The 129032-nt window shown below is 39.4% G+C and overlaps 2 protein-coding genes, 2 long non-coding RNA genes and 1 other non-coding gene across 10 annotated transcripts; 2 read left to right on the top strand and 3 right to left on the bottom strand.

The window, feature by feature from the left end:
* Nucleotides 1–7407: 7407 nt before the first annotated feature.
* On the bottom strand, nt 7408–8109 carry LOC115301733. The gene is made up of 2 exons (XR_003913265.1): nt 7786–8109; nt 7408–7523 (listed from the first exon to the last, which is right to left on the bottom strand). It is a non-coding gene; the product is annotated as an uncharacterized LOC115301733 (long non-coding RNA).
* Nucleotides 7834–41763, top strand: MYEF2 (myelin expression factor 2). 5 transcript variants are annotated; one of them, XM_029951703.1, is made up of 17 exons: nt 7834–8115; nt 13070–13278; nt 14499–14551; nt 15786–15793; nt 15897–15990; nt 19484–19675; nt 20416–20569; nt 21114–21163; nt 21283–21346; nt 26016–26117; nt 27595–27645; nt 27939–28007; nt 28242–28340; nt 28630–28692; nt 30412–30620; nt 30700–30751; nt 37323–41763. In XM_029951703.1, the coding sequence occupies exons 1-17, from the start codon at nt 7955–7957 to the stop codon at nt 37484–37486; spliced, it is 1794 nt and encodes a 597-aa protein (XP_029807563.1). In that variant the 5' UTR covers nt 7834–7954; the 3' UTR covers nt 37487–41763. The 5 variants fall into 5 exon arrangements, with proteins under 5 accessions (XP_029807563.1, XP_029807564.1, XP_029807565.1 ...); XM_029951704.1 differs by lacking the exon at nt 27595–27645; XM_029951705.1 differs by lacking the exon at nt 28630–28692.
* SLC24A5 (solute carrier family 24 member 5) lies at nt 37993–72931 on the bottom strand. Its single transcript, XM_029952241.1, has 13 exons — nt 72844–72931; nt 72615–72742; nt 71437–71564; nt 70280–70347; nt 63684–63833; nt 62799–62978; nt 45663–45746; nt 45465–45568; nt 45048–45148; nt 43085–43365; nt 40827–41033; nt 38881–38982; nt 37993–38389 (listed from the first exon to the last, which is right to left on the bottom strand). The coding sequence occupies exons 1-13, from the start codon at nt 72929–72931 to the stop codon at nt 38067–38069; spliced, it is 1944 nt and encodes a 647-aa protein (XP_029808101.1). The 3' UTR covers nt 37993–38066.
* A 2008-nt stretch (nt 72932–74939) lies between these two features.
* Nucleotides 74940–78391, top strand: LOC115302843. 2 transcript variants are annotated; one of them, XR_003913666.1, is made up of 5 exons: nt 74940–75068; nt 75385–75476; nt 76119–76164; nt 77176–77307; nt 77973–78391. It is a non-coding gene; the product is annotated as an uncharacterized LOC115302843 (long non-coding RNA). The 2 variants fall into 2 exon arrangements; XR_003913665.1 differs by lacking the exon at nt 77973–78391 and having other exon boundaries at nt 77176–77347.
* A 26660-nt stretch (nt 78392–105051) lies between these two features.
* Nucleotides 105052–105158, bottom strand: LOC115303083. The gene has a single exon (XR_003913799.1). It is a non-coding gene; the product is annotated as a U6 spliceosomal RNA (small nuclear RNA).
* Between the last annotated feature and the right edge of the window lie 23874 nt (nt 105159–129032).

Below are 129032 nucleotides of genomic sequence, written 5' to 3'. Positions count from 1 at the left end.
TATGGAGTCATATACACTCTGTTTCCTTTTCAGACTAGCTTTTTGCCCTTAGCAGGATGACTTCTCATGGCTTGATAGCTCATTTCTTTTTATTGTTTAATAACATTTCATTGCATGGATATACCAAAGTTTAGCCATTAACTTTTAAAAAATATTTATTTATTTTTGAGAGAGAAAGAGGCAGAGGGTGAGTAGGGGAGGGGCAGAGAGAAGGAGACAGATTCTGAAGCAGGCTTCAAGTTCTGAACTGTCAGCACAGAGCCTAACATGGGCTAGAACTAATGGATTGTGAGATCATGACTTGAGCTGAAGTCAGATGCTTAACGGACTGAGCCACCCAGGTGCCTCTAGCCATTAACTTATTGAGAAAAATCTTGGTTTCTTCTAACTTTTGAGTATTATGAATAAAGGTGCTGTAAATATTCATGTGCAGGTTTTTGTGTGAATATAAATTTTCAAATTATTTTGGTACATAACTAAGAGTGCTATTGGTGGGATGAATGGTAAGATTATATTTAGCTTTGTTACTGTCCTTTAAAGTGACTATACCATGTTGCGTTCCCACCAGCAGAGAATGAGAGTTCTTGTTGCTTCACGTTCTTCATCAGCATTTGGAATTTGCCAATGTTTTGGATTTTAGCCATTTTAATAGCTATGTAATGGTATCTCAATGTTTTAATTTCAATTCTCTAATGATATAAGATACTGAACATCTTATGCTTATTTTCCATCTTTGTATCTTCTTTGGTGAGGTGTCTGTTCAGAATATTTTTCACTTTTCAATTGGATGGTTTGTTTTCTTATCATTGATTTTTGTACATTTTGGACATATGTCCTTTATCAGATATGTTTTGCATAGATTTTGTCCCAGTCTGTCTTTTCACTTTTTTAAAGTGTTTATTTATTGTGAGATAGAGAGAAACAGGATGCAAGTGATGGAGCGGCAGAGAAAGAAAGAGGGAGACATAGATTCCAAAGGAGGCTCCAAATGCTGAGCTGTCCTCACAGAGACTGAAATGGGCTCCCCAAAATGGGCTCGAGCTCACAAACTGTGAGATCATGACCTGAGCTGAAGCTGGAAATTTAACCGACTGAGTTTTCACTTTTTTAAAGGGACTAGTTCTTTTCAGGGGGTAATTTTGTAGAAGAAGAGTTGTTTTGTTTTGTTTTTCCCCAGAAATGTGTGCACTTTTGGAGCAGTAACACTTGAACACTTGATATCAGATTTCTAAAACTAAGCTAGCCAAATAAAACACACTGCTCATATTCTAAGCAAAACTAAACTGAACGAGAGTGTTTGGTAAGATACAAAGTCACCTTGGGCAACTACGGAAGATAATTAGAAAGGTTCACATAGGGGCTTTATATTTCAATGCTACCTAAAAGTCAGTAAAATTGAAGTTAGTGACTATTGCATAAAATAATACTTGAAAGTAGGAAGATTTTAAGGAAAAAAAGCATAAGTCTGATGTTTTGAGGACGAATTTTAGTAACTTTTACATAAAACCTCTCTATACATACTAGTTTTTATTTTACTGCTCTTGGATGAATTTTAAAGCAATAAACAGTTGGGGATGATAAGGTCTGATTTTTCAGAAGCATTTTTGACACTGGTTTCCAGAAATGTTAGGAGTTGAGATATAGAAATCTAAATTGAAGTAAATGGATACCTATATAAACCTCAATGACTTTAGGACTGTCAGAACATTGACCTCGACAGTTGTACTACCATGCAGTTTCCTTAATAATCTGAAGGATAGCTCAAGGAACTCACAATTGAGATTTGTTGGATAAGTCAAAAGGATAACATCTATGTAAGTATTTTTACATATTTAAACTTATTTAGAGATACAGACATTTCTAAATGTAACAGATACAGGGAGTGAATGGATGAATGAGCAAATGGTTATAGTAATTCTACTCTTTTTGCCAAATGACTTAGACATTGTGCCAAATATTAATTATTGATACTCAGCATCTTCTTTACCCTTCTATATTACTCCTGTATGAGATATTTCTCAAAATCTGTTGCCAGCAGTATTCTAACCAAATTCTACAATGAAAACCACTGGTGTAAAACTTAAAGAGGATTTTTTCAAGCCCTAACAATAGCTCCTAGACCGTTGTTCCCCTGGCCCTAATTATTGTGTAAACCTCTAAGTCTTTGTGCATTAAATCCTACATGAAATATCTACAGTGCTTGGATGGATATTGGCTAATGTTTTTAGCATGTTTAAACAGTTTGTGAGTGGAAATACAATGACATGAAACCACTCTAGGCTACCATTCTTCAATACACCATGAAAAAATGTATCACATTTGTATACTACTTAATAAACATTGTTTCCAATGAACAGGATGCAATAAGCAGCCATTAGGAATGAGGTGTCCTTTGTTAATAAAAAGGTTGCAGAAGGGTAGGATTTATGGATTCTCTTTGGTGTAATGAAACTGAGGTAACAGAAATCCAACAGCATCACCTAAGTCAAAGGAAGTTATTTCTCTCCCCAAATAAGAAATTTGGGTGTAGGCAGTCTGGGGGTTTTACAATAGCTTGATGAAGTCATCAGTGTGTCAGCTACTAGTTTTCTGATCTGACATCCTTAGCAGTGGCTTTTGTCCTTATTCCTGTTCCATCATGGTTTCTAAAGGGATACTCCACTCTCTAGTTTCACAGGAAAGAAAGAAGGCAAAGAACTTACCAAGAAAGACCCTCTAGAATCCCTAGTATATTTCTCTTTATAACTTCATAGATAGAGTTGTTTCCAGTGGTCACTCCCAGTATTTCAGCTGGGCACATTCCTACTCTACAAAACATTGTGGTTCTGTCAGTAAGGGGGAAAAAAGGAAGAATGAATATCAGAGAGGAAACCTGCAGTGTTCTAAAGCATAAGGCAAGGGATCAAACAAAAGCCAATGTAAATGATGTCTTCATAAAAAAAAAACACTTTGTAAAAGTGGTGTTACCACAGTATAGAAGAAACAAAGCAACTCAGTCATTTCAGTACAAATAATGATCATCAGGATTAAGTTCAGCTATATATAATAGAAAGACTCTGACTAGCAGCAATTTAATCAGGATAGAAATGTATTTCCTCCTTTTGAAAAAAATTCTGGAGTAGGAATATGAGGGTTGTTACTCTGGCAGTCTAATAACGAGCAGATTAGTCTATTAGTCTATTTTCTTGTTCTACCATCCTCAGCATTGAGTTTCCAATCACAAGGTCACAAGGTCACTTCATGGTCAAACATGGTTGCTGTTGCTACAGACCTCATTTCTTCAAGTCAGCAGAAAAAGAATGCAAGGGAGGACAAAAGGGTCATTCTTCCAATTAAGTCAGTTTTTTCTAAGGAAACTCCTGCTTGGCCCTCACATTTCTGCTTTTATTGTACTGGCCAGAAGAACACAGTCACGTGGCCAGGCAGAGCTGCAAGTAAGTCTAGGGAATAGCAACTTTTAGCAATTTTCATTGTCACCTTAAATAGATTTCTGTTATCAAACAAAAGAAGAATATAGATTGTGTTAATTATTATCTCATTTCTAGGATTATCTTCAAATATGCAGGACAGCATGTGGCTTGAATTTTGTTATTCATCACTTTAAGAAATCTATTTTCTCTTCCAACATTGAGAATAACAGTCCAACAAAAGGTAATTATTTATATGAAAAACAATACATGCTATAAAACAATCATTTTTATTAATACTCTTTAGATTAGGACTAAATCTAGAACTAGATTAAAAATATTACCAGGTAGGGGCGCCTGGGTGGCTCAGCTGGTCAAGCGTCCGGCTTCGGCTCAGTTCATGACCTCACGGTTTGTGGGTTTGAGCCCCGCATCAGGCTCTGTGCTCACTGCTAGCTCAGAGCCTGGAGCCTGCTTCAGATTCTGTCCTCCCTCTCTCTCTGACCCTCCCCTGCTCGAGCTGCCTCTCTCTGTCTCTCAAAAATAAATTTAAAAAACCATTAACAAAACATTACCAGGTAAAATCCATTGCTTTGGACAGAGGAATCCCAGTTCATGAAATTACTTAAGAGGATGGAGCAACTATGCCTATAGGAAAGGAAGCAGGGCAGAGACCTTAGACATTGGCTCTTCTGATTCACCTTTTAATGGAGTTACTGGGGTGAGGAAAAGGCAGGGGGATATTTGTTAAGAAATAAGTGAATAAAAATGGAAACAAGTAAAGGTCTAGGAATTACAAGAGTCAGTCTTCAAAGAAAAATAATCTCCAAATATTGTGTATAAGAATTAAAATTAAATGTTATTGGGTGATGACCCTGCTTTGTAAAGTTGAAAAATGAAACAGTTATCTAAGGAATTCAAGCAAAACCTTTTGTATTATCTGAGTTATTTGAATAATTGAGGTGAAAGTGAGATTTCTGCCTGGATTAGTCATATGTTTGTCTTAATTCTAAGATTCATTTGTTGGGTAGAGACCTTTCCTTAGGATGTATTTTTAGAATGCTAAATGTGAAAAATTAGACTCTTAAATAAAGCAAGCAAAGCAATAGAAGGGGGGAGTGATGGAGGGGAGAAAGAGAGAGAGATAGAGAGGAAATAGTAGTTCATTGTCAGAATAAATCTATACCTTCACCTCCTACTTTTTCTAATGACAATAACTGACATCCATTTCTTTTTTAATTATAGAAGGAAACTCCATGATGAAAAAGGGAGCTATATATGGGTCTCAGATATAACCCATAGTATTTTTTAAAGTCATAAATTCCTTTTTGAGTGTCAATTCATTAAAGTTTGGAAAATTAGTGACTCCAAATCCTGCCATTTAATTTCATAAAGCTAAGTAAATTGACTTAAAAATCATACTATACTTTCGAGTTGACTTCATATTGTTGGTCTTTGCCTTCAGTTCTTAAAGACAAATTAAAAGGATGATCATATCCAAGTTGCCACTCCATTCTCTTCTTTGGTAGCAGAACTTGGCAGTGAGCCAAGCTGAGAAATTATTTGCCAGCCTCCCCTATAGCTGAGTGTGTCATATTACTATGTTTTGACCTAGAAGTGGGAATGTTGTTTGAGATTCTGGATAGGATCCGTCTTTACTGTTTCTGGCTTCTACTTAGTACAGGTGCCTGGATCTCCAATAGCTATCTTGGGCCTTAGGGCAACTTTAAGAACAGAAGGCGCACACTAGGTTGGTGAAAGATTTAGAAGAAATCTGGGCCCATGATGACTACACCTGCTCTAGGGTGCCTACTTTTGCACTGTTTTTACTTAATGAAGTAGAAACTTTTATTTTAAGAAACTGTTATTTCTAATTCTGTTACTAGCAGGTGAACACAATTCCTATATGACATTAAAGTATTGGTTGAAAACATTTTGGAATTTTAGGGTTAAATTTCCAGATACGTATAATGGACTCTTTCAATCTCTTTCTCCCTCCTTCTCTCTCTCTTTCTCTTCACACACACAGATTCCAATTTGTAAGAAGGAAAACTAAGCAGTTATATGAAGTTGTATCAGTAATACATTCTGTGCAATTATAAGTGATAGCATTTGCAGTGGGAATTGTGAGAAGATAAAAACTAAAACATTACTAAAGAATTTCTCAGCATGTATACATAAACTTACAAAAAATCAGTGGTAGGAAGGAAAATATAGAAATAGAATGTAGCAATAGAATGTTTATAACCATTTTTTAAAATTTTTCACAGATTTAGCTAATTACCGTAAGTATAATATTTATATCAAGAGAGGAAGAAAACATCTATAGAGCAGTCCGATGGAGTAATAAGTATTAATTTTCTCTTTAGAAGCTGCCCCAATTCTCTCCATCTTTTAAGATCCAGCTCTTTTGTGAAATACTCAGCAATCCTCCTATAGGAATTAACCTTTACCCTTGTTACATTTATTGGGACCAGTACTAAGTTACAGTGAGGGAAGTGTATGTCTTAGGCACAGTATTTTAAGGGGTGCCAAAAAGCTCAGTAATCAAGACAAATAAGCTAATCGAATATTTTAACTAGCACATTATAGCATGCAGTCGGGTCTCTTGTTTTATAAATAATTTTTTAATTATGTTTCACATTTGTCTCTATTATAGCACTCAAATAGTGCTTTTTATGAATGTTCTCTCCCAACAGTACCATATTCATTTTCATATTTCTCATGTGCCTACTACTCTGTTTTAAGCATGAAGGTCTCTTAAAAATATGAAATTGAATCTACTGAAAGATTTTGCAAGAATATACTGTATTAGGGGCAGCAGGATTAAGTTTTCATCATTAAATTCAACTATAGCAAAAGAATAACAGAGGATAATGGATGTTTTGAAAGTACCTCTAATCCAATTCTATGGGAAAATCACCTGACTTCTCTTTGGCTAAAACCCTGCTCAGCCTGGAGAGATAGGGAATTATAATACTACTTTATATTCATATAGCACTTTGCCCTACATAAAGTGCTTTAATTCTCACCTTAATCCTGTAAAGTAGGTGTTATCATCCGTTATTTACTACAGAAAGATTGAAAACTCAGGTGACTTGCCCAAGGAGTTATAGGCAGAAAGTGGCAGAACTGGGGTCCTAATCCAGGTTTTGTGTCAAAATCTGATGCCTTTCTGCTATTCCAAATGCTAAATCTTGGGGTTGACCAAGGAGAAGTAATTCATGCAGCAACTACAACAGTGTGTGTTGTATTTATTAAACAATATCAGTAGCATCCTAAACAGCAGATTATACCAAGTGTATTCCTCATGATTAAAACTCGTCTGATTTTTATGTATGTTTGGTCAAATAGCTCAGCTCCAAGGTACTTTTTGGTTGAGGGCAGAAACTTACAAAATTAAAACATCAAAGAACGGGGGGTGGGGGATGAGGAAATTATGTATTACTTAAGTGATAGTTTCTAACTACCACTTTATCACTAATGTGTGTGTGATATTCTGCACAGCATGTATACAGTACACGTTTGCTTCTTTATGAAAAGAAACATTTGGGAAGGTCTTTCAGCTGAAAAAGTTTATTTCAATGTGAAATACTATTACAGTATTCAAGAGTTAGGAATTAAGTTTAACGGGTTGCTTTTTATATTTGGGGGAAATCTAGGACTATATTTTAAAACACCATACAGTAATTAAATTTGAGAGCCTGTAACTGCTTCAAATATAATTTTCATCAACATAAACACAACTCCAAACCAAAATGCCCATTTCATCCAATCTAGTAGAAGATTTCTTCTGAAAAACTACAGATTCTCCTCACGGGTTGATGCCCAGAGAATTAAAAACTTCAGTCTCCTTTTTGTATGCTGACAGCTGAATTCCAAAGGAAAGCCTCTTTCTTAAAAACAACCAGAATTCAAAGAAATTCAAAGCTATTCATTTTGGTGAATTGCAACCTGTCATCAATAACTATTTATTGACTGTCCACAGGGTGCCTAGGCATTTAAGTGACAAGTGATTTATTTGCATTATTCAAAGGATTTCTAAGGGGAGTCTGAAGATTTGCAGACGTCTTTAAAGATGCAAAGTGGTGTGTGCTTCGTTCATTTTAACTGCCCCTACAAGGAATGAATTGAACAGTCTGGGTTTCAGAGCTCTAGGGATTTCTAGCGCTCAGAGCCGACTTTTGTAAGCGAAGACCCCATTGGGTGCCAAGCGACAGGCGGGCTGGTGGTCAGAACATGGCCCCACCAGGGGCTTCTAGACATGTTAAGCCTGCCCTGGGCTGAAGCAGGGCTGACTGCAGCAATGGCGGCCCTGACCGGCCACCCCATCCCTCCCCCCTACCCCTCCACTCCCACCCCCACACGAGGCTCACACCCTCTCCCAGGCTCCCAGCCTCGATCGGTTCTCGCGAGATCCGGACAACTGAGCGCTCCGGGCCTTTTCAAATCGGGATCCGTTACCGCTTTCCCGGCCGCCGCCATTGTAGCGCTCGGAGCCTCTCAGCGCAGGCGGCCGAGGCGGAGGCGGAGGCATCGGCAGCGGGATGGCGGACGCCGACAAGCCCGAGGTGCTCGGGGCCGCTGGCGACGACAGTACGCTTCAGCAGCCCGTGGAGCAGCCGGGCGAGCCGCGGCGAGAACCGCACCCCCCAGAGCCAGAGAAGCAGCCGCCGCAGCACAGCAGCAGCTCCAATGGCGTTAAAATGTATTGTCTTTTCCTCCGGGGATCGGGGCGGGGGGGGGGGGAGTAGGCCTGGTGGGGGGCGAAGACGGCCTGGGCCTCCGGTGCAGATACCCGCCCACGGACCGTGGGCGGCGGGAGGAGCAGGTGCAGCAGGGCCGTTCCCAGGCCCTTCCCTCCCGCCCCGGGCCGGGGGAACCGGGGTGCGAGCCAGGGGGCCGATGCCCTTCCCATTTCCAGCCGGAGACTGCGGATCACCCCTTCTTCCCAGACTTCCAGCTGGAGAACCTTTGAGCAAAGCACGGCGGCCGCCACGGTCTGGAGGAAAATGGTCCCCCTTTTAAAGCCCAGTGCTGTCGTTAGTGTTCATCACTAGGGAGTAACTAGGGATGACATCATCGGACATTTCCTCTTAACTGCCTAGAACGTATTTAAAAGGAATAGCCCCCCATCTCCCGGCCTCATTCTGAGCTTTATAAGTTCAGTGTTTGTTGTTGCTTTCTAAAGTATGTGTTAATTTCTGAACTGATATATACCAAAGAGGAAGTTTAATAATGTGCTGTGAGCCTAAATCCATTGTGTTATCCTTGAATTGGTAAGAGGTTATTCAGAAAGGGAAATGAGCATGGTGTCTTGGTCTCCCACCTCCCGCTCAAATGTTTGTAAGCCTTGCAGGTTATTTTTTAAGAACTCTTTGTGTGATGGCTTGTTCTTAATTTTGGTAAAAAAGAAAATAAGAATTTTTTTTTTATTTGAAGAAAGTCTGACGCTTTTAAGATTGCCCCTGCCATTAGTGTCTATAAAGAATTTAGTTGACTCGAATCCATAATAATTTCTAGTTAACAAGGAAATATTATGCTCCCCATTGTTCTTGTTATATAGGGAGATAGGAATCAGGCATCTTTTGCATATGCCCAGCTCTTTAAACTTGAAGTTGAAAGTATGTTAATTATTTACTGAAAACATCCTTTTCCTTCTTTCATTTATGCCTCATAGAAAGCGGTCACACTAAAATAGAGAAGAGAAGTGTTCTTTTCCTTTGTATAAGAATGTTTGAAGCAGTATCGTAAGACCTGGACCAGTTTGTGTAGGAATTGATCACAGATAAAATAGCTCTCCCAGCTCAGTTATGACACTCTTGCTCTCACTTGGGTTGGAATAGGATAGGTCGCATCTTCTAGGCAGAATAGAGGTGCAGGTGTTAAGAGATTCGACCTCGGTGGAATTTGTCCCTAGGTGCAGAGTGGTGCCACCTCGGTAACTGAGCATCTGGAAAGTGAGCACTTTCTACCATGCCTGCCAAGATTTGGGCTCTCTGGGATTTGGCCTCAAATTCGAATAAAAAAAGCACTGGGATGATAAAATATGTGCTTTTTGTTAATATCTAAATGTGGGCTTGCCACCCTTTTCTCCTGAACAACAAGTACAGCCTTGAGTGACAGAGAGAAGCCCTACTATACTTGGATGTGATTAGTATAATAGTGTCGGTACAGATAAAGCTGGCATGTAAACCTCCCAGATCTAAAAGTCTCTAATCCCTCTTAAAGTCTCATTGTGGTTTGGCTAGATAAGAGAGGACAGAGGTAGGAGAAGAATCTCTTTTCACTTCAAGTTGAGGAAGAGGAAAATATGAAGTGAAGAATTAATAAATATTAATAGTAAATACAAATGAAGGTTCTTTTCATATTGCTTATAATTCATCTCTCTCATACCGCCCTCTTTTCCCAAGTTGAGTAAAGAAGCAAATTTACTTTTGAGGGTTTCTTGTACTGTCAATTCCATAAGAACCATATAATGGTCCACCATGGTCACTCATACTGAATAATTAGGGACGCTTACCTGCATCAACCTAACAACCTTTTTTTTTTTTTTTTGACCCTGTGAACCAACTGGAGTAGTTTAATAATCCAATATATAATCCTTGACTGCCATATGTTTTTAAGGGTAAGAATTCATACAGGTTATAAAAATTACCAAATATTGCCTTAACATATGTATTGCTTAGAAGAGAAGAGAGTGCCACTTAGCAAGATTGAAGTACTTTTGCTGAGGTTAATCCATAGTCATTGAGGGTAGAGACCACTGTCTTATTCATCTTTGTATCCTTGGCCAAGGCCTTCTATCTATAAAGGCCCAGTAAATATTTGTTTAAGAAATGCAGAAGTGAACTTTTATGATTATGAAACTTATACACAGAGGATTTCACGGGCATGTTCACATCTTTTAACAAGAAAGTAAAGATATTTCCTAGGTTTAGTCTTTTCCTTTATGCCAAAATGGTATTCTAGCTCTCCTTTTCTTAAGTAAACAGGAGGAAAAATAGCAGTATTGTTCTAACACTTCATTATTTTCTGTTTGATTAACATCTTGGAGTATATGGATATTGAGTGTTACATTAGGGTATAAAATATTGTGTAAAATATCAAGCATTGAAGCAAGGTGAAGTATTTGAAGTAGAGTAGTATTTTTTAGTCATATTAGGAGTAAGAATTGAACCAGGCTTAATTTTAGACTTCATACTCTAGCAAGTTTTTAAAACCACGTATTAAAACTGTTTTCTTATTTGCTGTTGAATATTGATTTCTCAGAAATTTATGGTATAACTTGGGTAGACATAATTCCATCTTAAGAGTAGACAACATTTTTGTGACTTTAGTCCAGTTTTTATTAAGTATGTCTTATTAAGTATATTAAGGGGGTGGTTAAGTGAATAGTTTGGGAATTATTACATTGAATTCTGGATATGGTGCCAATATTTGATATTATGTAGCATCATTTCCCTAAGAGTTTTCACCTGTATCTTAACTGCCTATTCCATAGTGTATTTATGACATAAAAAGAGTTCAGGAATTGAGTAATTACAGCTTTGTTTCTCTAATCAGACCATACCTCTAGCCATTAAACTGGTCTGCCTTCCATAGATAATTTATGTGCTACAGATGAGCAGTGTAGTAATATCTTTAGTATGCCACTACTTGGGGAAAACTCAAAGAAATTGCTCTCTCTGGTCATACTTGGAATAAATATTTTAGAGAGGTTATCCTACATAATGTCATTGCTTTTCAGTGGAGTTATCAGATTGTTGTAAGCAAATGCTTACAATATTCATATAAGAATAGAAGAACATAGTATTTCAGAACTCTGTGCATTTTTCACAGTTGGTTTCATCTAGGAAGCAGATAGGTAGGAGAAGACATACTTAGGTAGAGACTATATAGATATCTGCTTACGTAAACAGAGACAGTTACTTTACAAACATTCATTGAATTCAGTCTACTATGTACATACATTCTTTGATTAAAAAGAAGAGTTTGCTTTTATATCTGCTGTACTTAGAACCAGAGCAAAGGCCTCTGTACCTTTTGGCTGCTTGCTGCCATTTTCAAAAGTGGCACACTGTTCAGACAGGTAGGTACTTGCTGGATATGGGCAGTTGTAAAGACCTCTTTTAGGCTGTGCCATTTCTAATGAGGAAAATATTTGATCTTAAAGGTTTTCCTGTCAAGGTCGGAAAAGGTGGCAAAGCAAGTTTGGCCCTAATGTCTCTTCCTTGATATTAGCAGGTTTTCTGGCAGACAGTAGCACCATCTGTGCGCAGATGAGCCTGGGTTCTTAATGGACTGTTCATTCAAAAATTAATATTTATTGAGCAACTTGTTATATGCAGTCACCGTGCTAGGTGCTGCTCTTACCAATGCAGACGGTTTTTTCTTATAGAGTTTTACATTCTATATGTATGGTTGTGTTGTTACCTGCTCGGAGAGGTGGTGTCTAAAAAGCTCAATATCTCGTGGAACAGACGACTCCAGTAAGAAGTGTGTGTGGAGCGCTGCAGTGTATAGAGCCCTACAGTTGGTTGGCTTAGAAGATAAGTGAGTGCCCGCATTATGAAACCCGGTTGTTTGTTGGAAAAACCCAGGAAGCATTAAAGATTTTAGATTTCTGAATGTCATTCCCAGAGATTCTTATTAGTATACAATTGTGGAAAATTGCTTTAAATTCAAGTATTAGTTTTAGATTCACTAGAATAATTGGTGATTTAAGACCTATTGTTATTTCTTCTGTAAAAAAAGATTCTTTTTGAAAAGTAAATTGCATTTTTAAAATGTATACCCAGATTTTCATCTATAGGATTTACTTTAAGTATATACTTACGTGTTATGGATGGTTGGTAGGTAGCATCATATAGTTATATTGTGATTGCAGTCTTATAAATTAAATGTTTTTCCGGTTAGGGTCTCATTAAAAAGTTGATTTATAAAATTTTGATTCACATTGCCTTTAATTACTGCTTCTTACCTCCACTCCATCCCACCTTGTAGATAATAACTATTAGTAAAAATTGTATGATTCTACGAAATACCCTATTTTAATTTATAGGTTAATGCATAGAAAATGTTGAGTATGAAAATACTAGGATACCTTACCAATTAATTATGTTGATCAAAATTGGGAATAGAAAAAATTACGAGAGTCAAATGAATATTTAAAAACTTTGTATTTTAGTTATGTTTTTTTTTTAAACTTCCTTTACATTTATTTACTTTTGAGAGACAGGGAGACAAAGCATGAACAGGGGAGGGGCAGAGAGAAAGTGACACAGAATCCAAAGCAGGCTCCAGGCTCTGAGCTAGTGGTCAGCACAGAGCCTGACCTGGGGCTCGAACCCATGAACCACGAGATCATGACCTGAGCCGAAGTCGAACGCTCAACTGACTGAGCCACCCAGGCGCCCCTTTTAGTTATGTTTTTAAGCAAACTTTATGAGAAGTTTGGTAATATGGCCAAATCCTTGCTTTGAAATGGCATTGGGTAATTTCAAAGTAAGCACCCTGACTCTCCAGCTGGTTTGCTGAGGTCTAACGTGGTGGAGAGTTTTGGGAAGTGAAGTGATAAATATGCAACATTTATGTAATGTGGGGTTTCATTATTAGAAACGTGACTGAGATTTTCTTCTTGTTTTGTTTTTAATTTCTAGGGAAAATGATGAATCAGTTAAAGAAGATAAATCTGAATTAAAAGAAAAATCTTCAGGAAGTAAGAAGGCCAATAGATTTCATCCTTATTCAAAAGATAAGAATTCGGGCACTGGAGAAAAGAAGGGTCCAAATCGAAACAGAGTTTTCATTAGCAACATCCCATATGACATGAAATGGCAAGCTATTAAAGATTTAATGAGAGAAAAAGGTAATCTTCCTCAGTAAACCCACTGTTGGCTAATCTTCATAGAGAAGGGGAGGATCTAAGCAAACTCTTTTTATTCCTCTGAGCCACACAGACTCAAAAAATTGATTTTTATTTCCTGACACATGAATTAATCTTTCCTCTCTCACTTGACACAGTTTCATTACAAAGTCATACAGATAAATGAAGTTTTTCTCCCCATTTTAGTGGTATAGTGGTGAGCCAGCATGTGCATGCCACTAAGAATTTTGTTAAAGTGATTGCTTTGTCTAGTTGAAGTTTTTATAGATTTTTAAAGGACTATTGCATTAGTTAAGCAATACATTTAGCGTGTTAAAGTATGAATAATAAGGTCTGATTACTTTTTTTCCAAAAGCTGTTTTGTCATTATCTTGGTGGAGTCTGGAATCTGGCTGTGGAGTTCATTTTGTTTGCATTGTCATGAATGCCATGATGCTGTCTCTCTCTGCAGTTCTGTATTAAAATTGCGTTCCTGCTGTTGCAGTTTTGTTTTTAGAATAACCTGAAAACTGTCATTTTATATATATGGTTGGTTTTGGGGAAAAATAATTGTAATATTTGATCTTGTAAAAGTTAGCTTTGTTATCTCTTGAAAAATTGAGTTTCAACAGTCCTGCAAACTATGTATTTGGCTTTGAGGCTGATCTCTTCTAATAAATAAAAAAACCTTGCATTGGTGTATCTGTTGTAAGGTGACAACTATTTGATTGGTTTTATTCATTGACTTTATTTAGAAAGTGTGTGGCTTGCTGTGAAGCATGACTTGTAAATTTAGTTTACTGATGGCAAACATGACTGAAGACATTCAGGTAGAAAGTCACCTTAAAACAGCTGTTGTGTGTAGGCGACCAAAGTTACTTGAAAAGTGTTAATGTTGATGTTTTTAATATGATAGGCTAAGGGACCATTGGTATGTATATGTGCATTTGTTCACCAACTATCTCATGCTGGCCAAAATATGATCTGTAGTATGAATTAGGTTAATATGGTTGTTAGCTTTTTTAGAGAACGTGGATGATGTACATTTCAGAAAATTAGTTAAATTTACATAGCCATTGATAGGAGGTATGTTGATCTGGTTTTGATTGTTGGTGAATAATAGGTGCTTTTCTGTAGAGTTGTGCACAGGTGTGCAGTAAAGCAAGACATTGGTGTTTAAATGTATTGTTTCTTGGTATCTTCCTTTTGTATGTCTTATGTAGTTGGTGAGGTTACATACGTGGAGCTCTTTAAGGATGCGGAAGGAAAATCAAGGGTAAGTGCTGTGGGCCATAATCTGCTTGAGGTTTAAAAGTTCCTCAGCAGTTTACTTTCTGTATAATATTTGTACCAGTTTTTGGAAACTTAAGTTTCATTTTGTTTTAATTTATTATGCAAGATTTGAGGCTTTATACTAGCAAGTCTGACACTTATCCAGTCCAAACTGGTTGCCTGGAAGGGATGGGTTTGTAAATGTTCATAAAGGGCATTCACTTTTCTAATGCTTTAAGGTAATGCTGCTTCTTAGCCAACAGATTTTAATATAGGATTTTTTTGTTGTGTTTCGATGTCTTCAAGGATACTTTAAAAGTTACTGCATTGATAATATTCCCTAAGAGTTCTTTGAGAAGCCCATAGCTTAAAGGTGTTAATTCAGAATGTATGTTTGCAATTTATAATGAAGAACTTAATTTGGTACCCTGCAAGACTACATAAGAGGCAGCGCTCTGACCAATTGGTATGAATGACATTGATGATTAAATTGACACACGAGGAATTGGTTGATAGTAGGTTTTGATTTTTAGCAACAAGAAAGCAATATACTGGAGAATACAATGGAAAGCTTTTTAACAGTGTTCACTTATACTGCAAAAACCAGTTGGGTGCACGAGAAAAACTTTGTCATCACAATCAAATGGCACTTCAAACAGTAATAATGACAAATAATTATTTTAAAAGTGATTCTATAGGTTTGTTTCTTTAGCATAGGTGATTATTTTATATACTTAAACTGGATGCTGTTAATGTGTGCAGCCAGTTTTCTCTAACAGAGTAGTTAATTAAAAATGAGATGATTTCCTGTTTTGACCCTAATAAAATTGAAAGATATACATTAAAACAATTGTGCAAGTACATCTTTTGAAAATATATGTAACAATGTAGGAATTGTTATATTGAAACCTTCAATTATTTCCTTGAGTTACTTTTGATTAAATTTGCTCAAATACCTTACTTAGTCTTAACTTAAAGAAGAGTCCTCTAAAAGTAAATGTGCTCCAAGCTTGTTAAATGCTAGATTCTACTGCCTTAAATAGATAGATTTAAACATTGACAGAAGATTTGTGGTCACTTGCTATTATGTTCTGGAAATGTAAAAGATAAAAAGTGATTGTATTATCAATTGCTTTTCATAACTTAAATATTAGAGTTTAACTTCATTAAAGTTAACTTCGTCTACTGATCTAAAACTTTTTTTCTCTTGCATATGTTGACAAACTACCTGGATATAGGGTTGTGGGTAAGAACTTTTTTTAAAGTATCTTCAGTCAAATTTAAACTTCTGATTGAGAAAAAGAAAATTTAGTATATAAACATTTCCTATAATTTTTTTCCCCATTAAGTGTCGTTGAATTCAAAGATGAAGAATTTGTAAAGAAAGCACTAGAAACTATGAACAAATATGATCTTAGTGGAAGACCCCTGAATATTAAAGAGGTAAGATTTCTTAATTTTGGAATAGTTTAAACTTTTGAATGTAAAGACGTGTTTTGTTTTTGGGTTTTCATCTTTGGTGATGTATTTCTCTGACTACAACTTTTATTTTTGAAACCTAGATCCTTGTTAAAGCATTATGTAATTGATGCTAGTTTTGCTTGTACATGTTTCCTGTTTGTTTTTAAGCAGTTTTCCTATGTATTTGATTTGTTCCAAGTTGTTATAAGCAGAGGTGTATAGTTAAAAAAATATTCAGATATTTAAAGTTGGCAAAGTTTATCTGTTGACTTTATTTGGCATAGACATTTTCAGTTTTAGATTGTGTTGTTTAACTTGAGAAATAGACATTGTAGTTGATAGTAAAGGTTTCTGGCATTTGAATAAAATTGATATTCACTTTTAACTATAATTACTCTGAAACTATGCCAGATTAAAATTTAATAAAGTTTATGAATCTATAAGTGAAATTTGTACCTGGAACTTGGAAACCCCTGAAGTGGAGATGTTCCCTTTGTATGGAACAGTAGTAGTATAAATACATTGACAAAAGAATAATCAGAAGTTATTTAAAAAACTAGTGTAATTGACCTTGGTAACGATTAGCTTGAATAGCAGTCATTTTCACGTCTTCCTTTAGTTCATATTGTTCATGTAAACTGAGTGATGTGATCACAGACCAGTTATGTATATTCTTGCTAAAGTCTGTGTTACAAACCAGTGAGGATGTACTTTAGGACCCTGAAGGGTCTCTCCCAGCAAGGTTCCAAGTCTTTGGTAGTGGAGCATTACTGTCAGCCATATTTTAACTTGGGATAGTAATGATTTGACTGCCAGCTCACTTTCTAGCTTTGTGACTAGGCAGGTTACTTATTCTCTACATCTTAGTAATTGTAAGAGTACCACTGATAGTACTTAACTTACTCCGTATGGTTTTGATGAGGAGTAAATGAGATAACATGGTAGAGAGTTCAAGCTCTGGCATCAGATAATCTGGGTGATGCAGGGCAAATTTCTTGCCTTTAATTACTAAACAAATTACCTAACTTTAATTACTCTCTATTTTTTTGTGTCTTTATCACTAAAATGAGAATAATATTAGAAGCTGATAGTTTTATAAAGTCTTAGTTAATATATATAAAATACTTAGTAAATGTTAGCTACTAACTATAATTGTGATGTTATTATATAAAGCCCTTAGCTCAGTGCTCAAAATATTCTATAACTACATAATAAATGTTAGTTGTAATAATAATTGCTTGTTGTTATTCCAGTCCAAGGTGGGAGTGTTCCTGGTTGTTGGTCTCTTGATTCTGAGTATGAGGAGTATGAGGTGGTAATAGCTTAAAATTAAGGCCATGCTACCAACAAATACTAGTATTCCAAATCCCTTTATTGGAGTCAGCTTCTGAATTCCTCTAATTCTGTTTCAGCCTAGGGGGTTTTGTCCATCTTTCCTTCCTTCCTTCTTTCCTTCCTTCCTTCTTCTTCCCTTTTCCTTTTCCTTTTTTCTTCCTCACTCCTTCGCTTCTCCCTCCTTTCCTTCCTCCCTTTCTCCCTCCTTCCCTTCCTTCCTTCTTGCTTCCTTTCTTCCTTTTGATCTTGACTGGGAAGTAGAGAAAGCTTAGATTGTTATACTCTGTCCCAGCCATTTATGTGGTGCTTTTTACTCTACAAAGACCAAGTCCATGTTGCTTATGTTCTTTTAAGTTTTAGCACTTCGTGTATCCTCAGTAATATTTTAGAATTTAGAAACCCTAGAATAGAGTTATGTGATCCAGACTGACATAGGATACTTCCATTTTTAACTTTCTTAAGAGGGGAGAAATAACTGAGTGTGGCCTAGCTAAATGATGAAATATTCTTTATTCAGTTAACTTTATGGAGTAATATTACTAAAGGTCCCATTCCTTGGAATATCCGATTTACCAATGGATAGCTGGCCTCAGTGCTAAACTTACTAGTGAGAGTCTAAGAAAAAATATATTTCCAATACTCCTTACCAGATGTTAGAGTTGCATTTTTTCATTATATTAAGTGGGGTTAGGAGCGGTTATAAACTTTGAGGCCCACTAATAGCAATAGCAGGTAGCGAATGGCAGACTGTCATCCAAGGGGAAAAGAAGAATAAAACCATGTTATATAGTGGCTACTTTGTTTTAGATAAATTGTATTCTATATATGTTTTATATATTTTTATATATGTGTGTATTTTTGTGCATATATATATTTACATATGTCAAAAATATATAAGACAAATCAAAACATAGCAATATGATTAATACTAAGATGTTAAGGAAAAACAACCTATCAATAGTTTATGAAGTATCTCCCCATCCTTCCTTCTCCCCATAGGTAACTACAATCACCAGTTTTGCCAAGTTTTTGAAGCTTTAGTTAGACCTGAAACATTTATTATTTACTAGCTTAAAAATTTTGCAGCATTTTTATAAACATTTATTTCTTTATTTCAGTATTTTTCTTAATTTCTTCCTGGTGAAGAAATACTTTTAAAGCTGGTATACCTTTATTCTTGCATTTACTTTTTTACCTTCTATTCTCCTAGCCTTCCTAGAGAATTTATTAAGGTCATCCAACTTCCTTTTTATTAATATTTCCAGACTGAGACCAGGAGTATAGAGTTGATGGTTACCTTTATCATCGTCATTTGGTATCGCAGATCATAGTCTATCAGTGTGTTTATGTGGTTAGTTTGTTTGTTTGTTTTGTTTTTTTTGCATTCCACCTAGTGAGATGAGTGAGAAGTACAATTAAACTCGCTCTTTTGGTTTTGTTTAAAGGTAGAATATTTCTCTTATACAGTTAATGAACTTAATAAAGAGCAATTTTTATTATCATTGTTGATGTGGACACTTAGCCTTTCTTTATCCCCCCATTCATCTCAGATCATAATCCATTATCAGATCATCATCATTGTTGAGGAAGGAAAATGGTTGGAAAATGGGCAATTGTATTTTGTTTAGGAATGAAACTTACATATTATAATAGCTCCCCTTTGCCCCAATATTCCTGGGTTTTATAACAGTCTGTTCCGCTGTTGAAAAGCTTTGAATTAGTCTGATTTTGCATTGCCTTGGTCATCCAGTGGTGAGAATTCACTATTACTGCATTTTAGCAAGAAAAGAGTCACAGTAAGTACAGTATTTTGTTCCTCTTTGAGTTATATGTATTTATGAATATGTGTCATGTATTTGTACCCTAATTTAAGGGCAAAATTAAACTAATTTCAAGTTCTTAAGTGACTTTAGTGATTGGAAAACAGGTATTTAATTGACACCTCTGGAGACTGAATCTTTTGTCTGTCCACAGGTTTTTATGGGACTGAATTCTCTGGATAAGAAAAAAAGCTCACTCTTCAAGAGGGCCAATAATTTGAGCCAGTTGGGATAGCTACTGTAGAATATGAAGTTGTTATTTTAATGATACAGATTTACTGATGTATCTAGTGGAATTTAACATTCAATGTGTGTTATAGGACCCTGATGGAGAAAATGCTCGTAGGGCATTGCAACGAACAGGAGGATCATTTCCAGGAGGACATGTACCCGATATGGGATCGGGGTTGATGAATTTACCACCTTCCATTCTCAATAATCCAAACATTCCTCCTGAGGTTATCAGTAATTTGCAGGCTGGTAGACTTGGTTCCACAATTTTTGTTGCTAATGTAAGTTTAAGCTTTAGTCTAAAATTTTGTCTGTTAGTTCTAATCATGAGATTATTAAATTGGATGAATGGGTCATAGGTGTAGAGAACATTTTGCTTATTTTTAACGAAAGTAAGTGAAATAGTAATTATTGGAAACTCAAACTCAGTTTAAATATATATATGTATATATGTGTGTGTGTATGTATATATACATGTATATATACATACACATAGTATATAAGGTTAAAGTATAAATATGAGTACTTAGTATTCTTAAAAAGGGAACTGTGGAATTTACAAATACCTACCCAGTTCTTGTAAAGGTTTACTTTCATTATATGGGATTTGTGTCATATTGGTAAATGGATTTTTTTCTTTAGCTTTGATATTTGTGAATGTTCACATTGTAGTTGGTTTGTCATCTGTTGTAAGGTTTTGAAAGTCAGTGATATCAACAGTATTTTCCAAAATGCGAATTTCAGTAAAAATAGATGAGCAAGTTTCAAATGTACAGAAGCAGGATTGAGCAGATAAGAGGCTATTTTGGAAATTTAAAAAACATGAAGGAGAAGGAACAACATTGGCTGAAGGCTAATTAATTTTAAACAACTTAAGATGTTTTTATTTGAATACTATTGATGTACCATCTAACAAGAAGTACCTTATAGTTTTGAGAGTTGAGAAAAGATTCGCTGTTATTATTTATAAGTGGGGAGAAGGGTTTATTAGGTGTGTAACTTTATATAATTTTATGTTAAGCTCGACTTCAAAGTTGGTTGGAAGAAGCTAAAGGAGGTGTTCAGCATAGCTGGAACTGTAAAGCGGGCAGATATTAAAGAAGACAAAGATGGCAAGAGCAGAGGAATGGGCACAGTCACTTTTGAACAAGCAATTGAAGCAGTTCAAGCAATTTGTATCCTGATTTACACTTTAGTGATATTTAATACGGTTGAAGAAGCCGGATACCATTTTGTGGGGGTCATGGAATTTAATGTTGCCTGGCTTGGAAATGTGTGTTAGACTTTAGTCTCCAGCACATAAAACCTTTCTTATGTCCAAGTACTAAAGTCACTCTTAAAACTTGAATTAGCCATATTAGGTAAGCTGGTATGAACTCTTTTCTACTTTCTCTTCCTGCCACAACTAACTATGGGTATCTGTTGTTGACAGTTAATGTAATCTATTGTACATTAATGCAGTTGCTCTAAGTGAAGCCTTGTTATTTTTTCCCCCAGTGGTTGCCTTAAATGATTATATTTTATTTATAAAGTAGAACTATAAAGCAAAGAATTTGAGATTTTTCTTTGAGTATATGGAAGAGACTAAAACAAATAAGTAAAATAGTAAAGATGTTGATTAAGGTATTAGAGGTAGCCTGATTCTAGGATTATTAAAAATGTGTGTTCAAGTATAATTTTATAGTCCTCTTAACTGGTTTTCCTTGACCAAACCAACAGCTATGTTCAATGGGCAGTTTTTGTTTGATAGACCTATGCATGTGAAAATGGTGAGTTCCTACATATCACTTCAACTGTCCCGCCGCTTACATCTTATATCCGCTCTACTTTACATTACAGATTTGTTTGGTTATGAATTAACCATACAATAAACTTTTTTTGCAATTAGGATGACAAGTCTGTCCCTCATGAAGACTACCGTTCACATGACAGTAAAACACCACAGTTACCGCGTAAGTGAAAGCTATTATTAGAAACAGTGCAGACTATTTTTTTTCCTGTTTTATTGTATGCTAAGCAAAACTCTTTATTTTTGTGCCAATATCTCAGGTTGCCCACAGTTTAGGATTAGTTTGGTGTTAGGGAGATAGTTTCTCATGATTGCTGAGGAAGACTGAGAAGATAAATATGTACCACTTTTTTCTTTCTGGTAGATTTTCCTGATTATAAAAGCCATACATACTAAAAAAATATTGGTAAATTGCTATACATGAAGGGAGAAAGAAGTCCTTTTAATTTTACCACATATAAGCTCAATTGTAACATTTTTGTGTATTTTTTCTGGTCTTTATATGTATTTTTGTGTACATAGTTGAGTGGCACTATATAAGTAATTTTGTATTTTTTTGTTGTTGTTGTTTAACATTAATCAGCAGTATTCCATGTTGGAAAATTATTTCCAAATATTTTTATTGGGTGTATAACAGTCCATTGTATGGCTGCTTCGTAAGTATTTCACTGTCATGTTAGGTATACTTATTTGTTTTAACTTTTTTTCTTTAATTGCCAGCAGAATAATTCATGTCTTTCTGTGTACAAATATTTGGTATGTTTTTGGTTCTTTCTTTCAAGTATATTTACAAGTTCTCAGGTGTGCATATTGATCAGTATTATTGAATTGTTTTCCAAATGATTATAAACAATGTTATGTACTTAATGTCTTTGTCTCAAAGTTCCATCTGCAAAATGAGGATGCAGATATTGCCTATATCATGGAGTTGGCATGAGTGTTGCATGAGTTAATACATGTAAAGCACATAGAACAGTTCTGGAATAATGTAAGCACTCAAAAATACTAGCAGTTCTTACTATTTTACTGTACCTTCTCTGATCTTTACTAAGTTTTTTAAATCAAATTATTTTATATATAAAGACAAAAATAACTTTTGTAGCTATCACAGGCCATATTTGTTATAGATGATTTTTCTTTAAAATAAAATTTTACATAAAAGGTTGAGACTCCCTCTCTCTCCTGACGACCATATACCATACCAAGAATATAGTGTTTATGAATATAGTATTTATAGTTTAGGTTTAGTCATTTGGCTACACAGTTACACATACATAAACATTATATGAAATGGTTTTGCTGGGTTAAAAATTTGAGGTGAGAGACATCATATTGTATATATATTATTCTGTAACTTGCTGTTTTTGGTTTAAGACTGTTTTTGAGATGCAGTTATATTGATAGATGTAGCTCTAGTTCTTTCATTGAAAACATTTTTCGCGTGGGGGAGGGGCAGAGAAAGAGGGAAAGAATCTTAAGCAGTCTCTAGACTCAGTACTGAGCCCCACACAGGGGTCTCAGGCTCATGACCTTGAGATCATGTCCTGAGCTGAAATCAAGAGATGGATGCTTAACCGACTTGAGCCATTCAGGCGCCCCAGTAATTTCTGTTTTTCTAAGATTTTTACCATTTTTGTTCATTTTCAGATTTATTGGCATAAACTAGGCTCTTAAATTTCTGCTACATCTATAGTTCTTTCTTCTGATAAATTCTGAAGGTTTGTATTTTCTCTTTTTCTTGTTCAGTTTTGCTTAGAGATTTTTAGTTTTATTTGTGCTTTCAATTTCATTTTTTATATCTTAATTTCTGCTCTTTAATACTTTCTTCTCTCTATTTTTGGGGGGGTTCAGTCTCTTATTTTTGTCCAAATTCCTTAAGTTGAATGTTCACTAGTTTTACATTCATTCTCTCCTGATAAAAGTAGTTATAACTATAAATTTAGCTGTTGTATACAAGTTTTGCTATGGAGTATTTTCATTGTGATTTAGTTTTAATTAAATTACTACTATGACTTTTGTTTTGTTTTGTTTTAATTTTTGAGAGGCAGAGAGAGAGAGCGTGAGGAGGAGAGGGTCAGAGAGAGAGGGAGACACAGAATCCGAAGCAGGTTCCAAGCTCTGAGCTGTCAGCACGGAGCCTGATGCAGGGTTTGAACCCATGAACCGTGAGATCATGACCTGAGCTAAAGCCGGACACTCATCCGACTGAGCCACCCAGGCGCCCCTCTACTATGACTTCTTAAACCATGCACATTTGAATTTCTAAATGTATGGGGCTTTTTCTTATTTTTAACTTATTGTGGCCAGAGAAGGTATGATTGTGATTTTTTGAATGATTTGGACTTTGCATTATGGTCTAAGGCACTTTTTTTTACATATTCTAGGCGTGCTTGGTGAGTGCAGTGTTCTATATATGTCCATTAAATCAAGTTTGTTAATCCATTTACATTGTCTTACATCACTACTAATCATCATGTCCGCTTGGGCTGTCAATTACTGAGAGATGTATATGGTAAAATTTCCCACTAGAATGTTGGGGTTTTTTTTTTTTTTTTTTTTTTTGGTTTTGTTGTTTGTTTTTACTTTAAATATTTTGACACTAGATACATCTAAGTTTAGAACTGATGTGTTTTCCAAATGAATCAAAATTTTATCACTATGGAGTGATTTTATCTTTAGTTTCTAAGTCTTGTCTAATATTGATATAGTTATAACAGCTTTGTTTTGTTTGTTCACATTTATTGATTTATTTGGGTTAATTCTCATTATTCTATGTTCTATTTTTGTGCTTTTTACAGATTTTTTCTCCTATCTTGCCTTTTCATGTAGTGGTTAGCAAGGATTTTTAATATATCTGTAAAGTCTGAAGTTAATATAATTATTCTTTTACTCAGTAATAGAGTGACCTTTGAATAGCACTATTCTCTAATCACTTTTTCTAATGAATTATATGCTGTTACTGCTCATTGTCTTAGTTCTGTACTGCTTTTTTCATGCTCAGAAATTAAGTATTACTACTATTTATCATTTTTTGTCTTACCTTTCTCTACTCTCACAGACCCTGGTGCTAATTTTTTCTCAAAGCATATATTTTAATATCCCTTTCAAAGTTTTTTAAAATGCTTTATTTATTTTTGAGACAGAGACAGAGTACAAGCGAGGGAGGGGCAGAGAGTGAGAGGGAGGCACAGAATCTGAAACAGGCTCCAGCTCTGAGCTGTCAGCACAGAGCCCGATGCAGGGCTTGAACTCATGAACTGTGAGATCATGACCTGAACGGAAGTCGGACACTTAACCAACTGAGCCACCCAGGTGCTCCTCATTTTTTTTTTTTTCTTAAGCAAATTCTGGAAAATTCTCAGTTGATGTGTCTGAGTATTGCCCTTTCTCTCTTTATAGGGCAGCCTTTTCCTGCCTCAGCCAAGTTTACCTTATCACTTAGGGTGGTGTCATCTTTCAAGATTGTCCTGGCTTCCTGCAGGGACTTCCAGTTTACTTTTCCACTATTAATACTCTTCTATTTATTTAGGATAAAAAATATTCTCCTTTGTATTCCGACTCCTAGATCTGTTCTTTTCAAGATTTACATTTTTACGTCTTCTCAATTGAGATATTATATGAACTCATACACTTTGGCAGAATCAGTTTGTTATGCTACTTAATCGTTATTAATGTCCTCAGTTTTCACTTCCTCCCTTCTTTTGTTCTAATTATTGTAACTTGACAAATAGATCATACTTCCTATGATACTGATATTCTTATTTTTGATGAAAACGTGATTTCCCAGATCTGTGAAAATCCTGGTTCCTTTTCATGAAGAATGATACCAAGAGATGAAAATATGAGTCCTAGGTGTAGACATGAGCATTTTTTGTAGGGGTACTATTGCTTTCATTTAGACCATTTTTAGGTACTGAGCATAAAAACGATATTTCTTTTACCAGATAATACTGATCTTTTCAATTTAACACAACATGCTTCTGTACTTTATCTAAACACACACACACACACACACACACACACACACACACACTATATAGTATATGGTTTTCTCAGCTTGTACTACCACTTAATTGGTATGTTGACTAGCAAGAACTTTAGAACCATAACTCAGATTTAATAGAGTAAAATATTCCCACTCAACTGTTAAGTCCTGAAGGTTATCAAATTAACTTCTTAACATCTATTTTCAACATATTAGTTTATTTTAAGAGAGGTAGTAAAAGGAATACTGGATTTAGAGACCAAAAACTTAAATGTAGTCCTCACTTAATCACATAGCTAAATGGCATTACATAAGTAACTTTAGCTTTCAGAAATTTCCTCCTCTGTGGAAAATAGATGTGAAAACACTTAAGGTACCATATAAATGTAAATAAATATGTCAGGGACAAAACATTGTTTTATTCAATATTTTGTTTTCATTGTTTATTGTTGTTGACTTTTTAGTTTGAATTGAACCATCTTAAGTGTAATTCTATTTTAAGTAGTTTTACAAATTTGAGCAAGATTCTCATTTCCAGATATGTATACCATTTATAAGGTATATAATACTATTCAAAGTCCTCTTGGTATTTCATTAGTCCTGTTTAGTATGCCGTGAAACTAGGATTGAAGGTGGGCCTGCTTCACAAAATACTTCTCATTAATACAGGTGTTAGTGAGGCTACTTCACTGCGCTGCATTCCGATGAAAACAAGGACCAGTGCTCTTATTTGCAAATTTGCAAAATTTTGGCAATATTACTACAGGCATGTAGTTTAAAAAATTTATGTAGTGCCAGTTAGTTAATCATGTATGGATTGGTAATATCATTCTTATTTGTGTTTTAGGCGGTCTTGGAGGCATTGGAATGGGACTTGGTCCAGGTGGGCAACCTATAAGTGCCAGCCAGTTGAACATAGGCGGTGTAATGGGAAATTTAGGCCCAAGTGGTGAGTAGTTTCACTTTTGTATTTCTTTTTAAATGATACATTGCTACATTACAAAGCTTACATTTACTTGTAATAGTGTTTAAAGGATTCTATTTTCTAGTTGAATATTTAGGATGTCAGTCTAAAAAAAGAATGAAGCCTTGAGAGCAGAGAAAATGAAATAGAGTGAGCAAAAGTCAAGAGGGTTCCTCTGAGGCCAGCTGTGTTGTAGCTAGCCTTTTAGCACTTTGGATTTTAAAATGTCTCTGAGGCAGGAGGAGAATGTTTAACGTAATGTCTCGTGGATCATGGATATACCATATTTGTGGAATTGCTGAAATGCCGCCCTATCATAAACAGGTTAAATTTGTATTTATAGCTGGGAAGGTAGCTTTGCAGAGAGCTGTTTGATTCTATACATGGACTAATTTATAGTTTATCTTTGATGATTAGTTTTTAAACTTCGTGATTTCAGAATCCTTTCATTCTCTTCAAATTTGTTGACGATCCCAAAGTGTTTTTGTTGGCATGGTTATGTTTGTTAATATTTATTGCGTTAGGAAGTAAAACTTAGAAACTTAAAAATATTTACAGATTTATTTAAAATAACAGTGATCAACTGATATTAACATAAATATAATTTTTCAGAAAATAAGTTATATTTTCTGATACCAAGTATTAGTGAAAGAGTGGCATCATTTTACCTTTTTGGATATCTCTTTAATGTTTGGCTTAATGCAAGATAGCCATGCTGTTATATCTGCTTCTGCATTTTGTTTGTGTGTTATGGTAGTATACATCATGTAGCTTCTGGAAAGTTATACCTTATATTCATGAGAGAATAGTAAACAGTCAAATAATATCTTAGTGTCACTTGATGAACAAAATAGTTTTGACTTATTGGACCTCAGCGCATACTTTGAGAACTGTGTCTTATTGATGGAGTAGTAAATGCTTTCAGATTCATGTTTTTTTTGGTGAGATGCTATAGCTGAAATTTAAATTACCAGGGTAACTACGGTAGTCAGTCTGACCCAGATAGGAACTTTTACTCTTAGGCCCCCACCCTCCTAAACACAGACTTTCTTATTCTCTTTATTGCTCCCTTAGCTGCCATGTTGAAAGGAGACTTTACTTTTTGACTTGATCTCTAAATCTGCTATGGCGATACTTGTGTGTGTGTGTGTGTGTGTGTGTGTGTGTGTGTTGGAAGAAAAACAAAACAAAACAAAAAACACAGTTATCTAGTCCTAGATATTCTCTGCTTAATGTGAATTTTGTTTTCTTATTTACTGAATATTCATAGAGGCCTTTTTGAAGACTCATGATTAGACAGCTGCAGTGCATAGCACTTTAAAGCCTCCCACGTGCACCCTACTGCTTCTCTCGCATTCCATCGTGCCTAGACCAGTGGTATCTTTTGCTGTATTGCATTATGTCATTCTTTAGTCCTAAGAATAAGATTGACTGAACGTCCATACTGTGTATTTTATTTGAGGTATGGGAATGGATGGTCCAGGTTTTGGAGGAATGAATAGAATTGGAGGAGGTATGTATAAGCATTTGTTTTTTGTATGTACCCAGTACCATTTTTAGTAAATTAGAAGTTGTGTTGAGAATTCCAAGGAAAAAAAAGTCCAGTTTATTGTTGGCTCATCCTTAAGGCTGCTAGCAGAAATTGAGACTGGTACATACTTAAGAGACATGGGAAATGATGTGTTAAGAAGCCCCTGCACAAGGTAGGGTGGATGAAGAGTTACTGTTGAGACTTAACATTTACAAAATGTACCTTTCAGCTATACAGCTAATAGTCAAATCTCAAAATTAATCTTTATTCCATAGGAATTGGGTTTGGTGGTCTGGAAGCAATGAATAGCATGGGAGGATTTGGAGGAGTTGGCCGAATGGGAGGTAGGTAAATGTAGGAATGGACACTGTGGAGTCTCCAGAGGGCATATAGGGCACAGTGGGTAGGGACAGGCACGACAGGACTGGGGATATCATGTCAGGTGAGGTAAGTTGGTAAATCACAGATTTTTGGTATTTGTGACTTTTCTGTTTTTTCAGTTTACGTTATGTTCCTAAATGGATTACTATGTACTGACACACTTGAAAAAGGGTTAATTTGTTGCATAATCTTTTCAGAGCTGTACCGTGGTGCCATGACTAGTAGCATGGAGAGAGATTTTGGACGTGGTGATATTGGAATCAATCGAGGCTTTGGAGAGTCCTTTGGTAGACTTGGTAGGCCTGGCTGCATATTTCTCCTTTTCCTTTTTGCAGATTATGTTTTTCAAAGTGTTTCCTTTTTTTGTGAAAAATTGGAAATTGGTAATGTTTCATGTAATTTATTACTTGATGAAAACCACTTTAGAAATTTTAATGTACTAGCTCTCTTTTCAGTAAGTTACATATTTGAACCCTATTTCTAGAAGACATACTTTTTGGTTACTGTACAGCTGAGAGCATAGTACCTTGGGAATTTTAAAGTATGATTCTTCTAATTAATTAGTATCTTTCCATCCTTGTTTAGGCAGTGCAATGATTGCAGGAAGATTAGGAGCTTCTAACATGGGTCCAGTAGGATCTGGAATAAGTAGGTTTAAATTTTACTAGACTTTATTCAGTATATTTGAGTGCTTGCAAAAGACTTTGCAAGAGAGTTATTATAGTATAGTAATATTTTGTTCTTATATGTTAATATGTCTTGTCATAATTTAGAGAATGTTGAGAGTTATTGAGCTTTTTTGTTTGATCACTGTTTGAAATGTCTAAACTAACTTTGGATTTTACTTCTTTGACATTTTTGAACTAACAACAGAGTATGTGTTAACTGTCAACTAATCCAAGAAGCTCCATTCCAACTGAGGAATCTGGGGATTTCTCTGATCGTGTGTCAGGAGGAACTTTTGCTTTAGCACCAACTTTGTTTCCTTGCCTGTTGTCTACAGCTGCTGTTGGTGACTAGCTTATTTCATCTGTGAACATCTTGTGTCTTTTGGTAGATGCAGGTGAACTGCCCTCATTACAGCACCTCTAGAGACCTCCTGAAGTTGAAGGCTAAGGTTGCAAGAGATGCTTATTTCCTCTCCTCTGAAACCTTTCCTGTGATAGAATCAAGAATAGTTGCAGTACTGGGGAATGCCACATTCCTTCCATCTGTGTCCTCTACCACATTTTAGGCCATATATTAAATCTTAAAACATGGCTCCGTTTTTGATCTCTATTGCTTACTGAGCTATGTCTCTATGAGCTCTCCAGTACTTTATTGACTTCCTTTAATTGATTGAAATCTCAAAAATAGGAAATACAGCGTACTTGAACTTTTCTAAGGCTAAATTCAGAAATCCTGTCAGCTGAAGATATTTACTTCCATTGTATCTTCTCATTCCTTTCCATCATTTTTTTCAGCCTTGGTAATTTTCCCAGTAATCAAAACTTCCCTACTTTTCTTTTTCACCTCATTGTTTATACTTCTGTTTCCCCAACTTTGTATTTGTTATTCATAGAAAGCCAGTGATGTTAATTTTTGTAATTTCTCTGTATGGGGATATTAGGTACAAGGAAAAAAGATAAGTTTTGAGGATGTATAGGATTAGAATAATTAAAAGGGACTCAGTGCATAAGAATAAATTTTTGGTATGAGCTGTGAGTTAAATTCTCAAGCTCTGGCTAGAATGGCATGATTCCATGTTTTGTTATCTCTTTAAGTTATGTATAATATTGAGATTAAAAGTTGTTTTCTGTGGTTATTGAAAATTGAATTGATATGAAAAGAGAAATTGCATGTGAAACGATACTGAGGTGAAAAAAATACTACGTAGAAAGTATGTTGAGAGCAACAGTTAATGTGTGGGCGTTGTAATATATCTTTTGTTTTAGCAGTTATTACAAATGGTCTTAAAAGTAAACATGATAAAAACTGTAATGTTAATGAATAAAACAGGTAGATAATTTATATAATTTATATGATATATTTTATGACTAGAATATAATTTTATAGACGTACATGTGTGTGATGTATTTACATATGGCTAGAATTAACAGATTCAGTTAGCCATTAGCATTCAACTAACTGAATATAGATCAAATTAAAGTCTGTTCCTTGGAAGATTGCTACTTTGTGTGTATGAAAATAATTTTATGCTTATATGTTATCTAATATAGAAATGAATTAATTTTTTTCTCCCTTTCTTTCTCAAAATTGATTCTGTCCCTCCTCTTTCCTTTTTCCTTTTCTTTCTCCTTTTTCTTCTGTTTTTAAAATAAAAACACCAAAATTCCCCAATCCCCCCTTTTCGTTCTTGAAATCCAGGTGGTGGCATGGGTGGCATGAACAGTGTGACCGGAGGAATGGGGATGGGACTAGACCGGATGAGCTCCAGCTTTGATAGAATGGGACCAGGTATAGGAGCTATATTGGAAAGGAGCATCGATATGGATCGAGGATTTCTATCTGGTCCGATGGGAAGCGGAATGAGAGACAGAATAGGCTCCAAAGGCAACCAGATATTTGTCAGAAATGTAAGCAACTAAATGTAGAGGATACTTAAAATTATTTTTTTCTTTGTATATCTGTAACTAATACCTTTTTTCATTCTAGCTGCCTTTTGACTTGACTTGGCAGAAACTAAAAGAGAAATTCAGTCAGTGTGGTAAGTATGCTAATGACTGCAGATACAATAATATTGATTACAGAGGAAAAATTGATTTTAAACCTTTAAACACTGTGTTTAGACCTTACCTGTCCAGATATCTGTTCCTGGATAGTATGACAGGTCTAATTCCACTTGAGATAAATTATGCTGCCCTCCCTCTGACAAGGAGCAGTGTAAATTGCTTCTAAATAACAAGATTTAGAGTAGAGCCTGTCATTGTCTCCTGTGGATAAAGAGAGGGCTTGCTTTATTACCTGATTTTTAAAAGGTTAATACATTACTTGCAATCAAAGATTTCTTTTTGTGGAAAGTACTAATGAAGGGTTTACATATTTCCTTGTTTGTAGTGGAGGGCAGTGCATTGTCAACATGACCCCCAAAATGCTGACATCCAAATGATGTGGAGTTAATCGATGAGACCCATTCTGCACCTTCTGTTGCCTGTACAACTCAGGAAACTTAGCTGATAGCATAGAGCCCACTGCCTGGAGTTCCTTAGATGGGTACATTCTGGTGGCCTTTCAAGCCCTTTTACAAACTGTTCTTGGCTGTGATGGGTACTGTGTGCAATCTTAATATGTTTGTTAGGTCTGTAGAAGATTAGGTGGTTTTATTACTTGAAAAGGGGGCTTTTTGCATGATGATGAGAGAATTAGTGTGAATGGAACAGTGTAACAGACTTCCTGCCAGTATTTTTCTGCTGTTGCTCGGTATCCCAGTAGTAAGCTATATGGGTGGCATGTAGTGATGAAAAGGGACTAAAAGTGGTACATTCAGTTCTTGAGAGTTGATGGAAAGTTAAGAGTATTTGGAATATATGTTTACTTTTTTTAGATCACAAAGAGGGTAAGTTTAGTATTCTCCCATAAAAGTAGCCTCCGGCTACTATCATTAAGTGGTGGCGATCACTTGTGATTACAGTGATCAGTGGGTGTCATCTGCTGTGTTCTGAGTACTTTATACCGACTCTCTTGTAGCAATCTGTTCACAGCTTTTCTTCCCGCTTTGATGGAAGCTCTTGAGGCAGCAACTGCCATCGTTTTATTCTAACATTTTTCATTGCCTCGGTACATATAGGAAAAGTTGATTAAATGTTTATGAGTGAGTTAAGTACTCTGAGCCGATCTGTATTCATTTGTTTAGTTACTTACTCATTTGGTCAGTCTACAGATAGCATGTTTTTGGCTGTAGGCCTGTCATTAGAATTAGACATCCGAACATGAAAGGTAGTGAACATGTGGTGTGAACCCACCAAAGATGTCGTTTTGACTCCTTTTGTTGATTATCTTTTTTGTTTGTTTGTTTTCATGTATATTTTATTCAAATAAGAGAAACAGTGTTTTTTAATTGTAAAAATGTTGTTGAAAATGAGGTAACTATTAAACAGTTACCACAAAGAGAAAACAGAATTGTAGTGTTGTTTTGCAGTGTTGGCAGTGTTTGTAGGAGTGAGAGGATCTACCAGCACGAGTCAGCGGCATCTGGCCATGAATCCCGTAGACTGCAAAGGAACGGACATATTAGGGCCTTAGTGGAATACCTCAAATGAGGAGCAGTGGCGGTAGGTGTATATAGGTCATGTCTGTTGTAGTTTCAATGGAAAAGAAAAAATCTCCAAATGAGATAAAGGACATTTTTCAAAGTAGAACTGACACTAAAAGAACAAAGTGAAGCACACAGATGACATTCAGGAAAATGTGACCAGTATTGATTTGACTTTTCTTTATCATATGTGTAGTAGACACATTTCTTTTTGAGGTCACATATGAGCAAGACTTGCAGCAAAGTCTTGTGTCAGTCGGGATTCTTTTTGGAGCGGCATTGATCTGATAGATGGACATCAGCAATTCAAAGACATTTTCTGAAAGGAAAAAAGTAGTATCCAAATCTACATTATAAAAATGTGTACAGCATTTTAGCTAATAAAATAAAAAGGTAGGGGCACCTGGGTGGCTCAGTCAGTTAAGTGTTCAACTTCATCTCAGGTCATGATCTTGCAGTTTATGAGTTTGAGCCCTGCCTCAGGCTCTGTGCTGAAGCTCAGAGCTGGAATCTGCTTCGGATTTGGTCTCCCTCTCTCTCTGCCCCTTCTCTATGCTCACTTCCATACTCTCTCTCAAAAATAATCATTAAAAAAATTTTTTAATGTAAAATTATTATTTTTTACTTTGTTATTTAGCTCTCCTCATGTCCTTTTTTTGATCTGGAGCATCATGAGTATAATGATTTTTATTTTTCTTATCAATTCTATTGGAAAAGCTTCTGATTTTTAGATTTATATTGAAGTAATGCCATATTTAAATAAGTCCCCACCGTCTTCCTCATTTTAACCTTGAACTGCATTGATGGGAAAGAAAATAAAGTTATGGTAATACAGAATTAAGTGTTCAGCTATTGACAACTATGGAAATTATCTGGCTTGTATGAATTGAACCATTCCATTTTTCTGCCACATCACTTTATTTTCAAATCTTAAGAGAGATTTTCTTAGTATGAGAAGTTTCTTTCCTCTTTCACAGGAAAAGACAGTTTTGTTGTTGTTTTTTTTCACCTTGAGCCACAAGTGAGTGAGTATATGCTCTTGGTTGCTGCTTAGTAAGAGTCTAGTGGTACTCACTCCGTGCATCTGTCCCAGATAACCTCTGTTGGTTAATGGCTCACCGGCAAAGCTCTCTGTCTGCTAAATGTCTATACAGATCTCCCTCGACTTACAATGGGGTTACATTTCAGCAAATCCATCCTAAGTTGAAAATACCGTAAGTTAAAAAAAAAAAAAAAAGAAAAGACCCTAAGTTGAAAATGCATTTAATTACACTGAGCCCACTGACCGTCCTCGCCTCACCTAGCCCGCCTTAAACCACTCAGAACATGTATATTAGCTTACAGTTGGGCAAAACCAGCAGACACAAAGCTTACTTTATAACAAAGTGTTGATTATGCAGTTGATTAAATACTATACTGAATGAGAAATTGATGCAATTGATTAAATACTGTACTGAAAAAGAACACCAGTGGTTGTGTGGGTACAGAGTGGTGATGAATGTGTGGCCCAGCTTACTGGGAGTTGTGGTTCGTGGCTGCTGCCCAGTATCAGGAGTATCACACCACATATCACTGGCCTGGGAAAATACCAAATTCAAAGTACAGTTCCTCCTGTGTATCACTTTTGCACCAACATGACATTGAAAATTGTAGGTTGAACCATTATAAGCTGTGACCATCTATAGGGGTTAACTGTCCTTGATGGGGCAAATACAAAGGCTAAGAAAATGTATTTTAGGTTATACTACCTTCAATACAACATTTCCTCTGACTTTGCGATTTGGGGGAGATTGTGTTCAAATATCCCCAAACCTAAAAAGATGAGGAATGAGTGTAGTAAAATAGATCTCTTTTTATCCTACCCTATGTAATTCCTCGGTGATACGCATTTGTAAGAAGGCTGAGTATAAATAAATTAACTGACCCATTCAGAGTTGGACCCCACATTAGTTGAGATTTGTGCTAACCAGGTCAAATGGGCATAGTCTTTCAAACTTACCTCCATATTTATTATACACTTTAGCTATACTCTGCCCTGGCTTGGTAGGAGGCGGGATCATAAGATTTTAGAACTGCAGTGCGAAGAAACCATAAACCATGTAAACAAATATAGCTTTGATTCACAGATTTCCATTATGTAGTTTTCTGGATCAGTATGCTTGTTAACTGGCTAGAAAATAGAGACTTGGGGTAGATTTTATTTACTAAAGCACATGCTGCTTCAAGCATGACTAGCGGACTTTAACTCTGGAATAATTTAATAGTAAAAAATAATACAACAACAGTAAAAATTACATATAAAAAGCATTCATTGATAGAGTCCTTTTGTTTGTAAAGAAACACTAAAATTTTGTTTTTTGCCCCTTATGTCATAATTATAGTTTCTTATAGAATATCTGATTTTGCTTTTCTCTTTTGTGGTTATGTTACAGTTTTATTTTGGTAGTAGACTTTATTGACCCATTTATTCATTTTGCTTTAATTTTGTCTATTTTTAGATAATGCTTTTATGTCAGCATTTCCCAAAGCATACCCGCAGGATGTTAATAGGCTGGATTAAATACAGTGAAAAGGTTTCTTTTGCTGCAGGATAAGTCATTTTTTAACCAGTATATGTAACAGCAGTATGTTTGATTATCCTTTCGTATGATTTCTCATTGCATATTCTATTTTGTCCTATACTGTTATTAAAATAGGAGTTCTATTTTTGTTTTCCTTAGAATCATACAAGATCAGTAGATATTTATGTCATTTAAGAAATCCCTCAGAGCATGGAAATACAGCCAAGGGGGTCTGATTTTAATTATTTGAAACTAAATTTTTTTTCTCCTCAATTATTTATCTTTAGAAAAGTAAATTATCTCAATTGGTATTTTTATGAGATTAGAAGACATACCACTCTCTCTGGTTCTATGCCTAGTGGGAGTTTTGGGCAGTCTTACCATGAAACAAGTCTCTATAAGCCACTTTCTATAGCCTGAGTGTCCGACTGTAAGAATATTGAAGCATTTTGGTGGAGAGAGCTTGGCTGTTTGAAGAGCCGTGAGATCGTGGTGGGGTCAGGCGTATGGGGGCGCGACCGTTGATTCCTAAACTGAGAGAGACAGTTTAAGAGATAAGAGAGAGAGAGAGAGAGACTTGTCCTGAAAGTTTGAAACAGATTTTGCATGAGATATGCGTATTTTCCTTTGTAGTTTAGAAGATTTCTTACTTGAGTGAACCTCACTATTGCTAATAAACCTGATGTTAAGAAAAGCCCTAAGGTTTTATAAAAGGTAAAAGTAGAGTGAGGAAAAACCTCTACATTAAAAGCCTTGAAAATTCTTCACAAAAATCCATTGAAATCATTGTATGGTGTTGCCGTCGACCAAGGAATGCTTAAATTAAACTTGTTTTTTCAGGTCCCAGCATTCAAGAGAGTAGAGGACTCTGGGAACTGCTCTGCATCTTTCTTTAAAGTTTTTTAAGGTTTCATTTTATGTTGCTTCTTAGGAAATGTGATTTCCGTGTTTTTTGTTTTGTTTTAATGAATTGTAGCTTGGTTATGTTTGAATCTACTTTAACCAGGGTAATATAACTTTTTCTGGGGATTAGTCTGTTTTATAACTTTTAGAACACAGTTAAAGGCTCCCTGGCCTGGGTTACAAGATCATGGTTTTGGCTCATTATGACATTTATTAACTTGGACCGTTTAATTAGAGTGAGCATTGACTACCAGTTGGTTTAAAAAATGCAATAATGGTGAGATTGGGGAAATGGTTGAAAAAACAAAAGTAGAAAAGTAATCCAGGATGTTGTAGATAATAAATCATTCAAATCAAGATTTAAACAGAAAAAGAAAGATTTTCTACTCTTGCATTGAGATTAAAATAGATGCTATCACCTGGAAAAGGGCTTATGTGATTTTTTTTTTATTAGTCCCTTTTATTTTCTCCCACTCCTTTTTTGTCCCTTTATAGAACTAAATATGTTTGGCTCTCTAAGTATGTTGCCAGACTACAATTAGCCCATAGTGAATCGGTAACTATATAAGATTCAAAGAAAGGAAGTATGGCAAGTGCGCACACAACTCCCCTAAGTCCGCATGGACCTGCTGATAATACATCCCGGCTTGCCTGAGGGTAGTGTCCCTGTCGTCCGGTACTTGTGTGTGATTACTCGTAACTCTCCATTTTACTCTCGAAAGTGTTCTGATCTGAGTGGTGGATCTTTATGGGCATTCTGTAATTTGATAAATGATACTGATTTGCTTCAAATACCAGTCTTTAGGGTCAGCAGTGATATTAACAATTGTCTGTTTTTTTCCTCCTCTGGAAGCCTTTGTGAGGTTCTTCTTTGTGTCCTTACCATCACTGTTGTTACTTTTATTGATTTAAATCTATGATATCTCTTCCATGCCTAGTTCCATAACCTTTTTGGTACTACTCTTACACTGAAGTTCAGATTGTGGTATTGAATAAATAAATGGCACTGTGGTTAATAAATAGAATTAGTGGGGTCCTTCGTGGCCTGGTAAAAATTAAATTCTGAGTAGCTGCTTCTCTTTGCATTGATGAAGGAATGAAAAGGAGGATAAAAAAGGTAAAGAAGATAGATTAAGGAGATTGGGCAGAAAGCAAAAAAAACAAAACAAAACAAAACATTTTTTTCTAAAAGTAATTTTGTTTAAATTTGTAAGTTTGTTATTGTGCATAGTGACTTGCTGGTATTTTGTCCTGTTTGCCTTACTGCTATAAATTTACTTCAGAAACTAAGCATTTAACTTAAAAAAGATTTTTTTATGTTCTACGTTAATAAAATATTAAATCCTAAGCAAATTTATTTTGATTCCTATTTTGTATAGTTTAATATGTTTATATTCAGAATATAAAATGATGAGAATAATGTTTATACGGTGTTATTTTTAAATCACTAATGTTTTTAGCCAGCTACTTATCATTTCATTGGCTGTGAGGAATGTCAGACCTGTGTAGTGAAATGAAATCCATTTAAACTGACTAGTAATTCTATAATTCTTCTTTTACAGGTCATGTAATGTTCGCAGAAATAAAAATGGAGAATGGAAAGTCAAAAGGCTGTGGAACAGTCAGATTTGACTCCCCGGAATCAGCTGAAAAAGCGTGCAGAATAATGAACGGCATAAAAATCAGTGGCAGAGAAATCGATGTTCGCTTGGATCGTAATGCATAATTTTAAACCACGGTTGGGACATTCTTACATCTGTTTTGCCGAATCTCCTAGAAAAAGTCATTTTTTTTTTTTAGTAATACTGTATGCTTACTAAAGCTGTAAAAATGAACTTTTAAAACTCCCACCAGCTTTTAACAGTATAGTGTTAAATATACTGTGATTTTTGTTAATCTCAAGTTTGGGTTTTTAAAGACAGCAAGTCGGTCATTCAGTTTAAATGAATGGTTATACTGTTTTTAATGAAATAAGCCATTTTCTTGTTGTTACTTTCAGTACTACATAGTGCAGTTTATTCAGGTTTCCTCAACTTTGATCAACTTATTCTAAGGTAAAACAGATGATTTTTTCAAAACTTCCATTTTATATATGTAATTGTCCTTGAAATGAAAGGGCTCAGACAAATTAGGATATGATTTTTGGTTGGTTTTAAATTACTTTTTTTTTGGTGATAAAGAATTACTGTAAGTAAGTTTTAGATTCTAAAGTTTAGGATATCTTTTATTTGACTTAAATGAAGAAACGGAGTTTTTCTTCTCTTCCTTCTCCTATCATCCACATTTTCCACATAACACTATTAATATCAACCTCCACAGCCCTTTATTTTATTATTCCCAATGATTCCAAGTTCATGTAGAACTGATAATGTGGCAATCCCCAAGTATAATAATAGGCAGACTACTCCCAGCTTTCTGTCTAGTTTCCAGCTGTTGAAGTGAACTGCTGAGAAAAGGAACACAATAGAAATGCTGAGAGCGACGGTCACGTAAGTCAGCCCTGTGCTGTTCACCTCCACAGGGGCGGACGCGTTGGTAAACGCGGTTTTAACAAGCCACGGGGCCCCGAGGCAGAGCATATCAAACACGTTGGACCCCACGATGTTAGACACAGCCATGTCTCCTTTGCCTGCAGAGAAGAAGCATGTCGTTAAAATGGGCACACCAATCCTGTATTTTTCTTAATAAGCTTCATAAAACACACTGGAATTTTTGTTTGTTGGTTGGTTTTGGAAAATTGTGACATTAGAACAAAAGTCTTACTGAATTTGTATTTTTTCATTTTGGGGGGTTAGTATTTAAAGTCTTAACATTTATTTAATAATAATTATTTATTAAACCGTTTTTCAATAAGGTCTGTAGATTACTTGTTGCTTTTCATTCTTATTTAATATGGTTAATTAATGATTTAATGCACATTTCAGATGAGTATTATTTGGGGGGTTAGTTTCAGTGAAATTAATCTGCTGTTAAGTAGTAAATCCTTCCTCTTGAGACAATGTTTTTATTTTTTCTTCAAACTATGCTGAGGAAATAAATATTTTTAAAGGTACTTTTGCTCAGTGTATTTCAGCCCGGCTTGAGGAATGGGCATCGCAGCACGAGGGACCTAGCTCTTACCTTTTCTTGCAACCAACACACTGGCAATCGTATCTGGCAGGCTTGTTCCTGCTGCTAGTAAAGTAAGGCCCATTACTGTGTCTGGAATTTCTAGTGTCTCCCCTATAGTGAACATAGATGCTCCAAGTTACAAGTCTTATAGATTGAATAACCATTCTCTGCAATTATTTCAGATACTTACTTTCTGAGCAAAAAGAAAATAGGCACATTTAGATTTCACAACCAATATGCACTTAAACTTTAGCTAACAAAATATTTGAATAAGATTGGTAAATTGGGTGTTAATACAGGTAGCACAGATTTTTAGTGACATATCTAAAGAAATTTAATGGACAAAATTCTAAGGAATAATTTCTCTACCTGGTATGCTTGCAGAAGTTTTGGATATGCACTATTATCAAGGCTGTTGATTAATATATGCCAATAATATGATTCGTTATTTTCTCTTTTTCAAAGCATTTTCTTAAAGTGGTCAGAATTAAGCAAATTGTTTATAGCTATTTTTATCCTGTAAATGTGTTAACATGGTACACATTTCTTTAAGTCCTACTTCAGTGATAGACCTTAAACAAAGGAAAACAAAAATAGGGGTTTCCTAGTCTTCCTAACATTATGGTCCCAATTTATTAATCCTTCTGTTATATTTGGTGTCAGTTCAACATTTTTCAGAAATGTGTTCAGAAACAGAATCAGAGGGAAGTTAAATGAAAATACATGTAACTCCTCTTTTAATGTTGCAGTTGAATACTTTAGAATCTTTTTCTTAAAATGTCAATTAAAAGTACTTTAAGTAGCTGTTTATTGCATGCTTTACATATTGATATTGGAATTGTATTTGGTTGTTAATTTTTGTTACTGGTTTGCCAGAGTTTATATGTACATAAATAACACTCATATTTATCATCTTGGGGGTTGTTCTATGATCTATTGATTTTGTTCTTTTTTTGATTTCCTATTGTCAAATATATTCTGGCTGAGAAAATTTGGAGAGATTTAATATGCAACCTAATTGGACTTTTTTCAGCCTTCTCATTAAAAATGAAAGCAATACTCTGCTTTTTGCTAGCATGCTATTCTAAGTCATATATTAATTTGGGAAAAGTCAGAGACTTTTTGTAAAGGGCCATGTAGTAATTATTTTAGGCAGTGCAGGCTGTGTGGTTTCTGTTGCAGATACTCACCTCTGCCATTATAGTGTGAGAGCATCCACAGATAATATAGAAATGGTTGGGTGTGATTATGGTCAGTAAGACTTGGTGAGCAAAAACAGGAGTCCTGGCAGTTTGGGCACACAGACCATAGTTTGCTCACTCTGACATATCCGTTTGGGGTAACTTTTTTGGGAGAAATTCTTGATTTTTTTCTATCTTTATATTCAGTTTTTTCTTTTGGAGTTCTGTGGAACTAGAGCAGATTATGGCCAGGCAGTAATATTTAAATTTTAATCATGAAGGTAGTAGAAACCTAAATTGAAATTTTATGTACTTTTTACTCATTCTAGGATTGGTTTGTGTTGCCATATTAAAAAGCAAAATGAAATGTAATCCAGTTAAACAGTGAGCACGCCCTGTCAAAATACTGTCCGTTTGCTATATTTTTCACTGTGGAACGGAATTCAATGGATGGAGTATTTGTGGACCCCATACAATGTGGTTTAATTATTAGCATAATAGGAGGTTATCCTCTGTACTTGATTTCATTTATAAGAAGATCCCTTGACTTGTATAACCCTGGACTGTATAATATTTGAGAATATAGTTGATACACAATATACAACTTACAAATTCATGAATGATCTTGCTGGTACATTAATGTTTAATCTTTTTGTAAATAGCAGTTATCTTTAGTCTTTGCAAAAAGAGACATTCCTCCTTAGTTAGACTACATTTAGTGAATATATGCAGTTCTTCTATGAAACCGATTATTTTCTTTTTAATGATACATACCAGTTATTGTGACCATCCAAACCAGGATGTATGTAAATGCAGATATCCACAGTGCCGACATGAAAAAGGTTATGATAAAATAATTTTTCCAAAACTTTCTTCTACAATCTGGAGTGGTTAGAAAAAGTAAGGTAATGATAGGAAGGGATAGTACCCAAAAAATTCTTTTTAAGTCTGCTTCAGGCATGTTGAAAACACTTGGTGGATCTGTTGAGGAAAAAATAAATGATTTTGAGTTTTCTCAAATGGCCAATTAAGTTGGAAATGTCCATTTAGAAAGCTATATTGAAATAAATTAGCTGTATCAGCTTCTAAGAGGCTATTTAAAACATTTGAATACCTCATTACTGATATTGCTGGCAAAAAGAAACTAATTGAGACTTTAGGGCAGACAGTATAAAATGTGATACTCAGCGTTTCTTGATTTGGGACCTTAAATCCATCAAAATTTCTTGGGTCATTCAGTAAATGTATTTAGACATAATGTTTTATGAAGTGTCAGTTGGACTTCTCTTGGTTTTCTACAATGTGAATGGTTTTTAGTAACTTTTTTTTGTTGGCTTGTGGGATTAACTTGCCTTCTACTTATTATAACTATTATAGTTGTGTCTGTTCTCCAGTATTGATAATGTCTCTAGCCTGCCCTGTGTATCAGATAATGCATACTTAAGATGTATAAGATAATTATAGCATAATATTTTTATTAGGTTGAATATTCCATTCTAATTCTCATTGTGATTTGGGGGGGGCTTCAGTTTTTCTTTCTTAATATGTATTTGTTAAATATGGAATTCACTGTAATTCTTAGGAGAACCTTTAAGAAAATAAGAACAAGTATGGAATCTACAATGTAACTTATAAAACTTGAGTATGTTCCTTTATTTAATTTGTTTTGTTAAGTTAGTGGAAGACAATAATATACTGGATAAAAATAAGAGTCCACTTTAAAATTATTTATAGTTTGCATGGCATTTACAAAATAATGTACTATATTGTGATGTACCAAAGTAATGTAGCCGTATATTGGATCAAATCACATTACAACTAATGCCAGTAAAATAACTCATGAAAAAATTAGCAAAGCTTTAGCCACTGGACCATTAAATAATATTAGATATAATTTTAGTGTAATGAAAAAATTTGGAGTGGTTGTTTTGAATTTCTTGTTATAAAATTTAACTTAGTATGCCCCTTGCATCTGAAAGGCTAGAAACTAGTTTTTATAAGAAGGGGAAATGTCATGTTGTAATTTTTTTAGGTAGTAAATTAGAATAGCTTCCTAATATACTTTCGTGAATTTAGAATCAGTTTCATACAGGCACTTTGTAAAAAACTAATGCATAAATTTCTATTTCTGGCCCTAGATGAATTTGACTTCTACTAAATGTATTTCTCCAAATGTTCTGCTACTGCTTTAGATGCCATCTTTAAAACAACTGGTTTTTGCCACACCGGGGCTTTTTCCTAAATTCCAAGTTTTTGTAAGTGGTGTTCCCATGTTCTCAGTCACGAACAAAGCCTAATTTCCTCTGCTCCCTTTTCTAGCCCCACCCAGTCCTTGAGTTGTCTCATCTTGGGGATGCTTCCTTTACATTGTCTTGTTGATTCCTACTCCTGTGCTCTGTCCAGCATCTACCACACACATCAGCCGCTTCAGTGGCTTCTTACACATGTGCATTTCTTCTGTCCTCTAGTTGCCCCGCTCAGAAACCTGCAAAGACATTCATACTAGAGACTCTCCTGTTCTTTCCTATCTACCTTTTCTCTGCTTCCTTAATGTGTACGTTCTGTGCTCCAGGTATGCTAGTGTTTGACCAGGCCTTTTGCTCATATTAATTCCTTGGCATCAATTTATCGAACATCCCTTACTTTTACTTCTACATTATTTACATAACAGACTTCCGTAGCCATTATAAACCAGGTCATAACTTAGGTCATCAGTTAAAATCTGATCTTATTACAAGGCTCAGTTTAAATCTTTCCTAGCTTTTATTTAGATTTTATATAGTCTGTGCCATTTAGGAACTACAGTTGTACTTTATTTTCTCCTCTTTAGAGTACTTAAACCTTCATATTTTAGCTATTTTCTTTTTTCCCTACAGTGTTGGAAACTTCTTAAGGATAGTGACCACCTCTTCATCATATCTGAATATCCGCAGTGTCTTTTACATAAAAAGTAGATAGTGATTGCTGAATCAAAATGAGACTCAAGTTCTCCTAGTGAATAGACTTATTAGTGGCCATGGTGTGCTGCTTACCTTCAGAAACCTGACTAAGACCGTGTAAACTTAAAGGCAGCTGAGAGTAGCCAGAGTCGTCCTGAAATATCCCGCTGTCAGTTCTTGATCGCCGCCCGATGAGCGGCTGGCCCTCGTCTTCCCATCCCATCAGAGGTTCCTGCTCACGTCTCTCCGTAGCTTGGCCAAGACAAGTGCAGCAAGGGCTGAATTTCTTTATAATATATTGGTTAATTTTAATGTCAAAACACAGCACCAAAACATATAATCCATATATCAAAAGCAGTAAAGTTCCTTCATACCTATAAATTAGAGAAATTTATGTGTTTTAAAATAAAAAAGCAAAGGTTTTATAGAGCTAGTAGTTTGGGGGCAGTATCTGCTTAATAATTTTCCAACACAGCAATAGAACACGCAAATAAGTTTGGTTTTATAGCTGTGTCCAAAACTTGGTTACACCATTATTATAAATTTATGCATAAAACCTTGGCATTCCTTTCTCTTTATTCAAATAAAACCAAAGATTGTAAACTCATTATCTTCATTTATAGATCACTTTCCAAATTATAGGCACACACATGCTTTGAAAATAAAAATTGTAGATTTTCAAAGTAGAAGTTAAACTAGTGAATAGTGATGGACATTTTCCATTTCAGTTAATTGGCACCATACATTCCCCAAAATATACAGTAATTATAAAAGAATATAGTTTGTAAGTTCATTTTAACTGTGTCTATTCAATTCTGGTATAAGGATTTTGTGTAGCTCTGCAGAATATATAAGGCATTGGGACTTTTCTGTTTACAGAGGTTTTTTTTTTTTTCATAGAACTAAATTTGGCTTGTACTAAAAAATAAGTATATTTAAAAAATAAAATTATACCATGGGCACTAAGAACTGTTGTTCCTTACTCTGGTCTCCTAAAGAGCTGTGATTAGGTAATACCATTACATTTGAACCTTTCATTTACCTTTTGTTTTATAGCCAATGAAGCTCTGCTACACTGAAAGCAAGAGTTCTTGTTTTCCCTAATGGAGGGAGCATGAGTTTGGATACTCTCACAGTCCTTGTCCCTTTAGAAACCACTGGTGAGTCCCAGAAGGATCCCAACTATAGCCGATAGCCTTTCTTTCAGAGACAGGCTAGATTTCAGGATGATTCATTTAGAAATGAATTTAGAACTGCTAGATTTTCAGTTTCTTGTCTGCAGATCTTACACAGGGTTGCTATGTTATAATACTCCAGAGGTGCCATTTACATTGTTTTCTACTTTTCTGGTATCCTGTAGCATTATGCAGTGCACAACCTATGTGGCTGTGCATTTTATATTTCTCTCCATCCCTTGTGACTCCTAGCATAGTGATGAACCTCTAATAGACACCTGGTTCTTATTAACTGAAAAGTTAGCTGTCCACTGAGTCAACCTTTGTTTCATTTTCTTGCAACAGCAAGACGCTAGGAGGTAACAAAGAAAGCAAGCAATTGCTAATACCTAAATATTGTTGATTCTTAGAGGAAGAAGACTACAGTTGTTGCTAAATGAACAGATAAAAAAGTTGGGAGAATTTAAAGATTTTAAAATTTACTTCGTCATTTCTCTCCGGTCTTGTGACTATGACCACTTCTAACCTAGGCAAGGTAAACAATCCAATAGAAGAAAAGACCAACTGCTGGGGATTTAATGGACAACAAAAGGGGAGACTGCACAGGCTGAGGGGTGAGGGAAGGGTGGTAATGTCCAGTGATTAGTGAGACAAGGAGACTGACTGGACTAAAGAACTTTCGAAGGAAAAAACCAAACAACCAGCAGCTGTGATGCAAAGTTAGCTCAGAGGCATGTGGGAACATGGTGCCAAAGTGGCAGGTAATTGAGAAGTGACTGAAATAACATTTCTGAAAAAAGAGAGGTTGCTAAACCATTGGAATTTCATAAAACTCTCTTTAGTTGTGTTTTACATAAGAGTAATGATTATTTCAAGCTTACCAGTAAACTTGGTTGTCGAATATTATGCCAAGAACTGCGGCTACACTGATTGCATATGCTGCACAGTCTCTGAATAAGGGCCAGCATGATAGCGTTGAGGCCTGTAAAATGATAATTTACTGTTTCCATCACACTGTAACTTCAAGTACATGCTTAGCACAATACTAAAACTGTATATCATAGTTTTTTGCATTTTCCTCAGAGAAGGGATTTTAAGAAAAACTGTTTCAAAACCTACTCTGGTTTTCATAAGTTAGACCAAGAGCTATTTGTCGGTTAACTTTAAATGGAATACATGTTCTACTGATTAATAAATTTGATGGAACACATAACGAATGCCTTGTTTGTTCTAGACTATAAACTGTTTTTATCATGTGTCAAGACAGTAAATTCATGGAGTAAAGATGTTTTCCATACCACGTTAGATAGTAGGCCACAAGCTGCACAGATGCCAAAGAGGTTATACAGTGCAGATCCAAGAATGGTGCTAATGCCAATGTCTCCCTTTGTGATAAATACACCTATGAGCAAGGAGATTGCTGCGTTAGTGCTGCTGGACTTGCAGAAGATAAAATCACATTGAGTAAGCAAAAAAATAGGAGGAGTGATATTTACCCAGGAAAGCAGTAACCAGCTCAGGAGCAGAACTACCGGCTGCCATAAAAGTTGCACCTGCAACATCCTGAGACAGTCCAAGGGCTGAAGACAAACGAAATTATGTTAAAGTGACAAAGGGGATGTCTCTATAACTAAATATTCAAATCTATAGCTTCACAGAAAAGCACTAACTGTGACTTAAACTGGAGAAATAAAACATGCAGCTTCAAAAATTAGAGGAATCCAGTGTCTTGCTCCCTTTATGAATTCATCACTTCTTGCTTCTGTAGAAGAGCAGAGAAGGCCAGGGACCATCGGAGCTATACTGCAACGAGGGGTTCTGAATGCCAAGATGCGGGATTTTGTGGGACCCAGAAAATGCTTCCTTTGTAGCCGTGGGGCTTGTAGGTGTATGGCAACCGCCAGACTCATTCCAAATGGCACTGTCAACAGTTCGTTCTCCCATACGAGTTGACAAAGGAAATTGAGGTATTTCAGGAGTCATAATCCAATTTTAAAGAGGACAAAAAGTGGATATTGGTAGTTTTTAAGATCAGTAAGTGAAGCTGGATTAAGGAGCTTACTTACAAATTGGCTATTTCAACCATGTCAATACAAACGAGAGGAAATTAGTTCATGAAAAACCAAATAAGATTTATTTTTGTATAATTAGAATCTATTGATTCAAAACCTACAACCGTTAAAACTATGCTCTGGAGTAGGAAACACAAAATACTAGGATTCAAATAGTTTGTTTATATCCTCCAGACTTAGAAGCACATCCACTCTCTTCAGTGATTGATGAGATGAGTCTTAAGACATTTTTAGCTCTTTCAATTTTAGAGCTGAGGAATCTACTCTGGGGGAAGAGAAGGCGTGTTGAAAAGACTACCTAGTTTTGGGAAGGCTGAGACAAGGTTGCATCAGAAATCCCCATCCAGGCTTTGCTGGTAGATTAATAAGTAGCATATGGAAGTAGCATGCTTTTTTATTCTTGGTGGGGCAGAATGTATTTTACAAAAATAGCTACAATATTTGTGTCCATGTGATTTTCCAGAGCCCTTCTGTTCCCTACCTCTCATTACCACCCTGCCCTCCCCGCCAAAAGTGGAGTCTATGTTTATGTCTCCCCCTGTGACTGGTTTGACTAACAGAATATGGCAGAGCCATAGTATTTCTGGGGCTAGGACATAAAAGGTGAGAAAACGTCCACATGGTTCTCTCTAGGGACCTTTGTCTTAGAGCCCTGAGCCACCACACAACCCCCACCACTGTGAACCTCCTGTACTGGAGAGATACCTCATGAAGAGCCTATACAGCCATAGAGGTTCTTGAGGAACCCCTACTAGTTCAGCCCCCCCCCCCCCCAAATTTTGAATCTCTCCATCTCAGGCACCAGGCATGTGAAGGAGAGGGAGCTTTCAGATAATTCCAGTGTTCTGACTATAACCGCATGAGATACCTCCAGCTGGAACCACCACTGAGCCCAGTAAACGCTCCCATCGGGGAGAGGTAATCCCATGATTGTTGTTTCAAGCCCCTGGTTCTGGGGTGATTTGTTAAGCAACCATGGATAATTAGACACCTGGCTATTGTCCCCTTACTGAGCACCTACTATGCCAGATGCTTTTTTAAGTGCTAGGAATGTGGCAGAAAAAAACGAAACAGACAAATGTTTCTGCTCCTGTGGAACCTTAATTCTAGGGAAAAGAAACAAGCAAAATATGTTTTATGTTAGAAATAGCAAGAAGCGAAAGCAGGGAGTGGGGAGCATATAAAACGTCATGAAGAAAGGATAGTAAATTTAGATTGGGTAGCCAGAAAGGCCTTTGCAGAGAAGGTAAATTAACTAAAGGTTTAAAGGGAGAGAGATAGACACATTTATAGAGGCAGACTTCACTTTACTGTACTCCACGGATACGTGTTTTCTACACACTGAAGGTTTCTGGCAACCCCGTGTCAAACAGGCATATCAGTGCCTTTTTTCCAACAACATTTGCTAATGTCATGTGTTTATGTCACATTCTGAATTTTTTTCAATATTTCAAACTTTTTCCTTAGTATGTTTGTTATGCTGATTTATGACCAATGAACTTGGATGCTACTATTGAAACTTTTTGGGGTCGCCATGAACTGCACTCATATAAGACAGCGAACTTAACTCATAAATACTGTATGTGTTCTGCCTGCTCCCCAGACTGGCTGTTCTCCCATTTGTCTCTCTCTTCTCAGGCCTCCCTATTCCCTGAGACACAACAATACTGAAATTAGGCCAATAAATAACCAACCCTAGAGTGGCCTCTAAATGTTCAAGTGAAAAGAGTTGCAAATCTTTCACTTTAAATCAAAAGCTGGAAATAGTTCAGCTTAGTGAGGAAGGCATGTTTTAAGCAGAGATTGACCAAAAGCTAAGCCTCTTGTGTCAACCAGCTAGCCAAGCTGTGAATGCAAAGGAAAAGTTCTTGAAGGAAATTCCAAGTGCTATTCCAGTGACCACAGAAAATAAGAAAGCAAAAACACCCTTATTGTTGATATAGAGGAAATTTTAGTAGTGTGAATAGAAGATCCAACCAGCTACAACATTCCCTCCCGCCAAAGCCTAATCCAGAACAAGGTCTTGACTCTCTTCAAATCTATGAAGGGTGAGAGGGGTGAGTGAGGAAGCTGCAGAAGAAAAGTTTGAAGCTAGCAGAGACTGGTTCATGTGGTTTAAGGAAAGAAGCCACCTCTGTGACATAAAAGTGCAAGGGGAAGCAGCAAGTACTGATGTAGAAGCTGCAGCAAGTTATCCAGAAGATCTAGATCCAGAAGATGAGATCATTAATGAAGATGGGGAAACCAGAGATTTTCGATGTAGACAAAACAGTGTTGTACTGGGTAGAAGGTGCCATCTAGGGCTTTCATAGCTAGAAAGGACAAGTCAGTGTCTTGCTTCAAAGTTTCAAAGGGCAGGCTTTTGTTAGGAACTCATGCAGCTGGTGTCTTTAACTTGAAGTCAATGCTCATTGGCCATTCTGAAAATCCAAGGCTTTAAGAATTATGCTAACTCAATTCTGCCTGTGCTCTATAAATGGAACAACAAAGCCTAGATGACAGTATATTTATTTACAACATGGTTTACCAAATATCTTAATACCACCGTTAAGACCTGCTGCTCATAAAAAAGGATTCCTTTCAAAATATGACTGCTCATCTGACAATGCTCCTGGTTACCCAAGAGCTCTGTTAGAGATGCACAATAAAAAGACTAATGCTGTTTTTATGCTAACACAACATCCATTCTGCCGCCCATGGATCAAGAAGTAATTTCAACTTTCAAGTCTTATTATTTAAGAAACACATTTCATAACTCTATAACTGCCATAGATAATGATTCCTCTGGTGGATCTCAACAAAATCAGTTGAAGACTTTCTGGAAAGGATTCACCATTCTAGACCTTATTAAGAGCATTCATAATTCATGGGAAGACATCAATATATCAATAGAACAGGAGTTTGAAAGAACTCGATTGCAACCCTCACGAATGATTTTGAGGGTTTCAAGGCTTTAGTGGAAGAAGTCACTGTAGATGTGGCGGAAATAGAGACCTGGGATTTGAAGTGGAGCCTGAAGATGTGACTGAATGGCTGCAATCTCATGATAAAATTTGAGTGGATGAGGAGTGGCTTCTTACGGATGAGCAAAGAAAGTGGTTTCTTGAGATGATGAAGATGCTGTGAAGACTGTTGAAATGACAGCAGAGGAATTAGAATATTGCACAAACTTAGCTGATAAAGCAATGGCAGGGGTTGAAGGAGAGACTCCAATTTTGAAAGAACTTTTAGTGTTGGTAAAATGCTATCAAACAACATTGCATCCTACAGAGAAATTGGTCATGAAAAGAAGAGTCAATCGATGTGGCAAAGTTCATTTTTGTCCTATTTTAAGAAAGTGCCACATCACCCCAACCTTCAACAGCCACCACCCTGATCAGTCAGCAGCCACCAACTCTGAGGCAAGACCCTCTACCAGCAAAAAAGATTATGATGCGCTGAAACTCAGATTATAGTTAGCACTAGGTAAAAGGTTAGGTAAGGTAAAAGGTAAGAGGTGGCTAGATGATGTAAGACATGTGAATCCTAGTAAGGATTTTGGCTTTTATTTTGAAAGATACGGGAAGTGCTTGGAAAGTCATCCACCCCCTTCCTGCCAGTGATATCAGCCCCAGTCATGAGGACATTTGGCCTCAGAGGTCCAACCAGCTCGAGTCTGAGCTCTTTTGCCACCTGTTAAGCCCCTGTTGTGAAAAGTCCTCTTAAGATAGTTCGGTAGCTAATCCTCACTATATGCCTTTGGTCATGTTGCTTGATAAACAAGTTGCAATGAAGAATGAAGGCAGAGCAGTAATATTTTATGGAACATATTTCAAAACATTTTCTTCATTGGTTACATGTTCTCTCTCTCTCTCTCTCTCTCTCTCTCTCTCTCTCTCTCTATCACCAATTGGTAAGACCAATTGGTCATAAAATTTTAAAATAGAACATGATAGGGCATATTGCCCTGTGATTAACTTTGTTCATTTTAGGAATAAAATGATATCTTACATCCATGGTATACAGCTCACTTTCATGTACATAATTTAATAATCTCAATTATCCTCTGATATGAGTGGTGGTATTTCCACTTTACAGATGAAGAAATAGGCCTCAGAGGTTAAGTAGCTCAGTTACATGAATAGTAAGAATCTTATATGTGAGAAGGTAGGGCACAAACCCAAGTCTATTGTTTCTAAATCCAATGCTACTGCTATTTCACCACTGAAACCTAATGTAAAAATGGCACTAAGGCAGGCCAATTATAACATGTTGGGTAATTCAGTTATTTTCTTTCCTGCCTATGGCACGGGCATATAACTGCCCCCCCCCCATTCTATTCTTTCCTAGGGGAAATAATAGTTACCAGGAGTCAGGGATACTTTGGAAGTTTTCTAGCATAATCCAGAGAATGTGTAAATTTAGTGATATTGGATATTAGCATGAATTCTCTAGTCAAATCAGGGCCTGATAATATGTAGATAAAGTTGAAAAAGAAAAAAATGCTTAATTTTGAGCTAAATGTCCTAACGGTGCAGGTGAAGAGCAAATGACCAATGCCAGCTGAAGAATGCTTCATTAGAAAAATTCTTTCTCAGGAGGGAAAAGGTGATCTATTGAGCTGTTTGTCACCAGGTAGGAAAATAAGCGGCCTTTTTGAACAGTTTCACTATCAAACGGCAGTAACAATAAAGCGTGTTGCTATTCATTGGGCTCTAATTGAGTTATGAAAGGAAAAGTTCTGTAAAGATGGATGAATAAAACTTCAAAGATACTTTAACAAGTCATATCTTAAGGTTCTAAGCATATTTTGTAAAATGGTTTATACCTTTGAACTTTAGAATAGACTGACTGTCTTCACTGACCTTTGGGTAGCATTTCTCTCTGTGATAGTTTATTATTAAAGATAAATTGTTCTGGTTTTTTCCCCCCAGAGCTATTACTTTTTTCCTCTTTATTACTCTAAAGGAATAATCACATTTCCTTCAGGATATAGGAGAACTGTTCAAGGTGAGTTTTCTTTATAGGTTTAGATATCATCACATTGTTTATATAAAGTGGAACTTTATGATAATGAGCTGTGGTCTATGGTCATCAGACTTTTCCTTATGTATGTTCTCTTCTCTGATGCTATGTTGAAAAGCTTATAATATTTTTGAAAACTCTCTTCTGGAAAAATAATATAGTGGAAGAGTTTTAAACTAAAATGAAAATATGTATTTTGGCCCTGCCAGTACCTTAATATGAGACTTTAGACACGTTATTCAGACAAGCCTTACATTTTGCCATATGTAAATTGGAGTGTTGGATGAGATAATCTTGCCACTATCTTCTAATTTCATCAATTTTTATCAAAACGTAGGATATGGACTCTATGCTGGTTTTTATTGTTAAATAAATTTCTTTTATAATAAAAAAAACCCTAGGTTATTGAAAATTTAGAAGATAGAGTGGAAATAGAGGAGGGAAGAGTCACTTATATGTTCACCATTGCGTTTTAACCACCACTATCACTTTAATGTATTTCCAGCCCTTTCCACAATGCATATTTTAATAGTTATAAGCATATGCTATATGTAATTTGGCATCTTCTAATACAATTTTAGAAACTTGCCAGTGACAGCAAATTTTCACGCTTTTTGAATGGATTAGAATGACCGGTCAAACTAGACTCCAGTGGCTGGGATGGCAGTCATCCTGAGAAGTTTCAATTTCGGCCCAGAATGAAGTGTGGCAGCAAACCAGTGTGCTTTAGGATTTGCAAAACTGGTTCTAGCATTCATTTCAAATATATTTTTAGAAATTTTTTGAGTACAGCTTTAGCATCATAGGGATAAATTTCTAGCTTCTTAAGGTACAGCATATACATATATATATATATATATATATACATATATCTTCTGTGATGTTTTTAGCAATAAATAAAAACATTTTGATTTCTTTATAGTTGTCTGAGCTATGAGGGACTAAATTCGAAAACCCAGTAAAATGCTTTTAAAGACCTAATTCCACTTAAGAGGACTCCCTGCAACCTCCAATCTAATGTCTATAATATTATGGCGATTTTGCACCTGCCCTAACCCTATCATATAATGCATGTATAAGACATTTTATCTCCAAACCTCACAATTCCCTCAGTTTTGGCTTTGTAGCATACCTTTGTGGCCAAGGTCCCATAGGTAGTTATTACAGAGATGGGATAGACACCTAGATCTTTTAACACTCAGAAGCTACTCTTTCAGTTATCCATGTAGGTTAAGCAAAGAGATTAACCCATGGCTTTATTATTATTATATTATTACTATTACTATTGCTATTGTTGCCAGTATCTGCAATAATAGCATCTTGGTAATACCCAGATGACTTGGCACTTAGATCCATATACCTGGGGTAGATTTACAAGGGATCCAAGGGGACTACAACTTAGATCAGAGAGAAAAGAAAAACAAAGAGGATGAATATCCTCTTAAGAGGAGGAAGAGTGCCCTTGTGGCAGGGAGGAGCATGATTCTTTGATTCTTTGTTCTTTGGGAAGGCTTGACCTCCGTAAATTTCATGAAGATTAAGAATCAAACAATCCCCTGAAACCGACTGCTATCCAAATGCCATACCCACGGAATTATTCAACTCCCCTTCACTTTTATCAATTTAGAGCCAATTCCACCTGGAATTAAAACTCGCATTTCTCTCTTATTGTCTATTTCTGAGACATAACGTTGCAATTGAACATGGGCGAACATGGGTTCAAAGCAGAGTGAATAAAAATAAACTTTTGATAAAAAATTAAATACTTAAGTATGTTTCTGCAACACCTTATTAAAATCATTTCACTTAAAATATGTCATACCTCAGGGTGCCTGGGTGGCTCAGTCAGTTGAGCATCTGACTTCAGCTCAGGTCATAATCTCGTGGTTCGTGTGTTTGAGCTCCATGAAGGGCTCTGTGCTGACAGCTCAGAGCCTGAAGCCTGCTTCAGATTCTGTGTGTCTCTCTCCCTCTCTCTCTCTCTGCCTCTCTTGCATATGCTCTCTCAAAAATAAAGGAACATATAAAAAATAAAAAAAAAGACATGATATACCTCAAAGGGTCAGCATGGTGGAGTGATTTTATATATATACTAACTGAGCAGTATATTCAGGTAATATTTAAATTTTTTTAAATTTATTTTTGAGAGAAAGAGAGAGAGAGAGAGAGAGAGAGACAGTGTGAGCAGGGAAGGGAGAGAGAGGGAGACACAGAACCTGAAGCAGGCTCCAGGCTCTGAGCTAGCTGTAAGCACAGAGCCTGACGTGGGTCTCAAACCTACAAACCATGAGATCATGACCTGAGCCTAAGTCGGATGCTTAACCAACTGAGCCACAGGTGCTCCTCATGTAACATTTAAAAAGATGTGTCTTACTCAGCTCATTGTGGACTTTGGGCTGTATCAAGTGACCAAGGATTACTCAGTTTTCTATGAAGTTAGCTTGAAACAAGGTAAAGAAAGCTACTCTAAACACTGGCTAAACAACTCTAAGAGACCCCTATTACATATTAAAAGGATACATAAAAAGAATTTATTTTGGCTTTATACTGAACTTTTGTTCAGTATAAAATCAAACTGATTGTAGAGATGAGATCTAATAGTCTTATTTGGGCTATAACTTAATATGGTTTATATAATATTTTTAATTTATATAATACATAACATATTTATATTTAAATTAAATATACTTTAAAGATACCACTTTTTAAACAAGAAAAGATCACTAAAGATAGAAAAAATCGTATGGATTTTAATGTGAAAGAAATAAAAGGGACTCTAAATAGAATATTCCAGAGGTAGTTGAGGAATCATTAATAGTTGCTACATGGATTGTTAGATTAAAGAATGAGTTTCATAAAAACTTTCTAGCCTGTGAAGTAATACTGCTTTTATTTGCCTTAAACTTGGTTTTCAAGGTCTAGCAGATACACCCTAGATTTGGTATTTGCCCCAAACATATCCATACTGACTTTGATCACTCACTCACTTTCATTTTTGCTGAGTAAAGGATTATAATCTCTGTAGTCTGTTCTTATGTATGTTTTTTAAAATTTATTTTCGAGAGACAGAGACAGCGTGAGCAGGGGAGGGTCAGAGAAAGAAGGAAACACAGAATCTGAAGCAGGCTCCAGGCTCTGAGCTAGCTGTCAGCACAGAGCCCATCGCAGGGCTCGAACCCATGAACCGTGAGATCATGACCTGAGCCGAAGTAGGAAGCTTAACCCACTGAGCCACCCAGGTGCCCCCTGTTCTTATGTAATAATGAATATTTAGTGAATGTTTACTATATGCTAGGTAGTGGCATATGCAGTTTACTTATATTTCTTTATATACTTGGCACACAGCTTCTGAGCTAGGAGTTCTCATTACCCTCCTTGCACTGCTCAGATAGCTGGGGCATAAGTTCAGCGCTCTGCCCAAGGTCGGAGCGAGTGAGTGGTAGGGCCGGGATTTGAGCTTGGGCTGTGCTGGGCTTCAAGGTAGACTCTTTCACTATCTCAGCATAGCAGAATGGTAGCATAAGATGGCACTCTCCCCACCTGGCACCTGCAGTGATTCTCAGCATTGTGATAGGCCATCCAGCAAGTATATCATGGAGCTTTTGGAAGAAAGTAGAAGAAACTCCAAGAAAACAGTACCAGATGTGACTAACTTCACAAACCAAACATGGGAATTTTAAATTTCATAAGTCAGGCTTACGTGAATGACCAGAGACCACAAAGACTCTCTGCCCCCACCCCTTTCTTCCTTGTTTTTATTTGGAATCCTGTTTGTTTCTGCTTCTCTCTCTGTCTCTGTCTTTGTCTCACACACACCTCAGTGTATCCACCTAACTACAGGTCTAGGGTAGCACAACTGGTGGAGATAAGGGAGCTCCCTGAAATTTATTCCATTACCTCTAGCTCCATTGATCTCAGATAATATTCCACCTCTGATGACATTCTTTAATCCCTTCCCCTGAATCCTCATTCTATTTCTCAATTCAGAAACTAGGTCTTATCCAGAAGGTATAATGCTCCGGACACTAGAGTGTGATTTTTATTCCCTCTATGTTGTGGATTAATTTCACTTCGTTCCTCTATGTTCAATGCATCATCATTAGACTCTTTTCCGATAGAACGTAAGTGGATATAAAAAAATTGGATTAGAAGAAGAGGGCATAGCAACAGCATTTTCCTGTATTGGTACTACAGAGTAAAGATGACAGCAAAATGCCTTGGGTTGCCTAACAGAGGTATATGTTGAAGATGGGGTGGGAAGGAGAGTTTGTGTGGCTTCTATGATCATAAGTAGAGCAAGGAGAAAGGAAAGAGTCTTGCTGGAAGAAGCCTCCAGTGGTGGTGTCTCTAGAAGAAATTGCCAGATCAATGTAGATAGCTACAGACAGAAAAAAGGCCCAGGGTGGGTATCAGCAAGAGGTTCTGCCCTCCACCACCTTTGCGTGGAGACTCCCGTCCTGAGCCTCTTCTATCTTCACCTTGTTGAAGACCCTTCTGTTGACCAAACAAACCACTACTGGTGGCTTGAGAAGTGGATAATGAGGTGATGGGGCTGGGATGGGCCAGGGTCCTGCCAATTCTCCCACCATCTTCTAGGTTGGGGCTTATAACATGCACCATACAGAAGGTCATTACAACCTATGTGATGATTTGGTTCCATCGTACCATGCCAAGATCTCATGGACATCCTAGACAACCAAAGGCTTAGACTTCAGAGTCCAATTATTATATTTGGCAAGTGTTTATAACATTAATTTACAACCTCCAATAGGTTGCCGAAAGTCTAAACTGATTTTTTAAAGTAATTCAGTGGATTCTCTTTATTTTGTCATATACTTCCTCTATAGTTACAATGAGCACTTGATGCTATTGTTGTTGTTGTTTTTCTTCAAAATTCTAGTGCCCTTGGGATGAAAACATTGTTGAAGACTGTTCATAGGTGCAACTAACTCTTGATTTTGGCTCAGTCCCTGCGTTGGGCTCACTGCTGATGGTGTGGATCCTGCTTGAGATTCTCTTTCTCTTTCTCTCTCTCTGTCCTTCCCCCACTTGTACTTGTGCACTCTCACTCTCAAAATGAATAAATCAACTTAAAAAAAAAAGACTGTTCAAATAGAACATTTCTTCTGAAACAACCATAGTATGGCTGCTAACCTCAAAGAAGGATGTGTCAAATTATATCAGAGCAGCTGAGAACATTGTTGGATGTCAGCATTAGAGACAGCAGGCTCTGCAGTGTCAGGGCTCCCTCGTCTTAAGTAATTATGTATCATCTGAGCTTCTCATCAGTAAAACCAATCTCACAGACCTGACTTTGCGAGGTTTCTGTGAAGACCAAATGAAACCATCTCTATTTAATTTAGAGTCATGCTTGGTCTTCTATAATTGTTTTTTGACAAATAGCTAATAACTAAACATATAAATAAATAATAACACTCCAGCACATTGTGGAATGCTTCACTAAACTGTTTTCAGGATTACATTAATCCTCATTAGCTGACAAAATGGGTGGAATTATTATAACCCAATGCTCCTCAAAAGAACTATAGGGAAATGTAAAGCGTTTGCAGACTTTTCTGAAGCTGGTTTCTGTGGATGTAAACAAATTCCAGGGAAATTGTTTTTTATTGCTGATGTCCTAATTTGGATGAGACTAATGCTAGACCTTGAAAAGAGAAATGACAGAATTAATTTATAGGCACTTACAAAACGAATGGAGCCAGCACTATTTCTATCTCATTTTGCTGCCAGTATTTTCAGCACTCAAGACCAGGGTCGATTTTTAGCAGCTGAAGAAGATTTAGCAGCAGCATGGGCATCTATCAGTCACACATGTGCTATCGTGATTTGTAAGAAATACGTATTTGGTCATTCAGATGACCAAAATATATTTCTCATACATATTTGGTCTTCAGCCACAGTTACAGGACTCATGGTCCCCAAACCCTTGAAATTTCCCAAGAATTGAAAGTGATGCAGGCGTCTTTTGTTAAGTTAACAAAGTGACTTTGGGACTCTACCTAATAACCAACCCTGTAATTAGAGGGTTAAAACTTTCAGTTCCACCCCTGACCTCTGGGAAGGGGAGAGGGACTGGAGGTTGAATCAATTGGTCAATGGTTTATTCAATCATGCCTGTGTAATGAAGCCTCCTTAAAGCACAAAAGAATCCTTCTGGGTTCAGAACCTATCTAGTTTGGTGTCAGTAGAGGGGGATTTGCTGGAATGGCCTTGGCTCACAGAAGCATTTGGTTTGGGAAGAGAAAGGATAGAAGAAACTTAATATCTGGGTGGTCATGTGGTCAGATGAGCAAGGCAATAGAAATGTGGGTACTAAACGTATGCCCATAGAAGGCATAACCCTGTGGAAATTCCTATGAAAGTTTGAAAGGTGTATGAAAGTAGCAGCCAATAAGAAGAACGTGTGTGTTGGGAAGGCATTCAAAATAGGTAAGTAGATATCCCCGTGTGCTCCTTTGAGATGCCTACCTGGGTTCATGGAATGAGTGGATATGAGGGTCTGCAACAATGCAGAGATGGGCTGAATCTACACACATTCTTCTTGTATCCCCAGAAGCACAAAATGCCAAAAAAAACCTGTTCTAGCTGCCAACAAGAGAGACAGAGACTACAGATGGCCATGTGGCAGATTCCTTGTTAGGAAGGTCCTGGCCATAGATGGCATGAAGGATTGATGCTGGTAGCCTTTGGGGTCTACAAGTGGGTCCTGACAAGAGTATTCAGTGCCTCTGGAATGGGCTTTGCTTCCCTGGTATTAGACACAAATGTACAAAATACTATACATGAACAGGAGCTAAAGATATTGCACTGATTTGGATTGCTGACCATCATTTCTTCAGACCAAGGAACACATTTTATAGTCCTTAATATCTAACTAAATCTAACTATCTAACAATGGACAGAGGGAGAAGTTTGCTAGAGAATTGGAGTGGGCAATTGAAATATTGGTTACCGAAAACGGGGGAAGATAAGGGTGCTAAGAGTCGGCCTACAAGCCTTCACCAGTGTGTGCTCACCCTGAACATGAGGTGTCCTGGAGGAATGTCCCCCACTAAACTTTCAGTTTTCGGGTGAATCTGGGGCAAAGCGGGAGGGGGAAGGTGTTGATATTCTTTCTTCCTCACATCATCTCAACTTTTTTGTTGTTCTGTCCCCTTGCTAGATGCAGTGGTCAAAGGACCCGGGCTACAACTACAAGAACTGGAAGCAGGGAGGATTGCTAAGCAATGGTTGTCTTCAACATTTATGTCACAATTCCCGAGGGCCTGGTGGGATAAGATGAAACTTCGCCCCATCTGCCAAATTGAGATTAATAATGAATTCAGCCACATTGTTTGTGGTAAAAATAGCTCATTAGCTGTGCACCTGGGTGACCTTACACTGCGTGATCAGGCACGGACTGAAGGCCGGGCTATTGTTAGTATTGCTGTCTGCAGTTTAGCTCAGCACTGTGGACTGGGTAGTTACTAATGAACTGAATGAGAGTCTAGTAATGTGCCAGTATCATTTGACATCTATGATTGTTTTGCTATACGGGGGATACATGTTTGAAGACCAGGAGGTGGGCTGCAATGTTGTGATTTATTAAAAAAAAAAATAGATATTTGGTTTTCATCCATAGTTCCTGGCTCACAGCTCCCAAAAGCCCTGGAAATTCCTACCTGTAGACCTAGATAAAGGAGTCTTTTGTCATGTTAATGAGGTATATTTTGGGCACCAGCTGTAGAATGCCTCTGGTTGCTAAGGGGACAAACCATGTGATTAGAGGGAGGGGCTTTCAGTCCCACCCAGGGGTCTCCTTAGCAAGGAGGAGGGCTGGAGGCAGAATCAATTGCCAATGGTCAATGATATAATCAATAATGCCAATGGGATGAAGCTTCCATTAAAAACCAAAAACCTGGATTTGGAGAGCTGGGAGAATGGCATGTCTGGAGAAGGCATTCCTCGTATCTTGCTCCATGCTCTTCTTCCCTCTGGCTGTTCCTGAGTTATATCTTTTGTAATCTAGTAAGTAAAATGTTTCTCTGAGTTCTGTGAGCCATTCTAGCAAATTAGTTGAACCCAAGAAAGATGCCATGGGAACCTCTGACAGTTGGTCAGGAGTATAGGTAACAACCTAGTCTTATGACTGGTATCTGAAACCCAAGAAGGGAGTTGTTGGAAGTCCCAATCTGTAACCAGTTAGTCAGAAGCACAGGTAATAATCTGGGTTGGAAATGGCATCTGAGGTCAGTGGGGGCCCAGGATGGGAAGGGCAGTCTGGAATTTGATGCTATCTCTGGGTAGAGTGTCAGAATTGTTTGCTGTTGGGGGAATCACACCCGCCTCCCCATCTCCCATGCATTGGAATTGTGGACCCAATTCTGGACTGAATACCAATTTACACATTCATAATAGCTACTATATTATATTTCAGAGCAAAGAGCGATTCACTTGTCTGCTGATGATGTTTCAAAGCAATTCCACAAGTGGCCTAGTGGAAGTCATTATTATAAATATTCGATGCAGTCACTTAATGAAGATTATTTTGAAGTAGCAATCTAAATTTTAATGCAATTGCTTCTACAGGGCTAGAAAAGTTATTTATTTACCGATCCCAAGACAATTTTTTATAAACAAAATTCTTGATGAGTTTATTTTTTTTAGTCAAGTCATTGTTTGGAAATGTGAAGAAAAAAAATTGTTTTTTGACTTTCTGTTTTCCAGGAAGAGAAATTTTCAAGGTGGACATAGTACCTTGAATTAAAAATTTCTTAGTGTAAAAAAAAAATAATAATAATAAAATTTCTTAGTGTAATATAATTAACACAGTCTATGTAGGTCATCTAATTAAAGGTTCGCTACTGACACAAGGATGAACACATAATTATTACAACAGTTAAGCGTTTAGAAGCAGAGACCTATATATACATATATATAAGAATTTAGTACATGAACATTGATCAACTTTCTGGAAAAAAAAAGCATTGCAAAACAAATCCTTAGTGGAAGAAAGAAAATAATGTAAAAAAGAAAAGAAACTACAAGTAAAAGAAATTATGACAGTTTTTCTGACCTGGGGATAAAAATTTCTTTCTAAGTGAAAAACCAAAAGGAGAATCATAAAGGAAAATATTTATAAATTTACTTAAAAATATGTACACTTCAGTGTGATAAACAATTGCAAAAATAAACAAGAAACTATGAAAAAGCATGTGAGATAGAAATGATATTAGAAAAAGGGTTAATATCCTTAATATTACAAAAATGTCTTGGAAATCAGGAAGAAAAAGACAAATACCCTTCTGTCAGAACATGGGTTAAAAAGCACAAAAACAAAACCACAAATTGCAATAAACATGAAATGTTCAACCCCACAAATCATAGGCTCACTACAAATTTTATAAAATGACATTTTAAAGCAATTAACAGAGACATTTTAAATGATATTATTCACGATTTTCTGGAATGGAAGCTATCCCACATTCTGGAGGTGTAAGTTAGCACACCTTTTGCGAAGTGCTTTTGGCAATGTATAAAATAAAGCTTAAAATATGCATAGCTCTGCATCTTTATCAAAAAACGATCAGAGAGGTTTGCAAAGATTTTGTATACATATGGGCATGACATTGCTTAGAATAAAAAACAACAAATGTCCCATGAGATTAATAATTTTAAAAACTATGATCGATTTCTACTGGGTACCTACTATGTATAAAACCCAGTGTCAGGTATTTCAATCATTTGGAAAACCATGCTACCATTAAAAATCATGTTTCTAAGAGTATTTAATAATATGGAAAAATGTACAGAATAAAATATTAACTGAGGAAAAAGTTTGTACCTTTGAGTGTACCTCAAACTGTATATATAGCAAGATCTATAAGATCAAAAGGAAATATACCAAATTGTGCTGTGGGAGTCTCTGAGTGATGAAAATGTAGGTGATTTTACTTTTTTAAAATTTTTCTTGCATTTCATCAATCTAAGTAAAAATACAATGTGAAAGTAATTTAATCTCTTACAGAAAAATATCGATGTCAATGTAAAGTGGAATGTCAAAATAAAAATGTATGTATTTACATCTACTTAAGTTCCATAATAATAACAAACATGCTTACCTTTTCTATAAATTTTTTTCTTTAAACAAATATGTGTCGAGAGAATTTGCTCTTGCCAGGTCCTGTTTTAGGTCTTAAGGGGGCTGCTATGGTGCAGCGAACAAGAGATCAAAGAACTAGCATTTCAGTGGGGGTGGGGAGCTGGGGCCATGGAGAAAAGGAGAATTAATATTCTAGCTCTCTCTCTCTGGGAAGAAATACTAGCAATCAGTGCGTGTGTGTATATATGTGCGCGCATGCGCGTGTATGCGTGTGTGCATGCGTGTGCATGTGTGATGGGGGGAGAAGATGCAGTTTCTGGGAAATTCTGTGAGTATGCAGTAGGAAACCTAATCCTGAACTTTGACCTTCTCTGAAATGAGCACGTTCAACCAACGCAACTAACCAGGCAGGAGACAGACTGGAAACTTCTGCTGGCCCTTTGCTTATATGAACTGGATCATCACTGATATCCTGATTTTAGGGACAGGTATACGGATGACAGGGATATGCTCAGAATGTGGACCATGTACCTGGCGGAAGGGATGGAACAAAGGGACTTAGCCTGGCAGATCTTATTTTCAGAAACCTGAGCTTAATTTTTAATACCTAAATTTACAATTATCAGATGCCCAAGGCACTTTCTATCGGAAGTAGGACTTATTGATTTATTGTTTCATAAACATCAGTTACTTTCCTTACTGGCAGAAGGCTGAAAAAGGAAGAGGGGAGGAAGATAGACCTTAATGTCATTTGTTTACCTTCTACCTTTTAAAAAAATACAATTTTAGATAAAACAGAAAAAAAAGTTTTTGAAAGTACAAAATGACAAGCATTAGGAGTCCCTTGTATTAGGAGTGCACACCAAGTGCATAGATGTGGAAACTTGGGACGGTTTAGAACAAACGGCCAGCCAGGGAGCACAGTAGACAAAGAGTTTTTGGAGATAGTCAGTGTAATAAAATTGCTGGGTACTCATTTAAAGGTGCTCTGTTGCACGTGAACTACCAAGAAAAACCACAAGCAGGCCAGTTCCGGAAGTCAGGGGCCCCCCAACACAGAAGGTGAGCTCTGCAACCACCTGAGATGGACAGAACTGTTGCTGAGCTGTTTAAAGACAGCCACATAGGACATCTGAGTAACTCAGTCCATTAAGCATCTGACTTCAGCTCAGGCTGTTATCTCACAGTTCATGGGTTCAAGCCCGGCACTGGGATCTGTGCTGACAACTCAGAGCCTGGAACCTGCTTCCAATTCTATGTCTCCCTCTCTCTCTGCCCCTTCCCTACACACACACACACACACACACACACACACACACACACACACACTCTCTCTCTCTCTCTCTCTCTCTCTCTCTCAAAAATAAATAAACATTAAAAAAAATTTAAAGACAGCCATGTATGTGTGGCACAACTAATTTGGAAGGTGATGGGGGAGATTTCCAGTCACTTACATTCACTGATGATTTCCAGGGAGGGTAGGAAGTACTCGTCACAGACAATAGACAAGGCCATGATCATGTACAGGATAATTAGGAAGTAGATTACAATGCCTCCATCTGTGCGCTCCTGTTTCGTGAAAAACCCTTCAGGAAATTCCAGGGACGAAGGCACGGCACATTGGGAGGTATTACCTGGTATGAAAAAGAAGGAGAAAGTTTGAAATATACTGGTATCACTGGTTCGAAGCCCACAAGGAGACATTCCTCAAGAAGACTCTTAAGTGTGGGGTAACAGTGAGAGTTCAAGAACCCTTGTGAAAATGTACAAAACTCTTTTGAATATGATGTAGTTTAAAAAATAAAAAAAAAAAAAACCTTTGGGACCCAAAAGAGATGCTTTAATGAAATAAGCTGATGATAGTTTAAAGAATTACAAGAAGAAAAATCATGAAATCACTCTCCTTGTCTGGTTTATTTCTGAAAGGGAATTCTGAAACCCTCTTCCTCCTCAAAGAGACACTATGTCTCTGATGAGAAAGATTTCTAATATCTGTACAATTTCATTTTCCCATCTCAGAGCCCAAAGTTGTTCACAGGTCTGTGAAGAATCCTCCGTTGTTGCAGAGAATTTCTAAGATGAGAGAAGACTTTTTTTTCCAGGATGAAGTCTCTAACAATAAAAAACTGGAGACCTGCCTGTTTTGTGCCTTCTGTGAATTATTTCTGAGCTATCTGTGAGAACTTATTTGAGGCATCAAAAGTGCTTGATAGTCTTCCAAATGCTAAAAATCAGAGGAGGGAGCGTAAGCCAAAGTGAGTCAAGTGAGAATTTTCCTCTCTTTGTCCCTTCATATGTGACAGCAGCAGCAGGGGCAGCTGACCCCAGTGTCCACCTACCTGTGGCCCTCGGGAGGCGCTGGGGCAGAGGGGCACCCAAGGAAGGCAGGTGTGCGGTGGCCCAGAGGATGCCCAGAAGCAGAGCCCTTCTGGCCCACCGATGGCCCTCTTCGGTCTGCATTTCTGTGGTGCTCTCACTGCAGCCTGCCGCTTGGGGAAAGGGGAGAGGGAGGACTAAGCTGGATCATGTGAGGAGTCTCCTTCCTGTTCACTGCTCTGCTCAGGACACCTCTCAGCAAGGCCTGTGTAAGAGGGAGGGTGAGGGGAACCAGACAAGCTTCTGTGATCAGAAGCCCCAAGCTCCAGAGAGGCTGGAAGGAGGTGGGGGGGGAGGAGAGCAGACAATTCTAGCGTACAGCTGTAGTCCCTGAGGGCAGGTTCAGACAACGCGCTCTCTAAGGCAGGGTTTTATATACTGATCTTCATAGTGGCTGTGTTTGTGACTTTCTGTAGATATGGAACGCCAGGAGTTTGCAACTGTTTCCATCTTCCTCTCTCCAGCCCCCACTTCTAGAAGTTGCTGGGGCTGGTGTGTATGAGTTCTTTGGCTAGATTAGCAGCTTTTTATAATTCTTTTTAGCCTGTTCTTCTCCAATTAGGGCTAGAGGCAGAAAGGCAACTTTGGAGGCTGTTGCAGCAATCTGGTGGAGAAATGATGGTGGCTTGAGCCAGAGCCGTGGCAATGGGACTGATGAGAAGTGGACAGCTTCCAGAACTATTGTGGAGACATGGCGGATGCTATGGGATCATTGATTAGCTCTGCCGGGGATTCTAAAATGCAAAGTTGACAAGGCAGGGGATTCAAATACACACTGCTATCTTCCCTGTCCTCGCACTGAGTGTGCTTGTCAAAGTGTTAAGAAGTTGGGACAACAACATGTGAAGTAACGTGTGCCTAACGGAACAGGTTCCGGAGCGAGACCACATAGCACTGCTACTTACTAGTGATATGCCCTTGGGTACATTATCTAACCTCTCTGCACCTCAGTTCCACTATCTGTAAACAGGGAAGGTTAGTACCACTCACCTCTGTGGTGAGGATTACAGAAATGAATGCATGTAATCTGCCTAGAGCCGTCTCTGCCACATGGTCAATGTTATCAATCGTCCATCTATATTATAATTAGTAATGTATCACTCTCGATTAAGAGAAAAGCTTCCTGGCCAAGGGGCTTCTTTTTTTGACTTTTGCAACTCTCCTTTGCTTTGCTTTGCAGAAAAAGCATAAAAATTGATGTGCTTGCTAAAGTTTAGATTTAGAAACTGCATTTTCCTGGTGGAAAGGAGTAAGTTGCTTCCGGATGTTTATGATGTTAGATTGGTAAAAATTCTCAAATGCTGTTTTGTTCTGCTGGGAATTGGTAACCATTATAAACCTCTCTGAGACTGTCATTTCTAGGAACTGTCTATCCAGATATGCGGTGTGGTTGTGAGGTTGGGATGGTGAGTCAGCCCAGAACAGAGCAGATGCTCAGCAAGCAGTGTTCTGGCTGCCGACCACCACCGGAGGCGGTGCCCTGGACCGCTGGCGCATAGCCTCAGTGCCAGCAGTGGCTAAGGCCGGGGTAGAGGCCACTCACTTTTGTGTTGAGTGGAAGTGACTTATGAGCCTTTCCTCTCCAAAACACAGTAGTTCAACCAATTAATAAGACCAAACATTATAAACAAGCAAAATAGTACAATAATTCAAACCGATAGTAAATATTTCCAATACACAATATTAATCCAAGAAACAGCAAATATCCAAAGATACAAGCCAATTACAATGGAATAGGAGTGCCTTACACATAATAGGTACTTAATAAACACTTCCTGTTTGATTACATTGTAATGCTTCTTAAAAACACATTCCCAGAGGGGCACCTGGGTGACTCAGTCGGTTAAGTATCCGACTTCAGCTCAGGTCATGATCTCACAGTTGGTGGGTTCCAGCCCCATGTTTGGCTCTGTGCTGACAGCTAGCTCAGAGCCTGGAGCCTGTCTTCAGATTCTGTGTCTTCCTCTCTTTCTGACCCTCCCCTGCTCCTGATGTCTCTCTCTCTGTCTCTGAAAAATAAACATAAAAAACCCCCACACTCCCAGAATTTGCTCTGAACAAAGTATAAGATCAAATATGAATTTACCAAGGAAAGAAAATTTAGACAGCTAGTTAAACTTGCTTTATACATTTATTCTTCATTTTCCAAAAGGATCTTTAAAAAAGCTTTGTAGTGTAAAATAAAGCACAGATATACCCACAGGAAATAAATGTAGTTTAGAGTTATATTATCATTATTCCACAAGAGGGACTCCTTTGTAAACACCCCAGATCAAGAAACAGAACTCGGTCAACCACTCCAGAAACCCCATCATGTGCCTCAAACCCATTTCTTTCTTTTCTCTGTGACCACTTCTGGTGTATGTATTTTTAATCGTTTATCACCCATTCCTAAATGGGGGACACTATAGTTCTGCCTTAGGCAAAAAAGACTTAAATTTCATTTAGTTTACAGATTTCTCCTCCTTCTTTTTCACTTCTTTATAATTTATCTGTTGAAAAACCCCAGGACACTGGATCTGTCCTGATTTTGTTGAGTGTGTAATAGAGCATAGCTCAATAAGTCCTTCTGTCTCCTTTGATTTTCTTAATTGGAAGCTAGATGCAGAGGCTTGATCAGACTGGGTTCTGTCCCACTGGGAAGACCCAAGGGTGTGGGTGGTGTGACCTTTCCTCAGAAAGTTCATACAGTTTGCTTGTCTTTCCTTTTGTGATGTTAGCAGCTATTCCTTCCTTAGAGATCGCAAAACAGTCACATTCTAATTCTATAATTTCTTCTTCACTTATTACTTGGAATATCTTACAGTGAGATGATTTCTATCATCGACTCTTAGGGCACCCAGTTCATATAGGAAAGATAAGATATGTGTCTGATTGTTTTCCTCTACTGAACAGTTCTCGAGTTAATCGGCTCTCAATTTTCTTCCAAAAATAACCAACTAGATTTTAAAGAGTTATTATGAATCAATGTATTTAAATATATTTGATGGATTCCATTTACAACTATTATCTTTTCTGAATTTCAAATTGTCTCATCTTTAGCTGGTGGGAGCTTTACTTTGAGAGCCTTTGACATGACCTTTAGTTTTTGATAGCTTCTTTTTTATTACCTGACATAAAAGAGATGTTCCAGGCTCATACATAAAACCAGTCATTTCTCCAAAATGCCTCATTTTTTTTTTTAAGTGGAAAGTACATCAAGATTATGACCTAAGAATCTGGGTTACTAGGAATGCTCATGGCTACTGGATCGCTCATTGTTTGCGATTCTTCCCACCCCACCCCCACTCTCTTCATTAAATGCCTCATGAGTTTATATTCATACTTCCCTTTCAAGGGTCCTGGTTCCTTTAGGACATAGACATAGGGGATGGTAGAATTAGAATATCGAGTATTTTCTAATTACTTACTTACTGGTCCAAAATTACATATGTGAGTCTCAAAATAATGGAATTGATTCTACTACAGCTAATGTAATTACTGAGAGAAGTTAAAAAAATTTGCTTATGCCCTTTCTATTCTCCTTCTATTCCAAGAGCTATAACCTATCTGCATTGTCTGAGCATACAGCCATTAAATTACTCCGTTTAACCCTTGTTTAGTCTTGGTACTACAAGTAACAACAGTTTTAATGTTTGCCATCATTCTATGCTTGATGTTTCTCTGGACATTTTGATACTTTGTACTGAATCCCTTGGAAGAGCTCTTGAGAGCAGTGTTCCTTGAGTTCTTTCATGTCACAATAATTTGTCAATGGTCTTGATACTTGAAAGTCAGCTGTGCTGGATATAAAATCGTTGGCTTACATTTTTTCCTCCCTTGAGTATCTTAAACACATTACTCTGTTTTCTTATGTCATAAAGCATTATTGTTGACAAGCTGATAATTATATAATTGTCTTCCCCTTAGAAGTCATTTGTTGTTTTTTTCCTAGATACCCTGATGCTTTTATTTTTTCTTGAAGTTCAGTAATTTTACTAGAATATATCATAGTGTTCGTCATTTTAAGTCAATAACCTTAGGTATGTAATGTGCTCTTTCAATATGTAGTTTCAAATCGATTTCAGGAAAGTTTTATTATAGTTTTCTGTATTGATTCTGTTCTCTTTCTTTGGATTTTTTTCTTTCAGGGACTTCCACTATTTATATGTTGGATATTTTTGGATATCTTCAGTATTGTTACTTGGTCATAAATCTTTTTAATCTTTTTCTTCATTTCTTTTGATTTTAGACATTTTCATTCTTTCCTTTTTATTTTTTTTTAAAGATACTATGTGTTTGGTTTATTGCTCCTGTGTTTCCTCTAGTTTCATACTCAATTTTTCAAAAGCTTTTCTTTTATATCTAGTATTTCTGGATTGCTACCACCTCTTTGCTGAGTTTTCTTTCTAATTTCTATTTATGCTGTTCTTCTTATCCTGTATGAGTTTCTTCATGTCTTTTAGATTTTATTATGATTTGATCTGTTGTGTGGGCATGTCTTCCTGGAATGCCACCCATGTCTGACACAATGCTATTTCTGCCACTTATTCTCTTTAATTCTTATAGTCACTTTGTATGGGATTTGACCTCCACATCGTTCTTTTTCTCATTTTTATGTGAAACTAGTTTTTCCTAAACTGTCTTTTAATGTTTATTTATTTATTTTTGAGAGAGAGAGAGAGATTGAGAGTGAGCAGGGGATAGGCAGAGGGAGACGGAGACAGAATCTCAAAGCAGGGACTTGAACTCATGAACTGTGAGCTCGTGACCTGAGCCAAAGCCAAGAGTCAGACGCTTAGCCTACTAAGCCACTCAGATGCCTCTAATTTTTCCTAAACTTTAAGAAGAAGGTGTTGTTTAGTGTAGTGTCCCTCAGTTTGCAGAGATCGCTTTTCTACTGTTTTCTTGTAGAGTTTAAACATGTCATGGCTTGCTCTCTCAAATTAACTGGCTCTATTCTCCACTCTTACTTTTACTGGGGTCTTCTCTTTCCTTTTCCTCCCTATTGTCTCTAACTGGTTAGCTTTTATTCCATGACTAGGAGTTTCAATATGTGGTTTCAAATCTCTGTGTGTCAGCCCTATCCTAGGAGAGAGCCCTACTTGATCAGTTTTGAGAGTTCTTTTATATTGAACCTTATTGTGACCCCTTGGACTCAACTACTGCTGGACTGAGCTAGACCATTTTTGGGTTTAACTCCTGTTCACAAAGAGTCCTGTTGTACTTTATCAAACTTCTGTTGTTGTATCGGGGCGTCTTGTTGTTCGGTCAGTCAGATTCACTATGACTTCCCTGTACTTTCTCCCACATAGAAGCTGATACCTTGCATATTTGGTGTCATGAGGATTCTTTGTTCTCACTCATTTGTATTTGGGGCTGGCAGTGATGGTAGCTTGGCACTTTTATTTTGTTTTATTTTATTTTTGAGAGAGAGAGAGAGAGTGAGGGAGGGGTAGAGAAAGAGGAAGAGAGAGAATCCCAAGCAGGCTCTGCACTGTCAGCTCGGAGCCCCATGAGGGGCTTGAACTCATAAACTGTGAGATCATGACCTGAATTGAAGTCAGACACTTAACTGACTGAGCCACCCAAACTCACCCTGACACAACTTTATTTTAAATGTTGTTAATGGATGTTTGCTATATAATTGTTTTGTCTAAGTGGAGATTTGGAAGGATCGAGAAACTGTGTCACTCCTGTCTCTTGAAATACCTTTTTGTTTTTAACCAAAGGAATACATGTTTGTATTTTTTTAACCAGAATTTTTTTTTAGCACATTGAACATATGGTTTCCTTGACAAAGATTCTATTTACATACAACTAGTGGGAAACTCATCTATTATGTAAAGTTGCACACGGCTAAACTATTACTGAGGTTCACACTGTGCAAACAAACAAAGCTGTGAACCTATCAGATGTTTGATCCAGGGACAATGACTTCGCTTCTTCCTGCTTCCTGTGCTTATTTGTAATATAAAAGGCCTGGACTAGATATGTTCTTAAATCTTATTAGCCCTTGCTAGTATTCAACATTACTGGACTCTGAGTGGTGATTTGTACTCAGAATGGGAATTAAAATAAATAGACAAATAGAGAACCTCCAAAACAAGCTGTTTTGAAAATGTTTTGAATAGTTCTGAGTTGGACCCATACAGCTGTGAATGAGACAAACCTGATTTGGACCTCACAATAAGGTCGGATGCATACTCAGCTGTTTCTAAATAGCCAAGTAAGTAACCCATTAAAATAGGACAGAGGTGTATTGAGCTGTGATCCAATGTTTGTTTATTTTTGAGAGAGAGAAAGAGAGAGAGAGAGGGAGACAGAGGATCCAAAGCAAATTGTGCTGATCGCACAGAGCCTGATGTGGGGCTCAAACTCAGGAACTGTGAAAGATCATGACCTGAGCTGAAGTCAGACGCTTAACCGACTGGGCCACACAGGCACCCCCATAAGAAATTTCATAGTGACTTTTCCTTGACAACATCCGTGGGACCTCATGAGAATACACGGGCTCTTTTGTTTCATCCAAAGGCCCTTTGCTCTGTTGTCTAAGCATTTGTCTGAAGCGTCCCCAAACCGAGCAGCTCCATTAGCTCTTCAGCTCCACCTGCTGATGCTTCAAACGCGGCTGGGCTCTCCAACTTCCTGTGGGAGGAAGTATGAAAAGTCTACTATTAGAAGGCCTGTGAAATCCATCATTTGAAAAGATATTTTGATTCTCTTCCACAGAATGAAAGCTAGGGATGTTTGCCACCTCCTGCCTTTTAGTATCTGCACCCCTTAAATGAAAGCTTTCATAGGCTACCCCTGTTACTGTGAGGACAGAGGAAGAGAATGAGGCGGAAGGCTAAGGCTGTCCCCATGCTCTGACTCCAACTTGTTGATAAAACTTTTTTATTTTTAAACGTTTTATTATATATTATATAATAGACATACATGTATATAAAATATACACACATATCTATATATTATATACATAAGAAAAGTGCATATATTTTGCCATGGCCTTTTGCAGTTTAAACATGAAGAATCAAGCCCCACAGGTAACCCTTAATAAGGGGAGGGATTGACTGTCGCCAGGTTCAGAACAGCCTGGAGGGGTGGGGGTAGAGTGAGGGTTGAATGTGATGCATTGCCAGAGGCAGACTTCAGTGTCTCACTTGTTGGTGTCTATGTGTGGCCCTTACTCAGACTGCTTGCTTAGGGGAGTAGCCTGGGAATCCTCAGTGAGAATTATTCACAACATTCTCAATTCCTGGAAGGCCTTCACAGTCTTCTCAAAATTTGTATTTCCCTCCTTTCCCTGGGGTGGGGGGGAATTCCAACTCTCTGGGTATGAAGGGGGAGTTCAAGTTTTTCAGATCAAATATTATTTAAAAAGCCATTTTGGAGGCACCTCGGTGGCTCAGTTGGTTAAGCGTCTGACTTCAGCTCAGATCATGATCTCACAGTTCATGGGTTTGAGCCCTGCACTGGGCTCTGTGCTGACAGCTCAGAGCCTGTAGCCTGCTTCAGATTCTGTGTCTCCCTTGCTCTCTGCTCCTCCCCTACTCCCAGCCTAGCTCTCTCTCAAAAATGAATAAATGTTAAAAAATTTTTAAATAAAAGCCATTTTGGAGAGAAAATAATTTTAGAATGAACTAAACCTCAGTTAACTCTCCCTGTCCTCATTCTTTCTGAACTGCAGTCAGTGGGGTTAATATCACATGTGTTTTAGGCTGTGTGATGACAGACCTAGAATATCTGTCCCCGCCCCCTCTGCGCTGCAGCCCGACGAGACCCCGAGACCCCGTGTCATGTTCGCAGGACTCGGCAGGCTGCTCCGGCCTCAGCGCAGTTGAACGCATCAGGCAGGCTCTCGGCTGGGGAAGGAAATGAGGGATTTTCATTAGCTACATTTACACAAACTGCAATTTTGCTTTTAGCCTGCTTTTTGATACTTAATTGTGATAACCTTTCTTTGTGTTTGTCCTCAGACTCCAAAGAAAAGCCTTCCCAGAGTGTCTCAGTACGGGGTGGTTGAATGAGTGATCTGGAAAAAGGCCTGCCTTGGCCTGACTCTGCATTTCCTCCTCGGGCTCTATTTCATTGAGGTGTTCAGAAGGGGTGGCACAGGAGACAAGAAATGGAGGGGCCCTGACTAAAATATGCTGGAGTACGGAGATTTATTTTCTTCACTTTAATATAATAAACCCCCTCAGGGTCTGACTTAGCATCATCATTTTTCCTTAGTCTGCTCTCTGAAGGCTGCCAACACGACATGAGGAGATTGATGCCTCCTTTACCATAAATAATAGGGACGAAGGCATTTATCAGGGATTCTTCAGAATTTGCTGGCTTTAGAGCTTCTCCCCTAGGCTGGGAACTCCAGAGCCCTGGAGTGAGGCCTAGAGCTCATGAGGACTGAACGTAAGAGAACCTGGCCAGTCAGTGCGTTGTAATTCTCTCCTTGCTGGGAGAGGCCGTGCAGCTCACACCATGCGCTTTAAAGTCCTTCCTTAGCACACAGAGAAGGAGGTTGTCCTGGCTTGCCATGGTGGTGGGAGTGTGGAGCTAGAGGAGAAGGAGGGGAGTGGACCAAAAGGATCAACCACTGCCCACGCACTCAAGGGCTGCTGGGACTGTGGCCGTGGTCTGTCCTTGTCAGTCAGTCTCTTGAAGGCACAATCTGTGCAAGTCTCTGTGAAAAGGGCCTTTGCTTTCCAGACCACGGGGCTACTTATTCCGCTCTGTCTTTGGCTAGATATTCCCAAAGAACCCGAATAACATTACCGTTTTCTAGAACTTAAGGACACACATATTGCCTTGTTTTTCCTTCTCTCCCTCTTTTTCCAGTTCTTCTCCAAACTGGAAGGTCACTATAGAAGACATGGACATATGTCTCCCAGATCCGGTCGAGAGAGGATTGTTGCCCCAGCGCTGGGGGTGGCCTCCAGCCGATGGCCTCCACCTCTCAGCCCCTTGAGGAGCTGCCTGAGCAGCAGAGAGCCACCTCCCCTGAGATCACACTGCTCTGAGGACCGTCCACCTCCAAATAAGGCTGGGATGTAGAGGCCCAGACATTTTAGTCAGACATAGACACCTTGGATGATTCATACTCATCTCAGAGCTTCCCACTGGTTTGGTTGTGACAACATTCACCTGCTTCGAAGTTCAACTTCTTCCACCCCCAAATCCCACTTCCTCCTCTTCCTCTCACAGATGCTGACTCCCAGTAAACACCGCGCATGCCAACGGCATCTCAGTGACAGCTTTGGCGAAACCTACCTATGCAGGCTGTCCCCTGCCTTGTAGCTTGGGAGAATTCTACTCTTCACATAAGAATGGTGAATTTCAGATTTTAGAAATTGCTTCTTTCCCTTCAACTCATCTTGGCTTTCAAAAATGTTCTTGTCCAAGGATAGAAAAAAACCAATCTGAATTTGAAACTCAAAGCTGAGGAATGGCTTCTTTGTTCTAGGCTGTGTCAACCCCTAAGGGTAGAAAAAAAAAATGAGTTGAACTTGAAACTCACAGTTGAGGAATCACTTCTTTGTTCTAGGCTGTGTCTACCCTTTCCTTGAAGCCATGAATGCCATTGATTCTGTGAATGAGTGGTCAGTCACATGGCAAGAGGAAATGGAAAGAAAAAAGAGTTTGAAAGATTTCGAAAACATGATCCCCAATGTATCTATACTACAGAGCTTTGTGAGCTGTCGAGTGCTAGGCAAACCCTGACACTTGTGGCACTTTTGATGGATGAGTGCTGTCCCTTCCAACATGTTGTGGTCCACTGAACAACGGGCCTTCCTCATTTGGGTCTCTTCCTCAGATGACTGTGTTCCCAGATGCTTTGGGAGGCTGTAGGAGTGGAGCTGCAGCCATGATGGAAGAAATGGCTTCGTCTAGTTAGAATATGTTAACTTCAGCCCAGGTCTTTATTGCTTTCTGCTCTCCTTTTGCTCATGAGCTTAAGAGGCTCTGGTGGACCCTTCTAATCTGGAGTTTTCCAGACTTTCCTCCTAGATAAAAATGGAGTGAGAGGTTTGGTGTTAAAGGGTCACTTCTATTTCTGGGCCTTGTGTCCTTAACATTTTGAGTGTGATTTGTACAGCCATCAATTTGTCCTGCATATGGACTCATGTCACAGGGAGGTTTGACATGGGGAACCCTAAAAGACCAGCAGCTTGGATTCCCTTTATAAGGAATTTAGCTGCAACATTTAGCATTCACTCAGCATCCCCTTAGGAGACTTGGCTTCCTTTGAGGAGAGGTCACAAAGAGGAATAGAGAAAGAACTGCCATGCCAGTAGAGTCTTTCGGCTGACTTTTTATGGAGTCCAGGTCTTTATGTGCCTGGGAGACTGAAGCAGGCTCAGAAGTTCTATCCAGGATTCTTCCTCTCTTTCTTTAAGACTCGTAATTTTCTTTAAAAAAAAAATCATGAAAGTCATTTGGTACTTCTAACACTGCAGAGTAGAGGTTCTGTTAAAAAAAAGTTAATAATAAAAATAGCTTTTATTGAGCATCTGCTATGATCTTTGCACTGTTCTTAGCCATTACAGTTATTATTGTACTTAATTCTTACGGTAACTCTAAAAGAAAGTTGCTACCAATATTACCATTTTATACATGAGGGAAGAGAGGCAAAAGAAAGAGGCACCCATCCTGGTTCAGTTTCTAACTCTTCATAAAGAGTTGTTAACTATGTTTTCCTTTTTCCTTCTTCGTTTTCTTTTTTCTTTTCAGGGGGGAGGGTAATGTCTTTATCTTATTGATAGCTACATTTTCTTTTCAGTTACTCAATAACTATTCACTAAGCACCTGCTGTATGCCAGATGCAATGCCAATCCTGGAGGGCAGAGTGCTGAATTAAGTAGACCTGCTCCCTGCACTATTGGAAGTCAGAGATGGCCAAGACTTATGGTTCTTTAGCACATCAAGGTTTTTTGCTGGAGGACACATTTCAAACCCTCTGCATACTGACTAAATTTTCTTAAATGCTCAGAACCAGGTCTCTGGAAAATTTCTGAAGGATGGATGACATGTAGTCTATTTTCCTTCCAAGTTTCCAGTTTTAGTGAATGACAACACCCTGGCTGGCATCCTTGACTTCCTACTTTTCCCACCGCCTGCCATAGCTCTCAGTCTGAGTCCAAATATTTCTTTCTCCTAAACTTCTCTTGGGTCAACACACTTCTCTCCATATCCATTGTTACCATCATTTGTTGCCCAAAGTTCTAGAATGGCCTCCTGATGAGGGTGTCGTCTCGCTTGCCACCCTAAGCTCACTATCTTTGTGTGTCAAGTAGGCAGTTGAATATAGGAGTACACAGCTCAGAGACACAGCCTAAAAGAAGAGGAGGATCAGCACACGTGTTCTTGAGGTAGGAGGAAACTCAAAGGACTATGGTATTGCAGAGTGGAAAATGGGTGTTTTAATGCAGGGAGTGGATAGAGTCAAGGTAAAATACTGAATACTCCATTACATTTGACAGCACAGAGATCAAAGTTGACCTTGACCAAAAAGTTTCATTACAGTCCTGCAGATAAGTAAAACGAGAATAAACCCTAAGAATGAAAGAAGCCGTTCATTTTGGGGTTTTTTTGTTTGCTTTATGTGAGAAAGAAATTGAATAGCAGCTGGAGGGAAATATTGGGTAAAGGATTTGGGTTTTTATTTGTTTACTTGTTTTACCACAGGGATTCTATAGCATGTCTGTGCATTGATGAGGATGATCCAATGACAAGCAAGAGATTGAAAGTAAAGCGAAGACAAGGGGATCCTTGAGAAGGTGCTGGGATCAGGGTCCCACAGCTCTAGAGGGTTTCCGGGCTGTTGGGAGAGCTCTGCTTTCTCCTGTAGAACAAGAGAAATGGAGAAGATGGGTACAGATGAGATAAACTTATGGAGTTGGTGGAGAGGAAGAATATAAATTCTTAGCTGATGGTTTCTATTTTTTAATCGTAAAGAACATTTTATTTTATTTTTATTTTTTTAAACTGTTTTATTTATTTTTGAGACAGAGAGAGACAGAGCATGAGCTGGGAGGGGCAGAGAGAGAGGAAGACACAGAATCTGAAGTGGGCTCCAAGCTCCAAGCTAGCTGTCAGCACAGAGCTGGACACGGGGCTCAAAGCCACGAACCATGAGATCATGACCTGAGCTGAAGTCGGAGGCTTAACTGGCTGAGCCAACCAGGCGTCCCATAAAGAACATTTTAAAAATCATGTTTAACTCATACTTGAAGAAGGTTTGAGAGACTATAGAAGCTATAAACTAATCATGATGAATCTGGAAAAGCTAATTTACTGAAAAAACATAAGACGGTTGAGTGTTTTGTTCAGGCTTCCGGTCATGAATTTAGAGTGAAACTGGTCAGCCACATTTCGTGTGTGTGTTTTTCATCCAGGAATATTCTATTTTCTAAATACAGGTGTGGATGAACATGACTCCACCAGACGTGGCTTTATTCCATGCAGGTGAGACAGAAGGGAGAGATGTAAAGGAAAGGAAATTTTCAAGGAGGTGATAATAATTATAGATCAGGTGATCTAAATGATTCAGAAGGAAAATTAAAAGAGGGGACTGACTGGTGGCTAATGGGAATGTGGTTGACGGTATGGAGATATCAGTGAGATTAAAGAATTATGTGGGTGAGCCAGAGCTCAGGGAGAAGGGATGGGTTAGGGACTGGCTTTAATGGGACAGATCTGAAGGTGGTGTGGTTGCAGTAAGAACAAGGTAGTCTGGATGAGGAGATGAGCTCAGCTGTAATACTGCGGAGGGTAAAGCAACTGGAGGGGAGAAGGTTAAGGAGCTGAGAATTCAGTGTTTAGATGTTGCCTTATTTTGCACACCTCTCAATGTTTTGCCGTTGTTGGTCTATCTTTCCAAAAAGTATGTTATTCTCTGAAAGAAGAATTGTCTTGTCACCATTTCCTCCCTAACGCTCAGCTTAGCACCTGACCCATAAAATACTCAATAAATGTTTACCGAATGAGCAAGTAAGTCCATTCTTTTAACAATTCTAGAAGTTATTCCTGAATTGAGGGATCATTGTGTTGATCCCTTACGGACCACTCTCTGTGAGCTGCCTTGTGGGTAATGACATTTACTGCTGCTATGGAAGCACTCCTGTTTAATTCTCCCTGGTATTTAAGACAGGGCTTGCTGAGGAAGTAATTCACTCCCTTGCACAGTATTCCCTTCGTTAGGATTCACAAGGGAAACTTTTCTAAGATTTCATTGCTAGAAAGACCTGTGACTCTTCTTAAGTGAACAGACACTTTGTGAGCCTCCTAAGCAAATACGTATTCCTCTTTGCTTTGCCTGTTACAGTCAGATTCGTGGCTCAGGTTCACCATCAGCAATTATGCAGAAAAATATGGTATCTATTTCTTAGGAATAATTTTACCTTTCGCTTTATCTTGTTATCTTTTCCTAATTTCCTCAACACAGTGATTTCTTCTCATGTTTCATTTCTCTTCTAGAATAGTTCTTGAATATTTAATGCAAAAGTGTGTTTTCCCAAGGTTCATCTGGATGGAATTTTATCTTGAGCACTTCAACTGACACAGGCTTCTGGTGATCATGTGAAAAGCAAGCCTGTTATTTCATAAGCTGTAAGAGTGAGCATTAAATTGTAACCATTTGTAAACAATACATATGTCTCAGAATGTACTGAGCTAATGTTTTTGAGTTCAGCCTGAAATTCCTAAGACACAGAATGTTAAACATGTCGCCTATTTTGGAGTTAATACCAAGCACAAAATTGCTTTACAAAGGGGTAAACACATTTTTGAGCATTTATCAATTAAATCAAAAGGTCCTATCTGAGCCTTTATTCATTTAATTAAAGAATCTTATGAATTTTGGGGCTTATGCTTATTTAATCAAATAATTGAAGAAGAATAAAAAGAACGAAGTCATGACTGAGGACTTTGGGAGCCTTATTAGAAATGCAAATGCAATAATCAAGCAGTGATCAAGATGACAAATTTGGACAGAGGCCACTGAAGAATAAGAAGGATGAACAGAAGTGAGAGGACACGGGAAACTCTACAGGACTAACCACAGAGAAATACGGGGCCCAAAAATCTACACACTGTAAAGAAAAGGAAAAGGAAAATCAAAGGAAACATGTGACAGCTGTGAGCTTTGCAATAGATGGTGTGGGAGAGTCATTAAATACATTGAGGGAGTACATAAATACTGTCATTACAGGAAAGTTTATTCCAGAATGCTAGCTGAGTCACCTGCTATATTTTACAAGAGTTGTTTTCTACAGATGGAAATGTGGAACCCGCAGGACAGCGAGGGACACACAAGGACACCTCAGCAAAGGTGCCTGCACATGGAGCCAAGACCAGGTCTCCGTGGGTAATCTGGTTGGGGACTACTGGAAGCGTCTTTCTGTAAAGCCCGATCACTGGTCTCAAATAAGTGTTGCCTATGAGAAGAACAAGACTGTTGATTGTGTTGGCCATGAAATATATGCATAGGAAAAGAAAACGCATTAATATTTTATCAACAACCGTAAAAATACTCCAGAAAGATGTAAGTTATGTCGGCAAAGCATGTTTTACATCTTTTTGTAAGCTACCTCAAGTCCTTCCTTGGGAGAAGCTGGGCTATGCATTAAAGAATGTAAAACTAGATTATATAAGGTCATACTTTCAGTATTGAATTTAAAGAATGACTCTGGACATAGAATGTTTGTTATTAGTACTATTAGAACTATTAGCCATCATATATTGTGTGCATTTGATGTGCTAAGCAAATGATAAACATTTTTGGTGCCTTGTTCATTTGATTCTCATTGTGATCCAATGAGAGGGACCATCACTATTCCCAACTCATGCAGGCGGCAAATATTTATTGAGTTCCTAATAAGTGCCAGCAACATTTTTAGTGAGACAAAGATCTTGCTTTCATGGTGTTTCCTTACCGATGGAGGACAATCAACAAATAATCTAACAGAATATTAATAGTAATACATGCCAGGAGAAGTGTAGAGAGTGACAGGGACTACAATTTTGAAGAGCAGTCCAAGGAGGTGATATTTGAGGAGGTGACTGTGTATAGTGAGAAAGTGAGTCACTTCATAAACACAAACTCAAAAAAGCCTAAGTGACTTGGGATGGGCCATACAGATAGAAAATGGCAGAGCTGGAATTAAGGCTCAAGGGCATCAATCTCTGGGACCTTCACTGTTAACCATTTCGTTCGCTGGTGCCAAGCTGTGGGTTGATTCTACCATAGGCCTCAAGGGCAGTTTCGAAAGCAGGATCTCATCTCCTGGAATTCCATCTTCCAAAGTCAGGGCTTGCTGTTCGCTGATGCCTAGCTGCAGTCCTGCTATTGCCAGGGCAGTGTGGCCAGGCTGCAAATTTCATGGCAAAAAGGTAAACATGTCTTTGATTTGAAAAGCAGCAGGATCCGTTTCGCCATGCGAAAATAGTGAGAGGGGAAGTGCCTTTCAAGGACTGTGGTGTAGTGTTAGTACCTCCAAAGAATCGCTGATGATATACTTGCAGAATGTTCACATTGCCTGAGGGTAATTCATGTCATGTCCTTAGTCCAGTCCTACAGGTTCAAGTTGATAGAATAGAAACACATTTACCCCCTTTAATCTCCTCTCACTTATAGTCCCTGTCATGCTACAGTTGCTGCTGGAAGGGAGCGCAAAGACTGTCCCATTTACACCTAAGAGCCCACCTTTCTTGAACTGGAAATCATGTCACCTCCTCTTCTCTTCCTGATACCCTGAATTCAGAAGATGGGTAGTCCCTGGCTGGTCCCATGGCACTGCGTGTATGGACTGGGTTTAATCACCTTCTTTCCCACCTTCTTTCCTAGTCTAGGAATGAGAACAGCAGTAGTGCTTATTCATAAGAACGAAGGGCGAACACACTGTTGGTGGGAGCCTGGATCTGGAGGAAAGCCTGGTCCCTAAATATGCAAAATAACAGTCTTCTAGTTGATGTGGATTTTGAGTAAATCTGTGAAGTTGCTGGAGAGGTCACAGAAAGGCTTGGGAGACTTGTAACCTGTGTTCCTTTGCTCGTTTGCACATTTTTCAAGTACTTACCAGGCACCTTCGACATGCACAACACAGTCCTTATCCCAGAAAGTAGAGCACACGCAGTTTCATGGGACAGATAGACGTAAACAAGAGCATTACAGTCAGTCTCACAAGTGGTATAAAAGAGGCACCCACAGGGGCGATGTCAGAAACACAAAAGGTGACTTGGGAGGTTCAGAGTAGCTCCACAGGAGTGCTGTTGAGGATGGACCTTGATGGAGAAGTAGAATTTGCCAGCGGAGGAAAGAATGAAGGGCAGTGTTCTAAGATAGAGGGGATAGCATGTCCAAAGACAGAATTCCGAAGTGGCCTGGTTGACTCAGCACACAGCACTGGGGCACGAGATGCCCCTGCAGGGAACCGCGGAGCTGGGAGAGGGCTGACTGGAGAGGGGCTTGGCCAGACGCAGGGGGCTCAGGCTTTTTTCTCTCCCCCTGTGGACACGGAACCATAGGTTTGGGGACCATCTAGTGGATAACGACCCTGAGACTCAGGGTCTAGATATTTAGAGACAGAAGATGGTTTAAGTGATTGCCAAATGAGAAATTCTTGGAGATTTTTGTTTGGTTTGCACACGTATGTATTTACAAGCATACACGTTTTTGTCCTTAGGTGTCCTTAAGTGCACACGATGAATAACGGGTCATAGGGCTGCATACTCTTACAGCCATGAGAAGTTGGTTCTGTCAGTGAGTTTACTACACAGCGTGAGGCCTAATGCTTTGGACACTCACTCACCCACACCACTCAGGTGGGAGTACAAATTGGAACAGCACTTCCGAAGGGCAACTTGATAAGGTACATGAAAAAACCTACGACATCTGCTCAGCACTGACCTCAAATTCTTTTTAAAGAATTTGTCCTCTGGGAATGGCCAGGCGTGCATCTAGAGTATTCATTCATTGGTGTAGCTTTTATAATGTCAAAAAGCTAGAGAGCACCTAAATTTTCTCCTAAAATAATAATGGGACAATGGAGAACACTATAGATGCTAAAAGGAATAAGCAGAAGTTTATTTGTACGGAAATTTATTCCTAAATGAAAAATCTTGTAAAATTTGATGTGTAGTCTACTTATGTGTATGTATGAACAAAGTCCAAAAAGATATCTACCAAGACGGTATAGTGGTTATTGCTGGGTGGTAGGATAATACCTAATTCTTGACTGTTACGATTGGCTTATCTATATAATTTCTAGGGTTTGGGCTTTTTTTTAAAAAAAAGAAAAACAATAAACATAGATTACTCCATACAGGTGCAATATAAGATTATACATTATTTCCCACACGTGTGCACACTGGTTGGTTGACTGTTCACCACACCTTTTTAAGATTCTTCTGTTAGAGGACCATGGGGGAGAGGAAGGGGAAAATAGTTGGGGAGAGGGAGGGAGGCAAACCATGAGAGACTCTTGAATACTGAGAACAAACAGGGCTGATGGGGGAGGGCAAGAGGGGAAAAGGGTGATGGGAATGGAGGAGGGCACTTGTTGGGATGAGCACTGGGTGTTATCTGGAAACCAACTTGATGATAAACTATAAAAGAAAATAAAAGATTCTTCTGTTTTTCCATATGGGACTATTTGGCCAGCAACTTGGGAAAACAGAAAAACAAAAGTTTGGGGACCATATTTAATGGTTGGGAAACTTCTGCCTTGTGCAGGCCATGTCTGTGATGAGAAAGATAAGCCAGACTTATCTCTATTCCTCTTTGGAAAGCACATATCTTTAGATTAAGCGTTGCTGGCAAACTTCCAGAATTTCCATTTCTTTAGTAACTGAGCAGCATAATAAATTGGATAAAAGCATCTGCTATTTTTCAAGTCATCTATGCTGTGCAAAAGTCTCACCCGGACACCTGGATTCCTTTTGAGAAACTGTGTGATTTTCATATTCTGCACATACAGATGGAAATAATCTGGGTTTAGGCTGGTCTTCCTTGAGGGAGCTGCTTATTTGGTTTCACCCACTACTGTGACTCTTGTGTTCAAGTGTGCCTCTCCAGAATCTAGTGTCTATTTCTAAAACTTTTAGAAAGGATTCTGTATCTTGGGTTTTCTGAAGATCATAAACACATTGCAGAAAATGAACTGAACCGCCATTCACTATTCTTATGTATCGACTTCAAGCTGCAAAGGAAGATATGCAGCGGATTCTGCCCTTTCTCGGTTTCCTCCTCACTGCAGAGGTTGGAGATAACCTTTAGCTAGATTAGTTCTGGTCCGAACTAGTTTCTTTTCTGCAGGTCTCCAGTTGCTTTTATCTGAAAAGGTCCTGTCTGCCCCAGGGTGTCTGCATCCTGCTTAAGCCTTTATTACAAAGTCTTTGTTTATGGCAAAATAAAGGATTAAGATAGTAATTGGTACAGGTTTTTTCTGTTTGTTTGTTTTCTTCTTTTTTACCCCTCCTCCTTTCTTGTTTACAATGGGATTCAAGGATGTTGCATTTCTTTGTCCTGGAAACTTTTGCAGGGCAGTGAGGAGAAGCTGCTTGAGGGCAACAGCCCCTCCCGTGTGTTAAATAATCTTGAACTGGTTGGAGACAGCGTTGGATATTCTGGAGAAGAGGAGTGTGGAGGGAGCACCTTTGAGGACAAGCTGAGGGGAGCGGAGTCCCAGCTGTTAAGAAGGGTCTGGAGGCCAGCCAGGCTGGGGTGTGGTTGGGACCCACAGCCTGCTCCCCAGCAATGCTCTGGGAAGGGCAAGGCTTGCAAAAGTAAAGGCAGCAGAAACTCTCTGTTTTGGAGCAGTCACACTTCAAGGGACCACGTGGGCATAAACTTCTAAGATGTCAGAGGAAGCTGTGGAGAGAAATGAGGATTTGCCCCACTTTCAGGGCTCCTTGTAAATCTTCCGAGTAGTGGAGGGGAAAGAGACTGAAATGAAAGTCTGAGAGGCCGTGTATCTCCAGCCCCGAATGGCATGAGCCTTTAGGTAGATTTATGATGATGAAAAGAAAATGCTGTTTCTGGCTCTGAGTCCATCAGTACTTTTTTTTTTGAGAAGACCTTATTTCCTTTTCAATATTTCTCCAACGTGTTGCCATTGGTCATATAAATTCTTGAGTTTTACAGATTGAAAATGAGATTGTTTGAGCTACCTTGTTCCCTTCATGAGGATTAGTGACATGGGGCCCAGAATCTCAATTTATTTTTTTTTAACTTTTTAATTTTTTATGTTTATTTATTACTGAGATAGAGAGAAACAGAGCATGAGTGTGGGAGGGGCAGAGAGAGGGGGAGACAATAATCGGAAGCAGACTCCAGGCTCTGAGCCATCAGCACAAAGCCCGACGCGGGGCTTGAACCCATGAACATGAGATCATGACCTGAGCCGAAGTCGGAGGCTTAACCGACTGAGCCACCCAGATGCCCCCAGAATCTGAAGTTTTAAGGACTGTGGTTATTAATGAGGTTTGCAACCCTTTTGTGGGAAAAGTACCTTCCATGTTGGAGCTAAGTATAGATAACCCTTTTCTATAGCTTCATGAGATTTTCTTTATCACATTATTAAGCATCATCCCTCCTCTCTGTAGCAGGAGCTATAATTGTCCCTCTTTGTGTAGGAGCAGGTAATTTTAGTTGCACTATTTAAAACGATGCCATTGATTATTTCTTGGTTTATGTCATGGTTTCCGAGGTTGTGTGAATATAAAGTCACTGTAAGTTTGGATCTCTAATAGTTACTGCTTATGCATCAAATGAGGCTTTCAGTGTAAGCTGGAGTGATTAGGATGACACACCATGAAAATGAACACGGATTGCGAGCTGTGGGTGAGAAATAAGGGTAGGAGCCCTGACCCAGCTTTCTGACAGCTCAGTGGGAGAGTTAGAACACAGTCATCAACATGTATAACAGATAACCTTAAAATAAGGCAGGGATCAATAAGGGTTGTAGTTAAGTTACAAGGCATGATGGGCATTCAAGAACATTCAAGAATGATGCAGAGGATTTGGGTGGGCCAAGGCAAAAGGTAAGTTAGGTTTCTATTACTCATGAAGTTTTATAACTAAAGCCTATGGATTTGGTTCTTAAGATAACTCAGAGGAACCCAAATCACCATATTTTCCCATCACATCTTAAGCCTGAGTTGAGGTAGACTGGAACAAGGTAAGATTGTGTTCCATTTCTCTTTAGGAGAGTTTTCATTCCATTTCCTTTTTCCGTTTCATTCTTTTTAACCGAAGACTTAACTGTGTGAGTTCAGGCATTCTCCAGAGAGAATTCCCTTATGCCCTGGAGTGATACTCTACCTGCCCTCACCAGCCTGTCTGTGCTTACGGACAGAGTCAGAGCAGAGGAGGGAAGGGTTAGAGGAGAATCAGTGTCTCTAGGTTGCTCAGCTATGAATTGCTGAATACCAAACATGGAGAAGGCCTGAGACAGCATGAGGCGAGGAAATGTGGGGAACATGGTAACCAACACAAGTGTGCTCTCCACACACATTTTGAATCATCAATGAGGCAACGGTGAAATGGAGAAGTACTTGGGTAGAAAACTTTCCAGATGTACTAGCACCGAGTCTGGCTGTCCTATTATAATGTAATCATAATAACTAATATTTATGGAGCACTCACTTGCTGCCAAACTCTTGACATGCATTACCTTATTTACTGCATATAACTACCCCATGCAGGAGATAGAGCTGCTATCCCTATTTTATAGATGGGGAGACTTAGGCAAAAAGTTAAGACAATTAGCCAGGGTTATTAGCTAATAGCTAGTGAAGCACTGAAGTCTGGCTCTAGAGCCCCAAGGTGTAATTCTTATGCCATACTCATTGTCTGCTTTTAGGAGAGCAGAGCAGGGTGTGCATAGGGAATTTCTGTTAGCGCTTCCAGCACTGTGGTCAGTAATGGAGACATCACTGAGTTCACATGCATCAGGAGAGATCATTTAACAAGCCATATTGAAACAAAAGCAATGGTTGTACTCATGCATTTCCTCAGATGTTTTCTCTTTTATCCTCTGCCATCAATAGGGTGGTAGCTAGCCAGTGGCATTTTAAAAAAGCATCAATAATGAATTAAAATAGCTTTTTGATGGAAAAAGTATCGATAGCCTACAAAAGAGTAACACTCTTAATAACTCACCTGGAGTTGACTGAATAGAGCGAATGAACTGTATTTGAAGCATGTTGTTTCTGCTGGTTTAGTTTCTGAAAAATACATAAGCCAATAAACTCTGCCACTGGAGGCTACGGGCTGTGTGTTGAGTTACAAGATTGTAATATTTATTCACCAATCAGGAAACATGAATTTGCATCTCTCAATATGCCCTTGCTTCTCAGACGCATATTTGTGTAATTCTTCAGCTTCCTATAGGAGGAGTGATATTGAACCTATATCCTGTGTTCAGTTGTTGTTTACAAGTTCACAGCCAATTCTAGACTCCAATTCCAAAATTAGAAAGAGAGAACATTTCTAAGAGAACCTTCAAATTTACATATCCACCAAAGCAATGGTACAAATACAATGGAATTAATAGGAATTTTAACTGAACTTGTTCCCTCCTGGAGTTGTCATGCCTTATTCTCCAGGATCTCAGTGCAACGGGTCTCTTAAGGGCATACACAATCATAAAGAAAATTCACTTATGTTTTGGTAGAAGGGGATACATGTACATAACACAAAATGCAAAAGGTGTTAATAATGTATATTGAAAAGTGAAGATCCCTCCAAACCCATTCCCTAATCACAGCAATTACTGTTTTTTTGTCTTGTGTCACACAACATCTTGGCTCCGATAATCTGAGAGCATTCTGACTTGACTATAAAACAACCAATTACACTTTCACCTTTAAAGAAGTTATCAAATAACACTTGTGCACAATGCATCATCACATGCCTCACCTCTTCCCTTATAACCAGTCCTTCCTTTACAACTCTGATACTCACCCCATTAAGGATGAGATAAGGGAGAAGGTGGGAGTAAGGGCTTTATGAAGCTCAGGGAGGTGCAAGGATGGTGGGCAGCCAAGGCTGGGTAGGATGAGAGATGAGGTGAGAATCAGGACTGTGTGCTGTGCAGACAGATTTTTTAAATCCAATTTTTAAAACTCAAATTGGCTGCTTCATAATGTCATGTTTTAAGTGAAGCAAAGCTTTAGTGACAGCCCTCAGCGGAGCTTAGAATCTGATTAGGACATTTGGTTGTCTAAGGCAAGATAATGGGAGTTCGTGACTAAGCCCTAATGGTGAGTAAGCACTGAAAGCATTATTATGTGTTCCAGCCTGTATCACCAGTGGGATTGAGCACTTTAAACAGTGTTAACAGGGGGAAGGTAGGAGGCTGTTGTAGAACATGTTTCCAGAATTCACTGAAGCTCTTCCATGCCCATAGACTATGAGTATCTTTGTAACACTTGTTTTTACACCCCCATCTCCCATAAAAAAAAGTTTACCATGGTTTCTAGTTCTGATTGATTCATTGCAATGTAGTATAGCAGTAATATGTATTTATATTCCAACAGAATAAAAGAAGATGGAAATATACACAGGGGAAGAGCATGAGCCAAGGCACGGAGAAGTGATAGCCCTGTGTGTTTGTGGGTGAGGAGCACGGAGTGACCTATTTCTCTAGAGGAAGTCTGGGCCTATATATGTTTGGACCTGTATGAAATAGGGGGGAGCACTGGGTGATTTGAATCAGTACAGGGGTGTGATCAGAGTAGAGAACATCTTTGGTCACCAGGTAGAGGGTGGCCTGTAGAGAGAAGTCAGAATTGCTCGTTTCCACCATGCTTACTGGCTAGCAGTCTTAAATGTCACTGCACCAAGAATCCAGGAATATACTTGAAAGAAAATCCTTCAGCATTCTCATCAGAGGCATAAGGATTTTTGATGCCAGTTGTCTTCCCATATTTTGGGCTTTCTAAGAAACTTATCTAGCCATCTGGCTTACTCTTTGGCCACTACCTGCTTGCATTACCATCTGTTCTGGGGGTGGAACTCAGACATTTTGGGATCCTGCATCGTGTCTCCATTGTTTATGTCTTTGTTTTCCCTTAGTTATGAACTTAGTTAATTTCTTTTATTGAACAGATCAACATAGTCACTTTACAGGTAGATTTTCTATATCCCCAAAAGGATAGAAATATTCCTGTACAATAATGTAGTACAATAGCAATGACAAAGGCCAAGATGAAGTTTCCAATATTGGAGCCTTGTGGCATAGCTAACTCATGATTTCACAGCTGTGAGAGTATGACTCAGCCCCACTCAGCAAGGCATGTGAAACTGGTGGACAATGGCAGCATGTGTGAATGGTTCTTTTATGATGAATATGGGTGGGTTATACAGAATGATGAGAAGAAATGCTAAGAGAACATACTGTAGAAGAAAGAGGGGAAAAGATTTATTTATTTATTTTGGATGTTTATTCTTGAGAGGAAGAGAGACAGAGTGTGAGTGGGGGAGGAGGCAGAATTTGAAGCAGGCTCTAGGTTCTGAGTTGTCAGCACAGAGCCTGACACAGGGCTCAAACCCACTGAGTGAGAGATCATGATCTGAGCTGAAGTCAGACACTCAACTGACTGAGCCACATATGTGCTAAAAAGATTTATTTTGAGGAATTGGCTTATGGATTATGGAGGCAGGCAAATCAAAAATCTTTAGAGCGAGCCATCAGCCTGGTGGTCCAAGGAAGAGCTGATATTGCAGTTCAAGATCACCTGCTGGTGGAATTCCCTCTTGGTAAGAGGTTAGGGCTGATTGTAGGTCCAAATGGGTTTGTAGAGAGATCAATCTTTTGTTGTATTTAGGCCTTCAGCTAATTGAGTGAGCCTCAACCTCCTTGATGGAGGGCAATCTGCTTTATTCAAAATCTGCAAATTTAAATGTTACCCTTATCTCAAAATACCCTCGCAGAAACATCCAGAATAATAATGTTTGCCCAAATATCTGGGCAACATGGCCCAGTTCTGGATGCATATTAGAATCCTTGGAGAGCTCTTTAAGAAATGCAGATACCTCTGAGAATGTTCATAGTAGCACAGCTTCTAAGAGCTCCAAACTGGAAACTCTCCAAATGCACATCAACAGTAGTTTGGATAAATAATTATGGATTATTCACATAACGGAGTACCATTCAGCAATGAGAATGAAAGACCGACAACTACACACATCGATGTGGATAATGTTGAGTGAAAGAAACCAGATAAAAAAATATACTTCAAAGTGCCATTGTAATATGAGATGTTAATAGGAGGGGACCTTCATACGAGATATACAGGAACTCTCTGTACTAGCTACACCTTTTCTGTAAAAATAAACTGTTCTTAAATTTAAATGCTTAGTTAAATATAAAAAGATCATACCTATGATTCTATTTATGTCAAATAAAAAGACAAAAAAAAATCTTATGCTGTTAGAAGTCAGGAAAGTGTTTTCCCGGGGAGGAGTGAGGTCTGCAGGTGTGCATAAGGGCACTGCGGGGGTATTGGTGATGTTCCGAGTCTTGATCTGTGTGCTGGTTACAGAAACATGTTTCCTTGTGAAAATTTATCGAACTGAACACTTGTATGCACTTTCTATAAGTAATATTTTATTTCTTTTTTCTTTTTTTATTTTTGAGAGACAGAGAGAGACAGCACGAGCAGGGGAGGGTCAGAGATAGAGGGAGACACAGAATCTGAAGCAGGCTCCAGGCTCTGAGCTAGCTGTCAGCACAGAACCTGATGCGGGGCTTGAACCCACAAACAGTGAGATCATGACCTGAGCTGAAGCCGGACGCTTAACCGACTGAGCCACCCAGGCGGCCCTCAATAAGAAGTTCAAAGCTATTCTGATGTCTAATCCTACCTAGACTAACTAAATCAGGTGTCTTGGGCATTAGTATTAAAACCTTTTTTTTAAGTTTATTTATTTTGAGAGAGAGAGAGAGAGAGAGAGTGAGCAAGCAGGGGAGGGGCAGGGAGAGGGGAGAGAGTCCCAAGCAGGCCTTGTGCTGTCAGTTCAAACATGGAGCTCAAACTTATAAATTGTGAGATCATGATCTGAGCAAAAATCAAGAGTCGGATGCGTAACTGACTGAGCCGCCCAGGAGCCTGGGGCATTAGCATTTTTAAAAGCTCTCTGAATTATTTTAATACTCACTGAGGATTGAGAGCGACTGCTGTATGTCCTGTAGGCAGCGAGAGAAGCCAGGAGCCAGTATGAACTCGCGCTGTGAATACAGGCTTTCCAGAGAAGGCAGAATGCGTGTGAGTCCTCAAAGACGGGGAGGGAGGGATGAGGCCAGCGGGGCTTCACAATAAATGAGCGTTTCAAGCCCAGGAAACATTCCATTTCCAATTCTCATTTTCCTATTTTTCTGGTGGTGGCTACATTTTCTCTTAGAAACTTGATTCTAAATGTTCTTGTTGTATGTTGACCCCTTTGGTTCAAGAGCCATGAACGGGGTTTCATCTGAATTCATGCAAAGAGAATTAAAAAGCAGTTACTTTTTGGGGTGCTTGGGTGGCTTAGTTCATTAAGCATCCAACTTCGGTCATGATCTCATGGTCTGTGGGTTCGAGCCCCCTGTTGGACTCAGAGCCTGGAGCCTGCTTTGGATTCTGTGTCTCCCTCTCTCTCTGCCCCTCTCCCATTCATGCCCTGTTTCTGTCTCAATAATAAATAAACATTAAAAAAAACAGTTAGTTTTTATACCCTAAACACTAGATTTTATCTAATTTGTATTCTTTCTTGAATTTTTACTCAAGCCCCAGTAAGCCCTCCAGAAAGCATGCTTGAAATAAAGGGCTGAACAAATAAACCCCAGCATTTAGGTTTGATCCACGGAAGTACTCCCTGTGGTATCAGTGATCAACTGCTAAGACGTACTACATTTAAATGTGTAAAGTCAGGGAAGGAAAACTTCTGGGGCAAAGTTTGATGGATGCTGGCTTATGGAGGAACTTCTGTCTGAGTGTGTGTCACTGTTTGTGATTATTATGAGCCCAGACGGGCCAGCTGACTCACTGATAAGTTTCTTACTTATGAGGAGAGAAGAAGTATAGAACACTCACTCAGAGCATCTGTAAAGCTAGGGTTGATATTTTCATTAGGGGAGCCTTTGCTTCCTTAGGTTCATTCTATGTAAAAATGGCAATAACAGCCAGCCTTTATGGAGTACTCACATCACACTGAGCACAGGACCAAGCCCTTTCCGTGAATTATCTAATTGGATCCTCACTTCAATCTTAGGAATCCCCACTTGACAGATGAGAAGACTAATGCCCAGGACTAACAATTTATCCAAGTTCCCACCACCTGTCAGAAGCAGAACCCACAATATCGAAGCAGTTGGCTTCCAGAAATGTCTTTTTTTTTTTTTTGAAGTTTATTTATTTATTTTGAGACAGAGAGAGGGAGAGAGAGAGAATCCCAAGCAGGCTCTGCACTGCTGGCTCAGAGCCTGATGCGGGGTTCAAAGTTACGAACTGTGACATCATGAACTGAACCAAAATCAAGAGTCTGATGCTTAACTGACAGAGCCATCCCAGACCATATTTGATCCATGGTGGGATACTGCCTAAAGCCCTCCAGGAAAAGTTGGGATGGTCCGACTCAACAACAATGTGTCCTTTTTTTAAAAAATTTTTTCATGATGTTTATTTATTTTTGAGAGACAGAGAGAGCAGGGGAGGGTCAGAGAGAGAGGGAGACACAGAATCTGAAGCTGGCTCCAGACTCTGAGCTAGCTGTTAGCACAGAGCCTAACACAGGGCTCGAACCCACGAACTGTGAGATCGTGACCTGAGGCGAAGTCAGATGCTTAACCGACTGAGCCACTCAGGTGTCCCAACAATGTGTTCTTAATGATGTCCCCCTTCTCCTTCCCAGCCCAGATTCATCCCCTTCTGTCACCCCTTGCTCCAAGCTCACAGTTGGTTACCTCGCCCTTTCTTCATCTCCTGATATTCACATTTATCCTAAAGAGTTGCGTTTCCTTCCTCCTTCACTCCTCATCTCTAAAAGTGTGGATGGTGAATTGAATCATGCCAAAACATTTGAGATTTGCTGAGTGATGTCTCTTGAGAGTGACTGCACTGGACAAGAAGCTCCATCAGGAACACGTTGCCTACCACTGGAAGCGCTTCTGACGGTGAGGTCAGCTAGCCTGGGGGTCAGCGCACTACACGCTGGCCAAATCCTGACTTAATAAAGGAACGGGAACACAGCTGTGACCTTCCGTGTATTGACTGTCTAGGGCTGCTTGGACGCTGCGCCGAGGGCAGGGTAGAGTAGTTACTGCCCAGGTGGTATGGACCACCAAGCCTACAACACTTGGGCTCTGGGCCTTACAGGAGATTTTGCCCACTCCTGAGTGTGGGGAGGTGCTACTGCAGGACTCAGCACAGAGGCTCTTGGTTAATGGCAATTTCCTTTCCTGCAGGTCCCGGTGTCTTCCCGTGGTGAATTCCGGGCAGGAGGAGCATCTGGAAATCATATCACAAGGGTCACTGCTGCTCCTGCCACTTCCTGGCAGACCACGGAGGCCACAATCCTCACTGAATATCCATTTGCACTTTGGTGAGTGAGAGACTGACAAGTATCCTCGCAGATGCATGCTCTTCCCATTGCAGAGGGTATTTTCTGGGTGTGGCAGGCAGTAGGGAGGTCCCAGGATGGGGACTGGCATCTTAGTGCCAGGAGAACTGAGCAGGAGGACTGCAGGGGTTGATGCCTCTGTACCACAGACACAGGACAGTTATATGTCCAGACAGCTGTTTCCTTCACCAGGTTAGAGAAGGGGCCTCATTTCTCTTTCAAAATACCTGGGACATATCAAAAACCGAAACTAGTCTCGAAACATTTGAAGATAACTTGAGGTTAATTGAAGTATCTGCTTTACTCTACGTTTGTTAAGGACCATTTTCCTTCAGGTGATCCTTGCTGTCTGCTGGTTAGCATCAGGGGCAGCTTGTGGTTGTTGTGGACAAAACTGAATGGCTAGAATGCAGCCATTCCAAGAAGTCACTAAATGGGACCCCTCAGTTGCTGCATTAATTTTACTTTTCCTAAATCGAGAGACCTGCATTTGGTGGACCATTCTCTGTAGGAACTGGATCTCCCTTTCTAGGGATACACAGGTAGTAGGATCTATTCTTTTCTCCCGGATGGCTTAGAAAGTCTTAAACCTTCTTCATAGGTCACAAAGGACTTGATACATCACATTGCACCTCTGTTCACCTTAACTAAGATCTAGTTTCTTTGAGGTTGGTGTGGTGGTGGAGGTTGGAATTAATAAGTAACCCCCCTGTCTAGCTAGGCTTCCCTAGAGGCTTCATGGAACAACTTAGTCCCAGGGAGCAAGAGGGAGGGTGGGGGAACTGAGGCCGGAATGAGGAGGGCGTGCGGGTGGGGTGAAGACGGGCTGTGGAGCCCGTCCCTCTGAGTGAGATGGGCTGCTCCATCTTGTGACACCATTTTACAAGAAGCTGTATAAACTGGGTCTTTTGCCAGGAGAGTACACCCTGAGGCAAAAAAGGAGGAGGAATTTTTCCACCGGCTCTTGTCTTCCCACCATCCCCTGAAAGGGTTATCCATAGGTTTGTAGTTCCTCTGTGCTTCCTGGTTGCGCATATAGGCCCTGAGTAGAATCCTGAGAAGCCCCAGGGCGTGGTCATCAATGGGGCCACTGTGCTCTCCAGCATTTGTCAGCACCCCCTATTTTGAAGCTGGCTGCCTGAGTCTCTCTCTGGTTGCAGAAACACGTCTGGCCCACATACCAGGGAGTTAACTTTCCTAGGAGCTAAGACTTGGTGCTAAGTACTCTGGTGTCTTCATTCCTCAGGTGAGTCAACTATAAGGCATGTGCTGTGCATTCTTCCAGAGCCTTCCAGTGGCCTGCAGGTCCAGGTCCCCACTCCAACACCTCCCATTAGCCCTGGCTTTCTTCCCCTCCCTTATCAGTGTTCCTAGCATCCACTCTAAATTCTTCTCTCTGGATCTGCTTTTAGGGGACCTTAACCCAAGCCCGTAGAGAGGTCCTTGAGGAGGTGAGAGTTGCATGACGTGGGCATGCGGCAAGTCCTGCTGTATGGCACCTGCCCAGCGCTCCAGGTGCAGTGACGGCTGGAGCAGAAGTCAGGAGAGGTTGCGGGGATCTGAGGTGACACATACAGGTGTCTGATGGTGTCTGCTGCACCTGACAAGAAGGGTTAGAGTTCATTGATTTTAAACTGCCACCAACTAAGTATTTCCTCTGTGCAGAGGCTGTGCTGAGCACTACGTGTGAATGAATGTATTTAAGCCTCACCGTTGTGACACAGGCACTATTACCACTGCCCATATTTCACAAAGGAAGAAACGGAAGCACATAAGGATGAAGTAACCTGCCTAAAGTACTATTGTAAGGGCAGAGGCAGGACTCAAACCCAAGGCCATCTGCATCCAGATTCTGTATAAGTTAATGGTGAAGGAGGATGCATCTTAATCATTGCAATTTGCGACTTTACCATGACCTGATTTAATTAGGGGACAGCACCATTCAGCCCCCTGTTTCAAAGACCTCCTACCAGGCCTTGTGCCTTAGCTGAGTGTGTGTGTATGCGCAAGCCCTGGGTGTTGGGAGCATGGGAACTAGGAGTTAAAACATGATGACCCCTTTCCCTGCAGTGTTGTTACCCCAAGAAGTAACCTACCAGCCTTTGTAATCAAAGCAGATGCTCAATCTGAGCCTCTCATCTGGGTTTGGGTTTTGTTTTGTTTTGTTTTGTTTTTCCAGAACCAGAGGCTGTTTCTAAATTCGACTCTAACTTACTGACCATCAAATAGCACAGAGCAAACAAATTTTTGATGAGTTAAGTGTAAATGAGTCAGAGGCAGAGAGATTAAATTTTCCCTCAAATACACATGGGTTAAAAAAATTATAGTCTCTAGAGAGCCTGGCTCCTCGAGGACTGAGTTTCTGCCAAGTCAGCACATTGGAGAAAGAGTCTGTGACTTTCTGCCAAACTCCAAGCACCACTGGCTTCGCTTCCTTGCCTTAGCTTCTTGCTAAACCTGGGAGGAGTCCGTCTTCTTAAATCCTCACTGTCTGTCAGAACTGAGAGCCCATTTCTGTGCAAATGATTCATTGTTATAATTTGTGCCACCTCCTCACAGACTCAGGGACTTTTCATTTTTTTTACATCAATTCCTATGTAGTATTTCAACAAGTCTTTTTTCCCCTCCCCTGTCTTCCTCCTGCCCTTCCATCATCTCTGCCAACGGAGTCCAAACAGGAATCCTCGACCGGGCTTTCTTTGTCTAGACCTGAATCTCACTCTGCTGCTGGCAGGATATTTCTGACAGGTGCAGAGTAGGCAAGAGGAATGATAGCATCGTGCAAAATGCAAGCCGATATAGTAGTGTGCATCACCATTTCTCTTGTTACTGTTCCTTTGGGTTACAGTGAAGTCACCTTTGGGGACAACTTGTGTTCTTTACTTAAACAAAGAAGTTGTGGTGGATAGCAGTAATCCTCCAATTCTGCTTTTAAGAGCACAAAATGAGAAAAGGATTGAATGATTTCGAATATCATAGGTACTTGCCATTCCAGGATTTGGAGTTAAAATGTGTCCCCCACTGTGGGTGGCTATAAAAAAATGAGTGCAGGAGGACCACTGAGGGGTCCCTGCATATCGGTGGCAGAGGGCCAATTTGCTCAATTGCAGGCGATTCTGCTTCTGAGGTGGTTGAAATAAACAACCCCGAGCCAGGAAAATAAATCTCTTCTCTTTGCATTTTAATCCCAATAAATATGGTTTCCAAAATTGAGCCACTGGCACTTGCCAATTCCTCTGCGTTTGGAGTGGAGTTTAATGAGCGCCCAGAGTGACGTTGTCTCCCCTGAGCCTTTTGCAGAGTGTCCAGATGATGCCTCAGGAGACCTCCACTTGTAGAACTTGTGGCATCTGCACCTGCAACACTCCAGAGGGCTGGTCCACTAACACACTTTTCATTCCACGGCTCCTGGACGCTGGTTGGATCTGAGTGGAGAACAAATTCCAGGCAACATGCATGTCACTTGTCAAATGTTCTGCTGGGTTTGTGGCATATGTCGGCATAGGATCGTGCCCATTTAACAGCCTGCTTTCAGCTCATGAGAGCACTGCGAAGTGCAGCCCGCTCTGACACTGAGCTGTACACGTGGAAGCCATGGTAAAGTTGAACAGCAGATGGAAAACTCCACCAAACCTTTTATTGGCCATATGTCACTGTTGAGTGTTGGCCAACAAACAAAAATTTCAGCTAATATATAATGATTTAAACAGCAAAAAGAGCAGCTGCACTTTGATTTTTGATGCCTTTCCTCCCAGCTTTCCCAGTGCCCTGGAGTTTCCAGAGCTGCTTTCTTTAACCCTACACTCGCTCTGAATTTTCACCAGGTGGCACCATTTTCAGAATTACCCTGCTGGTTGCATCCTGCTCCGTCTGACAATCTCTCTGTTCTTTCTTCCTTCAGGGCTAAGTTTTCTAACTTCCTTGTGGATATACTTATTTTTTTAATTTGATAAGAAAATGCTACAAAGCACAACACTTGAATACTTTTATACTTTTGCTAGGTTAGCTGTTTCTCTTCTGTTTTTCAAATCCCTCTTGGGTAAGGGCCCCTTGCATTCTTTTTGGGGTGTCTGGGTTGGCCTTCTGCTTAGCCTGCAGAGCTAGTCCTGGGAGTAGAACTGAGGGAGGGGAGCTCATTCTGATTTATGAGGACATGACCGGGGATGGAGCTCCTCTGGAAAAATTCAGCTCTTTTACTGTCAGAATCATCTAGAAGGAAATGATTGATGACAGGAATAAGTAAAGCAGGCCACCCCTTGGCTCGTGAGTCCCTTTTGGCTCTTCAATCCCACACACTGAAAGTGCCAAGTCTCCCCTCCCAGCAGCCATGGACATGATAACTGGCTTAGTGCTCGAAGCCTCATGGAAGAACGGGCTTCTTGTTATAAACTGAGGGTTATACCGTTGTTTCTGGGGTCACTGTGCTGGAAACCACCAGGAAAGGAGTGGGAGAACAATATGAATTTAAACTTGCACGCTTGCCAACCACTAACCCAATGACTCAATTTAGGGATATATGATTGCTGAAGTTATGCCATCGTAAAAGGGCTCTATAGTTGTCACTCTAACAAACTCCAGCTCACGTTTCTGTATATTAATTCCTGCAAAGCTCAGCCACCCTCCCTAATGTTACTCAAAAGATTCCGAACAGCATTGTGAATAAAAATTATAGCGGAGTACATCAAACCCAATGATTTCTATAACATCTGGAGCAAAGCACATTAAATGGGGAGTAAAATACACATTCATCACGGGTGTTTGAGTTTGTTTTCTTTTTTTGGAAGGAGAGGAAGTAAGACATAATTTTCCTGTAGGGATTTTTAGTTATCTGTTCCTGTACTAAACTGGACACCCCACAGAAGAATTATGGTTTCTGTATTTATTGGTAGATTCTCTTTGTAGGTCTGATGAAGGTTTTGTCCTATAGCAACTTTACTTTGGGGAATTTTTCCAGAGATAGAACTGCTGTGTGAAGCAACATGTGCACACAGTTAACCGTTTTAGCATTGTTTATGAAAACAGGAGGTTGGAAACAACCCAAATGTTCATCAATGGAGAACAGAGTAAATCATAATATATCCACACACTGGGATGGGACTGTATAAAAGAAGGAAGATGTTTTCTATATACAGAGATGGAAAAAGCTCCAGGAAATTTGTTAGTAAAAGTCATGTATAGAACCCAGTGTGCAGAGTACTATATTTTAATCCATGTGTATACACAAAGGGAAGGATACATGAGAAAGTAGGCTGATGGGAGAGCAAGAACAGAGACCACGGGAGGGAATAAGCCACTCACTTCTTTTTTTAATTGCATATATTTGACATATAACACTGTATAGATTTAAGGTGTACCATGTGTTACTTTGATACAGTTTTATATTGTAATATGATTGCCATTGTATTGATATATATCACATTACATAATTATAGTACAATATTATCTGTATTCATTTTGCTGTGCATTATATCACTATGGCTTATTTACTATTGTTTGCAAGTTTGTAACCTCAAATCACATCAGTTTACCCTCCCACCCACGATCCCATGGTAATACCATTTTATTCTATTTTTTGTACAAGTTTGATTTTTTTCATATTCCACACAACGATGTCATGTGGTGTTTGTCTTTCTCTGTCTGTCTTCTCTCATTTAGCATAATGTGCTCAATGTCCATCCATGTTGATGCAAATGGCAGAATATCCTCCTTTCTTATGGTTGAATAACATTCCATTATATATGTATATATACACATATCAAATTTTTTCAATCATTCATCCACTGGCATTTGGGTTGTTTCCATATCTTGGCTATTGTGAATAATGCTTCAGGAAACATGGGAGCCCACATATCTGTTTGAAATACAGTTTTCATTTCCTCTGGGTATGTACCTAGTGGCCATTCATCTTTCAGTCTCTTGGAATCTGGCTTTTGTACCCACTGTTGTGGAAGACATTTTCTGTACCAGCTCACCTATAATGTCCTAATTAATTGCTAAACTCTCAATTTCCTTGATGTCATTGCTTATTGTTGACCATATACTTCTCCAGAATGAAGTATTTCTAGTGTAGTACAATCACGAGTTCTGCTGCTTGCTTGGGAATGCTGCTTAACCTTTATGAACTCCAGCAGATAGAGAGAGGGAAGAAGGAGGAAGCTAGTATTTCTCAGTGCCTGCAATCTTTGCAGAAGTATCTCTTTTATTTTATTTTATTTTTAAAAGCTTATTTATTTATTTTGAGAGAGACAGAATGGGGGGGAGGGGCAGAGAGAGAGAGAGAGAGAGGCAGATAGAGAATCCCAAGCAGGCTTCGCAGTTGCCAGTGCGCAGTCTCAGGGCTGGAACTCACAGACCATGAGATCATGACCTGAGCCCCAACCAAGAGTCGAACACTTACCTGACTGAGCCACCCAGGTGCCCCAGAAGTCTCTCTTTTAATCATCACAATGGCACAATGAAATAGGTACTGTTATTATCTCCATTTTACAGAAGAGGAAATCGAGGCTTGGAAAGCTTAATTAACTTGCCTCAAGCCATATAACAGAGTCAAGATTTGGACCTCAGATGACCAGTCTCTAAAACAGGTGGAGAATGCTTGGTGTATGACAAATACAGCAGTGTTTTCGTTCACCTTTGTTTCTTCTCTTCTCCCTGATTCTTTCCTGGACTATTTCTTCCACTACTCTGGCTGCTCATTTCCTGACTCTTTGTTGGCTTTTCTTCCTTCTCCTCACACAAGATGGTCTCCAAGGTCCTGCCCTTGTCCTCCTACTTCTAGAAACCCCCTTCCCCAGAAGAGATTTGATCTTCACCCTATAGGTTTACTTTCCAAGTCTGTGTCCGTATCTTCAGACATTTATTCCCACTTGCTTGATGAACATCTTCACCCAGATATCTTGTTGGAACCTGAGTGCCAGTATTTCCTGAACCAAATATATCATCTTTTTGCTTACACTCTTGTTCTTCTCCTTGTTTTCTTTTTCTGATTAACACTAGCTCCCAAACTCCTTGTTCTTTAAGCTCAAAACCTTAGGGAAGACTTTGATTCTTTTTTTCTCTCCCTTGCTTCTAGCTTCCAACAAGTAAAAAAATTTGCCGTTTTGAGTTTGACTGACTTCATAGAGCTCTGTTATGCATTATGTCTTGCCTTGGGAGTTCTCTCTTCACTGACCACCTCACCTCCAGCTTCATTCCTCTTCTGACTTTCTAGTATTTGACAAATCATCTTCCTAGAGAGTGGCACTCCTAAAATCTATGTGAGGAAAACTTTCAAATGCTAACGAGGGACACACACAGAGAAAGTTTTCATAAATGGAAAGGCCAAGAGCACAAATTATTACAAAGCTGCCAATTCTTCCCAAGTTAATTTATTAATTTAATGAGACCTCAATAAAAATAATCACAGGGCTTTTTATTTTCCTGTAACCAGATAAGCTGATCTGAGAGTTTTTATGGAAAAATAAGTATGATAACATATTGCAGGAAAGTTATGAAAAGAAGAAATCAAAGCGGGAATGAACCTAAAAGATATAAAAGTTATTAAAAAGTGACCATAGGGGCGTCTGGGTGGCTCAGTCGGTTGAGCGTCGGCTTCGGCTCATGTCATGATCTCATGGTTCGTGGGTTCAAGCCCTGCGTTGGACTCTGTGCTGACAGCTAGCTCAGAGCCTGGAGCCTGCTTCAGATTCTGTGTCTCCCTCTCTCTCTGACCCTTTTTGCTCATGCTCTGTCTCTCTTTCTCAAAAATAAATAAAAAACATTAAAAATTTTTTTAAAAAGTGACCATAATTAATATAGCTTAACTGTACATAATAAATGAGAACAAAGATAAAATAGATTCAGAAATTGATCCCAGTACTTTCATGAAAACTTAGTATTTGATAAAGGCTGCATATCTAAATTAGTGGGGAAAAATTTACAATTCAATAAATGGTGTTGAGACAATTGGGCAGCCATCTGGAAATTAATAAAGTTGTATTCTCCTAACTCCTTTAACCAAAAATAAGTGCCAGATGGACTATCAACATGAAAATTTAACTATCAAAGTTCTAGGAAAAATGGAAAACATTTTTCTAATGATCTAGGAGTGGAAAAGAACTTCTGAAGCATGATAAAATTCAAGAGACATAAAAGAAAAGTCTGATAAAATTGGCTCGAAAAATCAAAGATTTCTGCATGGTAGGAAACAGAAATAAAGCTAAAAGACCAGTCAAAATTGGGGAAAAACATTTATAACAACCATGTTAGACAAAAGGCTAAATTTGTTAAAATATAAAGGACTTTTACAAATCAATAAGGAAAAGATCAACACTCTACTAGAAAAATTGGTAAAGGACATGAATAAATAACTCACAAAAAGACATATAACTGGTACTAAAATACTTGAAAAGATGCCTAGGTTCTTACACAATAAGCAAATGTACACTAAAACTGCAATTTTCACCTAATATCCAAAGTTTCTTAAAATGCATTTTTGACAACTTGTTTTTGACAAGGGTATAGAAAAACGACATCTGCACATTTTTAAGGTATGTAAATTGATACAACCTCTAAAGAGAGCAATTTCAGAATATTTATCAACATTTAAAATGTGCTTACCCTTCCATACATCAATTCCATGTTTAAAAATGTCTCCTACAATTATATTTAAGCTTGTGCCTGAAGGATGTCTAAGGATATTCACTGTAGCACTAAGAGCAATAGCATATTTTACCATCTAAAAAAAGAAATGAAATAATAGTAGAGCATGAGGCCCTGCCATGTTTACCCTCTACTCAGATCCCCTTGATTGTTTCCCATTGGGTGTTGAAGGTTTTGTGATCTGGTCCCAGCCTGCCTTTTCTGTCTTGCACCTTGCCTCTTTCTATGCTTCTTCTATTCAACCAAATGGCCATATTGCAGCCCTGCACGCTCCTATCTCCATGTATCTCTTGGTGCTGATCCCGTTGCTAACACGCAGTCTTCCCCACCACTCCCCTCTTCATCAGGTGAGTCCTAGCTCTCCTTTATAACCTGACGTGCACGCTACCTTTTCTGATGACATCCTTGAGCCCTTGAAAATCCCCCATCCTTACTTGAAAATCTCTACCTGCTATCACTTTTGCCACAGCATTCTGAGGTTGTCTCTGGAATGACAGTGATATTTTGATGTCTTTTTGATGCAGCTGTTTTCACCTGGGGATGCTTTGATACAACCTACAGAAGACACTATTAACTTACATTTTCTCCAAGGATGAAAACATCTTCATTGTTTTTGATTATGTAAGTAATACACACATACATAAAACAGTGGAAAATCTCAGGACTTACTCCTCTGTTTGTGTGTGTGTGTGTGTGTGTGTGTGTGAGTGATAGAAAGGAAAGATAAATTTCCTGAAGCAGATTCTTAGGTCAAAGATACATATGTATTTAAAATTTGACATATGTTGCCAAACTGATCTTCAAAAAAATTTATATTTCATTCAACAATAGCTATGGAGATCCGAGTGTGTGCCAAGTACCATGTGCTAGGTATTTAGGATACAATGATGTGTAATGACAGATGTAATCCCTACCCAGACTTGTGGAGTTTGGAGTAAGTGTTACTAAGGAAAGACGTATAGTCCTGTTAGAAAGGATGGTAGGGAGGATTTGGCAGAGTTGGGGCATTCAGGGAAGGCTTTCTGGAGGAAGAGACATTTCAGATAAGGCCTAAAGCTTGAATGGTAGTTAATGAGACTAGTGGGACCGTGAGAGCTCTTCAACCACAGCCTGTGCAAACGTGGCTGCAGGGGATTTGCAGAACATTTGCGTGGCTGGTGTGGAAAGTGAAGGAGGGCCCAGTGGAAGGTGAGGCTGGAGATATGGGTAGGGAGAGGCCACAGATGCATTTGTACATTTTGCCAAGGATCTTATTGTTATTCCAACAGCAAGGGGAGATATAAACAAGGTTTAGAGATCTTATTTGTATTTTAAAAAGATAACTTTGGCTGAGTAGAGGATTGATCAACAGGCAAGAATAAACACGGTTGACAAGTTAGGAGGTTATTGTAGTCATCCAAGTGATGGATGCCACTCACTTAAACTTGTGTGAATTATGGATCACTAATAAGGTGATCAAAGCAGAGATACAGAAAAGTGGATGATTTTATAATTTGACCAATTAATACCAGAATCACAGTGGATGTCACCAATCTGTCTTTGCCAATCCAATGTGTGTGTAATATACACCACATATAATATAGATTGTACGAATAACTTAAATAATTTTCCTTTGATTACTAGTGAGATTGAACATTTTCTTTGTATTTCATTGGTTATATTCACTTTTATTTATTTCTTCTTTTGAATTATCTGTACCTATCCTTCGTTCATTTTCTTATTGGGGTACATCTGCTCCTTCTGTTGAAGGATCCAGTCCAGAATTCCACATTGTATTGAGTTTTCATATATCCAGTGTCTTCTCTGGCCAGTGAAAGTTTCTGAGATGCATATAATTTTATTAATGATTTAAAGAAACCATTGTTATATTAATGCAGGGCAGAGCTTTGTAAGAATCCAAGTATAAAATCAAGGTAAACTTAAACCAATTTTAAAAAATGACAATGTGTGATACATTTTCCAAATATTTATTCAGGTTTATTGAAAACTAGATTTAAGTTTGTGTGTGTGTGTGTGTGTGTGTGTGTGTATGCTTATGTGTGCTGTTATTGTCAAATCACCATCTTTTCTTTTATTATTTATGGCTTTGGCATAGTGCTTAGAAGTCTCTCCATTCCAGTGGATAAGACTATGTGAGTTGTCTCATCTTACTTTTACAGCCACACATTTTCAGGTTATATCAAGTAAGATGAAAAACAGACATCTTCACCCTTCCTTATTCTCTTCATCCTTGACTTCACCAGATGGGATGATAAAAATCAGTACTGAAGTGATGTTATGATATAAGCAATGTCAAAATAACAGAATGCTCTGCTCTGCATTGCTTTGACTTTGCACCTAACTTGGGTGTTGACCAAAGCCTGCCCATATCCATAGTATTCCTTAACTGTTAAATCAGTCCCACCAGATCATGGATTCCTCAAGGGCAGGAATCACATTCATCTCCTTTTGCATAATACCATGTAGCTGGGTCCTCGTTAGAAGTCTCTGCCAACATAGCATTTCAATGCATATATTCCCATGGAAAAAATTCAAACTCTGAACATTGAAAAAAAGTTAGATTTTCTCAAAAGTTTTGTGAGGTATTTATTGGAAGTGAGACTCCATCATTAGCCACACAACATGGCAATCAAATGTCTATATCGGGCAGCACATTTGTCCACTTTCTTTCCTCCCTCCTTCTACAGACACTCTCTAGTCAGAGTAAAAACATCTAGTCAGCAAAATAAAACCTGCCATGTTAGCCTAATGAGGGTCACATGTTTCATTTTTTCCCCCCAAACTTCCTTGAGGGTTTCAGTTCATCTTATCAAGACTGTTTCCCTTGGTGTGTTTATCAGAAAACTTTGTGCATGACAGTCAGAACATGCTTGTGGAGATCAATAAACTAGGCAGCAATGCTGTTATCTGACGCTAGACTTAAGCAGTGACTTAGTTGGTATCTAGGAGGGAAAAAAGACCTTCCTTTTCTAATTCCTTCTTGTCTCCATTTAATGAAAAAACTAAGGACTTTATTGGAAACCCACCATAGTTTTATGCCCTATCAGATCAAGTTAATTATAATAAGGATCCATCTTAAACTCTCACCAAAGGGCTTAGTTACTAAAGCAGCATTTTCTTAAATGGTCCCTTAGCACATACTAGAGGACAAGCTTATTGCAAAGTGAGCAGATGGTCTGGGTGAACCGAAAATATGGATATCACCTGTCTGTCCTGGGTGGTTAGCCAGATGCAAATCCATTTGGGATAAAGGCTTTGGGCTAGAAGCCAATGGTCCCCAAATGGGAAGTTTTATCTCTTCCCTGAGGAGTCTGAAGAAAGGACTTGAGACAACGTCCACCATTGGACAAAGTAGATGTAAACGTTCTTGGTTCTAAGGAGCAAGGCACGTGCACGCAAGTTAGCAAACCAGATTATAGGGGGTTAGAAAGGTAGCTGCTTGATGCTTTACCAAGGCCTAGATCAAGAGCAGGGCCATGGGACGTTTGAATATCACCTGAGCATCTTGTGATCACCTGAGGTCACAAGATGGGTTCGGGTTCAAGTTACCAGAAGACAGATGCCCTTGCACCTAAATTCTGGCCTAATGGTGAGTTGAGTCATTTTTCTTCTTTTCCTCCTTTCTTTCATTTTCTTTCTTTCTTTTTTAAAGTTTATTTATTTATTTTGAGAGAGACAGAGACAGGCATGCAGGTGAGGGGCAGAGAGAGGGAGAGAGAATCCCAAGCACACTCAAGGTTGTTGGCACACAGATTGATGATGTGGGAGTGGAACTCACAACCCGTGAGATTATAACCTGAGCCAAAACCAGAAGTCTACTTAACCGACTGAGCCACCCAGGCATCTCCCCTCTTTCATTTTCTAATCACGTCATCTTGCTTCCTGGGCCCTTTTCGGTCTTAGTTTATCTGTAACAATTCTGCCGTATGTGAACTTATCTTTTGATGATGTGACATCACTTTCTTTTAGCTTGAGTATCCTCATCTGAAAACAATAGAAGGAAAATGAAAGATAATATAGAAAGAGAGACCAGCCCAGTCTGGGCACTTGGTAGGTGCTCCTGTGGCCTACTTCCTGTGACCAGCTCTTGTGGCTGATGTCAGCTGTCAAGACTGAGGCTTCCTCATTCGCTTGGCCCACTGGTGAGACTGTGCCTCGAACAGAGTAGCAGAGATGGCAGGAGCCTCATTCTTTCTGGATTCCTTGCCACATCAAAGCTCTCAGCGGTGAGATCTCTTGCCTATCCTGAAAGCCTGTAGGATGACCCCCTGGTATCTCTTCATATGCCACAGCCCACAAGCTGCAGTTTCTGCTGACCTCTCTGCAGGGCAAGACAATGGGCTGGCGACAGCTGCGGGAACCACGGGAAAGAGCCAGGAGAATCCAAGCTGTTACTGAGTTAATGACACCGTGGCGTTGGGTGGCTATCTTGAGGACTATCAAAAAGAAAGAAAGAAGGAAAAATAAGAAAAAAAATCCCAGACCTCAAAACAAAGACAGATGTTTCGAGTTAGACAAAAGTATAAAGAATAGTTTAGAGATTTGTTTTCCTAACAGCAAAATAGAGACTTAATTGTTTTAAAATAAATCAAAATACATTTTATATTTATATCAAAATTAATCCAGAAAGGAAGATTAATGAATATAAAATCCTATTTTCCCTTTTTTCTTTTTTCTTTTCTTCCTCCAGTACAATAAACCTCCCTCATTTTTTTAGTTTTTTAAAAAATATAATTTATTGTCAAATTAGTTTCCATACAACACCCAGTGTCCATCCCAACAAGTGCTCTCCTCAATGTCCATCACCCACTTCTTCCTCTCTCCCAACCCCCATCAACCCTCAGTTTGTTCTCAGTCTTTTTTTTAATAGTTTATTGTCAAATTGATTTCCATACAACACCCAGTGCTCTTCCCCACAAGTGCCTTCCTCCATCACCACCACCTCTTTCCCCTCCTCCCCCTTCCCCTTCAACCCTCAGTTCATTTTCAGCATTTAATAGTCTCTCAAGTTTTGCGTCCCTCTCTCTCCCCAACTCTCTTTCCCTCTTCCCCTCCCCCTGGTCCTCCATTAGGTTTCTCCTGTTCTCCTGTTAGACCTATGAGTGCAAACAAAAAATATGGAAAACTTCATGAATTTGCGTGTCATCCTTGCACAGGGGCCATGCTAATCTTCTCTGTATTGTTCCAATTTTAGTATGTGTGCTGCCGAAGCGAGCATTGTTCTCAGTCTTTAACAATCTCTTGTGATTTGTTTCCCTGCCTCTCTGTAATGTTTTTCTCCCCTTCACTTCCCCCATGGTCTTCTGTTAAGTTTCCCAAGATCCACATATGAGTGAAAACATATGGTATCTGTCTTTCTCTGCCTGACTTATTTCGCTTAGCATAATACCCTCGAGTTCCATCCACGCTGCAACAAATGGCCAGATTTCATTCTTTCTCATTGTCAAGTAGTATTCCATTGTATATAGAAACCACATCTTTACACATTCATCAGTTGATAGACATTTAGGTTCTTCCCATAATTTGGCTATTGTTGAAAGTGCTGGTATAAACATTGGAGTACATGTGCCCTTATGCATCAGCACTCCTGTATCCCTTGGGTAAATTCCTAGCAGTACTATTGTTGGGTCACAAGGTAGTTCTATTGTTGATTTTTTGAGGAACCTCCACACTGTTGTCCAGAGCGGCTGCACCAGTTTGGCTTCCCACCAACAGTGCAAGACGGTTCCCATTTCTCCACGTCCTCGACAGCATCTATAGTATCCTGATTTGTTCATTTTAGCTACTCTGATCTGCATGAGGTGGTATCTCAGTGTGGTTTTGATTTGTACTTCCCTGATGATGAGTGATGTTGAGCATCTTTTTAATGTGTCTTTTGGCCATCTGGATGTATTTTTTGGAAAAGTGTGTATTCATGTCTTTTTGTTCATTTCTTCCCTGGATTATTTTTCAGGTGTGGAGTTTGGTGAGTTCCTTATAGATCTTGAATACTAGCCCTTTACTGGATTTGTCATTTGCAACTATCTTTTCCCATTCCGTCAGTTGCCTATTAATTTTGTTGATTGTTTCCTTTGCAGTGCAGAAGCTTTTTGTCGATGAGGTAGCAAAAATTTATTTTTGCTTTTGATTTCCTTGCCTTTGGAGATGTGTTGAATAAGAAATTGCTGTGGCTGAGGTCAAAGAGGTTGTTTCTTGCTTTCTACTCTAGGGTTTTGATGGTTTACTGTCTCACATTCAAGTCCTTCATCCATTTTGAGTCTATTTTTGTGTATAGTGTAAGAAAGTGTTAAAGTATAGGTATCAACTCTGTTTTAAATATCTGGTAGAATTCCCCTGGGAAGCCATCTGGCCTAAAACTATTATTTGTTGGGAGATTTTTGATAAGTGATTCGATTTCTTCACTAGTTATGGGTCTGTTCAAATTTTCTATTTCTTCCTGTTTGAGTTTTGGTAGTGTGTGGGTGTTTGGGAATTTGTCCATATATTCCAGGTGGTCCAGTTTGTTGGCATGTAATTTTTCATAGTACTCCTTGATAATTGCTTGTATTTTTGAGCGATTGGTTGTAATAAATCCATTTTAATTCGTGATTTTATCTATTTGGGTCCTCTCTTTTTTCTTTTTGAGAAGCCTGACTAAAGGTTTATCAATTTTGTTTATTTTTTTCACAAAACCAACTCTTGGTTTCATTGATCTCTTCTACTGTTGTTGTTGTTTTTTTATTCTATATTGTTTATTTTTGCCCTGATCTTTATTATTTCTTTTCTTCTGCTGGGTTTGGGGTGTCTTTGCTCTTCTGCTTCTCTTTCCTTCAGGTGTGCTATTAGATTTTTGTATTTGTAAATTTTTCTTGTTTCTTAAGATAGGTCTGGATTGCAATGTCTTTTCCTCTTAGGACTGCCTTTGCTGCATCGCAAAGGGCTTGGATTGTTGTATTTTCATTTGTTTTTATATATTTTTTTAACTTCTTCTCTAATTGTCTGGCTGACCCATTCATGGATGGGTTAAAGAATGGATGTTCCTTAACATCCATTCTTTTGGAGGTTTTCCAGACCTTTTCCTGTGGTTGATTTTAAGTTTCATAGCATTATGATCTGAAAGTGTGCATGGTATGATCTCAATTCTTTTATATTTATGGAGGGCTGCTTTGTGACCCAGTATGTGATCTATCTTAGAGAACACACCACTTTCTTGAGAAGAAAGTGTATTCCATTGCTTCGGGATGTAGAGTTCTAAATGTATCTGTCAAGTCCATCTGGTCCAATGTGCTGTTCAGGTCCATTGTTTCTTTAGTGACTTTCTATCTAGTTGATCTAGATAGAAAGTGGAGTAGTCAAGTCCCCTGCCATTAGCACATTCTTATCAATAAGATTGCTTATATTTGTGATTAATTGTTTTATGTATTTGGGTGCTTCCAAATTTAGTGTGTAGACATTTATAGTTGTTAGCTCTTCCTGATGGATAGACCCTGTAATTATTATAAATGTCCTTCTTCATCTCTTGTTACAGCCTTTACTTTAACATCTAGTTTGTCTGATATAAGAATGGCTACTCCAACTTTTTCTTGACTCCCAGTAGCATGATAGATAGTTCCCCATCCCCTCACTTTACATCTGAAGGTGTCCTTGGGTCTAAAATGAGTCTATTGTAGACAGAAAATAGATAGGTCTTGTTTTTTAATCCATTCTGATACCATATGTCTTTTGATAAGAACATTTATTTAGTCCATTTACATTCAGTGTCATTATTGAAAAATATGGGTTTAGAGTCATTGTGTTATCTGTAGGTTTCATGCTTGTAGTGATTTCTCTGGTACTTTGTGTTCCTTGCAACATTTCTTCCATAGAATCCCCCTTAGGATCTCTTGTGGGGCTGGTTTAGTGGTGATGAATCCCTTCAGTTTTTGTTTGTTTGGGAAAACCTTTATCTCTCCTTCTATTCTGAATGACAGGCATGCTGGATAAAGGATTATTGGCTGCATATTTTCCCTGTTCATCACATTGAATATTTCTCGCCATTCCTTCTGGCCTGCCAAGTTTCAGTACATAGGTCTGGTACTACCCTGATGTGTCTACCTTTGTATGTTAAGCCTCGTTTATCTTTAGCTGCTTTCGGAATTCTCTCCTTGTCCTTGTATTTTGCCAATTTCACTATGATATGTCATGCAGAAAATCGATTCAAGTTACCTCTGAGGGGACTTATCTGTGCCTCTTGGATTTCAATGTCTGTTTCCTTCCCCAGATTGGGGAAGTTCTTCGCTATAATTTGTTCAAGTACCCCTTTAATCCCTTTCTCTCTCTTCTTCTGGAATTCCTATGATATGGATATTGTTCTGTTTGATTGCATTGCTCAGTTCCCAAATTCTCCTTTCATGTTTCTGGATCACTTTATCTCTCTTTTTCTCCGCTTCCTCTTTTTCCATAATTTTATCTTCTAATTCACCTATTCTCCCCTCTGCCTCTTCAGTCTGCACTGTGGCCACCTCCATTTTATTTTGCACCTCATTTATAGCATTTTTTAATTCATCATGACTATTTTTTTAAGAACCTTGATCCCTGCAATGATGGAGTCTCTGCTGTCTTCTATGCTTTTTTCAAGCCCAGTTATTAATTTTATGACTTTTATTCTACATTCTTGTTCAGTTATGTTGCTTATATCTGTTTTGATCAATTCTTTAGCTGTCACTTCTTCCTGGAATTTCTTTGGAGGAGAATTCTTTTGTTTTGTCTTTTTGGCTAGTTTTCTGTCCCTTGTAAGTTTTAAAAGCTTGTTATGTGCTTTGCACCTGTGAGTACTGCTAGGTTAAAGGGGGCTCATATAGTGTCCAGGGCCTGGCCATTCAGGAGGTGTTTTGTGGGGAGTGTTAGTTGCTCTCTGTTGTTGTGACTTTGGTTACTTTATTTCCCTATTCATAGTGGTCTTTTGGATCCTCCACCAGGTGTGCTTTGGTTTGTTCCTTGAAGTAGCCCTGGAAAGGAAAACAAACAAACAAACAAACAAACAAACAGGAAACAAAAACACACAAATGCACAAATAAAACAAAAAAGCAAACAGATATAAACAAAGAAACCCCAAAACTAAAAGACAAACTAAAGGCATGAAACCAGAAACCCCAGCTACAAGTAAAGACCAGGGTGGAGGCAGCGCTGACAGAAGAGCATATACAAAAAGAGAAATGACAGCGGTGGGGAGAAAGAGAAAATGAACATTGACCAGAGAGACTAAAAGACTTAATCCAGAGAGACAGAAAGGAGAATAAGGAAGGAGGTGAGGAAGAAGAAATGAAAATAATGTTACCCAGAAAAACTATATGGCCTGATTATTCCAGAGAGAAAGAAAGTAAAGAAGGAAGTGTAGAATATGCATCAAGAGGATGCATTAAATCTGTTTAAGCAAACCAATAAGCAAAGTAACCAGCCTAGAGGAGGAAAGAGATAAGAAGGAGAAAGGGGAGAATATATCTGAATAACGAGAATTGACCTAGAGTTACCTCAGGCAATGCCGCAGTGCTGTTCTGGAGGAGGGGGCATCTGGTTTGCAGCATCTATCCAGGTCCAGTAGAGAAGCGGCTGTCCAGCACGGAGGGGCGTGGTTTGATGTAGGCGGGTCCCGCCTCCACTGTGGGTCCCGCGGACCAATCCCTGAGGCCCTGCCTTGGTGGTTGTGGGGAGAAAAATGGCCACCCCCAGTCCCTTCTTCACAAACCAGGTGTCCCAATCACTCCTTTGGATCCGTCCTCACGGTGCCGTGGGTGCAGACAAGGCGTCTGTCTTACTCTACCGTCTCTTATGTCCCACACTTAGCTGCGTTTTAAACTCCCTGCTCCACGCGTGATAATGATGCCACCGGAAATGTAATCCCATGGCTGTGCTGCAGCACTTCCGAGGAGCGGACCGGATTCTCCTGCTGCCAACAGCGCCGCGGCCGTACCACCAAACACGGAGGTGACTCTCCTCTTCCCCAGGTATGTGAACCCGGCAGCTGCCCCAGTGAGAAGAAAGCCCTGCAGTTAGAGATGGGATGACGGGATCCCTCTCCCTCCCGGTCAGAGGTTTTTCTCTTGTCCAGATACAGACCTACGCTTCCTGGCCACTCTTTCTCTTCCCTTTGTCTCTCCCAGAAGGAGATCCCTGTCACCCGTTTTATCTTCCCCAGTTTGCAATCACGCACCTATGAGGCCGTCTGGTTTTCCCGTTTTCTTCCTTATAGCCTCCGTCTCCTTTCCTCCAAGAATCTTGCGGTTCAGAGTTTTTTACCTTCAGCCCTTCTTTGTTTGAGAGATGTGGGGAATATTGATCCCCCCACTTCTCCGCCATATTGGCCCCTCTCAACCTCCTTCTTCTTCAGGATTTCACACAGCTCAGGCTCAGGCTGAGGTCAGCTGGAGCCAGCACTACCGGGGAAGTAACCCATGAATAGGAATCTTGGAAATGCCATCCCTTATCTCGTGCTGCTCTGTGACTTGAATTTGACTGAGGCAGAAACCTCCCTGAATTTACTTGTGAGTGTAGTGTGCTGATGATGTCAGGGAAGAGCAGTGATCGCCAGCATTTGTGGAATAGTGCAAGGATCCCACACCTAGGACTCAGGAGATATAGGCTATAGTTTTGAGTTGGCTCCAAATTGATGTGTGACTTTGAGAGTGTAACTCAACCTCCTAGGGATTCCCCTTCCTGTGGTCTCTTCCTTATCTCATAGTCAACGTATATGTCTTCAGCAGAGCATCTGTTTAGTTAGGGAGCTTAAGGAGTCCACTCTGGGGGCAAATCAGGGTTGAAATCCAGCTTTGCTCCCCTTGCCAAGATTCCGTCTTCCCAGGGGGAAAACTTGCTGACACCCTGATAATGAGCCTGGACAAAGGCTCTACCTAATGTTGGGCAGAGATGAAGAAAAGGGGAGACATTTTTGAGATCCTGGGACCTAAAAGCCCAGAGGTGTGCCAGTGTTTGCAGGATGGTCAAGAGTGACCAAAGGCAAGTCTGCAGGAGATAATCTGGAGTAGTTTAAAAGATGGAGAAGGAGACTGAGGGTCAGGAGGGAGAGGAACCTGGGGATAAGTCTGCGGGAAGCAGGGGGAGGGGCCCTTCTCCAAATGTCAGGGTGACTTGGAGTGCAGCCTAGCCTCGAGTGGATGATAAGATGCAGAGAAACCAGACAGGGAGGAGGGTGCATGCATACTGGCCTACACCATTATGACAGATGCTATGTTTTTCTAGAGTGTTGAGGAGGGCTGTGTGTGTGTGTTGCGGGGGGGGGGGGGGGGGGGGGGCACAGCCTGGGAGAGGGTGGGGATGAGAAAAGAACATGAGATGAAACAGATTCTAAGCCTTTGGTTTTAGGTAATGCATGGCTGTGATTTATCTACTTTTATATAGTTGAATAGAGTTTGTCCCTTAGAGAGTCTACACTCTTATAGTAGAGTGGATTACTTTGTGCCTAACAGCCTGACTGAATGGCCTCAGGTTGTGTTTCAAGGTTCTGAGATGGCGAGATGTTGAAGAGAAGTGACAAGGAAAATGGAAGCACCACGGTGGTATTAAAATGAGGCAGTCCTTCTATTTGGAAGACCCTAGACCTGGTCAGTCTTAGAAGGTGACATGGATTATGATCTGGACATATGAATAAGCTGATGACAGTGACTGCAGGGCTGGGTTAACCATAGGCTCCCTTGGGGCATCTTCAGAAGCAGGCAAAGACAGGTTCCTGGATGTCCAAAAAGAACTGTTCTCTAAAATACATTCAGACCTGTAGGATCTGGGAACAGCAGGAGAGACTCCATTTGAAAATTTAGGGGGAGGGAATCGGCACCCAAGTGTGAAAGTGTATGGAGAGGGTGTTTGTGAGCTGGGGTTGAGACTGGAAAGAGTGTGATCTGTGATCAACCAGAAGGTGTGGTTTCCTAGATGGGATGGCAGAAGCAGCCAGCACAAGTACGGTCCCAGTACAAACTGACATTCGTGCCAGGCTGGGCTGAGCCCGGTGTGGGAGTTGGTGAAACCTGTATTATGGCTGTCACTCTCTAGAGCTCACATCCTGGACTCTCCCAAAATGTGCTAAAGAGGTTTGTGTGTGAGCAGTGTGAGCTGAGGGCCCAAAAAGGAGAGGGGCACTGTTAAAATCTCAAAGAACAAAAAGCTCTGTAGCAATCCTGTTTTACCACCTGGTTTGGAGACTGAGGATAACAAGGGGAGCAGGCGTGAGGAGTTTTGTCATGGAGTGAAAACAACACTGGGTTAGGTGAGTTCGAAGGTGGGTTTCGGACCTTGCTTATGACCAAATGGGCTCTTTGGTCGTTTTTAATTAATGTTTATTTATTTATTTTGAGAGAGAAAGAGAGAGAGAGAGAACTCGCACACAGGGGAGGGGCAGAGAGAGAGGGGGAAAGCAAGAATACCAAGCAGTCTTCTTACTGTCTTTGTGGATCCTGACATGGGGCTTGAACTCATGAACTGTGAGATCATGACCTGAGCCGAAGTCAAGAGTCAGATGCTTAACTGACTGAGCCACCCACGTGCCCCCCAAATGGGTCCCTTGGTCTAGGAAGTTCTCTTTAGCCCTCTGAGACTGAGACAGTCCTCATGCCCCGTTGCTGAGTACCCTCAGCTCAGTCTTCAGAACTGCCAGAGGATTGTCCACGTTAGCATCACCGCAGCAGAGGTACCCATCACCCTACATGGAAAGCCGGTGTCTAGACAACAAGCCTGACACACCAGCCCTGCAGCTTCTGTGTGTGGGGGCCTCATGGGACACACTTCCCTCTGTGATGGCCGCTGCTAGCTGGCCTTCCAGTGCTTGCACATACTATCCAGAATCTTGCCCTCACTTTTTTTCATTTAGCAGATGGGAAGTTCAGAGTTCAGGAAAGGTAGGTGGCCTGCCCAGTGTCATAGAGACGGCAATCAAACCAGACTGAATTTTTCCTGCTCGGCACCTGATTTCTCCCAAATTGAGTCCATCTCCATTTTCACGCCTTGAATCACCCTAATTTCCTCAGACTCCCAAACTGTTATTTCACAAAAGAGAATTCTATTCTTTGTGCCTACCTTTAATACCTTCATGGAAATAATGGTCCCTGGAACACACTCACTTACAAAAAGTCACCCTTGGCAAATATTGTCAAATTAAGATTTGTAGGTCAGGAAGGAAAATCAGATAAAATTATATTCTTCTGTTCCTTTAAATCTACCATAAAACCAAAAATCTTTAATGAACCAGAAAATCCACAAAAACCATTAAGTTAAAAATAAACTTTAAAAATTGACTGGCAATCAACAAGAATAATAGAAAATGTAAAACCTGCAGACTAGAGCATGATTATATTATCGATCTGAAAGACTAAGGCAAAGGGAGGGGACTTAGGGTTACAGGATGATGAATATTTGCTACCTTTTGACTGAAAACTTCCAGGCATAAAGGGTGGTTAGGTTTTAGGACCTCAGGAGGAAGCCACTTACCATGAAGACTTTTCTTCAATGGACTCTACTCCAAAGCAGTTTTAATGGCAACTTCTGATGTCGCCATATGATCAAACACATCAAATTGCTTGCAAACGGTGGGTGGAGTGTTTTACATATGCAAGTGGCCAGAGTTTAGGTTTCAACCTCTCTTTTATCTTCAGGGGCCTGGACACAAGAAATATTTGTGGAAGGAATGAGTCAAACATTCTACAGTTAATACCCTTTTGATATTATTCCTTCTGATTATACTGATAGCCATCTGATATTCCTGATTTTGGGGGTGAGGGATGCTCATACACTATCTATTTGCAATCTAACAACTGCGTTGGGTGGTTCTGTTCCATCCTATTCTGTTTGGAGGGAACCTAAAGAAAAGGAGTCTTTTCACAAAGACCGATGGAGGAGATGACATCGACAATCCTTTCAAGAGCCAACGTTCTAGGACTGTGGATGCATCTGGGTTCTCTTGGTGATACCATTTGATTTACCCTTGTCTTGCTCACTGCCATCTTCCACTGGCCTGGTGGAGCTCTCTCAGGATATTTATTTCTGCTCCTAGAAGCTCAGATATCATTTGACTTCTATGATCCAGTCCTTGGGATTTTCTTTCCCAAACCATAAATACAACAGTGGAAGATGCCCTAAAGTAGTTTTTTTAGGTTTCTCTTTAGGATAGACGCCATTCATTCATTTATTCAACAGATATTATTGGCCATTTATAAGGTGCCAGGCATTTTGGTGTTACTAGCCCTAAACCACATGGACAAATCCTTTTTTTTTCTTAAAATTTTTAATGTTTATTTTGTTTTTGAGAGAGAAGAGAGACAGAGCTGAGCAGGGGAGAGGGAGAAAGAGAGGAAGACAGAATCTGAAGCAGGTTCCAGGCTCCAAGCTGTCAGCACAGAGCCTGACGTGGGGCTTGAACCCATGAATGGTGAGATCATGACCTGAGCCAAAATTGGACACTTAGCTGACTAAACCACCCAGGTGCCCCACAAGTCCTTTTTTTCATAGAACTTGAATATTGATGGCAGGGAGAAGTGCCCAGTGGTGTGGGTTCTGCTGTGACTGGCCTCCACCTTCCCATCCCATCTCTGGGCAGGCTTTGCAGTAGAAAAAAAGAGCATGCCTGATAAGTCTGGGTAAATAACAGAAGTGGCATCAAGTATCTCACAGTTTTAGGCTTATTAATTTTGTGTTTATATAGTTTTTAGGATCTTTAACATTCTGATTAGCCAAGGCTACTAGTGCAAATGGCCACACAAATAGGAGGACGTGCTCCCAGCCATGACTGCCCCCAGCCTGTTACTGCACCACCTTTGTACCTTGGCCCTTTTCCTCCGTGGAAGTTGCATAGCAAAAATTGGTTGATTCTGGTACTTGCTGGGACTATTTGTGTTAAGACTTGGGGTCAGTGTTCTGCTACCTTGTCCTCCAAGAGTGCTCTGGTGTGAATATTTTCTTCTCTCTGTGGAGCCATGTAGTAGAACAGCTAAGATGCACCAGATCTCAGTTGTGTACTTGGGGCTCTCAAGGCCTTCTTCTAGGGTCAGAGTAGAGCAAGGTTTTAAGCTGCCCTGTGAGTTCTGTGATAATGCTTTGCCTCCTAAAGCAGTGAGCTCTGCTCCCCTTTGCCTGGGATTCCTGCAAAGAGCTTGTGGGGAAGGAATGAACCCCAGCAAGGCTCCTTTCCTTCCTGGGCTATAGGTATATATGTGGTGGGACACTATGCGAACTTCCAGATGGCTCTGATGAAAGGAGACAAATCAGTGATGGGTTTCCTTCAGGGGTTCTGTGTGATGGAGTATTTCACCCAAACTCTGGATGACTCCAGCGAAATTGTCAGTTTTATTTTTAGGAGCCGTTAGACAGGTCTGACCTGCTCATCAGAACTAGTTTGGAAAGATGGATCCCTTCTACCCAGATCCCAGGGAGCATGATTCATTTGGCCAAATATTTGGGAATTCTGAGCGATGGTTTCATCAACCAGCAAAATAAATCACAACAGCTCCTCAAAGCCACCTAAAATCCATTGTGGAACATAGTTATAAATACAAAAAATAATCAAAATAAAGAACTGGTGGTTGGTGTTTGGAGACTATGGGGAGAGTGAAATTTTCCCACAAGATTTGTTGTTTCTTTGCTGTTACAAGAATTTCTCTTGCTGGGCTCCGTCTGTTTCATCCTGTTCCGTTGCCTGATGATGTGCTGTTGCCTTTTTGAGAGCCAGAACTCTGCCTTCCTTTCTCCCCTTTTCCCATCCCTCCCTTGAAGCAGGGAGGCAAACAACAAAGACACAAAGGAACGGAGCCAAATACTACAAAACATTAATGGAATATTTGCTCCAGATGAGATTTTTAAAGAGGCACTTTAAATGCAGCAAAGACCTAAGCACTTGCATCAATGTTCCTGTAAGCAGAAAATAAAATCTACAAATAAAGTTTTAGTGGAAGGTGTATCACTTTATTTTATTAGTATTCATATTCCAAATTCATATATGCAATTGTGGAGAACTTCATGAGATAATTTTGCTCTTAGGAAACAGACAACAGCCCCAGACCAGCGTAATAAACATTCAGAATATCATCCACACCAGGCACAGGTGTTTAGCAGTTGCCACCGTGCTGATGTTTAGTGGGCTAGAGCTGCGAGCACCATCATAATTTGTGCTCTGGCTTTGTATCCCACATGCCACTGCAATGCAGTGACCCAATTTGTCCTGCCTCTGCGTTGGAGGGGACAGGGTCTCCAGGATCCTCCCAACAATATACTTGTCATCCACTTTATTATATTTATGGTCAGAATGACAGTCTCCCAGCCTCCCCTAACTGTTCAAGGACAGGTTAACTCTGAAGAAAAGGTGCTTGAGGGTTTCCTGGACTGCTCTGCTGTCTGATCTGGCCTCTGACTCACAGTCATGCACAGGTGAGGTCTTGAAACCTAGATTCTGGCATCTTCCCCCAAGCAGGTGTGAGATGGTGAGATGAGGCACAAACCCTGTCCAGCACCAGGATGATTCTCCTCCTCCTCCTCCTCCTCCTCCTCCTCCCCCTTCTTTTTCTTTCTTGACAAACTGGCCTGGCCTTAGAGAGGATCTATTTATTGGACTATAGGAAATGCTGGTGCTTTGCTACTTATAAAGAATGAATCTCCTCGCAGTTTCATTGAAGCTTCCCAAGGGCATTCCCATTTTGACCTCAAAGCATCTGTAAGTGACTTTCGTCAAGCACTTCTGTTCCCAAGTCTGATGTCGCTCTCCTCACTCCCAAGCCACTCTAACGATAAACCAAGAATCATGAATTCCCAGCAGAGGTACCTCCACTTTTGAATTCCTTATGGTCGTGTTGCAGGGAGGCCAGCTAAAGAGAACATTCAGCTAAAGACAGGGAAGAAAGCTGAGGAATACCAAGGATTTCAGCAGATTGGTTGGGAAGGAATCGAAAGATACCCCAGAGGGGTAAACCTCCCAAATTGAAGCCTACAAATCTGGGGAAATGGACTGACCCAGATAAGTAGGGTTTGGTATAACCTTTAGATTCTGGTTGCTTAATTCCCAGACTATTTGCTGTCAGAGCTGCACAATCAATTGGCCTAAGGAGATAAGGAACCTGTTTAGATTAACATCAGAAAGAAAAAATAGCACATGTTCCGGAGGAAATGTCCGTTTTTCTCACCTAACAGTCACGGAAGGTAGAGCCAAAAGGAGGTGCTGGATGGTTCCATCACATTCCACCTAACTGGACAAAACACTGGACTGTGGCAGTGAGGAGGAGGTGATCTAATGTGAAGGGGGCACTGTGCACCCAGGGGACATTGCAAGAGGAGGGCATAACCCTGCCCTAGTCATAGGCCAGAGGACCGTGTCCAGCCTCAAGGAGCAGAATGAGAGAGTGGTTCAGAGCACAGGCTTTCAAGACAGAATTTCCTGGGTCACATCTGATGCTGCCACTCTATCTTACTCAAGGGCCTTAACCTCCTGATGCCTCCATTTCCTCTTCTGTAAAATGGAACTAATTAAGCTGATATGCTGATAAAACAGGTAACAGAGTTTACAACCATACTTGGAATATAGTTATTACTGTGATTGTCACTATGCTGTATTTGCTATGATAGCCTCCTAACCAGGTACATTCATCCAGATCCTTATGTTTCAATAGCTCTTAGTGGTTTATAGTTCCAGGACCCAAGCCCTGATTTACAGAATCAGAATCTCTGTAGGAGAAACCTAGGAATTTATATTTTAATAAATGTCCCAGGCAAGTCTGGAAAGCTAAAATTCATCATCTGGACTCCAGACCCAATTTGGGATGGATCTTCCATCACTGAGGCCCACTTTGTCTCTCCTCGTCTCCCCTGGTCTTCTTCTGGACCATGCAGTGTGTGTTTTATCCTTGCTTGAGAAAGGCTTTCTCCTCCAAGTACACGTGAAGCTCCCTCCCTGCTGCACTTTGCTACCACCATGGCCCAGAAAGCTCTTTCTTTCCCTTGCGTTGCCGAACAGTTCCCAGCCGTCTGTATGCTGGTGTTGGGCATTGTTCCTTCTTTGAGGCCTTCTCTGCCTACTCTCCACATCTGGCAGAATTTCTTTCCCAGTGGAGCTAGATAGTTGTGTTCTCCCTAGACCTGTCTCCTGGTTCCCCAGCACTTCTCTTTAAGAGGGACTGGATTCCAGTCATGAGAAACTAAGGTGCCATAACCCATGTGTCACCAGCTGGTGTCTCCTAGCCCAGGGATGGTGGGGCATGAATAAGGAGATGATCCAGGCTCTCATGAGTCTGACCCTGCACTTACTCTCATACTTGCTAGTACTGGTCCCACGTCACGAGCCAAACCCTTGGCTCCTTCCACAGCCTGTTTAAGCCCTTTTCCTGCTGTCGGGCCCAGGTCCCCAAAATTGCTCTATGGCCACTTTTTTCTCTCCGCCATCATTGCTCACACAGGATGTGGTTCCCCTCCCCACTGCCTTTGCTCAGGGCTTGAGACAACCCAGTGTAATCACCACCTTGGTCTGGTCTGCCCCAGTGTGGACTGCTGGGCACAGCTCTCCACTCCAGCCGCCATGGCCTTGCTGCCCAGCAGGAGGAATCTGTGAGTTCTGTGAGCCTGTGGTGATGAGGAGGTCAGAGAGGAGGCTTGGGGCCACAGTCCAGCCCTAAGGGGCAGACCTCCCTGGAGACTTGGGAACCAGCCAAGTGGCAGCCAAGGGGCAGACATTCCTGGTGTTTCTGATGCTGCCTTTGCCACACCCTGGGGCTCACCACATGCTTTAGGTCTGTTTTTTGACCTGCTTTGTTAGCAGATCTCGTCTCCTCTGCCCCACTGCTTCTTTCTTTGCCGCAGAGGGGGTGGAAGTGGCAGCAAGGCCAGAGGGAGTGGGAGGGGGAGGGAAGGGATGTACTGTGACTTTAAGTGTATGATATTTATAACCCAGTCATGTTGTAGGGATGCTCCCAAGGCTTGGGGGCCATGGCTGAGGAAGATCCTCTGTCTTCCCATGTGGTCATTCCTCCAAAAGCAAGTAGAGGACAGTGAAAAGGCACAAGTGATGGTGCTATACCCCAGGACTATTTATTAACTCCTTTTTGTATGGATTCTATTCCTTATCCAATAATCAAAGCTTGCTTTTTTGCAAGAAAAGATACATGGCTTGTACTTTAATTTATTCTTTTGTTCATCAAATACTCAGTGGGAGCATTACTCTGCCTGGGCCCTTGGAGTAATGGTGCTGGGGAGAAGTCTAGGGGTGAGGGCGTAGAGGAGACAGGCCTGCAGCCCAGTGCCTGGGGTTCAGTAGGCTTCAAAGAATGGCTCGTTAATGGAATCAGGCAACTCTAGTCTAAAGAAATTAAGGGCCACATAGGTGCTATAAGCACAGTACAAAAGGGTCAGAAAATATTTCCTGCTGCAGTGCCTGAGGGAAGTATAAAGGTAGAGGTAACAGATGGGCTGACCTTAAAGCACAGGTGGGCACTTATAACCACACAGGTGTGGTGGGCACTGTGGGTGGATGTCGACCTGAGTGCATAGAGGAAGATGGGAAAGTTATGGAATTTTGGGGAAGTGAATAATGCTTAGGTTGACAAAAGCCTAGAGTTTCTTAAGGGAAAAAGTGAAAATCCTGGAAGAGTTGGCCAAGGCGCATTGGTGGAACATCTTTGACACAAGATGGGAAGTTTTGACTCGCTTTGGTCAGATATGTAACCTCTGGAAGCTATTTTCCAATAGACAGATGAATAAACATGACAAATTGTGCTTTAAGAAGCCAAGTCTTCAAGGGAAAGGACTGTGGCAGTGTGAGGAGAAATGGAAAGATGAGTTGTAGAGAATGGTCCTGAGGGAAATAGAGCAGGATTTGGCAAAGCTGTGGGGACCAAGGGTAGTGAGGTATCAGGAAATAATTGTGTGTTTCTATATACTAATTCTTATTATCTAGAAAGCTCCTCAGTTCAATATTCACAAACATTTATAAGTACTTACTCTCATGTCTTGTGTGAGATAAATAATACAGGAACAACAAAGGTGATCAGAAATAGTCTTTTCCCCAGCTCGAAAAGAGGCTTAGAGGAGAACCCAGGCCATCCATTCTATTCCCTTTGGGTAGAACTCAGAGATGATTGAATGTTATATTTAATATCCTCCATGAAGTATGAATGAGGGAAAAGGGACCCAGGATTATTATTGATTCTCTGTGAACACCTTTGGGTAGTGTAATGATTTTGTTTGGCTTTGTTTCATTCAGTAGCTATTTCTTTTGATTCTACCATGGGATATGTTTGAGTCACAAAGGTGAGTAAGAGATTGCCTCCCTCCCTTTCCCCAGGATCTCCCAGCTTTTGACGATATTTGATATTCGAAGGAGCATGAAAACAATGGCCTGGGTAAAGAAGAGGACAGAAGTGAGTGGTCTCAGATTGAAAGGCAGGCGTTTTACCCCACTGGGGCACAAGAGCTGAGGGACGTCTTTCTGGGAGAGGCGGCATTTGAGCCAGATTTTGGATGGGGTAGGATTTCATTAGTAGACACGGGAGAAGTAACAGTGGTGTTTCTGGTGAAAAAAAAAAAAAAGGGAGAGCAAAGGGGAGGAGACAGAGGATGTGGGACATATTTGGGGAAATTCTATGTTGTCTTATTTGAAAGATGTATAGGCAGAAGGTAGCTCTGTTTAACCAGAGTTTTGTTTTGCTGTGATTTACTTTGTTAATGAAGTTAAGAGCAACAGTTAGAAATCCAATGAAGTGGTTTGGAAGTTGTGGTTTAGTTATTTCCAGTTATATAATGTTCTGGGTTTCTCCTTGGGCCTAGAAGACATCCTTACTTGTTAGCGACTGTCAAGAATTCTTTGATTAGGTGATTTCTCCATTCCAGCCCAGAAGTGTGTTTGCTGGGCTTTGACTTTTGGCAATAATGTATCTTTGGGAAGAAGATTTTCATTACTCACTACCCAAAGGGGTGGAAATCATCCCTGCTTTCCTTAAGGAATCTCTTTAAGGACATTGAAATGTGTATGTGACAGGACATATATGGCAACGTATGGAAATCACCAAGATTTATAACAATATTCATGGAAACTGAAATGCTCAAGGCCAGGAATTAGCTGAAATTAGTCTTTTGCACTTTCTTACTTCACCAATCTAGACCTTCGTTCTTTCTTAGAGTTGTTGATTCATCAAAAATCAACTAGAAGTATTATGACAATAGCATCTTTTACATGCTAAATAAGAGGACAAGAGGGACCACCCCAGGGCAAGAGAAACAATTAACCAACTTAATTATCATCCATAAGTTGTCAGTAATTCTTAGCTATGTTCTTTTGGTAACAATATGAGCTAGAACGCGTAAGTAAATACATGAAAATATTGTTTTTCTTTGGGGCAGAGCCTGGTAGGAGTTTGGTGGTTAGAGTTGGGAAATTCCTTGTCAAAACAAAGGATTCTGTCGATAGTTTTCTGAGGAACCTCCACAATGTTTTCCAGAGCGACTGCACCAGTTTACATTGCCACCAACAGTGTAAGAGGGTGCCCATCTCTCCACACCCTCTCCAACATCTATAGTCTCTTGCTTTGTTCATTTTAGCCACTCTGACTGGCATGAGGTGGTATCTCAGTGTGGTTTTGATTTGCTTTTCCCTGATGATGAGTGATGTTGAGCATCGTTTGATGTGTCTGTAGGCCATCTGGATGTCCTCTTTGGAGAAGTGTCTGTTCATGTCTTCTGCCCATTTCTTCACTGGATTATTTGTTTTGTAAGTGTGAAGTTGGGTGAGTTCCTTGGGGGAAGGGGGAGGGGGGAAAAGAGGTGGTGGTGATGGTGGAGGGCACTTAAGGGGAAGAGCACTGGGTGTTATATGGAAAACCATTTGACAATAAAATAGTATGGAAAAAAAATATTCAGGAGGGAAGAAATGTAAAAAAAATAAAATAAAAAATAAAATGTGAAAAAACAAACAAACAAAAAACACAAAAGATTCTGGCAAATCCATGAGATTTAAATCCTAAACATGTCTTCAAGCATGCTGCATTGAAGCTGGTGTCTGATTCTATATTACTTTCCTAGCTATTCCTGATGTACAAAATGACCACACACTAGGTGGCTTAAAAACAGGAGAAATTTATTTTCTCAAAGTTTTGGATACCAAAAGTTCAAAATCAAGGTGTTTTCAGAGTCACCTTCCCTCTGAGGTGTCATGGGGAGAACATGTCTTTTCCAGCTTCTGGAGGCTCCAGGTGTTCTTAGTTTGATGTTATGTAACTCTACTGGGCCTCCATCTTCACATGGCCTTTCGTGTGTGTCTCTGATCTGAAGCCTCCCCCTGCCTTCCTGTCATGAGGATGCCTATCATTGGATTTAGGACCCACACAAATCAAAGACAATCTCCAAGATCTTTAGCTTAACTCTACTTACAAAGACTCTTTTCCCAAATAAGGTCACATACAGCTTCCAGGGATTAGGGGGCATAGACATATCTTTTGGAGGCCACCATTAAACCTATGACCCTGAAGATACATTCTTCGGTGGCTCAAGAATGTGCTCCTGGATATTCAACTGGTTTTTGTTGATGAACTTCTCATTTTTAGGACAGCAGAGGATTGAATTCAGTGCAAGGAGACCGGAAATTGTGGCGAGTCTGAGTAAGCTGCACTGGGAACAAGAGGAGTATCATAGTTTAATGGACAGAGATTACACAGTATATTCTGGAAATTTATTAACAACTTTCCTGAGAGACTCCAAGCCTGGGAATCAGAGATCCCCAAAGAAAGTCATCTATATGGTACATTTTGTTGTTCATAGCACACTTTGTTGTTTCTTGTTTTCTTTTTCCCCTTCTGTTAAAAATAGAAAGCTTTGAATTGATCCAGTTGGACATCTGAAACTCTGAAGTGTTATGCAATGAAAACATACATTTTAAAGCAAGTCTTTCTAAAATAAATAGAAGACAACCCAGCAAATAATACACATCTAAGGTTTTTTCAGAAATGTTTAATGGCATCCCTTCAGGGTCAGAGTTTCTTATTTTTCAAATAGGAATATTAAGACATAGAGAAGCTGAGTCACAAATGCAGTCAGCTCCTTAAACAGTAAGTGCAAATATCTTTTCTTTTCCAGTAGCTGAGAAACAGCCACCCACATCTTCCTGCTCCTCTTCCCCAGTGCTTTGTGATGTTGGTAGGAGATTGCCCGAGAGCACTGACTCACCGGAAACGCTGTCCTTTCAAGAGTAAACAGCAAGAATGAAATCATGTCAGCACCATTTACCAATTTGATTTTTAATTGGCTTATATGCCTTTGATCACTGAAGGGGAAATAAGTGAATGAGGGCTGGCGCAAGCTTAAGGACTGGCATTATTACCTTGTACGTTCGTTTAGACCATTTTCCACCATCCACCTGCGATGCAGTTATTTATTAGCATAATATGGTTACAGATCTATCTGCAGGCTTAAAGATGGAAATTGAAACTCTGCAATGATTTAGCTGAAAGTTACTGGAGCATTCATAAAGCTGTCAGAATTACAAGAGAAACCACATTAAGAAAACGCCAGCACTAGTTGCTGTTAAATGGATATTCAAACATCGTCAGCACTGTTATCCACGGAGGGCTGGTCTAATTTATAAGCTCCTGTACAAGGGGATAATGGTAGCTGCAGGTTCAAAGGAAAGTGCATCATAGGAATGACATTAGGAGGAACGATCACATGTTTTAAAACATAAATCAGGACATAGGATAAAGGACTTTTCCCCAATTCATTAATTTATTTACATCTTTAAAAGGTATTCTCACTAATAAATCACGTTTATAGAAAACAGTAAAATGAACTGAAAAGGCACAAATTCAACTTTTATTCATTCGACAAATACTTATTGAGTGCAATTTGTATGCCAGGCATGATTTTAGGTACTGGATATGATGCAGACTAAACAGATAAAATACTGACCATAGCCAGTAATCAATTGTTCTGTCAACAGAGGCTTATTGAGAGCTGCTACACACCAGGCACGTGCCTACGGTTGATATTCTGTCGATTCATAATCCTATACATTTGTGATCACATATACTTGGTAAATGAGGTGTTATTGTCTCTGACCCTAAGAATTCCTGGGAGCACCCAGGTATCTCCCATGGGTCTGCTGATCACTCTTGGGCATAGCTTGTTGCTCTGTTGGTTAAGCTAGAGTTCTGCAGACTTGGCCTCAATGTACAGAGTAGTTATTCTGAGCCAAAATTTTGTTTCCATTTCCATGGCTGCCTCCATGTGCAGAGCCTCAATGCTGGTGGAGCTGGAGACCTGGATATGGCGTTGGTGCCCTTGGAATGAAGCCTTGCACTCTGAGACATTGGCCTGTCATGACTGAATGCGTTCCTTCTCCAACTCACTGAGCTCGGGTTGCTTGATACCTAAGAGTTACAGTGTTTAGCCAGTCAGTTCTTTCCATTCTTCTCTAACAGAGGTTCTTTTGCAATTTTGCATCCATCTTACACATCTGCACTCATCTCCTAGCTCCAGACAAATCTAAGGACATTAGTGCATGCACCTTCCACTCATTGTAGGCCTCTGAGACCTGGATCTGCTAGGCCAAGACTTCTTGTTACACACACACATGCATCTTTGAACACAAGATAGCCTGAGAAAATCTGGAGCAGGTGCCCTTAGCAATATAGCCACTGGGCCGATAGCCACTGAATGACACAAAGTTCAAGGTAGAAAAGTCAGTATTTTATGGAAACTAGCAGTTAGGAAGATGAACCAGGAGTCAATTACAAAGGCAAGAAACAAATTTGGGTATGAGCCCTACACCCGGAAATGAGATTGAAGTTTAGGTGCAGTAATTAGAAATAGGGAATTTGCATCAGAAATCAAATCAGATTGGCAAAGAACTTCATAATATATACCCAAATTTTCACAGGGAGGCATTATTACTTCTGCCTGTTCTGACATTAAAGATACGGATATTGAGCTCCTGCCCTGATAAAGACTCTGCAGTAGGCAATGGGAGATAAGGATGAGTGAGTTTTTTTCCTTGTCTCTAAGCAGCTTAGAATCTAAAGCACAGGTCAGAAAAGTACAGCCCTTGGGACAAATTCAGTGTACTTCCTGATTTTGTACAGTCTGTGAGATAACAATGGCTTTTATATTTTTAATTTTTTTAATGTTTATTCATTTTTGAAAGAGAGCGAGAGAGAGAGAGAGTGAGAGAGGATCAGAGAGAGAGGGAGACACAGAATCCAAAGAAGGCTTCAGGCTCTGAGCTGTCAGCACAGAGCCCGACCCAAGGCTCAAACTCACAAACTGTGAGATCATGACCTGAGCCAAAGTTGACCGCTTAATTGGCTAAGCCACCCAGACACCCCTGCTTTTATATTTTTAAATGGTTATGGGGGGTGGATCAAGTGACTAATATTTCCTGATATGTGAAAATTGAATGAGTTCAAATTTCAGTGTGTATAAATAAGGTGTTATTGGAACACGGCCACACTCATTCATTCATGTATTGTGTGTGGCTGCTTCCCTGTGACAATGGCGGAGCTGAGTACGTACTACAGAGGTTGCATGAGCCACAAAGACCGAAGTGTTTATCCACCCTTGTTCTAGGAGAGGGAGCAGAGGGAAAGCACAGACTTCAGCGCCTGACTTCGGGGAGACTGTGGAGGTAAGGATGTACCCAAGGGCATTCCGGGAGCACTGAGCAGGGAATTATAAAAGAAGCACAATATTCAGTTTCCTTAAGGTTACTAGAACAAATGTATGATTAACCAAAGAGAAATTTTAGATCCTTTTTTACCTTTTATTTTCTTTTTTTGCTGTCACATAAGCGGGGAACCAAGGGAACAGCAGCAACACCACCACAAAAACCATGTTACTCTATTGCCAGCTTAACTCTTTTGTTAACTTATTTTATTATTAGTAGTAATAATATTTAAGCCTTCTCTTAAAAATGGTCTATACACACAGGTATTAATTTGTTTTCTTACCAGTTGTCTTATTAAAACATTATTTGTTCAGGATATCCTGCATAGGATAGAGTTAAAAAAAAATAAAAGATTCTTTAATTTTTAAGGAGTCTGAAAGCTGTGGTCTCTTGCCACTTGGCAAGGCCAGGTCCCTCTCTGCATGTGGTTCAAATGGCAAGTCTCCCAGCAAGGGCTGAGAAACGGGTGCCTGTTGAGCCTTTCCTTTCCTTTTTTTTTTTTTATGTTTATTTATTTATTTTGAGAGAGACAGAGAGTGTGAGGGGAGGAGGGACAGAGAGAGACAAAGAATCCAAACACAATCCAGGCTCTGAGCTGTCAGCACAGACATGGGGCTCAAACCCACATACCATGAGATCATAAGTTGAGTTGGATGCTTAACCAACTGAGCCACCCAGGTGCCCCTGAACATTCTCTTTACTGGACTGGTCTTCTTAGGGTGGGAAAGGGCAAACCTGGGTGCCAGCAGTACCAATGGTGGCAGGTGCACATAGCTGACCTCTAAGTCATTTTTAAACTTGTTTTAAATTATTTTTTGAGAGAGAGAGAGAGAGAACGAGAGAACGAGTTGGGGAGGGCATAGAGAGAGATACACAGAACTGAAGTAGGCTCAGGCTCTGAGCCTGACACAGGACTCAAACCTGCAAACCTTAGATTAGGACTTGAGCCAAAGTCAGATGCTTAACCGAGCAACCCCTGAGCCACCCAGGGGTCCCCAGAGACATTTTTAAATAAAACCTCTTCCATATCTGACCCTGATGAGCTAAGCAGAAAACAACCAGATCTGAGGCTTTGATTCCCATTTTACTTTTTCATAGGTGGTTTTCTCTAGTGGAAGTGTAAGCTTATGCTGCAGAGTCAGTGACGAAGGCCAGTAGTCCATACTGACTCCCATAGAGGCAGCATAGCGTTGGTGGTAGGGTTAGGACATCTGGATTTGATTAGCAGCTCTGCCACTCAGCAGCTTTGTGACTCCAGGAAATTTATGTAGCTTCTATACTTCAGTCCTCATTAAAGTAGGAAGGAAATAGCAGCTATCAACTAGGGTCATTGAAGATTAGATAAATTAATGCATGAAATACATTTAAAACAATGCCTGACATATAGTTGAGTCCTTAACATTTGCCATGATGATGATGATGGTGATGATGATGGTGGTGGTGGTGATGGTGAGTACTATTACTTTGCTCTCTTGGAAATACCTATTCAGAGTCAATCCTAAACACTACTTTTAGACTCTTAACATATTTCCCTATACTCCATCTTCAGAGAGGGAGTCTTTTTCTCTCTCTCTTTTTTCCCTGAGGGCCTCCTCTGAATTCCAGCCTCTTCCATTGTCCATGGTCTTTTTGTCTTACTTCAAGCTTTTAAATCCTGACTGTAGCAATCTAGCAAATATGCTCAGGCCCTAACTTTTATTATCCAGGTGAGGGGAGCCTAGTGGAGTGATTAAATGCTCGACAGACATACCATTGACGATCCAGGTTCTGTTTTAGAGCATTAGTCATTTCTTCTGCCACAGAAACGGTGACCACTACGTATTTGTTGGGTTGAACTGAATTCTATTCTTGCTCTGACAGTGATGAAGATCCCATTCTCAAAAACTTATTGCTGCATTAAATTAGCCTGGAGCTTAAGAATTGGACAGGTATCTGGTTATTTACATTTAACTAACTGATACTTTCTGCTTGATCATTTTGCTCTGGAAAACAGAGTTTAGAATCTCTGGCTCCTGATTTACACAAGGGGCATGTTATGATTTTTCAAGAAGATCATCCTTATCCACAGTTTTCTAGGACTCTTGCTTTAAGTGTATCCTTACTGGGCTCCTTATCTGTTCCCAACTGATTTGTTATTGACTCCGCTTCCTCCCTGTCCTTGCACTCAGCTGTTCATCTTTAAATTTCAGAGATGCTTGGAAGGGACTGATTTTAGTTAACAGATGGTGAGAAAGTGTTTTAGTTATCTACATCTGTGTAACAAACTACCGTCAAACTTAGCAGCTTGAAACAATAAACATTTATACTCTCATTGTTTTGGTGGGTCAGGAGGCTGGGAATGGCTCGGTTGGGTTATTATGGTTCAAGATTTCTCACAATGCAGCAATCAAAGGGGAGCCAGGGCTGCAGTGTTCTGAGACTTGACTGGCTGGAGAATCCACTTCCAAGACTATGAACATGGCTGTTTGCTTGGGGTTTCATTTCCTTGCCGAGTTGGCTTCTCTGCAGGGCTGCCTACAGCCTCTATCTTTTCTGTATAGTATTGGGCATACAGGTCAACATTGGTACAGTGTAGTATAGACTACACAAGAGTATGGGTAACAGAATATGGGTTCCTTGGGGATCATCTTGGAGGTTAATTACTATATTCTACACTCTGGGTCCCTAATGATACACATCATTCCCACAAGCAATATACATTCATTCCTGCACAAGTTCCCCCAAAGTATCGCATTAAAACGCTAGCTTGAAATCCAGAATTTTGTTATCTAAATCAGGTCCAGGAGAAGAAGAGTTTCCTCAGATATAGTTCCTTAAATGCAACTCCTCAAGTATAGCTCCTCTTTACTTATGAAACTAAAGGAACAAGCTGTCTTCTCCCCACACCCAGTATACAATGGGGGAACTAACATATGATAATGGCTACAGACATTCCTGTTCAAAAAGAGGGGATGGCTCAGTCAGTTAAGCCTATGACATCAGCTCTGTTCATGATCTCGCAGCCTGTAGGTTCCCTGCATCAGGCTCTGTGCCGACAGCTCAGGGCTTGCAGCCTGCTTTGGATTGTGTCTCCCTCGCTCTCTGCCCCTCCCCCGCTCACTCTCTGTATCTCTCACTCTCAAAAAATAAATAAAACATTTAAAAATTAAAGAGGGGGAAATGAGAGGCACTTAGGTGGTTCAGTAGGATGAGGATCCAATTCTTGATTTTGGCTCAGATCATCATGATCTCATGTTGTGAAATTGAATCCCACGTAAGGGCTCCACATGACCAAACATGGAACCTGCTTGGGATTCTCTGACAGCAGTGAGGCGGATGTGGAGCTTAAACTCATGAACCCTGAGATCATGACCTGAGCTGAAGTCAGATGCTCAACTGACTGAGCCACCCAGGCGCCCAAGGGAAAACCATTTTAATAGATGTGTATTCATATCTCATATGGTTTAATTTGCT

This window comes from Suricata suricatta, chromosome 9 (assembly GCF_006229205.1).
Source record: "Suricata suricatta isolate VVHF042 chromosome 9, meerkat_22Aug2017_6uvM2_HiC, whole genome shotgun sequence".
Taxonomy (NCBI): Eukaryota; Metazoa; Chordata; class Mammalia; order Carnivora; family Herpestidae; genus Suricata; species Suricata suricatta.
This window is presented reverse-complemented; position numbering and strand designations above follow the sequence as displayed.

Excerpts from the sequence above, each read along its gene's own strand:
- SLC24A5 (XM_029952241.1), bottom strand. The coding sequence starts at position 72,931 with ATGCGCGGTGTTTACTGGGAGTCAGCATCTGTGAGAGGAAGAGGAGGA. Across the intron at positions 62,979-63,683 it reads GCGCCTCCCGAGGGCCACAG|GTAATACCTCCCAATGTGCC; the intron begins GTAGGTGGACAC and ends TTTTCATACCAG. Across the intron at positions 45,149-45,464 it reads GTGGCCTACTATCTAACGTG|GCCTCAACGCTATCATGCTG; the intron begins GTATGGAAAACA and ends ATCATTTTACAG.
- MYEF2 (XM_029951703.1), top strand. The coding sequence starts at position 7,955 with ATGGCGGACGCCGACAAGCCCGAGGTGCTCGGGGCCGCTGGCGACGAC. Across the intron at positions 21,164-21,282 it reads GACCTATGCATGTGAAAATG|GATGACAAGTCTGTCCCTCA; the intron begins GTGAGTTCCTAC and ends TTTTGCAATTAG. Across the intron at positions 30,621-30,699 it reads ACCAGATATTTGTCAGAAAT|CTGCCTTTTGACTTGACTTG; the intron begins GTAAGCAACTAA and ends TTTTCATTCTAG.